We start from the raw sequence: 133712 nt of genomic DNA, 5'->3' as shown, positions 1-133712 counted from the left end.
GGCGAAGTGCTGGAAATCACATGGGCGATCAGAAGTCCTGGAGGGAGAATCGCACTACTCGTCAGTAGGGCAGTCTATACTCATTTCTGACTCTGTCCCTTTGCCTACCACTTGCCACTCTTCACAGATGACTATGTCAGAGACTCCTGCGAAAACACAGTGAAATGCGTATGGCTTGAAAACAAGGAGGGACACCTGGGTGGCTCAGTCGGTTAAGCCGCTGCCTTCAGCTCATGTCATGATCACAGGGTCCTGGGATCGAGTCCTTGCTCGGCAAGGAGCCTGTTTCTCTCTCTGCCTCTGCCTGCCACTCTGCCTGCTTGTGCATGCTCTCTCTCACTCTCTGACAAATAAATAAACTCTTGAAAAAAATAAAAAAGAAAACAAGGGAATGGTGACAATAAGATCAGATACGGACACTTCCTGAGTCATTCCTACAGGTTGGACACTGCTCTAAGCACCTTTCATGTCTTAAGTCACTTATTCTCACAACAGCCAGATGAGGTACTGTGATCAGTCATGAGGAAACTGAGGCAGAGCCCAAGGTCAGATGGCCAGTGAGAGCAGGGCCAGAGTTGGACCCTGGTATGGGAGCTTGAGCTGTTCTTTGCAGTGTTTTACTGTATGACTGTGAGGATGGGTGGGATGAAAATGAGGCAAAATGATTAGGGTGAAAATGACACTAAGAATCTAAAAATAAATCCTATCACTTTTGTTTATAGCCTTTTATCACTGTATTTAAAAAATGAGACTAGCATTGTGGTGCCTGGGTGGCTCAGCCAATAACCAGCTGCCTTTGGCTCAGGTCATGATCCCAGGGTCCTGGGATCGAGTCCCGTATGGGGCTCCATGCTCAGCAGGAAGCCTGCTTCTCCCTCTCCCTCTCCCATGCTTGTGTTGCCTCTCTTGCTGGGTCTCTCTCCGTCAAATAAATAAATAAAATCTTTTAAAAAAAATGAGGCTAGTGTTAATGTTATCTCCTCCGGGAATTTGTGGGCTGGACTAATAGTGTCCATGCTGCATCCCTCCCCCCCCAACTTCCCTCTGTCTTGGCACTGTCTATGACTATTTGTCGATGCACTCGAGGGTCAGCAGGTGTAAATTGTGAGCTGCCTGAAGGCAGGGACCCAGGAAAGGTGGACTGTGGGGTTTAGATGTTGGACCTCTGGGTACTCATACAAATTTCTTCCAATTTTTCTTTCCCTTCCTATTTCTTCGAGACAGCTGGATGTCCCTTCCATGTTCCCAGGAGAGGTCCTGTTGAGAGGTTTCAGGGGTCCATCTGGGTATCAGGGATGGTGGTCTGTAGTCCTCTAAGCAGCTGCTGATTTGAGGGCAAGTCATTTTCATGGCATCTGGGATTTTCTCCTTTATTTTGGTGCAGCAGGAAGTTGCAGGTGGTCAGTGCTAGGGGTCTGTGACAGTGCTGTAGAAGGGAACCACGCCCACCAATGATCCTTGGGGGTGGGGGAGAAGCTTGGGCAGTTGGTAAAGGCCCCCTCCCCCAGGGATGGAAACCTCAAGGGCAGCTAACCTCAGGGACACAGTTCTGTATTCCAGGTGTGGGGCTGGGAAAGGAAGAGGCCTCTAACTAGCCCCAGTCTCCTCCCTGCTTAGTTAGTTCTTTGGATTTTGTTAAAAAGGAAGAAGTTGAAAAAGTAAGAATGAGTGGAAGGGCCCTCAATCAGATGGGAGTGTCTGGAACTTTACACCTTTCAGAAGAAGAAGAGAGGCAGCCTCGCATGGTGGATGGAGGCCCGGAGAGAGGAGTCCGATTCACCCCCATTCACATGTCACATGCACCTTGCTGTGGCTGGCCTCGGTTCTTCCTGTGCGAGCTGGGAATCATTGTGAGGGCTCAAGGCGATATGGACGGAAGAGGGTCAGGCACAGTGACCTCAACAAATAGGAGCTGAAAATGAAGACAACTACTAGAAGGACCTATTGGCTTTCTCTTCCTTTTTTCAGTTTAATCACTGAATTACCACCTCATTTTCACCCTTTTCCACTTATTATTTCCAACACATGCTTTTGCATTTCCAGTGCCCTTCAGTTTTCCTTGAGAGGCAATTTGGTTGTCACACATTCTTAGTTGATCCCATAACTGTGTGCTCAGTGCAGGCTACGTGTCAATGACAATGCCTTGTGGTTTGCAGGATATCTTCAAAGTTGGAGAGAGAGAGTTAACGAAGCCAGGAGGCAACTCGTGGGAAAAGAAGAAATCCAATCATCTCCATTCTTCTAAATGCCCTTTGCTGTCTAGAGAGGTGTGCCCTTTGCTGTCTAGAGAGGTGTTTTGTACAAAAATTGGATTCCCAAATAGATGTGCAAGAATTTATCACAATGGAAAAAAATACCTTTTGGTAACTTAAATAGCTGACAAAAGCATCTCAGCATAAATCATTAATACTCCCACCTGCTGCCAACTGTAGCTGCTTTCTTTTCTCATGATAATACAGACTGATTCTCTTGTAGAGTTTTGGGAGCAGCAACATAATCAACATCTGGAAAAATCTGCCTGTGATTCTAAGATTTCAGTCGTCTTGTCAATGTAGAGATTTGTGCTTTCCCTACCCTTGAAGAATTTTTTAAAATTCATGATCATAGTTTACAATTTCAACCATCCAGGTGCGTAATCTATGTCTTTGGGCATCAGCTTGCCTTGTTTGGTGAACATGCCTGATATTTTATAAAGTACCAATGTAGAAGATGTTGCATTACTGACGATGTGGTAGCAGGATTTTTCCATTAGGTCCTAGTATGATGGAAGAATGAAATACCTTCTAAAAAGAGGAACCAGGAGTTTTGGGGCAATGAACATGAATTCTTTTTTACCAATTCTTGTGGTAAAGATGGACCATCTTATCCTGGTCCATGGAGCATATGGAGAGCATATCTTTGACTTAGAAGGCTGACATGTTCATTCCCATATTTCTGCTTGAAGCTACTGTTAGAACCAAAATACTCATGTATTCATTTAACCAGTATTAACTGCCTGCTAGGTGCTAGATGTTGTTCTAGGTGTTTGGAATATATCAGCCAATGAAATAGACATTGACCTCATAAAGCTTAGGGATGGGTCATTGATCTGGGTCAGGATAATTTAGTTTAATGTAAATTTTGTTTTATTATTATTATTATTATTTTTTTAAAGATTTTATTTATTTGTCAGAGAGAGCGAGCGAGAGTGAGCACAGGCAGACAGAGTGGAAGGCAGAGTCAGACGGAGAAGCAGGCTCCCTGTGGAGCAAGGAGCCCGATATGGGACTCGATCCCAGGATGCTGGGATCATGACCTCAGCTGCTTAACCAACTGAGCCACCCAGGCGTCCCATGTTTTATTATTATTTTTAAAGATTCACTTATTTATTTGAGAGAGAGAGAGAAAGAAGGGCAAGAGGGAGAGAAAGACTCCACAAGTGGACTCCCTGCTGAGTGCAGAGCCCAACACGCAGCCTGATCCCAGGACCCTGAGATCATGACCTGAGCCAAAACCAAGAGCTGAATGCTTAATCAAGTGACCCACCCAGGCACCTCTAATATACATTTCAAATTATAAAATGTTTTAAACATGAGAATACAGGAATTAATTTAGATATCCACGTCTGTACTGGCAACTGATTTTAAAATGTATATTTTTCTTTTGTTGTTGTTGTAATTATGGGCATAGTGTAACATTTAGAGGACACATCAAAGAAGAAACTATATTTCACTGATGTTCCTGGGTGGGAGACCACCAAGGGTGCAGCCAGCCTGTGTACATATGAACTAGGTCAAGCCTGAGCTCACCAGCTCTGGGAAACCAAGTTACCTATGACCCCAGCACCAGAACATAATCATCAGTACCATTTTGGTGTGTTTTCGTCCTGTCTTTCCAAAGTATGTTTTTAACCTAATTGCAACTATATTGCATCCTACTTTGCAGTTTTTTTCTTTTTTCTTAATGTAGTTAATCTTTACTCTAACTGTGTTGGTCTGTCACATTTTCTCCAAAACACCAGCATCCTTATCATTAACAGCGGCAGGGTCCACATCCAGACACAAAAGTGGAGTGTGTGTGTACGTGTGTGTGTGTGTGTGTGTGTGTCTAGCTGTGTATATCTGTGTGGGTACATGTTTGCTAGTGACAAAGAACATGTTTGCTATCCCGTTGGAGGTGAATTACTAAGCTGGAAGAAAGTACGAGATGAATTTAGCTGCCAGTAAAAAACAGATGGAGGAGAATCTATTATAAGTCATTTTGTATTTGTAGTACAAAATAGTTGGATCCAAACTGGTGAACCCATTTTGGTGTCGGAAATCCTCTTTTGGGCTGCCTGTCTGTTTTCTTTGGTTCCAGCATTCCTGGCGCTCTTGATAATTCTGTTGCCAAGGTTGCCACTGAGAGGAGTTATTTTCTCCAGGGATTTCAGAACTGCAGTGAGACACTCTTAACTCCGTAACACATTCTTGTTATTGGAGGTCTTGAAATGAGTTCTATGCAGAGAGTCCTTAGAACAGAGCCTGGCGCATGGTGGCCTGAGTCATGTTAGACCCCTAAGAAACTGTGCTCCCTTATCCACATCCAAGTGCATATGGGAGCAGATTCTACCTATAACAGGTTGTCCATTTGGGACCTATTGCTGTGCAAGTTGTTACCTTGGATGCTCTGTATTTATTCGAATCCCCTATTCCCCTGAGCCTCATCAAGCATGTTTGATGCGGCAAATTTTGCTGGCCTACTAAGGATCATTCAGCAACTCTCTGTTATTCCTCTTGCCTCTTAACATACTGGCATTTTTCTGTTTTTATATATTTAGGTTTTCTAGTTACAGAAAGAAAAAGTCATATGTCACAAGAATCATGTCATTTTTAACTACTAAATGAATTATAATTTTGGCTTGCTTTCTAAAGTCGGAGATGAAACATACTATTAGAACTGTTTGTACTTTTAAACCTTCTCTAAATGATAATACCAGCAACAGAACACATGAAAAATAGGTGTTTTTTCTGGGGCAAAACTTTAATTTATATGGTGGTGGTGGGCTTAGGTGCTTTGGTCAAGTGAGCCTCGTCTTTATTTATTTTTCTTGAAAGATTTTATTTATTTATTTGATAGACAGAGATCAAAAGTAGGCAGAGAGAGAGGGAAGCAGGCTCCCCGCTGAGCAGAGAGTCTGATGCAGGGCTCGATCCCAGGACCCTGGGATCATGACCTGAGCCGAAAGCAGAGGCTTTAACCCACTGAGCCACCCAGATGCCCCAAGTGATCCTGGTCTTAAGATTGAAATGTTATAACTCTCATTTGGGGGCAGATTTTTTTCCCTCAGCCCTAGCAGAGGGGTATAAACTATGTTAGCACCTGGAGACTTGGATGTCAAATTTGGTCAAACCAGTGATAAGGATAGGGTTTCAAAGGATTCATGTTTACCAAACCCTCTTTTCTTTCTTAATTTCATTTCTCAGATACCCTCTTACAGGTTGGTGGGCCCATATGACTGATATTTGGCTAATGGAACGTGGGAGGAAGGGATATGTGTTTCTTTTAGGCCTAGTCCCTAAAATTCTTCTTCATGGTTTTCCATCTTTTTCTCTCCCTTCATCTGTCAGCTAGATGTGGGGCATCCATTGGAGGACCCTGGGGACTTGGGGGTCAGTGGAGTGACCCAGTGGAAGGAGTCTGGGCCCCTGAATCAGTCCATAGTTACACACCTTCCCTACTCACTGTTGGGCTTTGTAATGAGAAAGAAATGAATCTTTATTATGGTGCCAGGCCACTGAGACTTTGGGTATTTGTTATAGAGGTTAGCTATGCAAACTAATTCAGGATGTGGCACATAGTAGGCACTATAGGCACTATATATATATATATATATATATATATATATATACACATATATATATATATATATACACACATATATATATACATATATAAATATTTATAATAGTCATATTATTACTATTATTATTATTTTCCCTATGGGCCTCCAAGAAGCAACAGAATGTCAGAAACCTCTCAAGGAAGTCTGAAATGAGAAGAGTTGATAGGGTGTATCTAAGTGAAGCCCTTGAGAGAAAGTGAAGAATCAAGAAGGAAACCCAAATACAGGTGGGGTTTGCAATGGAAGACATGGCCTTGAGTCAGGAGCCAGATGGAACCATCATGATGGAAACAGGTTGGAGTCGGACGCCAGATGGAAACATCATGATGGAAATAGGTTGGAAATAGACCAGGAATGTTTTGGATAAATATTGTAAACCAGTAGTGGTTTTTATCCCTGGCTTCTCACTAGAATCATCCTGTGAGCTTTTAAAAAATACCAGTGCTTAGACTTCCCATTCAAGACCAGTGAATCAGAATCTGTTTTGGTGAATCTTGGTGTTTGTATGATTTCTAGTTCCAAGATGATTTCAGCATGCTATTGGCATGAAGAACCACTGTTTTAAGTGGCATTGAAGTGTCTGTGTTTTGCCTTTGTTGGGCAGTGGCAGTGGGTACGGAGTAATCTTATAGCACACTAGATAAAGGGCAGAGGTAGTTGCAGCCAGAAGTAACTATGGCTCAAACACACCATTGCCCAAGATATCTATAACTCTTTTTCCGGCAGAGATATAGAAGGTTAGCCCATGGGTTTTCCAGGGTATCTTTGAGTTCTACTGGGTCTGGGTGCTCTGGTCAGGGGACCAGATTTTGGCCCCATTCCATAGCTGTCATGAGCCATGTTCATCTGTCCTGGGGACTGATGGAACTTCATGTCTATGAGCCGGGCTTTGTGTAGACACAAAACAGCATGGAGTCAGTGGCCACTGTGGACCGTGGGGCATAGTGGCTGCTGGTAAAATATTATGCTTTTAAGGGTGTGGGCAATCACTTTCCTGAGCCACAAGGCATCTCTTTCCAGCAGCTGGAAAAAGATACTGGAGAGCCATTAATGGAGCTCTCCAGAGTGAAGAGGATTGTTCAGCCAGAGAAGGAACAGTGTGAGGAGGTAAGAGCTTCCAGGTTGAGGGGCTTCCTGGTCACATGACAGTAAACGAATTAGCCAGAAAGCTGGGAAACAAATCAGGAGCAAGCTGTGTCCTGGATGCCCAGGAACAAGAAGACATCTTCAGGAGGCAGCTGTGGTCCACTGAGTTAATGCTGCCAGGAGACCTAGGAGAAGGGGGCCACAGCACGTCTACTAAATGCCCAGGTGTGCTAATGTGCAGATGATGGAAGTGTTGTGGAAAGGGAGGCCACTGGACGCTCGCGTGTGTGCATGGGTGGAGAGGAACTGAGCATCTCCTCAGGTGCTGTCTGAACCATGCCTTGTCTAAGCTCCGGACTCTAGCTCTGAGGAGCCCTGCGAGTGTCTGCAGCTCAGCCGAGTGATAGAGGCCTGGAACCTATGGCTGCATTGCTCCTGGGGTGACTGATTCTCTGGAGCTTGGACCCAGGGGTGAGAGGACCCTAAGCCTTGTTTCTCTTGCCTCCAAGTATGGATTATCTCAAACACTATATGTAAAAAACAAGCACAGAAGGGATTTAGTGTCTTAATGATGATGATCATGTTAAAAAAATTTTACTGAAAGTTTACCATGACTCAGGTTCAGGGTAAGTATTTTTTTTAAAAGATTTATTTATTTATTTTGGAGAGAGAGAGAAAGAGTGCAGGAGGGGCAGAGGGAGAGGGAGAGAGGGAGACTCTTAAGCAGACTCCCTTGCATAGTGTAAAGCTCTAGGCTGTGACTCAGTCTCAGGGCTCCGAGTTCATGACCTGAGCCAAAATCAAGAGTTGCATGTTTAATGGACTGAGCCACCCAGGTGATCCTCAGAGTAAGTTTTTAACATAAATTATCATATTATAAATCACCTATTCCCTATGAGATAAGTGTTATGTCTCCATTTTACAGACTCAGTGTGGCTAAGCAATTTGTTCAAGGTCACACAGTCAGCAAGTAGAGGAGATTTTTGCTTTAGATTATTAATTTTAAGTGTTGCTAATCTGTTCATTATGGAGCTGTGTTTTGAACTGGCTCCGAATCTCATCATAGAGGAAGATAGAGGAATGGCAGAGGGAGGGAATGCCTGAGAATGAGTCTCTTACCTCCTTCATGTCACCTCTTGGCATGCAGCATTGCGTATTACATCTGTGTTCAATCTTTAATTCATTAAATCTAGTGAGGACCTACTCTGGACCAGGCACTGTGCTGGGCCTGGGAAGGAAGATCCAACCCTGGTACCAGCAGCTTGTATCCTCACGGGATGACCAGCATACAGAAAAGCAGTATGAGTGCAGTGTGATGGTTCTAGGACAGACATGCAGAATGGGGTCCTGGGAGGCTCCTGGGACCGGCCACTCCTGGAGTGACCACCTCCCTCCAGGAAGGACAGGCAGGAAATGCTTGTTGGAGGACCTAGGACATCAGTGAGACTTGAAGGTTGAGGAGGAGGTCTCTAGGCAAACCAAGTGGTCTGAGGGGAAAGAATATTCCAGGCTCATATTCTGGATTATGTAAAATAAATTCAAGGCAGTCTTTTTTGTCACTACCATTCTCACAATCTCCAGACTACAAAGGCTATTGGAAAGGTCTTCCGAAATTCTCAGTGCAAAAAAGAAATTGAATTTACTCTAATTTGCTACTTAATACTTTTTGCCACTGAAGAAATTTTTGAGACACTGAAGGCAGTTATTGAAAAATAGTCACTTTCACAACTGCACTAATAACATATGAACGTAGTAAAAAGAGTAGACCGGAGGTTGTCCCTATCACAAAGCAAAATTGCCTTGTTGTGCAAATAGAATTCTGTAATCTCCATCAGGGCCTTCTTTCCAGCACCTTTCTTGGACCCTCAAAGGTGTAGGCACTTTCCTTTTTTTCTCCCTGTTTAAGCCTGGGCCCTAGGGAAGCAATAGGGTAGAAGCAAAACGAAACCGGGAGGGGTGTTAGTGACAGCTGAAGAGGACTTGCCTCCCTACACGCAGACTTTGTGAGACTGCTTCCGCATTCGGATGCTCTGTTCCAGAGACCGTCTGGGGCTTATTTTTCACGTAAAGTCCTCAAAGCCAGGGACCACTTCTTGGTTAGCATAATGCCTAACATAGTTGGCATTCAATAATGATTGATTGATTCTTCCTTTTCTCTGTTTATTTCTTCTTCCTCTGTGTTCTGCTTTGAAGGAAGTATGTTTGGTGGACTAGTGAGAACTCCTACTTGCAAGCAAGGAAAACTCCCTTATGCTGGGTCATTCACAAAAAGGGAATATAGTATAAGGTATTAGGGTATTTTATGGAACTTAGGGGGGGCTGATTTTCAGATACTGGCTGGAATGGGTCTCGAGTTTCAGGTCTTCTGAAACTAACCACCCACCTACCTTCCTTCCTTCCTTTCTCCCTCCCTTCTTTCCTTCTTTAAAGATTTTATTTATTTATTTATTTATTTGAGAGAGAGAGAGAGAGAGAGAGAGAGTTCTTGTGGGCACATCTGTGTGGGGCGGGGCAGAGGGGAAAGAGAGGGATAAGGGCCCTGTGTCATTCCCACAATCCTGAGATCATGACCTGACCCAGAATGAAGAGTCAGATACTTAACTGGCTGAGCCACACGGGCACTCTTGGAATGTGCTGGAACTTTCTTTTTCACCTCTCATAATTCCTGTTTCCAGCAAATATACTCATTAGCTCCATCAAGGTCTTACCAATTACAGCCCGAGGAGCAGGGTTGCAGTTCAGAAACTTCATTGCCTGCAGCCGTTTCTGTGATCATGTGAAGGCGAGGGGGCCTTTCCCAGAATTTGGAATAGCTTTCAGACAGCTCAGTGGGAGTTCATGAGGGGTATGAACAATGCTCTTAATCGGGCAACTTGGGTTTTACAATTCTTCGACCATGGGCTGTTGGGAGAATTCCAAATGGTGAGACAGCTTCCTACCTGAGAATGGTTGAAATGTATTAACAAAATGTCGAAGAGCTGTCTTTTCTTTGGTACGACAGATACAAAGTTATTTTCTTGGAAAGCTGACTTTTTGATAACAAATGCTACATATAGTGTCTCATCTTTTTCTAGACATTTTGACCAACGAACAATAAATACATGATATCGGCTCTCTTTCTCATAGAAACCCCTACAAAGTGAGTTTCCAAGGACATGAGAGTAGCACCTGCGTCAAAGGGGTATCCTGCCGGATTTTTACTATTTTGTATGTCGTTGTTACATTTGGAAGGACATGATTTCATCCATGAGCCACGAGCTGATTTAGGTACTGAGTTATTAAGATGAAGTAGGGTCATGCATTACCCCTTGGGAGAGATTCATCTTAATATAATTAATATTGGCCAAATACTGGATCAAGCTATGAATGTGTATATTGTTTTTTCCTTCCTTCCCTCATGACACATTTGTTGCTGTACCTTCCTTGTTAGAATCCACTCTAGTAGTTAAAAAAAAAAAAAAGATACTTCCTTTCCAAACTTATTTTATTTTAGATTTAAATTTTATTTTATTTAAGAAAGAGTGTGCATGTGCACAAGCAAGGGGAGAGATAGAGGGAGAGAGACAAGCGGACTTGCTGCTGAGCAGGGAGCCCCATGTGGGGCTCCGTCCCAGGATCCTGAGATCACGACCTGAGCCCAAGGTAGACACTTACCCGATTGAGCCACCCAGGTGTCTCCCCTCAACTTATTTTAAAATAAATGTAAGAAAACTAGAAGTTATCCAAGTCCAGACAGGTGTAGGATATTTACTGTAATCTAAGAGCAAACATTTTCTGTAAAGGGTCAGATAGTAAATATTTTTGGTTTTGCAGGCCATACAGTCTTGGGCACAACTACTCAACTCTGCCTTTTGTTTTAAAAGCAAGCCACAGACAATATGTAAGTAAAGGAGTGTGTCAATGTTCTAACACTGAAATTTGAACTTCATATAGTTTTAACATGTCGGAAGACTTGGTCTTCTTTTGAATTTTTTTCGCTCACTTAAAAATGTGAGAGCCATTCCTCACATGAAGACCACACAACAGGTGACAGGTTGGATTTGTCGTGGTGGCCTTAGTCGGTCAACCCCTGCTCTGACAAAGGTTGCAGCATCCATACATCTGTTTAGCTGTTTGGTTTAGTTTTCTTACCTCATAAGCATTCTTGACTGAGCATTTCTGAGCAAGCAGGTGAAAGCAATGCTTCCTTTGATCTTAGTCTCAAGCTCCTTCTTTCTTGGCTTATGTAATGTGAGCACTCGACTTCACTTGGTTTGGTGTGAGAGCTCCACACAGAGAAGGCTGCTTTGAGACTTTTGCACTTGAAGCAATGCGTTTAGTGGTTCTGTAGGTGTGCAATCTCTAAAATCAGGGAGAGAGGTAATGATTCTGGGGAGAAGCAGTTTAAAGACAGTCCTAATTGTTCAGGCAAGTTATTTTTACCAGTCTTTAGGGGACAGATAAATGATCACGTTGTTATTATTTTTATAGATTGTATTTCAAAAAGCTTTTCTGCTAAGAGTGATTAAATATCAAGTTTTAATTTCACTCACTCAAGAAAAATTTCCATTGCATTAGGGTTTTCTTTTTTCTTGATAATTTACTGTAGGAGACTATCACACAGGGCTTTCAGGCTCCTCACTCCAGGATTTACAGTGACAGGTTTGGGAAACTGGGAGAAATACAGGGGAATGGGAACTATTGGAAACTCCTTTTCATTACTTAATTTAAAAATATACCTAATATTTTAGGTAATATACATAAAAATGTTATATGTAAAATTTTCCTTATTTGCAAAATTAATGGTAATAGCAATAACTAAAATATATTGTTGTCATGGAGAAGAATTTTCCAGTGTCTACATAATGAAAGTCGGGAGCCACCTGGCAATTGTAGTAACCGAATGTCCACTGTATGTCTGGGTTTCATCCTCTCACTTAATCCTCATGATAAGATGAGGAAAGCAAGACTCATGAAGGTCTAGCATCTTTCTCATGGTCGCATAGCTGGTAAATGGTGGAATCAGATTTCAGACCCAAGTCTGTCTGTCTGTCTGTAGAGCCGTTTTGATGCTTTCATGTTGTAACCACTTGCGGTCTCAAGGAGTATCTTAGAGTCAAAGCAACCCCTGGCTTCCAAGCAGAAATGTGTCATTATGTGTGACATGAGGTCCTTGTCACCTGTTGCCTTGTGGAACAATTAATCTTGCTATTGATCTAAGGATACTATCAATATGAGTGTGGGTCTAGGTGTCTAGGTCTTTCCTGAGATAATTTATAACTGAAGTTCCAAGACATCTGACATAAAGAAAGAAACACCTATGTCTCTGAAAGTATATGGTTAATTGAAAGAGATTCAGTTCCCTGAGACATTCATTAACCTGGGGGCTCGAGGGTTTTATGAGTCTCCTGAAATTGTGTGTAGAACACTGCACATGTGTGTATATGTGCCTTTTTTTGGAGAGGGTTTCTAATTTTAATTAGGTTCTAAAGACATGTGGACCCACTGCTGCCTCAACTCAACTGGAACCAATCAACTGGAACCAATTAGGAATAAACCTGATTGACTCTCAAAATATACTTGATTGCCTCTCTGACTGATAAGTGTTTATTAATTGTGTCAAATCCCATCACAGCAAATGAAGTTAAATTAATTGTAGTCTCCCAATAGTTTGAGCATAGCACTGTCATTCTACATGTGACACTGGGTGGACTCCACCGAGGGACTGGGCTCTGGTCTATTCATGTGAGCTGCCTAGTCCCTGACATAGAACAGTGCAACTCTAAATCCTCAGTAACTGTTAGCTGGTCATTTCGGGTACTGGAAGGGCCAGGGATCGGTGTCAGAAAGTGATACTATGTCTAACCGCTGCCACTTTCTATCTGTAGGACCTTAATCAAGCCTCTCTGAGGCTCAGTTTCCTCATCTGTAACAAGAGGATTAGCTGTAGGACCGGTAAAATCTCTTACCTCCCTAAATACCAGGAGTCAATTATTTGGCAAAGCCATACTGGAGAGAGCTGGGACGTGCCCTGAGGAATGGGCTAGAACACGGTTGTAAATCGAATACATTCGAGCCTCTGTGTGAAAGCACGTGGCTACAAATATGGGTTGCTTTGATAATCAGCTCTAGTGAGGGACTGCTGCGCAGTAATCTTCTGGGGCCCCTGGCTAGTCGAGGGGACATCTGCTGGGAGGAAGTGGGCGTGGCGATTTTCCTGACTTCCTTGTTTGGAGTAAACTTTGGCAGCATCTGACCGGCTTAGATGTTTGCTTTCCCATCTGTTGATGTGCTGTTTGGGAGCTCTGCTGCCTGCCAGAGAAAACGTCTAGAAGAAGCACGACGCCAAATCGGAGCCATTCCCTTGAGTCCCCAAACCCCACCAGCCCCCAGAGAGGGGAAGGCGAAGTGGAGAGAGAAAACAGGCGAGCGCGCTGGCTTCGGCGCTCACAGAGAGTAGGGTAGAAAAGACAGAGATTTCGGCACCCGCTCAGCCCCCGTCCCCACGCTGGGGCGCGCGTCGCCTCCCTTTCCTAGCGCTCCACGCGCCCTATCTGGAACTTGGCACCGGGGATGGGGCAGTGGCGCCGCGCGCTGATCGCTCGGTGTGTCTAAAGCCTCGGCGGACTTGCAGCCACAGCGCCCGCAGCCGACGCTTCGGGTTTGCAGGCGGCAGGCGGCGGGGCTGCGGGGACCGTGCGCAGCGCGGCCGGGGGAGCCGAGCGCGGGGCGAGGGCGCGGGGTTGCGCGCTGCGCCGCGGGGAACCCCGGGACGCCGCCGGCCGAGCCATGACGGACGCCAGCAACAGGAAAGAGGGCTTCAAAAAATGCCGGAGCGCTACTTTCAGCATCGATGGCTACAGCTTCACCATCGGTGAGAACTTCGTACCCTCTGTCCGACTCCTGGTTCCTTTCCCCTGGCTGCGAGGGTCCTTCCTAAGTGGGGGCGGGAGGTGGTCAGGGGTCCCGCGGGGCCCCGGGGCTCTCGCGAGGGGAGCCCCGGGGAGCGGTGACAGGGTCAGGGAGCCGCGTGAGTGGGGGGTCGCCGCGCCCGGGGCTGTCCCCGCGGTGCCGCTCCCACCGCTCTGACCCGGCAGCCTGCTGGAGCTGGTTTTCAGGGTTACCCCTTTCTGAACAGCTCCATTTCCTTGCTGCGACTTTAGCAACGTAAATCAGAGAGGAGAGATAGAGACAGGGATGGAGGCAGAGAAAGGGAGAGATGGATCTAGAAATACTAAAAGAGGGAAGTCAGAGAGCGACAGAAAGACGTGGACACCGTAGAAACTGAGACAGATACACAGAGACATTGTGGAAACACCTAGATATCAGGTCAGAAACAGAGACAGAGACTAATAGAATGACAGAGAGGTGGGGATAGTGACAGAAACAAGAGACGCAGAAGCTGAAAGAGACAGATACACAGAGACAGAGTCAGAGACACCCTGAAGGACGGTTTTTTACAAAAGTTTAGAGGAGAAAGGGGCACAGAGAAAGGCCGGGGAGGAAAGTTGGGATGTATGTAAGAAGGGAGGGAGAGGGAGAGGGGAAGAGAGAACCAGTCAGACAGGCACGGAATCCAGGCAGGGAGGGATGGATCATGTTACTGAAATGTTTGAGCAAAAGGGGTCCCCTGTCCTCTGGACTCGCCGTGGCTCTCTGTTTTCTTCGCTTCTGAAACCTGTTACCAAGAGGAGTACCAGAAGGGCTATTAGAGGTAGCGGGACTAGCGGGGCTGACCCTGTGGAGGCTGAATTTCAAGAGTACAGTTCTGGATGCTTTCACTACTGGTCCCATGCTCTGCACTGTTTTGAAAGAACTGGCCAGAGATTGGCCCCTCATCTTCCCAGGAGGTGGACAAAACCAGGGAGGCTTCCTTTCTGGAGGTCAGAGTTTGGAGAAACAGGGCAAAGCCAGGTGCCAAGGAGCTACTCCAGCATTTCTACTTCTGGGTATGCTCTGCTCACTATGGCTTTAAATCTGAACTCAACCCCAAAACCTTTGAAAATCAGGTGGTATGTTAATTTGCTTTTTGGTGGGCTGCCTCTGCTTGCCATTGCAGCAGGAAATTGCCAGGGGCAAGAAGGTACCCATGGAGAGGAGCTCATTTTTTGAATACTTTGTTCTTTTTAATGAAGTGGCCCAAGATTTCTGGGCCATGGACTGAACACGTTCCTTTCAGAATTAACTCTGAACTCCTTAGCCTGCTTCCCAAGGCTCCCCATTCTGGCTTGAGCTAGGGTTTCCTGCCTCAACTGTCACTTCAAATGCCTATCTTCCCCACACTCATCATTACTTGCCTTTAACCAGATCCCAGCCCTCAGAGCCTTTGCTCTGTTCAGCCAGGAATGCCATTTCCCTAACTCTGCTTTGAGAAATCTCATCTCTCCTGTCTCTCACTGGCCACCTCCGGTCCTGTCCTTCCCCATCAGAAAGAAGTTGCCCCTCGGCACCCCCTTGGCCTCATTGTTCTTTGTGAGAGCTCACCCTCTGACCTGAGTTACTTATTTAGGTGCCTATGAAACTATGTCTAATTTATCTTTCATCCTCTAATGGTGATGGTGACTGCTTGGGAGTTTTTGTGAAAATGAATTTAACCTTGCCAGGGACAAAGGGATTCATTAACAGGTCATTGTCATGTTAATGTTAGTTTTCTTGAATCTGGTAAGAAACCTTCTAAAAGTGATTTTTAAAGCTTTACTTGGTAGTTCCCTCTGAGATCTTCTAAAACGTGTGGCTTCTAAAACCCAGGTTTCTAGTGTGGTCCTTCTCCTCCTAACCCCTTCCGTCCTTTTACTCCGGTCTTCACTAGGAGAAATGATTTGGCACATTGGTATGGCCTGCAAGTTATAAGGGACCTCAAAAGTGAGCTGGTCACTTCCTGGTGAGAGAGCTGCCAACTTATTTCAGATCTTTGAACATTTATTCAGTTATTCCTTTCCATCTGTCCCCCTTCCCTCCTTCTTTCGAAAAGTGCTTACTGAATTTTACTATATATATATATATATACATATATATATATATACACATTTTAAAGATTTTTATTTATTTGACAGAGATCACAAGTAGGCAGAGAGGCAGGCAGAGAGAGAGGAGGAAGCAGGCTCCCTGCTGAGCAGAGAGCCTGATGTGGGGCTCCATCCCACATGATGGGATCATGACCGGAACTGAAGGCAGAGGCTTTAACCCACTGAGCCATCCGGGCACCCCTGAATTTTACTATATTAAAAGATAAAATTTAGCACAACACCTGGCACATGGTGCTCCTTCAGTAAGTGGCAATTGTCTTTATTCAAGGCCCTAAGTTAATATCATGGGGGTAGTTGATGAAGATAAATCAGACTTAGAACCTGGTATTCAAGGAATTCGTACTCTTGAAGTGATGTGATCGGTCCATATATGACTTTTTACTAAGTAGAAACTTGTATGTGACTTTAGAGATATTTTAGAACTTTTAGGCCAATATAGACATTTGAGAAAACACAGATAATCAAAAAGGAAGAAGAAAATCACTTGTGATTTTATCAGCCAATGCTGAAAATTATTAATGTATCTTTATATACTCCTAGTACTTTTTGGTATATATACTTTTTAAAACAAAATGCAATGGTAATATTTGGTAATCTATTTAACATCTTATTAGCTTTGCTTCATGTTATATGTAAAGCATTTGTTTAATCAATCTCCTATTGTTGGTTATATTTGGTGTCTTGATTTTTTTCATTTTTCATAATAATAAAAAAGGACTAAATCTTAGAGAACATCCATAAATACTTTTGAGAATACATTTCTAGAAGTATAATTGCTTGGTCCAAGACTATGTATATTTTTAGGGATTTAAAAAAATACATTTATTGCTCAACTAACCTCTGGAAATACCTACTTACACTCCTACCAGCAGTTTATCAAGCTGCTCATAGACTCTCATGAGTACCAGATACTTATAATTTCAAAAGAAGTTGCTGGTTTGAGAGTTGGACAGAAGTATCTCAATTCCATGTTATTTCATTTCTTTTGTAAAATTGTATTTTTATTTCCTTTGTCTATATGTTTTTCTTCTGAGTTATTTATCATTCATTTTAATTTGCGGGTACTTTTAATTTATAGTGTATAATACATGTTAATTATACATATAATTAATATATTAATGATAGATAATATGTAAGTATAATGCTGTATATTAATGATATAACATACAATTACTGTATATCAATCAATCACATAATTATATAATTAATATATATCAGTAATATACATTATACATGCACATGTCATTTTTTCTTTTAAGTTGGCTGGGCATGGAGCCCAAGATGGGGATTGAACTCATGACCCTGAGATCAAGACCTGAGCTGAGATCAAGAGTCAGACACATTACTGACTAGCCATCCAGGTGCCCCAATGCATACGTATGTGTCTCTGTGTGTGTATATATACACCTATATACATATCCAGGTGACCCTTGAACAACATAGTTTTGAACTGCACTAGTCTACTTATACATGGATTTTTTTTCCCAGTAAATAGAGTTCAGTACTGTAAAATATATTTTCTCTTCCTTATGATTTTTCTGATAACATTTTCTTTTCTCTAGCTTACTTTATTGTAAGACTATATTATGTTGTACATATAACATACAAAATGTAAGTTAATCAACTGTTTATCCTATCAGTAAAGCTTTCAGTCAACAGTAGGATATTACTAGTTAAGTTTTTAGGGAATCTAAGTTATATGTGGATTTTTAGTTGTGTGGTACATTGGTAACCTCTAACCTCCACATATTCAAGGGCCTTTCTCCCTACTTCCTCTGTGTGTGTGTGTGTGTGTGTGTGTGTGTATGTATATATATACACACATAACTTGTGAGTGATCATGTATATTACAAATATTTTTTTCAGATAGGATGACTCATATTCCTGCAACATCAGCATGTGGCAGTTAAGACTTGCTTTGAAACATACAGATATCTTGTAGTCCACGCTCATGGTTGCCAGTGTTAGGGAGAAAAAATTTTTCTCTACCATTTAAGATTCTTCTAGCTGAACTAAGAATCAAACTGACATGAGACAGATGAACAGAAGAAAATAAAATTTAATTATGTACATACTGGGAATCCATACAGACATGAGATTCCAATGACAGTCAGACAAAATGAGATATATATGTCATCCTGAACTGAGGAGAAGGAGGTAGGGTCTGCAACTTCAAAGGGAAGGAAAGCAATTCACAAGAAGATGGGAAAGAGTAAACATTTTTACAAACAGATGTTTGCTGGGCCATTCAGAAACAATGGGGCATAGAGAGGAATTTTAACAAACAGACTTTGCTAAGTTCCTCCCTGTCTATCATCCCTAGTTGATATAATACTGTAGTTATCTCTGGCTCTCTTCCTGGAGCAGGTCCTCTAAATTCTTTTATTTGGGGGAAGGCCAAAGTTTCTTTCTAAGTCTTTTGGGCCTTGATTGTTTTCAGCTCAAAATAATCTGCATGCAAAAGTAGCTCATTTTGGGGGTGCTCTGCCTTGGCCCCTACACCAACTAGTCACATGGTTTCTGCAGGGTGGAGTAGGTAGACAGCCCCCCTCTCACCATGTGAGAGAAGATTCTTGATGAGATCCTGGTGGCTCCCAGATTGTTTCTTTTCAAAAGTGTCTGACATTGTCTTTGGAACCACCTCCTATTCTAGTCTAAATTAATAAATGCGGAATTTCTAGGTCAAGGGACTTTACTAAAAGAATTCATGTTATGTAGTGGCAACTCAAAAGATTCTTACTAGGGGAAGCTGATGAGGACAGTGGAGGTCTTAGGAGTTCTGTAGGAGGGGAAATGTGACCCACCCTGTGATAAGGTCAAGAATAAAATTTGGGGCACCTGGGTGGCTCAGTGGGTTGGGCCTCTGCCTTCCGCTTGGGTCATGGTCTTGGTGTCCTGGGGTCGAGTCCTGCATCGGGCTATTGGCTTGGTAGAGAGCCTGCTTCCCCCTCTCTCTCTGCCTGCCTCTCTGCCTACTTGTGATTTCTCTCTCTGTGTGTCAAGTAAATGAATAAAAAGAAAAAAAAGAATAAAATTTGGAGGGCTTAAAAAAAAAAGAATAAAATTTGGAGGGCTACTGACAAAACTCTCTGTTGAATGGACATTTTTGCTCTAAGGGGAGGCATCGACTTCTGGTTCAGACTGGCAGGGAGAAGGCTTCAGCTGTGGTTCTCCATGGGGGTGGTATACCCTAGGGGGTGTTTGGATGTATATGGTGTGCTTTTGGTAGTTGCATGGAGTGTGGCTATGAACAAGCTCTAGAGACAGTGAGCAGAGTGCAGAGGAGTTCAATGTTTTACAGAGTGAGGTACAGCTCTTCACAATGGGGAATTTCCCTAAACACCAGCAACACCCCCATGGAGAAAAACTATGAGAATTCCCTCTGACATGGAAGCCTGGGGCTCTTAAACAAGCCTTTTCCCTGGCTTTGGGACCTCTGGGACATTAATGGTCAAGGCTGCAGTGAGAACAGGTGCTGCCATATATCGAACGTAGCTGTGCGGTTTGGACCAGGCTCTGATCTAGGTGCTTTACTCAGCTCATTTGATCACTTTTTGTAATTCTGGAAGCTATCTGTTATGACCCTATTTTAGGAGAAAAACCCCTGAGAGACTCTGAGAGGGACTAATTTGCTGGAAGTCACAAGCTAGGAAGTAGCGGAGTTGGCTTCAAACCACATCTGCTGTGGCCCCTCAGCCCAGGGTTTGCCTTACACCATGCTGCCTCCCACAGTGGACTTTATTTCTGCCTACACCTTGGAACCAGCCTGTCATCCTTATGAAGAGAGACCAGGGAGTTTGCCATGTCTGCTGGACCAGCCCAGGCTGGGGCAAAACCAGCCAGTGTTGGAGCATTGTCACAGGTGGGGCAGGGCTGCTCCTGGGGGGAATATCAGGTTGAAGAAACAGGGGTTGCTGATCTGCTTCCCACCAGGGTTTCTCTTCAGCCTCATCATTCCACATGTCATGATGCAAATGTTCTTATGTCCTCTTTATAGAACTTTCTCAGGTCATGAAATCAGATGTGTGATCAAGAGGTCTTGGAAATAGGACTATAAAGTTGAACATGTGCTATACCAGAAAGCCCCAATTGTCGTCCAGCATTTGTGCTTTGAGAGTTCCATCCCTAGGAAACCATTGAATTTTCAACTGTAGCAAGTGATTATAATGATTAGTATTAATTCAAGCTGTATGTTGAAGTTCAAGCGTAATTTGACCCTGGTGAGGTACTTGTGAACTAGCATTTGAGTATGGAACAAATGGGTGTGGGGGGAGTGCAGTATTCGTGTTTTCCAGAGGAACTTTCCTGGACTTTTGGGGCTTGGATATCTATTTGGGTTTTATTAAGGACATGCACAGATTTTTACGTTTCCCGTGAGGCTGCCTAAAATATAAGCACAGAGCCTTCTCCACAAACTGAGATATGTCTGCAAAAAACAAAAGCACTTTTTTTTTTTTTTTTTTAAAGCTACCTGAGTGGGTCTCACTTAGTCTCTTTTGGTACTCCTTACCACTTACTCTACAGATGAGAAAATGGAGCTCCAGGAGGGCCCTCACTTCCTTTCTCCCCTCAGTGATGACCTCTAGGGTGTTGAAGAAAATGGGTGAAGCCATGGACTGGGAGGATGTGAAGTTGCTGGGGTGTATGGCAAAGAAGCTGCTTCCTTCAAGAATGAATCTGGTGGTGTGGAAAATTCTAGGCCTGTACTGAAGCAGTGTTGCTAACAGAGGGATGTGTTTCCTGTGGCAACTGCCACTGGCTCCCTTGCCCCTATGTTCCTCTCTGTAGGGTTGTCCCAGAGGAGGAAACATAAGGGGCCCCTAGACAGTAGAGGCCCAGGGGGCTGGGAGTGAGGGTTCCTGTTCTGGCCTTGGATTGTCGGAGCTGGGAGCCCATGCTAAGTGGAGAAGGTCTGCTGGTGGATGCTTCTATCACAGGGCTTCTGGGGTGGGCAGGGGGCCCCTGTCCTCCCTTGGTGCATATGGCTCAGGATTTTCTCAGTCCAGTGTGGTCTCTGGGGTCTCTTGGCTGAGTGTCCTGTCTCTATATCTGCCTGCTGTCTGTCTGGGTGGAGGCAAGACCTTTGGATATTGCCTGCTTGGTTGGGGGTGACAGTAGGGAGCAAAGAATTGAATAAGGATCCAAGGCAAAATACTCCACAGCCACCTCCCAGTACCCATGGCCCTAATTCCCTCCTCTTCCCACCTCTGAGAAGGCTGGAGCAGAGTGAGGGGAAGGGGTATGTGGAACGAGAGGTCGTGCTGCCTGGGCCTTGCCATCTCTGCTCTGGCACCCATCGCCCCGACCCACTGTGCCTCTAGGGCAAATCATTCTCTGAGCCTCCGCTTCTTGTATGTGAAATGCAGTGTGAGTCTTAGATATGGAGCTGTAGTGAGGATCAGGTGAAGTTATGTGAGAAAAAATTGCTTTAACTCTAAAATGCCATTCAAATGCTTCTTATTATTAAGGAAGACTTCATACTGGTTAAAATTTGTGCACCCCTCTTCCCAGCATTTATACTGCAACAAAGTGCAGCTGTATCTGTGGCTTGAGGAATGAGGCTCTCACGATGGGGTTCTGATTGTCCGCTAGCAGCAGGAGTACACAGTTTAAGGGATGGGTGTCAGTGGGGAGGTTGCATTTGTAGTGAGAAACCCTGGGCTTTGGGAGTCACGCAAAGACTTACTGTCCTGGCCAGGCAAGTCAGTTAGCTTCTCTGAGCCTCAGTTTCCTTCTTAGAACAGATGAGATAGTACCACCTTCCTTGTGGGTAAACCACAGCATGGAGAGTGAGGTGCCACACACAGTGCCTGCCGGTCACACTGTGTGTCTTTGCTCAGTGTCCCTTCCCTTTATCTGAAATCAGGCCGTTGCCTACAGCTGGCTGTGGCCGGGAGTGGATGCAGGTCGGTGGTGTATGATCCTGAGGGTTGGTGGGTACCCTGTGGCAGGCTCAGTGGGGGGTCTGTCTGTGCTGGTGTGGGAGTGAACACTAGGAAGAACAACCGTGCTGATCCCCAGCACGGGAACAAGAGCAAAGTGTGCACTGGGCACCCCTCTGCCGTATCATGGACTGATGCCCTTCCCTGGGCCATACAGTGTACCTGGAATGTCTACCTAGCTTCCATGGATCTGGCAGAATCCACCTGGGGCCATGGGGAAATTGGAGTAGTTCCAGAATTGTAGGAATGACCTTCTGAGCCAGGCCTGTGGATCTGTCCTGGGACATAGAAGGAAAAGGGGAGCAGGATGGTTAAATTGGACTTATTTGAGTGCAGAATATGACAAGCTCTGGAGTTAGACACCGGATTTCATATTCTGAACCACATCTTCCTTTTGTTGTGATCTTAGAGAGGTGACAACACATGGCTAAAGTTCCGTGTCGTAAGCTATAAGTAGACACGATAAATAGTATCTACCTTGCTGGGTCGGGATGTTAAATGAGATAAAATGCAAGTAGAGTTCCTAGGTGTTGTCTTAGTCCATTTGGGTTGCTGTAACAGAAAACTGCAGACCTGGTGGCTTAACAACATGACTTCGCATAGTTCTGGAGGCTGGGAAGGCACCAGTGGATTTGGTGTCTGTTGAGGGCCTACTTCCTGGTTCATAGATGGCCATTTTCTTGCTGTGTCCTCACATGACAGAAGGGTCAAGGGACCTCTCTGGGTCTCTTTAAAAGGGTGCTAATCCTATTTCTGAGGGCTCCACCCTCATGACCTAATTACCTTCCAAAGGCCCCACTTTCTAACACCATCACATTGGAGATTAGTGTTCAACATATGAATTTTGGGGGGACACACTCAGTCTATAGCACTATTACTATTGGAAGTTAATAAATATTTGCCAAATATTGCATGAACCAGACACTGTGGAAGAGTGGGGGAACCATGAGGGGAAAATGCCCAATTCTGGACTCAGAATTGAGAGTTGGGGTGAGTTTCTTACCACCTTGCTCTTTCATCCTGTGTGAGTCGCTTAACATGGGCATCAGTTTCTCCATCTGTAAATGAACTGGTTGAGTAAGGCAATCTCTGTGGTTCCTGCCACTCAAGAAGGAGGTGAACCTTGAGTCCTAAGGTCCACCATAACTTACCCAGAGTGGGAAGGTGCAGGGGAATGGCTAAATGAGGTTCACTGGATTTCTGGTGAAAGATGCTTTGCAGAGTTCAGAACAAAGCAGGGTAAATTGGATGTAAGACTAGTAGAGAGTTGGGTGCCTGGGTGGCTCAGTGGGTTAAGTCTCTGCCTTCAGCTCGGGTCATGATGCCAGGGGCCTGTTATCAAGGCCCACATTGGGCTCTCTGCTCAGTAGGGAGCCTGCTTCCCCCTTCTCTCTTTGCCTGCCTCTCTGCCTACTTGCTATCTCTCTCTCTCTCTCTCTCTCTGTCAAATAAATAAACAGGAAAAATCTTAAAAAAAAAAAAGACTATTAGAGAGTTAAAATTATTCTTGGAGTTAAGTAGCCTAGATTGTGTGTGTATAATTTTGTGTGGTAATTCTGATTCACAGTGAGTTTGATGACTGAGCTAGGATCAAGGAGGGAATCAAAGGCAAGAGACTGTCTATGCCTGGGCCTTCCACCCATTCCACTTTGATGATATCAAATCCTCGTGGGAAATGGGGCAAATGAGTGGAGATTTCCAAGGATATGTTTGTCAGTAGGTTTGGGTTTATTCTGATGGTATAGGAAGCCTTCATGGCTTCAATTCATGTTCCTAGATTTGTTTATTATGAACCATAAATGTGATAATAGATTTATAGTTATGGGAGCATCTATCATGGGTTCTGCTTAATAAATGCTTGCTGGATTTGAGAAGCTCTTAACGGAGGTTAAGAGCATGGATTCTGGAATTTGACTACCTTGGTTTGAATTTTTGCTTCATAGTTTATTAGCTGTGTGATCTTGAACAAGTTACTTAACCTTTCTCAATGTGCTCCTCTGTTAAATGGAGATAATTACATTACCTGTCTCCTGGGGTGTTAGAGGATTAAATGAGTTAATGTACATCAAGAACTTCAAACAGTACCTGGTACATAGTAAATTCTGTATAAATGTTTGTTATAATATTATTTTTGTGTTATTATTATATTCATGATACATATCCATAATGATGATATATTTCTACAATAATATTATCATGAAGATAATACTAATAACCAACTCTAAGTCTGGTTTCATCAAACACTTGTGTATAGTGTTCTTTGAAAAGCTGTAATTGTGACCTCAATCTTCTGCTTTCTTTCAAATTTGGCATTTCCTGCCAAAAGGCGTTCATTCACTTTTGTGTCCTTGGGCATTGGTGTGCTGATGCTGTACAGTTATTTTCAATGAATCCATGGTGGACCTACAAATTCTCCCATCTTTTCAACCAGTATCATATTTTAGGATTTAGTGTGTCACTTGTGATGGCTTTGCACGTGAGTCCCTAATTTCTAGGCCCTTTTTAGATGGTTAACTCTCCCAGGCCAGGATGGTAGGTGGAAAGGAACGTGATGCAGGAGACTTGGGCTCTAGGCCCAATGCTGGCCTGTTCTGTTCCTGTGACTGTGGGAAAGATCATGAATCTCTTTGAACCTCAGGTTCTGCATTTGTAAATGGGTTGGCAATTCCTTCTTTGTCGCATTGGGAGAATTCAATAGGATGAAGAATGTAAGAACCTAGCTCACTCTAGATGCCCATTGATTGGTAGCTATTGGTTATGATGATGGAGAGGCCCTGTAATCAGGGAGCGGGCAAGGCTCCCAGGCCCACAGCTGCTTCCGTGGATGGTGCTCACCAGCCTGCTCCCTGGCTGCCTCCCATAGACCCCCACCAGCCACTTATGTTGAGTGCTGGCAGGGCTGCAAGTCTGTCTTTGTTTTAGTATAGGATTTCTGACCAGGCTGGTATCTGAAACTCCTGACTTACCCCAGCTGAGTGCTGGGTAATTGATGCCAGCTGCTCTGGGGAGAGCTGGTTGGCACTTCCTGTGCTGTTTGGCAGGCAGGCTCTGGACTGTGGTGGGAGCTTGGCCTGAGAATTAGGCCTCCCCCAAGGAGCTCTGGGGAAGTGGGTCTTGGAAGCAAAGTTGTTGGAAGTTGGTTTTTACTTATGGACTTAAGAGTCTCTTCTCTTAACTCTTTCCTATTTTTTTTTTTTTAAAGTAGTCTCCATGCCAAATGTGGGGCTTGAACTCAGGACCCTGAGATCAAGAGTCACATGCTCTACTGACTGAGCCAGCCAGGCACTCCTCTAAACTCTTTCTTATGCATACTTTCCCTTCCATCTCCCCTGCCTTAGTTCAGACCCTTCACTTCACTTACTGAGTCTATTGGGATATTTCCAACTGGCCTCCCCTTCACACTCTTCTCAAAACAGCAGCTAAATCTTCTTTTGGAACATACAAGTGAGCTCTTTGTCCTCCAGTTTAAAACTGTCCAGTAGCAAATTTCTGGGGAAGATGGCTGAGTGGATACCTATCCCATGGATACAACTAGAAAACACCCACATCAGTGTAAATAAACCAGAAAAAGACCCAAAGATGGGCAGAACAGATTCCACAGCTAAATGAAGAGAAGCCACCTCATCAAAGTGAGCAAGAAAGGCAGAGATGTATTTGGGAGCTAAGTGGACCCACAGGGACTATCTACAGGAGGGAGAGATACTGCAGACTGAAAGAGAGGAGGGAAACCAAGCCTCACATCAGGCACCCCAGATATGGGGAACTTGCATGGGGGAGAGGAATCGCCATGATATTTGGCTTTGAAAACCAGAGGAGCCAAATTTCATGAATTCTTACAATCAGCAGGGCTTAACACTTGGAACTTTAAAAAATCAGTGGACTTAATTTTGGGAGAACTAGATGGTGGTTAGGAAAGGGAGTCCTTGCCCTTAAAGAGATACACAACAGTCCTGGAAATACAGCATAGAAGGAGAAGTTTGGAAAACATCTGGTGTATACAGGAGGGAGACTTGTTTACTTACTTAGAGCATGTGTTGGAGGGGCAGGAATCATTCAGGGACTCCTCCAGGAACTGAAGAGCTTGTCGGCACCATTTTACTCCCCTGCCTCCAGCCTAGACACACACAGACACCTGCAGGAACCAGTGTGATGCCAGTATTCACTACCTAACTTGCTAACACTGCTTGCTCTGCCCCGTGTGCTTTTTTTGGACAATCCCTCTGGACCTTTCTAGCACCATGCACCTTGCCGCCATGCTCTCCTGAGAACTCGCTCCCTCCAGCCTTGTGGCAGAAGTTTTTTAAAAGTAGCCCCAGTTCTCTTCTCACAACAGACCAGTGAAAACCTTGCTAACACTGCACATTCTGCCCCCATGTTCTCCTGTAGTCCCTCCAAATTCCCCCTCTAATACAGTCTTGGCTAGAGCCTATCCAAAGTGGTACCCTAAGCCTGGCAGTGTGCAAGCAGCTCTGATGGGGGCCAGCACTGCTCTAAAGTGACTCCTGCCGTGGGGAGATAACTACACACACAAGTCCAACTGCAGCCCCATCCGTGGGCTGGGGGCAGACATTTGGTCTGACTACAAGCACTGCCCCCAAAATGAAGGCTTCTCAAGAGACAACACAGGGAAAATGCCTTATAGTTCAGTGCTATCGCATCTCTGGCCTGGTATGGCTCAGGTCAAGCCCAAGTGGCCCCACGCTGGCCCAGTAACAGCATAGAGACCAAACCCTGCCTACATCAGGCAAAGAGAGACATTGCACTCAACTGGACTGAAGGCAAATGCAACACAGCCAGAACAGTAGGGTGCACACAACACACATAGGAGACATCCCTGAAGCACCAGGTTTGGGTGAACAGGGGACATTGCTTTGCAGGGCACTATAGGACCACTTCTTCATAAGGCTACCACAGTAAAAGCAGAAGAGGTAGCTGACTTTTCTAACACAGGAACAGACACAGAGATTTAGAGAAAATGAAAGACAGAGGAATAGGTCCCAATGAAAGAACAGGACAAAATCACAGCAAGAGAGTAAATGGAGCAGAGATCAGTAACATACCTGACAGAGAATTTAAAGCAATGGTGATAAATATATTCATTGGATTTGAGAAGCATGGAGGACCTCAATGAGACCTTCAATAAAGAGACTGAAAACATAAAAAGGAACCAATTAGAGATGAAGAACTCAATAACTGAAATTAAAAATACACTAGATGGAATAAATAGAGTAGAGGAAGCAAAAGAATGGATTAGTAACCTGGAGGATGGGATAATGGGGAAAAAAAGGAGTGAGAAAAAAATAATAATAAAAAATGAAAATAGACTTAGGGAACTCAGTGACATTATCAAACGTAATAAGATTTGGATTATAGGGATCGTAGAAGGAAAGAAAGAGAAAGATGCAGAAAATGTATTTGAATAAACAATAGTTGAAAATCATCTGAATCTGGGGAAAGAAACAGAAATCTAGATTCAGGAGGCACAGAGAACCTCCAAAAACATCAACCTGAAGAGGCCCATATCAATACACATAGTAATTAAAATGGCAAAAAGTAGTGATAAAGAGAGAATTTTAAAAGCAGCAAGAGAAAAGAAAACAGTTACATACAAGGGAAACCTGATAAGGTGATCAGTGGATTTTTCAGCCATAACCCTGCACCCCAGAAGGGAGTGGCATGATATATCCAAAATGCTGAAAGAAAAATCTTGCAGCCAAGAATATTCTATCCAGCAAGATTATCATTCAGAATAGTAGGAGAGATAAAGAGTTTCCCAGACAAAGAAAAGTTAAAGGAATTCATGACCACCAAACCAATCCTAAAAGAAATGTCAAAGGGAACTTCTTTTTTTGCTTGAATCTTTTTTTTTTTACATTTGAATTTTTTTTAAATTTTTTATTTTTTATAAACATATATTTTTATCCCCCGGGGTACAGGTATGTGAATCACCAGGTTTACACACCTCACAGCACTCACCAAAGCACACACCCTCCCCAATGTCCATAACCCCACCCCCCTTCTCCCAACCTCCCTCCCCACAGCAACCCTCAGTTTGTTTTGTGAGATTAAGAGTCACTTATGGTTTGTCTCCCTCCCAATCCCATCATGTTTCATTTATTCTTCTCCTACCCACTTAAGCCCCCATGTTGCATCACCACTTCAAAGGGAACTTTTTGAGTGGAAGGAAAGACCATGAAAAGGAATAAGAAAATAGGAAGCATGAAAACAGTAAAATTAAGGGATTCACAAAATAAAAGATATAAAGTAGGGGCACCTGGGTGGCTCAGTCATTAAGCATCTATCTTCAGCTCAGGTGATGATCCCAGAGTCCTGGGATCAAGCCCCACATCAGGCTCCCTGCTGAGTGGGAAGCCTGCTTCTCCCTCTCCCACTCCCCTGCGTTTGTTTCCTCGCTGTGTCTCTCTATCAAATAAATAAGTAAAATCTTTTAAGAAATGATGTAAAATATAATACCATATATCTAAAACTGGGGAGAGGAAGAAAAAGAGTAAAGAATGGGTTCAAACTTAGGTGACCATCAACTTAATATAGATTATTATATGCATAAGATGTTATTATATGCATAAGATGTTATATATAAATTGAATGGTAACCACGAATCAAAACCCAGTAATATATAGGCAAAAAATAAAAGGAAGGGAATCTGAGTGTATCACAAAAGAAAGTCAGCGAACCACAGCAGGAAAGAACAAGAGAAGAAAGGAACAGAGAACTACAAAACAACCATAAAACCAGGAATTAAATGGCCGTAAATACATACCTATCAGTAATTACTTTGAATGTAAATGGATTAAATGCTTCAACCAAAAGACATAAAGTGAGAGAATGGATAAAATAGCAAGACCCAATTATATGCTGCCTACAAGAGACTCATTTCAGTCCTAAATATGTAGTTTGAAAGCTAAGGGATAGAAAAGCATTTATCATGCAAATGGAAGTGACAAAAAACTGGAATATCAATACTTAGACAAAATAGACTTTATTTATTTATTTTTTAAAAAGATTATTTATTTATTTGTCAGCAAGAGAGAGCACAAGCAGGGGGAAAGGCAGGCAGAGGGAGAAGCAGGCTCCCTGCTGAGCAAGGAGCTCAATGTGAGACTCAATCCTAGGACCCTGGGATCATGACCTGAGCCAAAGGCAGATGTTTAACCAACTGAGCCACCCAGGCATCCCGACAAAATTGACTTTAAAATAGACCATAATGAGACAAAGAAGGTTAACTATATAAGCATAAGGGAAACAATCCAATGAGGAGATAAAACAATTGTAAATATTTATGCACTCAACATGGGAGCACATTTAAAAAGATCAAAGTCATTCCTTGTATCTTTTCTGACTACAACACTATGAAATTAGTAATCAACCATAAGAAAAAATCTGGAAAGAACACAAATACATGAAGGTTAGATAACACACTCCTAAACAATGAATGGGTTAACCAAGAAATCAATGAGGAAATAAAAAAAATTAAGAAATACATGGAGACAAATGAAAATGAAAATATAGTAGTCCAAAACCTTTGAGATGCAACAAAAGCTGTTCTAAGGGGGAACTTCATAGTGATACAGATCTCCCTCAAGAAGCATGAAAAATCTCAAATAAATAATCTGACTGTACACCTAAATGAGCTAGAGAAAGAAGAACAAACAAAACCCCAAACCATCAAAAGGAAGGAAATGATAAAGATCAGAGCAGAAATGAATGAAATAGAAACTAAAAAACCCAGCAGAACAGGTCAATGAAACCAAGAGCTGTTTCTTTGAAAAGATCAATAAAATTGATAAGCCTTTAACTCAACTCATAAAAAAGAGAGAGAGAGAGAACTCAAATAAACAAAGTCAGAATTAAAAGAGAAATAACAACCAGCACCACAGAAATACAAAAGATAAGACAATATTATGAAAAATTATATGCCAACAAACTGGACAACTTAGAAGAAATGGATAAATTCTTAGAAATATATAATTTCTCAAAACTGGATCAGGAAGAAATAGAAATTTGAGCAGACTGATTACCAGTGATGAAATGGAGTCAGTAACCAAAAAGTTCCCAACAAACAAAAGTCCAGGATGAGATGACTTCAGAGGTGAATTCTACCAACGTTTAAAGAAGAGTTAATACCTATTCTTTTCAAACTATTCTAAAAAATAGAAGAGGAGGAAAGCTTCCGAATGCATACTATGAAGCCAGCATTAATTATCCTGATATCAAAACGAGAAAAAGGGGCACCTGGGTGGCTCAGTGGGTTAAAGCCTCTGCCTTCGGCTTGGGTCATGATCCCAGGGTCCTGGGATCGAGCCCCACATCGGGCTCTCTGCTAGGCAGGGAGCCTGCTTCCCTCTCTCTCTCTCTGCCTGCCTCTCCGCCTACTTGTGATCTCTATCAAATAAATAAATAAAATCTTAAAAAAAAAAAACATGAGAAAAAGGTACTACATAAAAGGGGAATTATAGGCTGACATCTCTGATGAACATAGATGTAGAAACTTTCAATAAAATACTGGCAAACTGTATCCAACAATATATTAAAAAAATCGTTCACCATGATCAAGTGAGATTTATTCCCAAGATGCAAGAGCGGTTCAATATTTGCAAATCAATCAACATGATACATCCACATCAACAAGAGAAAGATAAAAACATATGATCATTTCAATAGATGCAGAAAAAACGTTTGATTAGGTACAACATCCATTCATGATAAAAAAAAAAAACTCTCAACAAAGTAGGTCTGGAGGGAATATACCTCAAAATTATAAAGGCCATATGTGAAAAACCCGCAGCTAACAGCATACTCAAAGTGGAAAAACTGAGAGCTTTTCCACTAAGATCAGGACAAGACAAGGGTGCCCATTCTCACCACTTTCATTCAACTTAGTACTGTAAGTCCTAACCACAGCAATCAGACAAGAGAAAGAAATAAAAGGCATCCAGACTGGTAAGGAAGAAGTAAAACTGTCATTATTTGCAGATGACATGACATTGTATATAGAAAATCCTAAAGACTCCATCAAAATACTGATAGAACTGACAAATAGATTCAGTAAGGTAGCAGGATACACAATCAATATGTAGAAATCCATTGCATTTTTATGCACTAATAATGAAGAAGCCAAAAGAGAAATTAAGAAAACAATCCCATCTACAATTGCACCAAAAATAATAAAATGCCTAGGAATAAATGTAACCAAGGAGGTAAAAGACCTATACTCTGAAAACTATAAAACAATGATGAAAGAAACTGAAGACAGCACCAACAAATGGAAAGTTATTCCATGCTCATGGACTGGAAGAACAAGTATTGTTAAATATGCCCATACTAAAACAGTCTAGAGATTTAATGCAATTCCTATCAAAGTACTAACAGCAGTTTTTCACAAATCCTGTACAAATAATTCTAAAATTTATATGAAATCACCAAAGACCCTGGATAGCCAAAGCAGTCTTGAGAAAGAACTGGAGGCATCACAATCTCAGATTTCAAAATATACTACAAAGCTGTAGTAATCAAAATAGTATGGTACTGGCACAAAATAGACACATAGATAAATAGAATAGAATAGAGAGCCCAGAAATAAACCCATGCATGTATGGTTAATTAGTCTTTGACAAAGGAGGCAAGAATATACTATGGGAAAAAGACAGTCTCTTTAACAAATGGTGTTGGGAAAACTGGACAGCTACATGCAGAAGAATAGTGGACTACTTTCTTAACCATACACAAAAATTGACTCAAAATGGGCTAAGGACCTAAATGTGAGACCTGAAACCATAAAAATCCTAGAAGAGAGCACAGACACTACTTTCTCCGACATCAGCTGTAGCAGCATTTTTCTAGACAGGTCTTCTGAGGCAGGGGAAACAATAGCAAAAAGAAACTACTGTGACTACATCAAAATTAAAAAGCTTCTCCACTACAAGAGGAAATGTTAACAAAACAAAAAAGATGATCTACTGATGGGAGAAGATATTTGCAAATGATATATCAAAAAACGGGTTAATAACCAAAATATATAAAGAATGTATACAACTCAACACCAAAAAACCCAAACCCAAATAACCCAATTAAAAATGGGCAGAAGACATGAATAGACATTTCTCCAAATAAGACATATAGATGGCCAACAGACACATGAAAAGATGTTCAGTATCACTAACCATCAGGGAAATGCAAATCAAAACCATAATGATCTATCACCTTACACCTATCAGAATGGCTAAAATCAAAACCCACAAGAAACAACAAGTGTTGGTGAGGATGTAGAGAGAAAGAAACCCTTGTACTTTGTTGGTGGGGATGAAAACTGGTGTAGCCACTGTGGAAAACTGTGGAGGTTCCTCAGAATATTAAAAATAGAATTGCCATATGATCCAGTAATTCCACTGCTCGCTATTTACCCAAAGGATACTAAGACACTAATGCAAAAAGATACATACACCCCGGTGTTTTTTTTTTTTTTTCAGCATTATTTGCAATAGCCAAATTATGGAAGCAGCCTAAGTGTCCACTGGTAGATGAATGGATAAAGAAGATGGGAGATATCTAAAATGGAATATTACTCAGCCATAAAAAGGAATGGAATCTTGCAATTTCAACAGCATGGATGGATCTAGAGAGTATAATGCTAAGTGAAATAGTCCAGTCAGAGAAAGACAAATACTGTATGATTTCACTTATATGTGAAATTTAAGATACAAAACAAATGAGCAAGGAAAAAAGGAGGCAAACAAACAAACAAAAAAAACAGACACTTAACTATAGAGGACAAACTGATGGTTACCAGGCAGGAAGTGGGTGAGGGATGGGTGAAATAGGTGAATGGGATTAAGTGTACAATTATCATGATGAGCCGTGAGTAAGGTACAGATTTGTTGGAGTTTTATATTTAAATAGGATCATACATGTTTTCTATTACTTGCTTTTTAAAACATAGTTGTTGGGCACCTGGGTGGCTTAGTTGGTTGAGCCTCTGCCTTTGGCTCAGGTCATGATCCTAGGGTCCTGGGATCAAGTCCCACATTGGGGGGGGGGTGGTCCCTGCTCAGCGAGGAGTCTGCTTTTCCTTCTGCTCCTCCCCTCAACCCTCACACTTGTGCTCTCTCTCTCTCAAAAATAAATAAAATCTAAAAAAAAACAAAAACAAAAACAAAAAACACCACAAAAAAACCCACCCCAAAACCTAATTGTGTATATGGACATTTAAAACCACTCTGCTTACTCTCTAACTTAGTACCTAGGTCCTCTTTCATGCTTATCTCAGTTTTCCTAATGCCCCCCACTTTGTGATACCCCCCAAGCCAGGTGAAACTTACCTGAGCATTTCACAGCATGGCCTGTTTGGACAGTGATGTCTCACCAGTTCGTTCTCTCTCTCTCTCTCTCTCTCACACACACACACACACACACACACACACATACTCCACATACACTGATTCTCTCTCTCTCTCTCTAATTGAGCATTTGTGGTTTGCTAGGCACTATTCTAAGGGCTTTGCAAGTACCTGCTCATTTAATTCCCTATTTTCTGACGAGGCAGGGAAACAAAGGCTCTTTCCTGGGAAGTGGAGAAACCACGATGAGTCTGGGGTTTCTGAAGCTGCCGTGGTTATGAGTGAACCTGACTAGACATGGGAGATGTCAGAGGAAGGGCTCTTCCTGTTCCTGTGGCGCATCCCTTAGGTAAAAATTCAAAGCAGTTGGGGACATCTACCATTTCCTCTTATCCCAATGAGAGGGTTTATGACCTTATAGGCTGGTAAACTGATATTAAAAAATAACATCCCTGAGCCAAGTGTTATCTGAGGGATTTATAAAGAATGAGGCTAACACGAGTAGGAAGGTCTCACTGCCTGCAGGAGTCAGCAAAGGCTTGGACTCTGTTTTTTTCAGTCTTGTCTTATCCCCCCCCCCCTTTCCCTTCATTCAGTTTTATTGAGGTGCAATTTACATACCATAAAATTCACCCATGTTGAAAGTACAATTCATGATTTTTAGTAAATTTATGGAGTTGTGCAATAATCACTATGTATAACCACTCCACTGTTTTATTTTGAATAGTGTTCATTATATTGATATATACATTTGTGTATCCATTTGTCGGTTGATGGACACAGGTTATTTCTGTTTTTTTGTCTATTATGAATAATGTTGCTCTAAACATTCATATACAGGTGTTTGTGTGGATATAGGTTTTCATTCTCTTGTGTGTGTTCCTAGGAATGGAATTGCTAGATTGTATGGTAAATTAATGTTTAACTTTCAAGAAACTGCCAGACTGCTTTCCAAAGTGGCTGTACCATTCTATGAGCCTACCAGCTATATATGAGTCCTTGAGCAGAGTTTTAAAGAAGTAGGAATTAGCTAGATCTGTATTTTGCAAATACTGCAGGGTCAGGCCTGACTGCAGAAGAACCAAAAGGGGACTTTGTTAAAGATTTCTGTTACGAGGAATTGGAGATCCTGATTTCTAGTTACGCAATGGAGCCCAGGCTCCATGTGCATCTAAAATGCACATTTTGGAAAGCTTTCTAAGTAACTCTGATGTGCAGCTTTGTTTGGGAATCACTGGATTGGATGAGGTTAAGGATGGGATGGGCATGGGAGAATTTTGGGACATTCTAGGCAGAGAAAATGGCATGCAAAAATCCAGCATAATATGTCATTTAATGATTAGCAGTAGGAGTCTTGGGATTTCATATTCATTGCAGGAGAATTTATTTTGCATTCTGATATTGCAATTGATTCTCTTTGGCTTGCTGGGCAATCACTGCTATTTACTCTTCTTTTCTGTAGGTTGGAGGTGTATTAGGTTTTCTCTAATGGAAATGACAATATTTAAACATTCTAGGAGACACAATATAGATCTCGTAGTTAAACACCTTGAGGCTTCAGTTTATGTCTGCTTCTGTGCAAGTTGCCTGGCTCCTTCTACCCCCTGGTCCCTGTTAGTGGAAATTGCATTTACTGTCTGTGCCGACACTTGACCCCGGGGTCTCTGGTGGCTGTCAGTCTGAGCTCTACAGAAGTGGGAGATTAAGGCCCTTTGTGAATAAAGAGTTGGAGTCAGTGGTAGGGCTGTTTGCAGAGTTGGATGCATGATGAGGGGAAACTTGTAGTAATTACCGAACAGATGCCCTTAATGAGGTCTCTGCTGGGTTTCCAGCTGGCAGTGAGAGCCCTGCATTGGGATGGGAACATCGCAGTCACTGGATCATTATGTGACATCACATCCTCCCCTTGTTGTCATAGCAGCTGTAATCATCCCCCTGAAAGTGTCCCTCAGGGTGAGGGTAAGACACATCTTTTTCCATTAATGGGAATCCACGGTGCTTTCTTCCATGTTAAGGAGAAAAAAACTAGCATGTTCCTGCTCTTTGAAAGGAGAAAAAGCTTAACAATTTTCAGCATGATTTTACTACTATTATTGCTACTATTTTAACAATTACTATGCATGTCATACATGTTGATTGTAGAGACATTTACAAAATAAAGAATGGCAAGGAGAACACAAAATCCTACTTGTAATATCAATATGTACAGACAAACACTGTGAACATTTTGGTAAATTTTTTTTTTCTGCTTGAGTTTTAACACGTATGTACACTTCCTATTGTTTAAATATGAGACCACTGCTGTATGGTTGTTTACCTTTCCCTCCTACCTGACAATGTATAATTTCATAGCAAAATCTTCTTCTTCAACAGAGTTTCTAAGGTATTGTGGTTATTTAGCTGATCTCTGCTGTTGGATGTCTATGTTTTTTGTTTTCTTGCCATTATGAATACCATTCAGTGACTCTCATAATTTCTACATCTTTTAAATCATTTTGCCTTAAGATTAATTCTTTGATGAAGTTGTTGAGTAGAAATATTTTTGAAGGGTTTGAAATGTATAATCTAACCTCCCACAATGTTGATCTAGTTTACAGTTCCACACATCAAGTGTAAGTTTGCCTGTTGACCTTTACTTACATTGGATCTTAACCTTTAAACTTGTACTCTGATATGTCAAACAATGGCACGTAACTCTTCCGTTAATTTATTTGATTATTTCTGGGTTTGAACCCTTTTTTTTCCCTCATGTTCTTTTATAAGCAGCATCTGTATTTCTTTAATAAATAGCATATTCATTTTTCTATTTGGGTTTCTCTAATATAAAGCTTTTATATATTAAGGCTATTAAACTTTGGTGATATTTGCTGTAAGTAATTTTCAGCACTCGTAAATATCCCTTTTTAACTTTGATGTTCAGACATTATATTTTATTTATTTATTTATTTATTTTTAAAAATGTATTTATTTATTTGACAGACAGAGATCACAGTGGCCAGAGAGGCAGACAGAGAGAAAGGGGGAAGCAGGCGAGCAGAGAGCCCGACGTGGGGCTCAATCCCAGGACCCTGGGATCACGACCTGAGCCGAAGGCAGAGGCTTTAACCCACTGAGCCATTCAGGTGCTCGCAGACATTATATTTTAAAACAAACCAAACAGGGGTGTCTCGGTGTCTCAGTGGGTTACGGCTCAAGTCATGATCTTATGGTCCTGGGACAGAGCCCTGCATCGGGCTCTCTGCTTGCCTGCTTCCCCCTCTCTCTCTGCCTGCCTCTCTGCCTACTTGTGATCTCTCTCTCTGTGTCAAATAAATAAATGAAATCTTTTTTTTTTAAATTAAAAAAAATTTTTTTAATAAATGAAATCTTTAAAAAGGTAAAATCAAACAATTTTTTCACTTATGGTTCATGTTTAGAAAAGCCTTTTACACTGAAGGGATTAGGAAAATCTTCATCTCTTTTCTTTTAGGACTGTATTTATCGCTTTATTTTAATAAAATCTTTAATTGAAATCTCTGAATCCATCTAAATTTTTTTTGTAATAAGGTAGAGATTTAATTTTTTCCCCTCCAGATTATACATTTTTCTCTGCACTAATGTAAAACATTAATTTCATAATATGATAATATTGACACACATCTACATATACACATTTGAGTCTCCTTTTGGAATCTCTATTTCCTTCTTCTTCCAGTCTTTTCCTATACTAGTGTGACACTTTTTAGCTATTGTAACTTTGTCATACATTTTAAGATCCAATATGGCAAGGCTACACTCATTCATCTTTTTCAAAATGTTCTTGGCTATACTTGCTCATTTATTTTCTTGATGGACTTTAAATTTCTAGTTTAAAATTCCATTCAAGAGTCTTTAGGGGAGTGCCTTCGTGGCTCAGTCGATTAAGCATTTGACTCTTGATCTCAGCTCAGGTCTTGATCTCAGTTTGAGCCCTGTATTGTGCTTCAGGATGGGTGTGGAGCCTACTTAAAAAAACAAACAAAAAGTCCTTAGGATTTTTAATAGGGTTGTAGTTAAGAGCGTGACTTAGCAACTCCCTAAGTGGTCTGATTCTAAATAAAATGTTACATGGCCACTGAGAAACAGAGCCTATTTTCTGTTTTCATGCATAGGATGAAATATATTTATTAAATTAATTTAATTATATTATAATTATATAATCTTGATTAATTACTCAGAATAGTAAACATATTACTGCAATTATTCAGATCCTTATCTATTTTTTGACTGCCTGAGCTGATGAAGACTACTTATTTATCAAAACCTTCTCATTATTGTATCTTGTTCTTGTAAGTTTCTTTTTGCTTTTAGCTTTATACGTATTTTGGTACACTGTAATTTGTTTTGTAGAATTAATGAGAATTATATATTCACTTCAGTTTTACTCTTTTTCAATATAGATAGTTCTCTCTATATATATCTCTAGACTATGACTAAGTGGTTTAACCATTGTCTTTCTTCAATTTTACACTATCCTTTGTTTGATTGTGTTTGTATATGTGTGACTATATAGTATTCTCATTATCAAAAATTCAAGTGAATCAATCCTCTCCCATTTGCTTTCCAAAAACATGAAACTCCCTAAATTTATATCTGACATCTTGGTGAATACCCTTTGCTTTATTGGGTGTGTGTGTACATGAACATACACATTCACAGTGTGCTCTGGGGTCATTCTGTACATGTTGGTGTGTAATCTACATTTAAAAAAAAATTTATTTATTTGAAAGACAGAGAGAGATCACAAGTAGGTATAGAGGGAGGCAGAGAGAGAGGTGGAAGCAGGAGCCTGATGTGGGGCTTGATCCCAGGACCCTGAGATCATGACCTGAGCCGAAGGCAGAGGCTTAACCCACTGAGCTACCCAGGCGCCCCTGTAATCTACATTTTTTTCCACTTAAAACTATGCCATCTTTTGGATGCCATAAATAGCCCCCCCTTTTTAAAAAAACATTTTATTTATTTATTTGACAGACAGAGATTAAAAGTAGGCAGAGAGGCAGGCAGAGAGAGCAGGGGAGAGCAGGCTCCCTGCTGAGCAGAGAGCCCAATGTGGGGCTCCATCCCAGGGCTCTGGGACTATGACCTGAGCCGAAGGCAGAGGCTTTAACCCACTGAGCCACCCAGGCACCCCCAGGTGCCCCCCAATAAACCTGTTTTTAAATGAAGGTCTTGGTTTCAAATGTTTCTATTTTTCATCAGATCAAGAAATTAAGCTTCTTTCTCATTTTTTCCCTTATCCTTTTTGTTTTACTCTGTATAGTATTTTGTTTTTCTTGCTCCACTTTGATAGTTTTAACACTTTAAATTGGGGAAATTTAGTATAATTATCATTATAATTGTTATATTTGCCCTTTCTGACATGAACAATCTTTCTACTAAAAGAAAATGACGTGTTTCTTTTTTTCTTTTTTATATATGGACTATATTTTCTTTTTCTTTTCTTTCTTTCTTTTTTTTTTTTAAGATTTTGTTTATTTGTTTGACAGACAAAGATCACAGTAGACAGGCAAGCAGAGAGAGAGGGGGAAACAGACTCCCAGCTGAGCAGAGAGCCTGATGTGGGGCTCAATCCCAGGACCCTGAGATCATGACCTGAGCCGAAGGCAGAGGCTTTAGCCCACTGAGCCAACCAGGTGCACTGGACTATATTTTCTTTACCTTTTCTCTAGTGTTTGGAAGACATGTTGTAGTATTAGTTACCTTTCATTTTGCAGAAGCTCCTTTAATCAGCTTTTTCAGATAGGGTCACATGTGACATCATGGCACCTTTGGTGATAAGGTCCCCACTTCTTAGGCTATGTTGGTACACCCTGTGGCTTAAAAATCCAAATAGTTTTTTGTATGATTCTTTTTAGCATTGTAGATTTTTCTCTTTAGGTAAGTTTTATATTTGATTAAAAAAAATAAGGTGATGGTTAATTTTATATGTCAACTAGAATAGGCTAAGTGATGGTCAGATAGCTCTGGGGGTGTTGTCTGTGAGGGTGTTTACAGAAGAGATAAGCATTTGAATTCATAGGCTGGGTATAGATCACCCTCCTCAGTGCTGGTGGGCATCATTTAATTTGTTCCAGATAAGAAACATCTTATTTTCATTATTATGTGAGCCAATTCCTATAATAAATCTCTTACATATATCTGTATGTATCTAGTTGGTTCTGTATGTCTGGAGACCTCTAATACGAACCCCTTTCTTGAGATATAATATACCATACAATAACCTGCTTAATTATACACTAAATTATTTTTTAGTAAAATTACAGAATTGTGCCACTGTCTTCGCTATCCAATTTTTGAACATTTCCATCATCCCAAAAAGAACCTGTATACCCACTGACAGTCCCTGAACCCAGTTTCATGGCCAGTTTTCTGCCAATTGTTTATCTCTTTTAACTAGTTTTATTTCTCACTGCTGGTTACTTTTGTGCTTTTCTGGAACTCTTGTCTTAATCTTCAAATTGTTGGATTGCAAATTCAAGAAACTTTCTAGAAACTCCTTTGTCTCTTAAGAGCACATACATGTCAATATACTTTCTTTCCTTTTTTTTTTTTTTTTGTAAAGATTTTATTTATTTATTTGCCAGAGAGAGAGCGAGAGAGCACAATCAGAGGGAGTGGCAGGCAGAGGGAGAGGAAGAAGCAGAGTCCCTGCTAAGCAGAGATCCTGATGTGGGGGCTCTGTCCCAGGACTCTGGGATCATGACCTGAGTCCAAGACAGACACTTAACTGACTGAGCCACCCAGCTGCCCCTCAAAATACCTTTCTGACAGAGCAGGGTGGCATATAATTGCTTGGTGGTAACTTTTTTCTTCTTCAGAATTCTATAGGCATTGATTCAGCATCTTTGGATTTAGCCTAGCATTGGAGAAATCTGAAGCCTGACTGATTTTTCATACATTATAGGCAATCTGGCTTATCTTCTTGAGTGCTTATAGTTTTTCTTTTTTTTTTAATTAAAAAAAAGTTATCCATGTAGTTAAGTAGTTTTTAAGTGTAGGGGTAGATGTGGATCTCTCTCTCTCCCTTTTTAAAAAAATTATGTTATAATAGTCACCATACAGTACATCATTATGGGTCTCTTTTAATGGACTTTTAGAGAAAGTCAAAGTCCTGTTTGATCTGCCTATGCAGTTCTTCTTCAGGTTAGGAACGATTTCTTCTATTGTATTTTTGCTTATTGCTTGTCTTCCATCTGTTCTGAAGTTTCCTCCAGGAACACCCATTATCCCTGGATTGGCTTCCATTCTCTGTTTTCCATAACAAGAATCACTTTGATTTCCATGTTCTTTCCCTGACTTCCTTTGATTTGAGCACCAACTGGATTTTGTACATACAGCATCTGTTTTGTTTTTTAACTGTTTCCGGTGTGTATTGCTTCTGCTACTGAATTTTTATTTTCTCAGGGTCCTTCTTTTCCCTTCTGCACTTGTTTTCTTTGCAACTTTAATTGCATTTTAATTTCCATCTGCTCATGTTTGTGCTTTCTTTTTCTTTTTTTTTTTTTGTCACATAGTCAATCCCCTTTTTTTTTTTTTTGTCACATAGTCAATCTCAATATGCATGGGGCATATTGGTGTCATTACTCCCAGCCCAGTTTCCTAATTCCATTAGGCCGTTGTCTGATGAGTCCTACCTCACTGCAGTGGCATTTTTCATCTCCTCTATTGCTTGATTCCTTGGCACTCTGAATGTGAACAGCCACAGCTATCAGTGTGCATTGTCATCAAGGCTCATCCTGATGGTATATGGCCTTTATCTACAAGGAATTTACTGTGCTGTCACCAGGTTTCTTCTCACCCTTTCAGTGTTGTACTTTCTAGAATTTGTGTTTTCTGATTAAATTTGGAAGCGGTAGGAGGTGGAGTTGGGGATGACAATGAGGGAACAGAACCTGAGGCTGAGAGATGGAAGGGGAAGTTTGAAACATCTTTATTTCTGTCCATCTCTCTCTCTCTCTCTGGTCTTGTGGTCTGTTTCATTTATCAGAGGCAGGCTGTGTCAAGATGCTCAGCAGCTGTGGTTTCAATCCCGTGCCATTTACTTTATAATCCTCATCACTTGCTCCCAGGTTCTGATATTGGGCTGTGGTCAGTTTTAGTCTTGTTGTGACTTTTTATCTTCTTCTTATTTGCTATTAGTGAGAATTCAGAGGCCTCTGCATTGTGGCTCTATGCCATTTTGGGCCAGAAACATCATAGCCGGTTTCCTAAAACTTGTGCAAAAAATTTTAAATGCCTATTGGCAATTGTCGAAGACTGCAAAAGTGAGGTCTAGAGAGGATTAAAAAATATCTCTTCATATCTGAGTGGTGCCATATGTTGCTTATTGCAAGAGAAGGTGGTGTGTATGCAGTTTTTAAGTGATGTGTGGTGTAGGGATTTTTAATTTTTTTTTTAAAGAATGAGTCCAGGAGCAGAATAGTAAACAACCATTTTTTTTAATTTTTAATTTTTTATAAACATATAATGTATTTTTATCCCCCGGGGTACAGGTATGTGAATCACCAGGTTTACACACTTCACAGCACTCACCATAGCACATACCCTCCCCAATGTCCATAACCCCACTCACCTTCCCCCAACCCCTCTCCCCACAGCAACCCTCAGTTTGTTTTGTGAGATTAAGAGTCACTTATGGTTTGACTCCCTCCCAATCCCATGATAAAAGCCAGGATTTTGTTCTCTCTGTGCTAATCAAGGCTTCATTTCCTAGTGCTTTTTTTCGTCAGTGGTGGTCATAGGGGTCATAATAAGAAGTAACTGATGTTTGTTACTTGATTCCTGTGGACCAGGTACTGTGTGAAGGCTTCACAGGTCGTAGATCACTTAATCTTCACAACACTCTGAGAAGGCATTCTTCCCACAGAAAGGTTAAATGATTCGCCTAAGATCCCAGAGCTTATGAGGGGCAGAACCAGAGTTGGAATCCAGCCTGTGTTGCTCAGGATTCCCAACTCCTAACTGTCACACAGCACCACTTCTCAAAAGTGGTGTCCTGTAGTTAGCCAACCCCCTTCTAGATCCTGAGGTTCCATTTAACCCCTAACTGTAGGGCTTAATGTCTGCTTGCTCTTGCATTAAAATGCCTCTCATCTGTGTTAGCAGAAGACCTGAAGATGATATTTGGGAGGGTTAAACTTTTTCTCTCACTTGTTTTTTGAGTCGTGTTTAGATACCCATTAATACCTAGATAAGAAGAGACAAATGCTCATTTAAGTCTTGTTTGTGCTTGTTTTTACTAGTTCTGATACCTCCTTTCTTGTCTTTGCCTTTGTTTACTTCCTGTAAAGTGGGGCTGAGAATAGAAGTTACAGTGAAAATGAAAGCGCTCATGAGTCTAGAGTACTTACAACAGTGCTTGGTACATGGTAAATGATCAACAAACTTAGCTACTGTTGATAGTATTATTGCAGTAAAATTTTCTGCTCTCTTTATGGCCATTTATATTCCAAGTAAATGCAAATATGTGTGCATTTTCACAAATTGGATATCTTGCCATTTGTAGATAAGGTTTGCTAACTCGTGAGTGGTCATCGGCAATTAGAGGGTCTCCCTAAATGAGCGTGGTTAGGTATCATGTAATCTACGCAAACGACTTCTTGTCTTGGACTTTTAGTTACACTAATGTACAAGTGATTTATCAGCTCTCTGTGGTGATGAGGTTTGAGAGCAAGTGTATAAGTGAACCACTAGGGAAGCTCTACACTTTATTTCATTGCCCATTCCAGGAGCTGTTTGCAGGCGCAATCCAGAAAGACTTGTGGCTTTTGTTTTATTTTTCCTGATGTTCCCGCCAACTTGCAGTAGGGAAGTCTTAGGCTAGAGGCCAAGATACAGAATGGGGTTTTGGAGGATTCTCATATGAAAGATGGCTACAGTCAAATTGAACTGTTTGCCTGCTGTGGTATTTCTTTGTTTGATGCCAAACTCTTACTGTGAAGTATGTTTCCAGGTTGACTTGCTTTCTCACTTTTGGTACAGTAGGATTCATGGAGGAAGAGGCCACTTGTATGAGTGGCTGTGCAGATCACGTGCCCACAAGAGGAGCTTGTGTGAGCTCCACTGACATCAGTGGGAGCAGGGCATGGGCATGTTGCAGAGCAGTTTTTATTTAGAAGTTTTTTTTTTCTTCTCATTTTAAATTCTGAAATACACATCAGGGAATAAAAGCTGATGAAATATATGAGCTTACTTTCCTTGCTAGAAATAAAAAGTGTGCTTATGCGGAAGAGGAACAACTTTTTTGTAGTTTTTTTTTTTTTTAAGATTTTATGTATGTATTTAGAGAGAGAAAGTGTGAGTAGGGGGAGGAGCAAAAGGAGAGGGAGAAGATCTCAAGCAGACTCCCTGCTGAGTGAGGAGCTCCTCACAGGGGTTGATCTTAGGACCCTGAGAACATAACCTGAGCCACAACCAAGATTCAGTCGCTTAACCAACTGATGCACCCAAGCACCCCAAGGAACAACTTTTTGAACAGTAATCTCTCCAACCTGAGCTTGAATTCATCATCTATGAAACTGAGGAATTTAGGTTGATTAGTGGTTTTTCAATAATTGGTAGAATCCTGGGGCCTAGGAGAGGTGCTGTAGGAATCAAGCAAATGTTTGATTAAAACAATAATTGTAAAATACATTTTTAACTTTTGAAAAAACTGTTAAATACATTCACTTGTTCTGCCAAAGATACTAATTTTCTTGAACACATCAACAATTGTAAACATGTTAATTTATGTTGTAAGATTAGCTACTTTTCTAGTAGAATTTCAAATAAAGTGTCTTCTGTTATTTCAATTTATTTGAAAATTATCCTGAGATTACAGGGTGAAGAGAAAAGCTTATCTAGTTTGTCCTTGTTTATAAGTAGAAATTTGATTTTTTTAAATCCTGTGTAACCAATGTAGTACATGACAGAGAAATGCACTGGATAATGAAGCTCATATAATCCACAGGAATCATCCTTAAATCCCAATCTGAAATTTTGACACCTGAAGAAACAGCATCTAATTGACCTCACTGACCTACTTTATAATAAATATATGAGTTTTACCTTTTAAATAAAATTATGATAATTAAATACCATTATATCCTTATTGGGGTTCTGGATACAATTCCATTTGAATAAAAGGTTCACTGCTAAAAATGTTTGAAACATTGTACTAGATGTTTCACAGTGTCCTTCTATTTCAAAACCCTTTTCAGATTTAACTTCACTCTAAGCCTTGCTGTTGTCCTTTGGCATATGTTCATTAAGTACATAACCCTCCATAACTCTCTTCTGTAATCACAGGAGACAAGCCTCAGATCATGTCTTAAGATCTCTAGAAAAGAGAGAGAAGCACTAGTTGATATTCTAAGTTTATTATTCTTCTTAAGAACCCAAGAAAGTGGTGATACTAGGAATCAGTGTCTTTAGATTTGGGACAATGGCATATATGACTTCTATGATCTAGGATTCTACCACAATTACAGTATTGATGCAACTGATTTTGTTAAGAGTTGGTTGGCTTCATGCTGACTAGAGACACAGCAATAGCCATGATGCCCTCAAAGATTGGTTATATTTGTCTTCAAAGGCAAAATTTGGATTCCCTGGTTTTCAAGGATGTCCTCCTCTATCACCATGCCCATCTGTTCTGGCGACTGAGCCCTGAAGTGAATTCCACCTCCACCTAACTAACAAACAAATGCAAGGGGCAAAAGAAGAACTCCAGTGTGTTCTGAAGTCGAGTACCAGTTCCCACTCTGATGACTCTGTGTCCGCTGTGGCTAAGGAAATAGTTGTGGGATGACATGTGTCCTCTGGTGTTACCCCAACGTACTTTCAGAAGTACTGTAATTACAAGAAGTTCTTGGTTTATGTTTATGCACTGGTTCAAAGCACAGGACCAAGACTTTACCATTTAATTTTATGGACAGCTTTGTTTTCCTCTAATATGTTTTGCAGAATGCTGGCTGCCTACCCCCCGGTTTGTGGGATAGGTCGTGTACCATCAGCCTTTGAGTAGGCACCCTTCTCCGTGTCTGTCATTGCTGCTGCTGCAACTGCTTTTGTTTTTTTTTGCAGCTAATGTTATTTGAGAGCTGTGCTGGAAGAGTCACTTCCTGGATGTGATCCAAGCTGAAGTAGATTTCTTCATTGCCAGGTGTTGAGACATGTTCTGCTTAATAACCTAAAGGCCACCAACCATACCTCCATCTTGAAGCAGATGCTACAGAAGTTACTGATGAATTATTCCATACGTAATAACATGGGGTTATCTAAGCATATGGCAGATGCTTAATAAATACTTATTGAAATTATAGGATGGACCTGCGCTCTTTTGCCCAATGTATTCTTTTACATTGTCATGTTGGAACTGTATGCCCAACAAAAATAGCTTTTATAAGCACCTGGGTGGCTTAGTCAGTTAAGTGTCTGACTCTTTTTTTTTCTTTAAGTTTTATTGAGGGAGAGAGACAGAGAACGAGCATGAGCTGGGGGAGGGGCAGATGGAGAGGGCTAGCAAGAATCTCAAGCAGACTTGAGGCTGAGCATGGAACCCCATCCCACAACCCTGAGATCATGACCTAAGCTGAAATCGAGAGTCCAGGATGCCTGAATGGCTCAGTATATTAAGCTTCCCACTTTTGATTTCAGCTCAGGTCATGATCTCAGTGTCCTGAGATGGAATCCTGCATGGGGCTCCCTACGAGGTACAGTCTGCTTGAGATTATCTGCCTCCTTCTCCCTTTGTCCCTCCCCACCATGCTCACTCTCTTTATCTCATAAAAAATAGCTTTGAATTTCTGTTTTTGTTCTCCAGCTCATCACTTAATGTGGCCATATGGCTGCATCAGCAGTTACTTCCTTAAATCTCATTGGCTAGAAGTAGGTCACATGCATAGACCAATCACTGGCTTCTTTGAAAGGCATTGTTACTGACTTAGACCATTCATGAATCAGTTCTTGGACTGGGTCCAGTGCACCCAAACATAATCAGGATTCTATCTGGTAGGCTTTGCAGGGAGAATGGCTGTTGGTTAGTCAAAAGTGTCTGACACAGGCAACCTAACTGACTGTTTTGCTGGTTGAAAGTCAAGATTTTTCCTATGTAATAAATCTTACTGCAGGCCATGAACTCTGGCCATGAATCTTACTGCAGGCTTTGAGACTCTATTAATTTGTGCAAATAAGTTTGTTGAGTTTTCAGAATATACTTGAATGGGAGAATTCTATCTTCATTTGTTCAATGAAAAGTAACTTATCTTTTTCAATCTCCTCGTGAAACAGGTAGTTGTATATATATATGGTCTGGTCCTGTGGGATGTTCAGAATGTTTGTCTTGGATGTATGAGAATGTAATTGTTTCCTGGTCCAGCTGTATCTCCCAGCACAGGTCAGTCAAGCTGGGTTATGAGGTCTCCTACTGAGTCTGGGCCTCATCTTATTCCTTGCTGGTCCCGCTGTTCTTTCTAACATGTAAGGTGAGTTTCCATTTTCTCTGGGCATATAGAGAGCTCTCCAAGTTTCATTATGCATTACTACGCTCCCCAGTTTATTAACTCAAGCTAACAAGCGTCTTCGTATCTCAGGCAAGATCCCTCGCAGGCTGAGATGCTGCAGGGATGAATGGGTTAAGACACAGTAGAGGTAACTTAGTGACACTTGTTGCAGGTAGACCTGTGGGAAAAATGACAGGTCTGCAGCACCCAGGCATTTTCCAGAAGAGGGCCTTGTGTATCTTGTCAGATTCTTCCATTACGCCTCCATTTTTTCATTTGCAACAGAAAGGCACCTGAGAAGCCTCCCCAATCATTCTTGAAGGTGGAGCTAATAGACCACAAGAGGCTGTTCACCTGACTGGTGTTCGTTTCACTTGCAAGCATTTTTCCATTTACCGTAATCCTATGGTGGAGGTCTTGTTGCCCAGTCAGGGAGGCACGGTGCACAGCCTTTGACAGGTGTGCCAGCCCCTTCCTGTCCGGCCTATTTGTCAATAAGGTGTGAGGCTGTTAATTTTCTTTTTTCTTTTCTTTTTTTGGAGACTGTTAATTTTCTAAGTCATCACAGGTAATTTCTTTAAGTTCAGTTAATCTGATGCCATAACTTCCTCCAATACAATGGATTTCCTTCTGATGAAACTTACCCATTTCACAGCATCATTCCTGTTTCAGAAATGCTTCTGTTCCTGGATAAAATGTTTTTAAGCTTTTTCTTTAAAAATTGGTACCTCTTGTGGTTTATCTACTCTAGACTATCATAACGTTCTATCCTCATATTAACTCCTCCAAAGGAAGGAACATGTGCCTAGTTTAGCACAACAGTATATACTGAGGTTAAAAAAAAAAATTCCTTCTATAGGCACCATCCCTGCCTGACAGGTGGATTAGATTGTCCAGCAGGCTCACCACTTGGCAGGCTGGCATTGTGGAAGGGACTTCTTAAGGGTCCATCTCTTTTTACAAATTCATCCAGGCCCTGTTTGCCCCTCTATTTTGAATTGCAGGAAACTGATATAGAGAGGTTATAGGCCTTCTGCTAAATGGCAGAGCTGGGATTTGAATCTGGATCCCACCCACTCCAAAGCCTGTGCCCTCTGTACTGTGCATCCCCAAGTACCATAAGATTGTTGAGCAGGATTTCTAGGATCATGGCATCCAGCCTGGGAGCACCTCAGGTCTTGAAGCCAGGTGACATCTTGGTCACTATTCCTGATCAGCTCCTTCTATGTGGACTTTCAACTTGCCATTGCATAAGATGTTTTCCTTAGGTCAAGCCACTGGAAACCAGTCTCCTTTTCTAAAGGTCTTTGGGGCACGGTGATGGGTGGCGCGGTCACGTTTGAAATTAACTTGACTTCCTGAGAGGTGTTTCAACTTTTTCCTTCTTGACTGTGCCATGCATATATTCTTACCTAATAATCCCGGGATAAAGCATTTTCCTGGGCCTCATAACCTCTTGCAGATTTTTCTTTTTTCTTTTTTTTCCCCATTACTCAAATGCTTTTTTATTATTGTAAAAAGAAAAAAATTAGAAAATACAGTTGTGCAAAAAGAAAAATTAATTAAAATCACTCTAAATTTTACCACCTGGAAATAAGTACTGTTAGATTTTATAGTGTCTTATTTTAGATTTTTTTACATGCAAAATTTGCATATAAAATAGAATTGTTTTATATATATATATATATATATATATATATATACTGTTTTGTGCTCTGCTTTCCTGCTTTTATTGCTTAACAATATGTCCTAAACTCCCTTCCATATGAATCTATATAGATCCACATCATAATTTTTAACAAGTACACATTATTCTAATATACATTTATTAGAGTTTAAGCAAGGCCTTGCTACTCAAAGTGTGGTTTGTGGGCCATATCGTAAACTTCCTAGTAATGCAGAATTTTGCGCCTAGCCAGAGACCTACTGGCTCAAAATCTGCAGTTTAACACAACCCCCAAGGGCTTCGAGTTACATTGAAACGGGTGAAGCATGGGTTTAATAAAGTCACCATTGTTGAACATTTAGGTTGCTTCCAGCATTTTAACTATAAACAACAACACGATAAACATTTAGCAGGCATTTTTGTATATACCTATATACCGCTACTGTCCCAGCTGCCATGACAACCTGACTTTGGCAAGGTCGGGTTACTAGTGTTTTATAACTCTTGGCCTCTTCCAGATCTCATGGGGAAGAATTCACAAGATATGAGAGGGTCTCTTCAAGTGAGAATAACAAATGGTTATCAGGGGTGCTGTCTGGTACTGCTCCCTCTCTTGGCCCCTCCTTGACCATCACTCAGGAATCTTTTCACCTGGCATATGTTTGAGGATGGAGAGGAGGAGGAACGTTTAGTTCAATGCTATTCATTATAAATAAATTATAAAAAAATGTTACTTGAAATATTATCCATTATCCTAAGTGCATTTAAATACTAGACTCATTTCCCCATCCCAGTGAAAGGCTGGAATTCAAATCATTGATATTAAAAATAAGCTAATAAATTGCATTATAGGCAATTTTTTCCTTATTTTTTTTTTCTCCAGGCTTTCTTTGGGACATAAAGCTCATTAGTCTTTATTTTACATGAATCTAGTCAACAAATATTTACTGTGTCCCAGATGCCTTAACTCTCTTTTGGAACAAGGCAAGGTAGAAATAAATAAATGTAAAGCCCCCACATTTAAAAAAAAATTACTCAGTAGTATTTTTCTGTTTCCTTTATATTCTGTGCTTTATATATATTATTCAATCCTTTTATCATTCCAGAAAGACAGGTGTCATTAGTCTCATTTTCTTTCTTTCTTTTTTTTTTTTTTAAGATTTTATTTATTTATTTGACAGAGATCACAAGTAGGCAGAGAGAGAGAAGGAAGCAGGATCCCCACTGAGCAGAGACCATGACTCAGGACTTGATCCCAGGACCCTGGGATCCTGACTTGAGCTGAAGGCAGAGGCTTAACCCACTGAGCCACCCAAGCACCCCCTCATCCCCCTTTTTAAAAGATTTTATTTAGTCTCATTTTCTAGTAGAGGAACTGAGACTGGAGAAGTTGGTGATTTGCCTGTTGCCATGGGTGGGGCATTTGGTGGGGCCAGGGTTTAGACCCAGGTCTGTCTCCAACTCCACTCCTCATCCTGTCACCAGGTCATACTGAGCCAGGCACCTTCCTAAGCCTTTTGGAAAAATGTAGGGAGGAAACATTTGGGTACATCAAGACTGAACTGAACTTAAAATTTCCTACATCTGGTCTTACCCTAACTTCCTCAGTGCTGGGTCTAGGAAGGGATCTGCACAGCGTGGGCTCCTGACTTGGTGAGGCCTACGGGGCCAGGATGACAGCCCCAGGAGCCTGCTCCTTTTCTGATCTCATTGGACCTCCCACATCCAGTGTGCTTGTCCTGATAGCATGCTAGCCTGACTTCTTTTACTGACAGGCACACTCATTACCTTTAGGACAGTTGTCCTCCCTAAGTCTTTCTGAGCCTCTGTTTCCACTTCCGTAAAACAGGGAGAATAATCCCTAATTTCATGGATGCATATAAAGGGCCTGAGAGCGCCATAAACTGGAGGCATCATATCTGGTGTTTGTGGTCAGCCCCTGCTGGGCAGAGAAATGAAGCCTTGATCAGGAGAAAAAGAAGCAATTTCAGAGGGATTTTCTCCCACTGTGACATTATATCCCTTTCTAGTCACTGACAGGGGTATGAGAAGAGATCCCAGTTCAGGTGGATGGGGGTCATTTGGTGGAATGAGAAAGCATGAGAGAGAGATAGAGTTGGGGGGGTATTTTTTCTGTAGTTTGAGGGGAAAAGCACCTTTTGTTTTCTCTTTCTCTTCCAAGCCATCCCAGTCTCCAGTGCTTGATGGGTTCCGCCCCTCCCCACTTTTCCCCACCTATTATGTGCATGGAAATGCCCTCCGGTTTGGGTATCAGCCAACCCTCCTTTTCATTGTACTTGCTCTGAGTGTCTCAGTCATTCCAAGGTATTTGCTGCTACCCATGTGCCAAACATTCCCAGAGTTTTCTCCTGAGCCCTGAGATCACTCTAAAACTCGGAAGCCATGCTCTGCCCTGTTCACTTGATGTCCCAACCCTACTGTCTCTAGAGGCATCCGTGCCCCAAACTGACTACACCCTCCCTCTGCCCTTAGTTGAAAGAACCACAGTGTATGATCTGGCCTGGGCACCCCTTTCCAACCACATCTTCTACCTGGGAAAGCCCTTCAGGTCTCTAACTTCGGAGTGTAATTGACCAGGACCTCTCTGCCCAGCTTGGCTTGGCTGGGGAGCTCAGGCTCCGCCCATAAGGCCTCCTGCAGCCAATGACTGGGTCGCAGGGAGGGAACGGTGGGGCTCTTACTGCCTTTGGGGCTGGGTACTGGCCTGCCACACTTCTTTCAGATTATGGTGTAGCTCAGGGTGCTTTCATCCCTCCTTCTCTTCCTGCCTGCTCCCCAAGAGTTGTGGTCACCTTCTCCAGCTCCCTCCCCCATTTACTCACAGGGATCTCAACTCTTGACATTCTTGCCCATATAATCCCATTTTTGCACGGAGGACCGAGGCTAGCACACTATTATTCGAGCTCATTCTCCTCGCAGGGTCTTTGCCCTTGTAGTATCTTCTGGCTTTGATGTGCATCCTCAAGTCCAGCCCCATCTCACCATTCAGGTCTCTGCTCAAATGCCATATCCCCAGACAGGCCTGCCTTGACCATTCTACCTAAAGAAGTACCCGCCTCACTTTGGCCCCAGATTTTGTCACTTAACAGATTTTGATTCCTTCATAACCTTCTGAATTCTTTGTATTTTGTTGCTGACTGCTTTCCCTCAGCCGTCAATTAGAAAGTAAGCTCCAGGGTTGGCTGGGTGGCTCAGGTGGTTAAGCCTCCAATTCTTGATCTCGTACTGAGTTCGGACCTCGCACTGGGCTCCATGCTGGGCATGAAGCCTACTTAAAAAAAAACAAACAAACAAACAAAAAAAAACGAAAAAAAGTAAAAAGAAAAAAGAAGTAAGCTCTTAAAAGGACAGGGATATTGTCTGTCCTGTTTACAACTGGGTTCCAGTATTGGGAACAGTGCCTGGCATATGCTAGGTTCTCAAAAATGATTTCTTGATTTGTTGTTCTCTGTATCTCTTCTGCTTCTGCTGATGGTGCCACTTGCTTACCTTAGTTTTCACCTTATCAGGAAGTTGGTATTCCTCCTTAATTCCTCCCCTGTAGATTTTCTCTCTCATATATTTTTCAAACCATTCTTCTCCATTTCTACAGCCCCTTTCCTGTTTTTGTTTCTCACCGGGATCATGGCTGTAACCACCTAACCTGTCTGCTTTGACAGATCTGTGTCTTGTGCATTTTTGAGATTGATCCTTTAAAAATGTAAATACCACTGGTCAAGACCTTTGGTGCCTGGCTTAGATCCTGATTTGAACAAAACCAATATAAGAAGACACTTCGGGGTTCTTTCTAAATTTTGTTGAAAAATATAGTATATTCTCCTAAGGTTACTCTCTTAATAAATTATTTAATGTCAAATTCATGAAACTCAATTATCAACTATAGCAATGTTTTAATTGCCACAATGGGCAACATATTGTCTTAATATTTGAGGCAACATGTATAAAAATACATAAAATTTTTACCTATACACAAAACTTGAAAATAAAAATAGTAATCTATTCAATGGTTGAGCTCTTTTCATTTACAACCCTTAATTTTGTATTTACTTAGGTATTTGTTGTTTGGGTGCAGTTGATACACAGTGCTGTATTGGTTTTAGTTATATAACCACGAATTGACAATTCTGCACATTGCACAATGCTTGCTGTAATAGGTCTATTTGCCCCCTGTTATTGTAAAAACGTATTACAGTGTTGACAGCTATATTCTCGAGATTGTGCTTTTCTTCCCTGTGATTTATTTATTTTACAGCTGAAGTTTGTATTTCTTAATATGTTTATTTAGTTTTATATACAATAAGTAATGATTCTTTGCAGTTAAAAAAAAGACACTTTGGATATAACTGATAATTGAATATAGACTGGGTATTAGATATTATTAAGGAATTATTAATTTTCTTGTGTATAACAATGCTGCTATAGTTACATTTAATAAAGTTTTTATCTAGTATAGATAGGTATTGGAGATTTCATTCATGAAATGATGTCTGTAGTTGGCTTCAAAATAATGTAAGCTTTTGTTTCTTTTGTTCTTCTGGCTTGGTAATATCTCCTTTCTCTCTTGCCAGTTCCCTCCTCCCCTTGGAGAGGAGGTTCTCCAGATATTCCTACATATCTTTTAGGAGCTTGCTCAAATACCACCTCTTTCATGCAGCCTTCCCTGATTGTTCCATTAGACATGATATCTTATTTCTGGGAGCACACATAACATTGTATGTTCTTAATTTCTGACAGTATAATTCTGATCCATTTTTTTTTCAGTTATTTGGAATGTATCTATCTCTGCTAGTCAGGATTCCTTTCGTGGTAAGTGACTCAGTTTAACTGACGTCAGTGAAAAACTTTACATAGGGACTCACAAAACAGAAAACACCAAAGAGTAACCTAGATTTAGGCACAGCTGGAGTCCATGGCTCAAATTATGTTCTCGTGCCTGGTCTCTGTCTCTGTCTCTTTCCATCTCTTGGCTCTACTTTCCTGTGCATTGGCTTTACTCTTAGGCTAACTCTGTCTTGGTGGTGGCTTTCAGTTACATTATCGTTAAAACAAAAGAGAAAGAACATTCTTCTCTTTCCCTTTTATTTCAGGCCTGTATCCCTATGATGTCGTATCTCTATGATAGAATTTTCTTGGCTTGAATTGGATCGTGTGCCCATCTCTCAATGTCCTCTGTCTGGGGAACATTTGGATACACTGGTTGGCCAAGCTTAAATCAGGTTACCACTCCTACAGCTGAAGGATGGGGCCAGATTCATTCAGGCCTGAGCAACTGAGAGGAGTTCAGTGACTTGCTCATTAACTATTAGCAGCAATGTAATTATCTGGGCAAAAGGGCAGTGAGACAGAACAAGGTACTGATGAAATGGGTTCCCTTCTTTCTTATTTCTTCCTTGCTAATCTTGGTCTCCCTGGAGTGGTCCATCTTTTCTGTTTTGGTAACTGCTTAACTCCATTATGATTCTTAGAATTTTTTTTTAAAAATTAATTTTGTATTGAGATATAATCGACATAACATTTTATTAGTTTTGGGTGTATAACATCCGTTACTACTCTTAATTTTGTATATCTGAATGAGTTCTTCATAAACTGGACTATTGCCCTTGCTTCTTGGCAAAGCCATCCCAGATTCCAAAGGGAAATGTAATTTGGATTAAAAAACAATAGGGGATATTGTAGTGTGAGCTGGCAGAACAAAAAAGCATCTGTTTGGGCATTTTAGAAAAGCCTACTTGAAAAGGAAGTGCAAAAGGCTTATAGGCAGAAGGTTAGTTAGAACTGTATGGTTGGTTTTTTTCTAGCTCCATGTTTGTTTGGCCCACTCTGCTTCATCAACTTTAGGACAGCTAGAAGGAGGATAGGATTAATGTAGGCACTGAATGAGATCTCCCTCCCCAGCAGGCACAGTGTGATGGGAGACCTGACAGCTTGGATCCATTTTTGAGGAAATCAGAAACAAGTTTTGAAAGTAGCTGTGTAGAAAAATGGATGGGTTTTTGAGTCGAATGAACCTACATGTTCAATGCAGTCATTTAGTAACTATTTGACTTTGGGTGTGTCAGCTAATCTCTTTGAGGCGCAGTGTGTTAATCTGTGAAAGAAGGTGGTCACGAAGGGTCATTGAGATATGTAGATAAAGGGCTTGAAGATAGTAGGGGCTTGATGAATATTGGCTTCTTTTCCTTATTTGATAAACATGAACATCTTAAATAATCCCTGTCGTTTGTACACTAAATCTTCAACACCTGTCAGTGTTTTGGGGGTTCTCAATTGTTTGGAGTGTAAAGGTGTCCTAGCGATCTGGGGGCCATTTACAATCATCACTTTGCAAACATCATAGTAAAGTTTAGACCAGTCAAAAATGATTGGTGGATACTAAATCTAGAGAGTGGGTAGGATTTTGAGGAAGAGCAGGATATTTGCCTGGTCCTCCAACTTCTTGCAAGGAAGGAAATAAAACAGTAGGGATATTGAGAAAAATAGGACATTACTTTTGACCAAGTGACCAAAATTAAAATGACCTGTGAGAGACAGATGGACATTGTGTGCCTCCAAATGTGAGACCATAAGAAAAAAACACCAACTTTTCCACTGCTGTTTGCTTTGTTCAGTTACTCTCCTTCCCTTCACTGCTTCTCTCCCTGACCCTGACTCTGATTGTCACAGGCTTCCGGCTTTGAACCAGACTCAAAGCCAAAGTCCTAACCACTGAAGTCTTCTCTGGTGAGACGACCATTGTCAGTGGGCCTGGAATCAGGAAGACGGGTTAGGCCTAGTCCTCAGGGTCTGATGACACTTTTTTGGGGGACTAGCTAAGTATTTAGATGGAACAAAGGATTTCTGGCTGGGTGGAAACGGGCCATACTGTGGTTTGTGTTGTGTGTTTATGCAGTGACATTGACAGACGTGTGTAACGGAGGTTGTTGAGAAGAAAGCATGTGGGATAAATGGACTCACCCTCTTCATGCAGGCTGGAGGAGCTTGTTACGGTGACAAGTAGCCTCTGTTGACAGTGTTCTCTTTCTCTAGATTAATTGGATCTACCCAGGCTACTGTATATAGCAAGATCACAGGGTGGAAATGGGTGATGTTTGCTTCAGGAATTTCCCTTGGGGTGGATGAGAGAACAAATAAAATTCTTTAAGAGCAGTGTTTTTGTTTGTTTGCTTTGCTTTTAAAAGTTTCAGCCCAAGAGTAGTGAGAAAACCATTTTAAGTCAGATCCAGATTCAAGTCCAGGAAAGCGTCAGCACCCCTATGAGGACACGTACAGTTTGGGGAACTTGTCCAAGGTTCCCCAACTGTTGAGAGGTAGAGTTCAAATTGAATCCACTTGTTCTTACTCCAAGGCAGTGTCCTGTCTAGAGCAGAAACTTGGCCAGGCCCTGAGCACATGAGGCATTTGTCCTGTACCTTTGGAGCATTGTCCAGCTGTACTCACCTGTTCTAGGATGCAGGTAGAATTTATTTATTTATTTATTTTTAAAAGATTTTATTTATTTATTTGACAGAGAGACATCACAAGTAGGCAGAGAGGCAGGCAGAGAGAGAGGGGGAAGCAGGCTCCCTGCTGAGCTAGATGTGGGGCTTGATGTGGGGCTCGATCCCAGGACCCTGGGATCACGACCTGAGCCGAAAGCAGAGGCTTTAACCCACTGAGCCACCCAGGCACCCCATAGAATTTAATGAAACTTTGATGAAGGCAGTGACTTGGGGTCTCAGTGCTGCCCCTCACCAGCCTTGGCCCTCTCTTCCTCCCCTCTTAGAATGTGGGAAAGCAGTTTATCAAAACTTCTGTTTGGAGGAGAAAATTGCTGATAGCATCTCTGGGTCCAGGGAGTTAGGAAGCACATACCATATGAAATGTTACAAATTCAGGACTTCGTATGGAGAGGGTGGTTGGGTGATGGACACTGGGGAGGGTATGTGCTCTGGTGAGTGCTGTGAAGTGTGTAAGCCTGACGATTCTCAGACCTGTACCCGTGGGGCAAACAATACATTATATGTTAATAAAAAAAAATTTAGGACTTCAAAAATATCTTTTTCCTCTTGATAAATTTTACTGACTGCCTACCATGTGCAATGATCCATCAAGGTCCAAACTGTGGAGTGAGATGGATGAAACCTGCAGAACCCGCCATGTGCTGGGGGCATGGAGGATGTCACCTTCTTCAGTCCTCAGAGTGGCTCCAAGCAGTAGATCCTGTTGTTTCTCCCATCCAAGTACTAACCAGGCCCGACCCTGCTTAGCTTCCGAGATCAGACGAGATCGGGCGCGTTCAGGGTGGTATGGCCGTAGACAGATCCTGTTGTTTCTAATTCACCAATGTGTAGACTGAGGCCCCAAGGCGGTAACTGAGTTGGGCCTACTAGGCTTTTCAAAAAGCAAGAGCAAAAGCTGTTTCTGGAAGGAGCTGAGACTTTCGAAGGATTCTTGAGTATGAGGACAGATGTTCTTTGGCTTGAATGAAAAAAACCACAGAAGGCTGCAAGCTTGTCCAAAATAAAGTTTCAAAAAGTTGGCTGCCTTGTCCACTGGGCTTCCTGGAGCTTCTATGTGAGCCAGTCCCCAAATTGAAGCACTGACCTGGCTACTTTTCTTCTTCTTCTTTTTTTTTTCCCCAAACATCATTGTTCCTCAGGGACCCCAGAGTCTTAAATTCCCTTGCTGGCACAGGGCATGCTGGGCACACAGCTTGTTAATTGAGAATTCGCTAGGGGCATGCCCTTTCCCTCATCCCTCTGCACACCAGCCACCCCCAGGTCACGCCACATGCGGGGGCCCAGCTCTCATGGGTGAGAAGGGAAACACATGGAAAATGTGTTGTTGAGAAACTGATTGTCAGGCTTTGTATCTTGAAAAGGCAGGTTACCAGACAAGACAAGGGCTGATATTGATCCCAGATTCAATGTAGACTCCGTTGCATCCGGTTTGGAATGACTGTGATGGGTCGGCGCTTGTGCTAACATATGAGTTAATTCTGAGAATTAGGTTTTATTATCCATTATGTAGAAGAGGAACACAGATTTTAAGTGGTTTGGGAACTTTACTGAGGTCCACCAGCTGGTAGGAGACAGATAGCAAATTTGAATTCAGAGGCATTTGTCCTGTATTTTTGAGGCATTCATTAGTTCATCTGCTGCCTCTGGAAACTCTGCTCAGGGGCCTGGTGTCTTTGAATTTGCCCATCTGCCTCCTTGGAGATCATCCAACTTGCCCGAGCAGGTAGATGGAATGGGCAGCATGTATCCAACCCCATGGCTGTGAAACAGCCCCGGTGAGAGCTGGTCCCTGCCTGTCCCTCACAGAGGTGGTGTCAGGATACAGTGAGGCTATTTGGTTCCACTCTCAGACACAGGAGGTGGCCAAGCAAAGTCAGAGGGCTCCAGACAGAGCTTTGCTGGTGAGTTGATGGCCAGGAGCATCCGCCGTACTAGGGCTCTAACCTCATCAAGAGCCTATGCTGGGCTTGGGCAATGGAGTGACATGTGAACTTCAGTGAGATTGTCTGTCCTGCTGCCCAGCAGAGAGCCATGACCTCTTCTATGTCATGATAAGATTATGAATGGTAATAATAGGAATAATAGTAGTAATGGTGGTAACAATAATAAAAACCACTCATAGAATGATGACAAGGTGACAAGCACTGTTCTAAGCATCTTGGAAATATTAACTCATATTAATCCTCACAACAACACTTTAAAGTAGGTACAATTTTGATCTCTTTTGTAGATGAGAGTACTTAGGCACAGAGATGTCACATCATTTGTCCACGATCACACAGTAGATGAGGGAGCTGGGATTTGAGTTTAGGGAGTTGGTTTCTGGCACATCATTGAGGTGGCTGTAAGTCTTCATTGAGCCACTGTCTTTCAGGCACCTGTCCAGGCCCAGAATAGAGGCAAAGCAGACACAGACAGCCACAGCAGGTGGTGGTAGTGCTGTTCCTTTTTCTAATTTGTTTGTTTTCCTCCATGACCTGCCTTTTCTCTAACTTCCCTAAATTCTTATCTTTACTGTTTCTGGGTCCTTGTTCTTGCCTCAGTTCTGCATCGGCACAGGGTAGCCTGCTGTCAAACTTGGGTTGGGGTGGCTTGTGTGTGAGTTCTTGGACGTCAAGAACAGTATGCCTGATAATCCGAGCAGCAGCATGAAGCCCAATGCATAAAATATGCTTGTGGAGCAGAGAGGTAGATGGGTGGACAAATGGACTGATGAATTTCAGGCCTGCTATTCAGTGAGCAACTTCAAAATGACCTTTCCTGGGTGAGGGAGGGGATGGGGACTGGCTAAAGGAAGGTAGAGACAAAGCAAGACACTGAAGTTAGAGACTGGACTGAAATTGGCAAGAATGGCAGCACTTACTGATTTGCAACTCATAAATTTGCAGTTTAGGGGCACCTGGGTGGCTCAGTCGTTGAACATCTGCCTTCGGCTCAGGTCATGATCCCACAGTAACACATAGTAGAGGTAGAGCAGATGCTGTTAGTTCTATTGTACAGATGAGGAAACTGAGACCATGAGGAACAGTGACTTGTCCAAGGTCACATTACTATGTATTCAGTGGTTCTTTCACTGCTCCATGGGACTGACCCAGAGTAGGGCAGGGGAGCCAGCTAAGCCGCTGAGCAGTGCCTGGAGCCAGCTGAGCCTGAATGGGGAACAGGAATTCCTTGGCAAGGCTGGTAGAGATGTTGGCAGAGAGAGCTGGCTGCTTGTGGGAGAAATATAGCCCCTGGTGAGCTGGCTGCCTTTAGCCCCAGGGCTCATGCTCTGGAGAAAGGGAAGCTGGGATGTGGATGTCCAGGGCTTTTCCTCCAGACGGTGTGCTCTGCTGCCCTTCTCCTGGACCTTCCACTCCAACATCTGGCAGGACAGTCAGACTGCCTGGCCACGGTGGGAGCTCCTTCTCTATTACTCCAAAGAGGATGTCTATACTGAGCTTTGGGAAAACTGCATTAAACAAGCACTTACACCTTATTTCCACTTGAGTGAAAGCCGGGAGGTGTCTGGTTATTCAAGTTCAGATGCTCAGGCCTCTGAGCTGGATTCTTGCTGGGAACCCTACCTCATGTCAAGTGGCAAAACACGTTGGAACTAGGCTGGGCAATTCTCGTGAAATGCCTTTTGATGTCTTTCTCTCATCTTCTTCCTTGTGAATCACTCTGGGTCAGACTTTTACCAGCTTTTGCCTCGTGAATGGTTCCCTCTCTTCTAAGCCTAGTCTTCCCATCCTTCCACAGCTGCCACAGTGCTCTGTCCAAAGCACAGAGATGACTGGGTCCCGTCTCTGTTTCAGCGTTATATGTTGCCTTAGGTCCTTCATGGAAGATTGCTCACCATAGCCTACCAGGCCCTTTTGGCCTCGCCTCTCCTGTCCATGTGTACCTAACTCTGGGCCCACAGCAGTAGGAGCCATGTCTCTCCCAAACTTGCCATCCATTGTCCTGTGTCCTTGTTCTCGTTACTGCGGGGATGTCCCCTGTCCTCTTTCTCTCTTTCCTTCAGGGCTCACTGCAAATGTACCGTCCTCTGAAGATTTTCATACCTTTTACCTCCTGGCAGGCAGGACAAACATCCTTCCCTCCTCCATTTCCATAGCATTCATAATATTTCCAGTGTTATATATAAAATAATGCATTTTAGTCATTTGCTTGTGTCTGGCTCCCTGGATTTTCTCAGGGGCAGGAGAGAGGGTCTGTTCAGCTCAGTCTCCGGCCAGCACAAACCACAGCTCCGTCTGATGATGTTTCACAACTGATGACCGTGAAGCAGTAGGGCAGTCCCCTACAGCTGCATTCTCTTTCCTTCTTCTCAAGGGCAGTGAAACGTCAAGGAACCCAGAGAACTGAGAATATTTCAGTAGAGGAAGGTGTGCATGCCTGTGTGTGTGTGTGTGCGTGCGCGCGTGTGCCTGCATGTGTGCATGTGATACTTTCTGAGATTTGGGTTTCAGGACCCTGGGATTCTACTTGTTTTACTGTCTTGGGAGCTCATGGCTCTCTTAGTGCAAACCTCCAGATTCCGTTTTTATTCCTTATGTGCCAGTCACTGAAAAACAGGTTCTCTCCAGCACTGCCCATGGTGACTTTAGGGAACAGGTATTATTTTCATTGGAAAGATGAGGAAACTGAGGCCCAGGGAGGTTATATAACTTGGAAGAGGTCACAGAGCTAGTATGTGGTAGCCCAGGGTTCATAGTCTGGATGCATTGACCTCACCTGGAAGCTTGGGCAAGATGCAGATTTGTAGGTATGCACCAGACTCACCGAATCAGAACCTGCACAGGAGGCCTAGGAATCACCTTGCAATAAGTTCTCCAGGTAGTTCTGATGCACACTCAAGTTTAAGAACTTTGAGTATGGTCTAGCTGTATTCAAACTAAGCTCTTCTCCAGGCTTCTCCAAGGCCTGTCCTCATTCTCCTGCTTCCTTAGTGAGAAGGGGGAAGGGTTGGGGCCAGAGACCCAGACTCAGAAATAAATCTGGGCAGTTTATTCTGGTGTCTTCCATCTGAGTGGCCTTGAATCCCATGAACTCATTCATGCTCTTAACAGCTTTGTGAGGTGATGTCAGCCACGATGGGGTCATGCTCTGGGCCCTTGCCAACCTCTGGTACCTCTTGTTATCAAGGCAGATGATTTCCAAAGCAGAGAGCCTTGAGTTTCATAGCTCTTCTGGGAATAGTTTGGCAATGGGAAAAGATTCAGTGTTTCGGCCACTTTAGACTGGCTGCTTTCAGTAGAGTCCTGAGGAGAAAGGGGAGTTGTTTCTTTGATTTTTTTCCTGGTCAGATTTTAGGATGTGCCTTTGACTTTGTGGGGCAACCATGATCTCCTGAGAGAATTTCCTTGGCAGGAAAGTCCTTCTTGGAAGCATAGTGTTGATTGTAGGGCCCTAGAGCCCTCTCTAGAACAAGACAGGGTAACTAGAACAAGTAGGTAACTAGAACAAGTACTAGAACAAGTAGGTAACTCCTTCTAGCGGGGGTTTCTGAGGTCTTTTCTGCCTTCCTCTTGCTCACGTGTGCATTTGCATATACATATGTGCTTAGGTACCTGTTTACATGTGCACACACACACACATGTGCACAACATACTCACACAACACATTCACCCAGTCTGGATGGATTTGCCTAAGTTGGTGCTGTCTCCGATGAATAGTAGAGCAAAAGTCAGGATCTTTCTCTTCGTCATCTGCCTGAAAATAGCATTTATTTATTGCTTTTGGCCTATGGTGATACCAGTGAAGGAAGCCATTGGACATCCTGGTTTCATTTTAAAGTGTCTTCTCGTGAATATATGCAGAGGCCCTGTTTCCCGGACTTGTCAGTACGAGTGAGATGCAGTCGTAAGTGTCATCGACTTTTGTCCCCACCTACTTAACATAGGACTTCCAGCCTCCTGAGAGTCTCACTGTTGATTCTGGAGATATCCATGAAAGAGTGTCAGGTGTATGCAACAATTTTTTTGTTCTCTTGTAGTCATGACAACTGTGACTCACATTCACATGTGTTCTTGGGGTTGAGTCCAGCTCAGATGCTCAGATATGGTCTCATTTCCTTGTTTCACTGGTGCACAAGGCCCTCTAGGGTTCCCCGATTCCTGTCCTGCCTTATACCCTTGCCCTTCTTTTTCTTTTTTCTAAGTAGTGAGCTACCTGTGGTTTCCAAAGGCATCATGATAATCCCTGTCTGTGGGATGGTATTCTTAGACTTGTATGCTTGGGAATTTTTTCATCTGTTTTCAAAGACCCGCTACCACCTCATCCAGGAATCCTTCTCTGACTCACTGACCCCCTGCTCCCAGAGCAGACACAGCCTCTTCCGGGTGCTCCTGTGTATGTGTGTGTGTGTGTGTGTGTGTGTGTGTGTGTGTCTGTGCAGCATTGTGTTTACCATGCAGCATTGCCTTTAGTCACTTATACTTCATCTCCCATGTCTGTGACCTCAGTGTGCAGCTCAACACCTGGCCCATTGCTTGTGCCAGAAATGTTTGTCTGAATGACATCGAAACCAACTTTCCCTCAATCCTGCAAGTGAGCCAGAGGAGAAATGATTGGCTCCATTTTGTAGATGTGAAATTGAGGTTTGGAGAGATGGCTTGATAAGCCCTGGGTCTTCTAGCTGATACGTGATGCAGGTGGATCACAGGTTCTTCCTGCCTGATGGCAAAGGCCTCCATTCTCACTCCTGCGCTGAGCTGCCTCCTGGCCTTCCTTGAGCCCTTTCCTTCCTCAGCTGCATAAACTCTTTTAGAAGTCATCACAACCCCTTGGAAATCCGTCATTTTAAGAGAGATGAGAAAATACTAAAACAACAGCCCATTATAAGCAGATTCTCATTCCAAGTCTGGGGTTTCATTCATTACAGACCATTTGCATGAAGAATGGCAGCTGTGTTCTCTGGCAGTCTGGGTAAAACCGATCAGTCATCATGGGGTTTCAATAAAGGCCACTTTGGCTGTGGATGGCATAGAAAGGCTATTTACAGAAATGGTAAAAAAGGGTCTTGTTATAAGGTCACCAATAAGATGGCCCCAAGGATTGTATTTAAATAAGATTTTGGAGAATCTGGACTTAACTAGGTTTTTGGAAGTGTGAATCCTATTCCAAAGATGACCTTAGATCTCACTGAACAACCTGTTTATAGGTTGTTGCAAATATTAAGTATCATTTTCTCTAAGGTATATCGTCTCATACCGAGATGCCTGCAGTTGCCCCTCCCACCGAAACCTATTCCCCTTTCAGCCACCAGGATGATCTTTGAAGAACTCAATTCTGAATGTACCTTACCCATTCTTAAAGTCCTCTGATGGCTTCCCATCCAACATTGCTACTCAAAAAGTGTGGTCCCTGGACGAGTGCCTGTTTGTTATCAGTAAGCCATGACAAGTGACACAAATTGAGAGCAGGCATTTAAAATCTTTTATAGTAACTGGCAGAATTATTCAGAACTGAATAATTATTTTGTGTCTGTTTGGTCGTGAGAAAAATGGGGCTTGCATTTTGTATGTCTTTCAATTGTTAATTTTCTGGTAGTAAACTTTTATTGGTTTTAACAAAAGTATCAGCACATGACAAACTGGAAATAATTTGAACAGCACTGGCCTGCTAGGCCTGAAGCCTTAGGTCCTGCCTGCCTCTCTAGATTTGGTTTTTGGTCCTCTCACATCCTCCCCACATGCATTTTCCCTCCATGTGGAGCTTTGCGAACACTGTTCCCCCTGCCTAGAATGCCTCTTCCCTGCCTGTTCTCACAATGGATTTAATTTCTGCTTGTCCTCCACTCACAATTTTCCAAAGAAGTCTTTTTTCTTTTTCCGCCCAGACTAACTAGTCATATGGTCTCATTGTCCCTGGTTCTTCTTAGTACTTTATAAAACCGTCATCAGATAATTGTACAATTTGTTGCTTAAAGCCTGTTTTTCCAGGAGAATATGTTCCATGAGGGAAGGAGCTGTGCTTGTTTCATGGTTTGTGCCCTGTAATTGTGAGATATTGCACAGTGCCCCAGACAGATGAGGAAATCAATGGGAAAATGTGCTTGCTACACAATTTATATGATTGTATTAGCATAATTTTAAAACAAGAGAGGAGTTGCCTAAGTAGGCAAGTTAGACAGGAGGAGACACAGATGATGATCTGTTTAACATAGAATTAGATGGTCACCCCCGAATAATTGGCAGTTACCTAAAAGATTCATAATCCCTAAGTGTCCGCTATATGGGAAAATACAAAATGGAATGCTCTCTGGAGACATTAGCCATCAGCTGCGTTGTCTTTCCAACCCTGAGGCTGATTACATCAATGAGATGCAGTCTCAATTAAAAGGGTTTCACCTTGGGGCCCCTGGGTGGCTCAGTGGGTTAAAGCCTCTGCCTTTGGCTCAGGCCATGATCTTAGGGTCCTGGGATCCAGTCCTGTATTGGGCTCTCTGCTCAGTGGGGAGCCTGCTTCCTCCTCTCTCTCTCTGCCTGCCTCTGTGCCTACTTGTGATCTCTTTCTGTCAAATAAATAAATAAAATCTTAAAAACAAAACAAAACAAAAAACTTCACCTTGGCTGGAGTGCGGAGAGGGAGGGATGAGGGAAACAGCAGGCGACACACCTGGAGAGATGACTAGGACCAACCTTTGAGAGCAATCACAAGGACTCTGGACTCTATTGTAATAGCAAGGGGAGCTGCAAAATTTTAAGGGGAGCGGGGTAGAGAACAGAGAATGGAGAAAGGGCAAGAGGTGATAAATATTTTAATTATGCCTTTCTTATTCACGGGTGGATGGTTTAGTGTGTGTATCATCCTCCTCTGAGCCAGGCAGCTCCTCTGTGCAGGTGCTGGGGAGAGAGCAGTTCACTGACAAGGAAGAATCTTGAGGCTGGAAAGCAGTTAGGAGCCTGCTACGGTGGTCCCAAGAAGGAGCATGGCATTGGAATAGGAAACCAGGAGCATGCTGGCAGTGGTGGACTGGAACGAGGCAGGCAGATGACAGGTAGCACTGACAGCATTTGGCGATGGATTTGTTGTAGAAGGTGAGGGAAAAGGAAGGAAGGGGGATGGTGACCAGGTGCCCGGCCTGGAAAACCAGGTAGATGAGTCAGCTTTCCCCTGAGCTGAAGCTTCAGGCTGCTTTTGCTATGTTTAGATTGGGCCAACCCAGCTTCAGAGGTGCAGGCAGAGGTGGGTGGGTTGGGAGAGGGCCCACGGGGCGCAGTCCCGGGCTGCCTGATTTAGGCCTGGGTCTGCCAGGACTGTGGACGTGCCAGCTGCAGGTGGGTGAATGCCAGCTCTCTCCAGCTGTGAGAGGCTAGGAACGGCAGAAGCCACGGAGCAGAAACAGGCTGCTGGGGAATCTGCTACTTCAATTTAAAGAATTTAGCATTAGCTGTGTGTGTGTTTGTGTGTGTGCATGTGTGTGTGTGTGTGCGCTGATAATCCGTCATTTTCTTTATCTGCATCATGCTTCACTAAAGCACTTGACTTAATCCGACTTGACTTATACAAATGTCACCATCTGGCACTAGATCATGCGCCTTTTCAATCAAAAGGAGCGGAATGATTCCATTCAGAAATGCAGGTCCATGACCAGACGCCTTCGTGGTGCGTTACAGCCAAGAACTTGTAATCGGCCTTTAAGGTATTTTTTAAGTAAAAAGCTTATTTGGGTTAACTTTGAAACAGATTTCATGCAGGAAAAGGTCTCAGCAGTTTTAGGGGCTGTCCTCTGCCCCGAATTGTCACGACAAACCCCAGGCAGCTGGGTGTGCTTAGGGAGGGACGTGGGTCATGCCGCTTTGGAGATGAGTCGTAAGAGGATGTGGCTACAGCATTATCAGGCGTAGTCATCATCCTCCAGCATTTTGTTAATAGCCCTCGCCGCACTGGGCAGGGAGCATGGACATGGTTTAGCAGGAAGTGCATCAAGCAGAGGTGCTAAGCCTCTGGCAGGGTTTCTCAAAATGTGGTCTGTGGACCGTCCATACCAGCATCAACTGGGAAGGGGGAGGTGGGGTTCTGAGTTGGCTGGTCTAAGATGGACCACGGAAACTCTACTTTTAACAGGAGTTTCTGACACACAGAGAACTGGAGAATCACTCCGAAAAGCCCATGTGTTTGAGTCAGACAGACCCCGGCTCCAGCCCTGCTCCTTCTTGACTGTGTGTGTGACCTAAGGTTACCACTCACTCTCAGCCTTCATCCGTAGAATGGGGACAGTAGCAGTGAGGATGTAAAAATCAGTAGTTGAGAGGATTCAGTGAAGTACCGAACACAGACGTTAGCAGGTGAGTGCCAGTAAATGGGAGCTATTGGGCCATTATTCAGCTTCTGCTAGGCCAGCTGACCTAGGGAGGCTCGTGTGTCTTACAATGTTGCAGAGTTGAAGATGCTGGGCTCATGGTGGAGTGGTAGCAAAGGCTCGTTTGACTTATGTATACCTTAATTTTCCCCTCTCTCTTATGTAATTTAAAATTCTCCAAGCTTATATTTTGCCTATGCATTCTTTATTAAACACTGCCTTACTGCGTGCATTTACCTTGCACATTGTTTAGGATGGTATAGAGAAGACCAAAGAGACTGTACTTTACAACTGACTTAAGGGATTTTCAAAGGCAAACCTTGAGCACATGTGATCTTTGCTTTCTGAGCTAACTTTAGAGTCTCACCCCCACAGAAGGTGTGACTCCGCTACTTAAGACACAATGATTGACTTATTTTTGTGCATTTGACTTTTTTTTTTATCTGCAAAATGGAAATAATCTCATGGATCATTGGGTGGATACATGAGAGAGTGGTTGTGAAAGGTACTTAGTTCTTAAAAAGAAAAAGTTTTAAATCACTCCAAAATAGAATTGACAAAAATAATCACCAGAGTAGTGGGATGGCTCTTTAAGAGCAACTCCAAGAAACTGGGATTTTTCTGTACCATAGTCAGTTCTGTTCCATAACCTCCCTGGTACGAGTCTCTTCAGACCCAGGTTAGATACTTCCAGTGATGAAGGAGAACTTAACTGTCCCCTGTGGCAGCCACTTCCTTCCAGATATCTTTGATGATTGGACATCTTTTTCTTTTTTTTTAAATAATGTTTTATAAAACATTTGACTCCCAACGGGCTCTCATGCATTAGCACTGAGAACATAGACGCAACCCCTCTTCTGTATGACAGCCGCATATATTGGAAGACTACAGATGCTTCTCTTCTTTACCATAAACCACTCTGCGGAGACTCCCACCTAACATGTCTCATGTCTGTTCTTCACATATGCAGTAGCAGTTAGGTACAAAAGGAAGCTTTTCATAACGTCTTTTCTCTCCAGGTATTGTGTTTTCCAAGTGCTGGTGACATTCGGCCCATTGGTGTGGTTCAAAGTTAATGATGGTGCAGCGCCTGGGTCAGAGTACTGGCTGCAGCAGAGGGTCCTGGCGTGTCTGTTTGATGAGAGGTAGTACAGTTTGTTTGCAAGGTTTGCATTTTTCCTTTTGTACGTCTTACCTGTCCTTCAGGTCTTGGTAGAGCTTACCTTCTCCAGAGGTCTTCTGTCAGTCTGTTGTGTCCTCTGGCTTTTTATATTCGTAATTCACTAGGTAAGCTTTTCTCCAGGTTCTAAAAAATCCCTTCTGGGGCTGAACCAAGCTGTTGTTTTGGTTTTACATGTTTTCATCCTCCATACATTTATTTCTCAACTCCCCCACTAATACTGTAAGCTCAGTTAAGGCCAGGACTCGGGCTTGTGTGTGTTAAGTATTTCTAGTCCAGTGATTTTTCATGTTTTTGGTGTTCATTGATAGGATATGGATTTGAGGACGATTTGGTCTTTCCTTTAATACTAAATTCTCTCCCTCGGGGACCTCAGCCATTTGTTTCTGAGAAGTGGTTTCTATGTGGAGTTCTTTATTATGTATAGCAAACTCCAGACTCCTATGTCCCATTGCCAATTGAATCTCAGATACAACATGTACAGTCCTAACTAATACCATTTACTCCCTCACGTGGGCCACCCAAGCCTGCTCCGAATGGCAGCATTCTTACTTCAATAACCAGTGCTTACCTGTGCCCACATAATATATTCAGTCTTTTTTTTTTTAATAAAGATTTTATTAATTTACTTGACAGATCACACGTAGGCAGAGAGGCAGGCAGAGAGAGAGGAGGAAGCAGGCTCCGCAGAGCGGAGAGCCCGATGTGGGCCTTGATCCCAGGACCCTGAGCCAAAGGTAGAGGCTTAACCCACTGAGCCACCCAGGCACCCCTATATTCAGTTTTGAACTGACTCAATTCAACTTTGGAAATGTCTGTGAAATCCATTCCCTCTTCTCTATTCCCGCTGTCATGCCTCCCTGGAGGCCTGCACTACTACCACGTAATTCACACATTGCTTTTCTTGGGTTTTCTTTTTGGCTACTTGCCATGAGCTCAATGCTGTCAATCTCCACTCTTGGTTTCTTCAAGTCATGTCTTTCCCAAAAGCCATCTGTGAATTCTTAATAATTTTGGAAATCCTGGGTTCAGTGTTTTTAGACATAAGCATGGATCAGAATCTTGTTGGGGCGGAGGGGTGGCTCGGTTGGTTGAGCAGCTGCCTTCAGATCAGGTCATGATCCTGGGGTCCTGGAACGAGTCCTGCTTCCAGCTTCCTCATCAGCTGGGAATCTGCTTCTCCTTCTGCCCCACCCTGCTTGTGCTTTCTCTATCTCTGTCTCTCTCTCAAATAAATAAATAAAATCTTAAAAAAAAATACAGATTCTTGGGACCCCCATTCCCTGAAAATACCAATCCAGAATGTCTGGGTTGATTTGGGAATATGCAAGCTTCTTGGGTGATTTCAATGCAGGAGGTGGGTTAATGGTACACTGAGAAATATTTGCCTGCTCCCATTTACAATATTTTTATCCACAGAGTCTTCTAATTCATATGACATTTCTTAATCTGCAGATTTATGGAAACAAATGTTTGCTTTGGAGAACTAGGTATAAAATACCTATACTCATAGCGAGGTCTAAGATAGTCTCAGATGGCCGTTAATGGTTTTAGATATTCATGTGACAGTCAGAGAGGAACTTAAAATCTACATGATCTTCATGATGCCTCTTTCTAAAAGGTTTAGTGGACTGCTTGGGTGGTGCAGTTGGTTAAGCTTCTGGCTCTTGGTTTCGGCTCAGGTCATGATTTCAGGGTGGTGATCGAGCTCTTCCTCGGGCTCTGACTTCAGTGTGGAGTCTGTTTCAGATTCTCTCCCCACTGTCCCTCCCCACCATGCAAGCTCTCTCTCCCTCTCTCTAAAGTAAATAAAAACATCTTTAAAAAGAACAGTTTTTGGTTTAGCACTATTATCAAGCTTCCTCTCTTCTGAAGTCCTATATCATCTTGTTTGTACCTTTTTCATGACGCCAACATCTTTAAAAAAAAATCATTACATTCTCCATGTGTATTTGTAGGATGAAAGAATGCAACATCTCTTCCCTTTTGAGGAGTCCAAGTCTTTAGCTTAGGTCTGTTTAGTGGGTGCCTGGGCAATGAAACTGTGAGAGTCCCATCTTTGAGGATCCCCAGGAAAACACCACTTCTAGGGGGTGTGTTTCATGTATGGATGTGAAAAGAGTTTTCTAGTCATGTACATTTTAGAAACACCATATTTATTAGGTTTCTGTACAGCAGAACATTATGAGGGTTTCGTATGCCGATGTACCCTGCATGTCTCTGGGATGGGAAGGCTGTTTGCAGGGTTAGCCAGCATTATCTGGCAAAGCACTTTCCTATATGGACTACCTTGCTGCTACTCCATAGAATGTCTATTAGAAAACAATGCTTCAAAAAAGACATCCAGATGGCCAACAGACACATGAAAATGTGCTCCACATCACTTGGCATCAGGGAAACACGAATCAAAACCACAATGAGATACCACCTCACACCAGTCAGAATGGCTAAAATTAACCAGTCAGGAAACGACAGATGCTGGCAAGGATGCAGAGAAAGGGGTACTCTCCTACACTGTTGGTGGGAATGCAAGCTGGTGCAGCCACTCTGGAAAACAGCATGGAGGTTCCTCAAAAAGTCGAAAATGGAGCTACCCTACGACCCAGTAATTGCACTACTGGATATTTACTTCTAAAGATACAAATGTAGTGATCTGAAGGGGCATGTGCACCCCAATGTTTATGGCAGCAATGTCCACAATAGCCAGACTATGGAAAGAACCTAGATGTCCATCAGCAGATGAATGGATAAAGAAGATGTGGTGTATATATACAATGGAATACTATGCAGCCATCAAAAGAAATGAAACCTTGTCATTTGCGATGATGTGGCTGGAACTAGAGGGTATTATGCTGAGCAAAATAAGTCAGTCAGAGAAAGATAACTATCATATGATTTCCCTGATATGAGGAAGTTGAGAGGCAGTGTGGGGGGGGGGGTTGGGAGGTAGGAAAGGAATAAAGGAAACAAGATGGGATCAGAAGGGAGAGAAACCATAAAGACACTTAATCTCACAAAACAAGCTGAGGGTTGCTGGGGGGAGGGGGATAGGGAAAGGGTGGTTGGGTTATGGACATTGGGGAAGGTATGTGCTATGGTAAGTGCTGCGTGTAAACCTGCTGATTCACAGATTTGTACCCTGGGGGATAATAATACATTACGTTAATAAAAAAAGAAAACAGTGCTTCAGACTGAGGGAGCTGGTGGTAGGTGAAAATACTAAATACCCACAAAAGAAAAAGGAACTAAAGTGGATTCCTTTTTCCACGTTCAGTATCAGGGCTCACAGGCACCTGCTCTCAGAATGCTGCTTCAGTTCAGGACCAGCGAGACCAGACCAGGACATATGGTTCTGGAATAATGAGAGAGCTCTTGAGGACAGGTTTCATGTGTGAGCTGGGCTTCGTGGCCTTCAGGTGTACCAAAAGCGTTAAGACCAGCCTGGGCTCTTGCCCTGTTTCTTGTAATCTAGCACTACTGCTTGTCCCAGGCCCAGGGACTGGATCCCCAACGGCCTCTGTGCTCTCTCCTTGGGCCTTACATGGCCACTTTTCCATGTCACTGTCTTTTCTCTTCCCCCATCTCTGCATAAAGGAGAAACACAGCACTCATTCATTCCACAGATTGTGGGGGTTCTGCCTTTGTACCCCCCGTTAGGCCTCTTCCTCCTACATTTCCATCATTTGTCAGAAGGCAGAAGAAGCTTGCTGAGCACGGGAGTGTGATGTTATCTTGTTTTTGTAAAGGAAGTGTGTTTCATAGTAACTTTTGTAAAATCTGTCTCCTTGGAAACCCACTGACACATAAATCCTCATCTTGAAAGGCTTTTGAGACATGCTTCATTCTTTCACTATTTCCAAAACTCTTATGTCTGTCTTTCCTGATCAGGAATACTGAGACTTTTTTGTCCTCTTTGTCAGGTTGTAGTCCCCAGATTTCAAGGTTTCTTTTTGGGAAAGAAGATGATCAAGAAGACTATCTATCACAGATTTAGTCCTAAAAGCTCAATGGACTTTGCTCTTCACAATTACTCTCAAAAGCTGGTATCACTGTCCCCCATGTGTCCATGAAGAGGAACTAAAATTAAATAGATGACATCCCCCAGGTTAGAGGCAGGATTTGAACCTACTGACTCTTATCTCCAGCTGTTTGATCCTTAGAAGGACTCTTCCAGGCCGCACTATCACCACTTCCCACCTTAACTGCGATGTTGTTGAAGACCCCAGTTTCCTTCAGATCTGTGTGTTGGATGGGGACTCTTTTGGTATTTCTAGTGTGCACTTTAAACCATTTTAAGTCCACATTTCCCATGACATGTGGGTCAAGGAAGGTGTGGATCATGAACACCCATTGATAATTTCCATATCCCATTTTAAACTAGTGTCACCAGCTTCCTCCTGCTCAAAAATGTCACCCCAAACAGGTGAACTATGAGGGCTCAAAGGACTAATCTGAGTGTTCCCCATGCTCCCTGCCTTGTGGGCCCTGTGTGTATATCAGCAGAGAAAGACCAGCACTGCCAGCGTGTGGGGCCACCCCTTCCCATGTTCACTGTAGGAAGCTCTTTATCTCAGAGCATCTCTCTAAGAAATACATCATGCATATGTCTTTTGTGCAAGTGTGTAATGCCTGTGTGATCCAGGTAGGCCTCATTCTTCCTCCTCCTAACATTCTTCCTTTCCACTTCAGTTGCCCTAGAGATGGTCTCTCTATACTTGTCCGCCAAGAGTAACTCATTTGTGTCAGGCACTTTAGAAAGCCAAGATCCCAAGTCACCCATCACCTTCTTCCAGACACTCATCTCCATATGGCTCTTGTATCCTTTAACTGAACCAGTGTCTCTCTTCTCCCTGTTCCCTTCAACCTTCCACAGGGCCCAGTGGAACCCTCATTCTCCTACTTGTAAAAATCCTCTGTGTCCTCACTTTTCTCTGAATGGCTGGCTGCTTTGCCTCTTTGCTCCATCTAGAACTGAGCTGTCTTCAGAGGACATGGCTTCCACGGGGTGTTTTATTCTCCGATGCCCCACCAGGCCCAGAGGCGTGAACATGAACAACTTCCTCCACATCGCTGCTTCAGGCCACTGTTCTTGCCTCCTCCTGAAAAGCCCCCAGGTCTTGGGGAGCTCCTGCCTCAGTCTGTACTACCCACGACTCCTTGTTATAATCTTGGGTAAACCATCTCCAATCATTCCTTGAAGACTTTTTTTTTTTTAGGGAACAGTTGGATCTTCATTTCATTTTGCATTTCACAGCTTATAAAACCTTCATGTTGTGTCTCAGTTCTTATCAGAGCCCCCTAGGTGGGGACTCCTAGTTTACTATTTAAAAGCAAAGATATTGAGAGAAAATGGTTCACAGCAGATTACAGAAATAGTCAAATAGTGGAACTTCAAATTCAAGTCTTCTGTTTGAAAAGCCAGTGTGCCTTGTGAGACCCACGGGCTCTTCCAGTAAGGTGAATGCCTCATCTTTTATTCATCCATGTTCCCTCACTACTAAACATAAGTGAAACACAGAATCCTTGAAATAAATACTTGTCTTCCTTCTGCATTTTTTCTGTTCATTGTGGATAAAAGCTGCAATAGAGGGTGGGTGGGAGAGGTGTATGAACTGAGAAAATCTTAAGGAAGAGACTTTTGAAAATCACAGGTTTAGATCTGTCTTAGTTGCCATGCCATTACTTTAGTTACTATTTATTAAATAGCATCATGTTATTTCTGATAATCTGACAAACTATTTGTAACCCCAAGTCCAGGATGATCCCCTAATTCTTCATTTTTTTTTTGCAAATATAATAGAGGAATATTTTTCTGTGAATATTGGATCTACAAATTCTGTTATTCTCTTTTTTTAAAAAATTTATTATTTTTTATTCCCTTGAGGACTTTTATACACTCACTCTCATAGGCATACCCTAGGCTTTGTCATTACTGATTACTGTGTATCACCCCTCCCTCCATACCCCATTAACAACATCCTACTTGCTTACTAATTCTTTTCTAATTCTTTTTTCCTTCCAGACCACTTCTAGTAGCAAGCCCATCTTCAACAATTATTCAAGACATTGGGAACTCCAAACTATTGACCCTACCTTTTCACTGACCAGCACCGTGTCAGGTCCTCTGTCCCATCCTTACTCATCTTGTTTCCGTGGGACACCATTGTAATCACTCCTTTGTACTCAGCCTCTATTTCACTTGTTTGGCAACACCACGTAGTCATGTAATCCACTAAATCCACCTACTCCCTGGCTGTGGAATGTGGCTGAGAAAACATAACCATGCTGACTGTCTTATTTAAAAATTCATGACTGGGGCGCCTGGGTGGCTCAGTCAGTTAAGCGTCTGCCTTCGGCTCAGGTCATGATCCCAGAGTCCTGGGATTGAGTCCCACATTGGGCTCCCTGCTCAGTGGGGAGTCTGCTTCTCCCTTTCCCTCTGACCCTCCCCCCCGCTCATGCTCTCTTTCTCTCAAATAAATAAAATCTTTTAAAAAACTATAAAAAAAAATAAAAATTCATGACCATGTGAATCTCACATTGGACCCTTATCCTACCTGCAAATCTTAAGCAAATCTTAATGCTTATCTTCCCTTTGAGAGACAACTCTTGTATATCCTCTCATGTCTTCTCAAAATTTTTGCAAATCTTACCACCTCCTCATTCTCTGTTGATGACCTTGCTGCTTATTTCTCTGAGAAAATAGAAGCAATCAGAAGAGAACTTCCACATGGTCCCATTGCCACATCTTCAACCTTTCTTGCATGGGTACTTCCATACCCTGCATTCATACTTTACACTTGCTATTTCTCCCTGAATGCACTGTTTTGATACAGTGGATGGATTGTGTCTAAGGCCACTATCTCTACAGTGCAATGGACCCTATATCCTCTCTACCTTCTCAAGAACTTTGCTTGCAATTATCCCCCCTCCACAGCAACCAATTTTTCTTTTTCTTCTGGATCACTTTCACTCACAAGCCAACATACTTTAGTAGCTTCTATCTTAAAAAAAAAAAAAAAATCCTGTATGGACATAACATTCTCCTCCAGTAATCACCCCATTTCTTGGATCTCCTTGATAGGAAGATTTCTCAATATAATTTTTACACATGAGGACTTACTTTTTGCTCTTTAGTCTGTGCCAAACCCACACTCCACCACAACTACAGTGACACTGCTTTTGTCAAGGTCATCGCTTCCACATTGACCTCCACATTGGCCAAACCCAGCCACCATCATATTTCATCCTCAGCAGCATTTGACATAGTTGCCCACTCCCTCCTTCTTAAAACTCTCCACCACCTGGCTTTGTGTGCGTAAATGTGTGTGTGTGTGTGTGTGTGTGTTAAAGATTTTATTTGAGAGAGAGAGCACAGGAGCAGGGGCAGAGAGAGAGGGAAAAGCAGACTTTTGATCCTTTTGAGACATGTGTCAGAGCACATCCTTCTCTTGCTCAAGGTTACCTGATGGCCTTCCATGGTCTGGAGGGTCTTGTTCCCAGATCTCTCACCCAGACAAAGGGTTTTCCTTGCCCTTTTTCTTCCCTCAGTTTCCCTTCTCTTCCGCCTCTGCCCCAGCCCACTGCAAGTCTCCATGTTATGGATCTCTGCTCAGATACTCCTTTATCAGAGACTCTCCTGACCATGCTATTTCAAATAGTACTGTTTCTGTTTCTATCCCTTTAACTCTGTTTTGTTTTTCATTATAGCGAATAATGCCATCTGATTTATTAAATATGTATTAGTTTGTTTTCTGCTTTCCCTTTCTGAAGCTCCACAAGAGTTTTGACTTTTTTGTTTGTTTGTCGTCGAATCCTGAGCCCCTGGAGCAGTGTCTGGTACATAGTCAGCCCTCAGTTGATATTTGTTGAATGAGGGCAGGCATCTTCTATCCTTAATCTAGATAAGGATTCATTACCATCACATATTCTTTAAAAATTATGAAATATTTTAGGTCTACAATGTATAGTGAATAATATAATGAGCATCTGTATGCCTACCGTCAAATTAAAGGAATAAAATGCTACTCTGTTAGGATGGGCGAGTTTAGGTTGCTGTACCAAACAGTTCTCAGATCTAAGTGGCTTAAGACAAAGAAACAAACAACAGGTTTTATCTCTCACTCATGCTTCACGTCCATACATGGGGGACAGAGGCCCAGTCCAGGATCCAGGCTGTGGGTATTGTTGTCAGCCATGCAAAGGGAGAGAAAGAGGACCAAGCACAATTTTACTCAAAGGCTGCCACCTCCAAGTGGCACTTCTGTATACATTTGCTTGGCAGAAGCAAATCATACATACCTGCCTAGCTTAACGGAGCAGGGACATGCACTTAAGGGAGGGGAACTGAAATATTGGTGAGTAGGCCTCGTGACTGTCAGTTATGGGTTTTGTTAAAGCTCTCTGTGAACCACTTCCTGGCCCCATTTTTTCCCTATCTCTAGAAAACATCACAATACTCAGTTTGGTGGTATTTCATTGTGGTGTTAATTTTCATTTCCCTGATTGTTAGTGAGATTGAGCATCTTTTTGTATTTATTAACCATTTTGGTTTCCTCTTTTGTGAGTTGCCTGTTTATATGACTTTACTAATTTAAAGAATGATTGCGTTATTTATTGCTTTTGTATTGTTTTACTAGAGTTCTTTGTGTAGTTTGGAGACTAGCACTTTGCTTGATGGCTTATATTTTACTTTATTTATAGAATCCTTGAAACACTGTCGTTTCAAAATGCTTTATTATTTTTAAATCTCTTTACTTTTATGGTTTATGCTTTTTGCATCTCACTTAAGAAATCCTTTCCTATTCTGAAGAAAAAACATTTTCCTTTGAAAGTTTTGCTTTTCATGTATAGGGCTTTATTTACCTGGAGATGAGAGTTGTAGATGGTACTTTTCTTCAGTATAGATAATAAACAGTTTCAGCACCTACTAATTTGTGATGCCTTTTCTGTCTGTCATATGTCAATTTTCCATATAGCAAATATTTCAGGACTCTTTATTCTATTCTATTCTTTGTGTCTCCTCTTGGGCTGATAAAACATTCTTAATGGTTTCATAATTAAGTTCTAATATCTGGTAAAATGAGAATTATCTTTCTTCCCACCTCTGTTCTTCAAGATTGCCTTGGCTCCTTTTGGGCCGTTGTTCTGTTTTAAAAATTTTCAAACGTGCTTGTCAGTTCTATGAAAAACCTTGTTGGAATTTTGATTTATTTTTTCAACACTTACGTATCACTTACTCTATGTCAGGCATTGTTCTAAATGCTTTGCAAATACTTAATCAGTTAAAATGTATACTTTTATATGGAGAGAACAGATATCTTTATGCTGCTGAGTTTTTCCATGCATGAACATGGCAAAGATCTGGCTTTCTTAAATATCTTTTTAATAAAATTTTGTGATTTTCTCCATAATGGTCTTGATGTTTCAACTAGATTTAGTCCTTGGCACCTTGTAAACTTTTAACGCTGTGGTAGAATATACCATTTGAAAAGTTACACTTCCTAATTGTCCATGGCTGGTGTAAAGGAATTCAATATAGATTCTTTTTTTTTTTTTTAAGATTTTATTTATTTATTTGACAGAGAGAAATCACAAGTAGGCAGAGAGGCAGGCAGAGAGAGAGAGAGAGAGAGGGAAGCAGGCTCCCTGCTGAGCAGAGAGCCTGATGCGGGACTCGATTCCAGGAGCCTTGGATCATGACCTGAGCCGAAGGCGGTGGCTTTAACCCACTGAGCCACCCAGGCGCCCCTCAATATAGATTCTTATTGTTAATCTTAAATCCAGCAAGTTTATTCAACTCTCTTACTAGTTCTTATTTGTCTGTGAATTTTCTAGGATTTCCTATGTGAAAATTATAACCTGTGCTGGTAGGACTCCTAATTGAGCAGATGTGGCGATAGTGGGTATGCTTATCTCATTCCTGACTTTCTTTCTTCTTCTTCTTTTTTTTTTAATAGATTTTATTTATTTATTTGACAGAGATAAAGTAGGCAGAGAGGCAGGCAGAAGAGAGAGAAGGGGAAGCAGGCTTCCTGCTGAGCAGAGAGCCTGATCCCCGATGCCAGGCTTGATCCCAGGACCCCAAGATCATGACTTGAGCTGAAGGCAGAGGTTTAACCCTCTGAGCCACCCAGGTGCCCCCTCATTCCTGACTTTCAAGGGACTCCTTACTCTTCACCACTGAGAAGAATGTTTGTTGTCGGCATCTGGTAGATTTGCTTTACCAGTTATGTAAGTTTCCTTCAATTTTAGTTTGTGGAGAGATTTTTGTTTTTTGTTTTGAATTTTATTTTTGAAATTAGCACAGAATATTTTGTGGTGTATAGTTTTGGTATTTTCACATGCTTAGATTTGTGTAAATACTGCTACAGTAAGGGTATCGAACAGTTCTATTACCCCCCAAACCCTTCAGCTATCCTTTTATAGTTAAACCTTCTCTCTAACCCTCACCTCTGGCAACCACTGATCTCTTCTCTGTCATATAATTTAATTTTTTTTGAGGATGCTACACAAATAGAATCATGTAGTATGTATCCTGTTGAGCCTGGCTTTTTTCACTCAGCAGAATGCATGTGAGTTGTATCAAAGTTGCATGTATCAGTCGCTTGCTGTTTTGTGTGGTTGAGCAGTATTTCTGTTGTATGGTCCTAACAGTCTGCCTATTTACTCACTGAGGGGCATTTGGGTTGTTTCTGGTGTTTGATGATTGTGAACCGAGCTGCCATAAACATTTGTATACAGGTTTTGTGTGATGTAAATTTTTGTTCCTTAAGGCTAAATACTTACTATAGTAAGTGTATGTACAGCTTTGTAAGAAACTGCCAGAATGTTCTCCAGAACCATTTTGCGTTCTCACCAGCAATGTTTGAGAATTTCAGTGTTCTGCATCCTCACTAGCATCTAGTAAAGTCAATTTTTAAAAAAATTTTAGCCATTTTACTCATCCCAAGAGGTGTGTAGTGGTATCTCATAATGGTTTTAATTGCATTTCCCTGATGGCTAGTGAGGTTGACCATCTTTTCTGTGTGCTTTGTAAGCTTGCTGTATATTGTTTGCAGTGAAATGTCTAACACTTTTGCCCAAATTTTTGTGTTGTCTCTTTTTTCTTTCTTTCTTTCTTTTTTTTTTTTAAAATATTTTCTTTATTTATTTGACAGACAGAGATCACAAGTAGGCTGAGAGGCAGGCAGAGAGAGAGGACAGAAAGCAGGCTCCCTGCTGGGCAGAGAGCCCGATGTGGGGCTGGATCCCAGGACCCTGGGATCATGACCTGAGCCGAAGGCAGAGGCTTTAACTCACTGAGCCACCCAGGTGCCCTGTGTTGTTTCTTTTCTTACTCTTGAATTTCTAAAATTGTGGTAAAACTTACCATTTTATCATTTCCAGAACTTTCACATCATCCCAAACAGAAATTTTATTCATTAAATAATAACTCTCTGGAATGCTTAGTCAGTTAAGTGTCTGCCTTTGGCTCAGGCCATAATCCCAGGGTCCTGGGTTCAAGTTCCCATCGGGCTCTTTGCTCCATAGGGAGCCCCTTTCTCCCTCTGCCTGCCACTCCCCCTGTTTGTGCTCACTCTCTCTCTCTGACATAAAAATAAAATCTTTAGATAATAACTCCCATTCCCTGCACCGCCCCCAGCTCTGAGTAACCTTTATTCTCCTTCCTATCTTATGAATTTACCTATTCTAGGTTCCTCATATGAGTGGAATTATACAACATTCGTCCTTTTGAGTTTGGGTTTATTACTTAGCATAACTTTCAAGGTATATCATTTTTTAAGGTATATACATATTGAACCCTGGATCAGAATTTCATTGCTTTTTATGAATGAATAATTTTCCATTGTATGCATAGTCCGCATTCTGTTGATCCATCAACAGATGAATAATTGTGTTGTTTCCATCTTTTGGCTATTGAGAATAATGCTGCTAGAGACATTGGTATACAAGTATCTTGAGTTCCTGCTTTAAGTTCTTTTAGGTATACCTTGGAGTGGAATTATTGGGTCATGTGGTAATTCCATGTTCAGCTTTATGAGGAACCTCCAGACTTTTCCTTAGTGGCTGTACCATTTTGCATTCCCACCAACCACTTACTACTCAGTTTTGAGAGTTCTTTTTTTTAATATATCCTGAGTACAAGTCTTTGTTTGGGATGTGTAATTTACAAATATTTCCTTTTTTAAAAAAAAATAAAGTTAAAAAAATTTTAAAGGTTTATTTATTAATTTATTAATTTATTTTATTTTTTTGTATACATGGTTTATTTATTTTTTGGAGAGAGAGAGAGGAAGAGAATTTGTGAGTGGGGAAAGGATAGAGGGAGAGGGAGAGAATCTCGAGCGGACTCCTTGTTGAGTGAGGAGCCCAATGCAAGGCTGGATCCCAGGACCCTGAGATCATGACCTGAGCCCAAATCAAGACACTTCACTGACTGAGCCACCCAGGTGCCCCTGTACTTTTGGTGTCATATCAAGAAATCATTGCCAAGACCAATTTCAAGAAGATTTTCCCCTATAATTTCTTCTAGGTGTTTCATGGTTTCAGGTCTTACCTATAAATCTTTAATTCTTTATGTGTTGATTTTTGTGTATGGTATAAGATAGGATCCAATTTCATTCTTTGCCTACAGATTTATAGTTTTCCCAACATTTATTGAAAAGGCTATCCTTTTTCTTTTGCATATGCTTGGCACTTTTGTCAAAGATCAGTTGATTGTATATTCATGGATTTATTTCTGGGTTTACCGTTCTATTCCATTTGTCTCTATGTTTGTCTTTATGCTAAATTTCTTCTTTATCTCTGGTCATTTTCTTTTTATGAAGCCTGTTTTGTCTGATTAATATAACCACTCCTTTTTTAATTTAATAAGTTTTTTTCAGGGTATATCTTTTCTCACTCTTTTGATTTTAGCCTTTCTATAGCATTACATTTAAAATAAGTTTCTTGTAGACCTCATGTAGTTGAACTCTTAAAAATCCATTCTGGGGCACCTGGGTGGTTCAGTTGGTTAAGTGACCAACTCTTGGTTTTGGCTCTGGTCATGATCTTGGGGTCCTGAGATCAAGCCCCATGTTGGGCTCTGTGCTTGCAATTGCAGTCTGCTTGGGATTCTCCCTCTCCCTCTGCCCCTCCCTTCACTGGTGCTCTCACTCTCTCTCTCTAAAATAAGTAAATATAATATTTTTAAAAATCTGTTCTAATGATCTCTTTTAATTCGTGTATTTAGATATTTTGCACTTAATATATTATTGATATGTTTGAGTTTAAATCTATTTTATTATTTCTTTGGTTTGTTTCCTCTGTTTTTCTTTTTGCTTTCTGTTTTCTGCTTACTTTTGGGTTATTTGAACACTTTTAGTCTCTCATTTTGTTTTCTCTGCATTGTTTTACTGAGACTATCTTTCCATTATTTCAAGAGTATTTGCCCTTCCTTGTTAGGGAATTTTCATAATAGCTGCTTTAAAATTTTTGCCAGATAATTCCAACAACTTATCATTGCAACATTGATATCTGTTCATTGTTTTTACTCATGTTTATCATCATATCCATAAAAGTTTTTGAATTTTATCCTAAACATTAGAATATTGTGTGATGAGACTTTGGGTCTTATTTAAATCATAGGAATACTTTAGATATTTTTGTTTTGGCAGATGGAACCAAGTTGTGTTCAGACTTAAAGTTCTGACTTGTCTTCTGTGGTTTGTGACTAGAATATCAGCTTTGTTTCCAAGCCTTGACAGTGTTACTCGGATCTGTCCCATGTGTACCACTCAGCAGTCAGTCTGGGTAGGTACTGGTCTATTGGTTCAGCTTTTAAGGTCTATACTGGTCTGTTAAGAGTCAGATTCATGGGCACCTGGGTGGCTAGTGGGTTAGGCCTCTGTCTTCAACTTGTAGGGTACATGGTCAAAGGAACAAGACTGATACAAAGCAAAGGTCAAGCAAAGCTTTATTTCGCACCAAGCATCGAGAATCAAACTGACTAGCCAGGGCCGTCTCTTGCAAAGAGGTGACCTCTGTCTGCCTTACAGACTAGTTTTAAGGATAAAGGCCATGTGGTTGGGCCTGGCCGCACACAGGTGGCCAATGAGATTGTAACACAGAGAAAACTGCATAGTCCTGCTAGGTCACACATAAGTGACCAATTGAATTACAGTTTACCCTATAGTAGATATTTGAACTAGCCTATCACCTTGGTGCCAGAATTGGCACCCAAAAGGCACCCAAAGTGCAGGGCCCATACTCCTTCGTAGCTAGGAGACAGTATGTGCCCCCACTGATTGAATGCCTCCACCTGGCCTGACCTACCCTTGTATTTGGGCTTTCTTAACTGGGACTAGTTTCCAGGACTCGTTTTTTAAGTAAGTCCCCTGGGGGAAGGGGGGGCAGGGACAATTTAAGTTTTACTGTGTAAACAGCAAGGTCATTATTTAACCGGATGGAATAGCTTTGGCTAAATAGGCCCTTACAGGCTCAGGTCATGATCTCAAGGTCCTGGGATGGAGTCCTGCATTGGGTTCTCTGCTTGGCAGGGAGCCTACTTCCAACTCTCTTTCTCTCTCTCTCTGCCTGCCTCTCTGCCTATTTGTGATCTCTCTCTGTCAAATAAATAAATAAAATCTTTAAAAAAAAAGAGTCAGATTCATACATGTACTGCTCAGAAATGAGTCTGGAAGCTCATACAGCTTTCACTGGTTTATTTTCCAGAACTTCTCACAACTCCCCTTGTACTTTATGGCTTCTTTAAGCTCCCCTTTTAGGTCTCTGGCGAGAAAGCTGGAACTCTATTTCAATTTCTCTAGTACTCACGTCCCATGATTGTACCTGAATCCCAGGCCAAGGGGTGGGCAGCGAAGGTGGAGGGAGAAAAATAATGCACTGGGGGTTTTATCACTCTCTTGGGACCACAAATCCTTTGATCAGAGAGGTAGATACTCCCCTGTAAGGGCCTATGGGTGTCTAGGGTCTGACATACAATAGAATACACAAAATAAGAAAAAATATACTTGGATTTTCCCTACTCAGACTATTAGAAGACTCATTTTCCAATTCTCTTCCAGTCCTGGAAGTATTCACCTGGCGTTCTCTTTTTTCATGGTGCTGTCTACTCTGTATTCATTTTGATATCCCCTTTACTGCCTTGAGGCGTGGCCAGAGGACAATGGAAGAAGAATAGAAGAAAATCGAGAAAACTTACCACTGGTTTGGTGGCGCTTTGAATTGTTGTTTCTTTTAATTTGCCTGCCATGGTTTACTTTCAGCATCCTTAGATGGGGGCTCCGTGCGTGTTCCCCAGGTTTCGTAGCTGCCTCCGTTGGGAAATGTGGGCTGGAGGGTGGGCGTCTTCCATCTTACTTACTTACTCATCCTTTTTGTTTTATTTTTACTTGTATTCTTTTAATCATAAGGAAGCCTTGAGTTTTTTTTTTTTCAAAGTCTTTCCTTTCATCTGCTGAGATGATATTTTTGTTTTCTTTCTTTCTTTTTTGTTTTTTTTGGATATTTTTGTTTTCTTATATAATCTCCTAATATTCTAAAAGAGGGAGATTATGAGATGATTAGATTCTCTGGTATTATTCTTACAGTTCTTTGATAAGCATAATTCATTTAAGCTTTATAATAAAAAGGCCATTTTTGCTTTCAGTTTGCTAACTGGTTTGGGTCTGGTGTTTATTTACTATTATTTCATCCATGTCCATGTTCGTGTTAGTAACATTATGGAAATATTCTATTTTCCCATATTTTCTTCCTCTTTTAAATAAATATTCCCCCTACCAGCTTTAAGATTTACTTAGCTCTTGTGAAATGGTAGGTTGGTTTTTACTTTACAAAAATTGGACTCTAAGTGTGAAGGAAGAGGTCAAACTAGAAGATAGCTGTGCAGAGACATCTGTTAGCGGCCATTAGAGCCCTTGTACAGATGTTGTGTGACAGCTCCCAGTATCAGTTTGCAGGTAATTCAGTAGTCTGTTCTTTCCTGGGCTGCACAGGTTGTGGAACCTGGGAGCCTGGAGTCTTGGGTCCTCCTCCTGTGTGGTTCTGAACGAGCTGTGTATGGGAGAAGTCTCAGGGACTCGTGTAGCAAAGTGTGTGGACCAGGTTCACATAAGGTGAGAAGGAGCATTTTCAGGGATATTTAAAATGTCTTCTCATGAATGTGGTTGAGCCAGGACAGACCAGCTAAGTGATTTTAGGCAGTCATCCTGTCTCCCTGAACTCTGGTATCAAAGTGGGGATCTCTGTGACTCTAGAGGTCTTTAAGGCTATCATGCCTTTGAGCTTAAATTGGGCTTCATTGTCTGGAAAGGGAAATGGGAGGCCTTGTCGGGGTGGGAGGTGGTAAGAAAGGACCCTTCATGAGGCAGCCCAACAGGAGCAGGGCCGAACAGCAGCCCCAAAGGGTGAAACACTTTAATTGGCATCTTCCACAGAACAGCAAATTGAGTGCTCGGATTTCCTCCTTGTGTTCTTTCTCCCTTGACTCCTCCTGTCACCCTGGCTGGAGCCTGGGCAGAACTGGGTTGCTGCCTAGGGGCCTTCGCCGTGGTGTTCATGGGCTCCCTGTGAGGCCTGTGCAGAATCTGAGCTCTCCCTTCAAGGTGGTTGCCAACTGCCTGGAGGGCCACTAGGGAGCACCTAGAAGCTTCCACTTAGCAACACTTTCCCTCGCAGGACCTGAAGGCCTGCAGAGGAATGCACTTCATGCTTATTCTGGAGAAACTTCTGAGCTCTGGCCCTTTCAGTTCCTACATCCTTCCAGCCCTCTTTTAAGCTTGGGCTTCAGAAAATTGTCTGGTGAGGGACACTTCCTTGAGATCCTTCACTCTCTGCCTCCACCTAGAACCAAAAATGTGATACTGATTGAAAAAAGAGTTGAGATGACTAGCTTAGATAATATAGCTCTGATTCTCTATGGTTGTTCTTAGAACAGCTTTCCAGTGGGGCCAGACCTACCTTCAGCTGCATGGTTGCAAGCCCCAGCTATGCTACACCCAGCTGTATAATCTTGGGGCGTTCACTTCTCCTCTCTGGGCCTTGTATTCTTCCAATACAGAGGGAAGTTCTTGAGGTAGGTTATTGATTACCAACTTCTTTTCCAGCAGGGATGGTCTGTGGCACCATCTTTGCCTGTTGAACTGTGAAGAACTTGATATGGAAATGCTTGAAGCTATCCCAAGGAAGGTAGAGGTCTGGTGGAAAGAGCAAGGGTTTTGGAGTCAGGTAGATGCAAGATCTAACCACTACTGACCAGGAGGTTGGTAGTTATCTAGTAGAACCATATATGCCTTTGTATGAGTTGGAAAACTATACCCCTTCTGAAGTCACTTTTTTCCGCTCCCTAGAATTATGCAGTGCACATCCTGTCCAGGTATACACAGCTGTTGTCTGTGTCCTAGGGCAATTTATTTAACCTCTTTGGACCTCTGTTTACTCATCTGAAAAAAGAGGATAGTGATGCCTATCTTACAGGATGATGGTGAGGATAGACATATGTGCAAAATGCCCATAGCTCATACAGAGTGGTTGCCCTGGAAGTATAAATTTCCTTTTTATTTTTCCAGGAACAGTCTTCCTGAGATGTGAGCTTCAGGGCCCAAGGTACCTCCCCCTTCCGAAAGAGCAGCCTAGTGTTTCCAAGGTGGTTTGGAGCTTGGAATCACATCCTGTCAATTTGCCTCAGATTCTGTGCTGTCTTGGGTGTTCATTCCAGGATGCCTTGGGATGCCACCTCTGTTTGCCCTGCAGGAGGGAAGGGGGGCCCCCAGTGGCAGGGTGATCACCTAGGCACAGAGTAGCGTCACTGTTGCGAGGCAGCGGGGAGGCTCAAGAGAGCCGAGGCCAGAAAGGAAGAATGGTACAGATCATGAGGAATTTCCCCCGGCCGAGGGTAGCCCTGGAGATGAAGAGACAGAGGCTGTTCATGCCTCCTCCTGTTCCACCTGGCAGGCAGGGCAGAAGCACTGGTTCACCCACTGAGTCGGGACCTGGGATGAAGGCTGCTGTGGCGCTTGGTTGAGGGGTCATGGATTTCTCCTAACAGAGGTGTTGGGAAGAGTGCCAGCTCTGGTGTTAATTCCTCCTGCTTTGAATTTGGGGACTGCCACTTTTGTCCTCCCAAAATTCATATGCTGAAGCCCGAAGTAATGGTATTTGGAAGTTTGTCTTTGGGAGGTAATTAGGTCATGAGAGTGTAGACCCCATGATTGGATTAGTGTCCTAAGAAGAGGAAGAGAGCAGCTTAGCTTGGTGGGTTTTGGCCCATAGTCTCTTATGAGGCCACATTCAAGACCTCAGCTGGGATTATAGGCCCCTGAAGCCTTCACTGGAGCTGGAGGACCTGCTTCCCTGTGGCTCGCTCACATGACTGGCCAGCCGATGTTGGCTTTTGGTGGGAGGCCTCAGTTCTCCACGGTGAGGGCACTCTCCACAGGGCTGCCTGAGGATCCTCATGGTTTGGCTGGCTAGCTCTCCCAGAGCAAGGGATCCATGACAAAGCAAGGTGTGAGTAGCGATGTTTTATGGCCAATACTTGGAAGTCACAGAGCACCCATTTACAGTAATCTGTTCATCGTGTGGTCTGTCCTAACGCACTGTGGGACGAGAACACACAAGGGTGTGAGCATGAGGAGGCAAGGCTCAGGGGAACCATCTTGGAGGCTGATAGTGTGTTTCCACAACAGAATGAAGTGTTTTGGTGTTCAGCTGCATTCATTTATTTATGGTGTCCTTCTGTGCTCCAGACACATGCCAGCCCTGTGTTAGGTGGCTGTGAACAGGACAGACAAGGTCCCTGCCTCATGGGACCCACAGTGTAACTAGGAAGATAGATATTCATTTCCCAAATCATGATTCCATCACAGTTTTCATAAACACTGTAAAAGAAAAGAAGGAAAGGAACGGAGTTCAATGAGAACATATGACGCAGGGCTCATGTAGCCCGGGGCAGGGATGGAAGGTGGTTGTCTCTGAGAATGTCCTCCCCTCTGTGTTTCTGGGGCACTTTGCATTGGGGTCCACTTCAGTTTTTTTTCTCCATCCCTAGCTCCCCAGCAAATAGTGAGCTCCTCAGGAGCAAAGATGTCACCTTGATGCAGCTCCGTGTCCCCAGTGCCTGGCCCCGAGCTGAACACACACTAGGGGTTCAGCGCGTTTGAGCTGAGTGACTGCATGATCTGACGCCTGCAGAGACCTCTTCTCCTCAGAGGCTGTGTTTGGGGCCGGGGAGAGGGCAAGTGTGGAAGAGGTAGGATCCAACTGAAGACGAAATAGAGCGAATCTGCCGCCCTCCTGTGCAGGTACTACTCTTTAATGGCCTCTGCCCCCTTGTGGCTGTTTTCAGGAGCAGCATGGAAAGAGCCCCCAGAGTTGAATTCTGACTTGGAGGCTAGGATCCGATGGGGCCTAACTAGCGTCTGCTGTGGTGCATTGGGTTTCCTTGGCTTCTTCAGCTCATTTATCAATGGAAACTGGCTGTTTTGGCAGCAGTGAGAAGCATAGTCATTATCACAGAGCTCCTGCTTGTTGTGTGCTTATTATGTGCTGGGCGCGGCAATGTGCATTCTCGCCATCACATTGCACCGCAGGGCCTTTGCATCTGCTGCCTGCTGTGCTTCCCTCTGGACATCCCCACCTCCTGTGGGTGCCTGCTCAGATTTCCTCCTCACCAGAGGCCCTACCTGACCATCATGTCTCAAGGTGCACCCTTCATCTTCTCAGTCCCCTTCATCATCAGGCCCCCTGCATCTTCTCACCTGGCTGCATTTCTAACCTTTATTGTACTGATCATGTCTACTTATTTTAAATATGGACTCTGGGGGGCACCTGGGTGGCTCAGTGGGTTAAGAATCTGACTCTTGGCTTCTGCTCAGGTCATGATCTCAAGGTCCTGGGATCAAGCCCCACATTAGGGCTCTATGCTTAGCAGGGAATCTGCTTGAAATTCTCTCTCTCCCTCTCTATTCCTTCCCCCACTCATGCTCTCTGTTTTTAAAAACAAATAAATAAATCTTAAAAAAATACAAACTCTTTTAGTCTGCTTAGGTTTCTATAACAAAAAAGCCATAGACTGGCGGGGTTTAAACAATAAGCATTTATTTCTCACAGTTCTGGAGAATTGCACTTGGCTGGGAGTCCACGATCAAGGCACCAGTGGGTCCAGTTCTTGGGAAGGGCCCAGTTCCTGATTAGTAGACAACTGCCTTCTTGTTGTATCCTCCATAGCCAAGAAAGAGGGTGTGATCTCTTTTCCTCTTCTTATAAGGTCACTAATCCCATCATGGGGGCTCTACCCTCATGACCCATTCACCTCCCAAAGACCCCACCTCTATGTTAGGGCTTCAGTGTATGAATTTTTGGGAGACACAAACATTCAGTTAATGGCACATGGAGAGATAAATAAAGGGGTCACAATGTTTGTCCAGGGGAGTAAAACATTAGAATTCTCTGTATTAGTTGAAATATAAAATTTCATAGTGGGAACAGAAATTTTGTTGAAAGCCTCATCCCTTTATAGTTTACAGAGTGTTTTCTTTTTCTTTTTCTTTTTTAAAAAATTTTTAATTTTTTATTAGCATATAATGTATTATTAGCCCCAGGGGTACAGGTCTGTGAATCTCCAGGTTTATACACTTCATAGCATATACCTTCCCCAATGTCCATAACGCCAACACCCTCCCCCGCCTGCAACCCCAGTTTGTTTTGTGAGATTAAGAGTCTCTTATGGTTTCTCTCCTTCCCGATCCCATCTTGTTTCATTTATTCTTTTCCTACCCCCCAAACAATCCATGTTGCATCTCTACTTCCTCATATTAGGGAGATCATTTGATAATTGTCTTTCTCTGATCCATTTATTTAGCTAAGCGTAATACCCTCTAGTTCCATCCACATCATCGCAAATGACAAGATTTCATTTCTTTTGATGGCTGCATAGTATTTCATTATATATATATACACACACACACACACCACATCTTCTTTATACATTCGTCTATTGATGGATATCTAGGTTCCTTCCATAGTTTGGCTATTGTGGACATTGCTGCTGTAAACATTCGGGTGCACGTGACCCTTCGGATCACTACATTTGTATCTTTAGGGTAAATACCCAGTAGTGCAATTGCTGGGTCGTAGGGTAGCTCTATTTTCAACTTTTTGAGGAACCTCCATGCTGTTTTCCAGAGTGGTTGCACCTACAGAGTGTTTTCTTATGAGGTAGCTCATTTAGTCCTTTCTTAAAACAACGTGAGGAACGCGGGACATGTATCCTGCCTTTAAAGCTGTTTTCTAGAAGCATCTCTGGCCCTTAGAGACTGAACGAGGGAGTCAGGACCAGGCAGAGAGAGGCTGGCATTCACATCGAGTCCTGGAATCCTGAATCCAGATCTTTGTCTCTGTACCGTGATAAACCACAGTGGCCACCAGGTCTGCAGTCCTATGAAAATGACTCTCATGACACAGCTTTGCTAACACCCTTCCCAAAACGAGTAGACACAACTGTTGCCATTGGCTGCTCCCATTCCCTTTGTCCTTTCTTTCTAGGTCCCCTTTTGCAGGGCTGTGCAGAGGCTAGCTGAGGAGTGGGGAGAGGCTAAGGCAGTGTATTTTTTTCAAATCTCACCACAAGCTTATATTTAATTTTGTTAGAGAGCTCTACTCTGCTCCCCTAATCTAAAATATACACCCCTACAACCTTTCTCTCTCTTGAGAGTGCCCTGGACTTTTCTGTCACAGTGTTCATTCCCATCCTTAACTAGACTCCAAGCTCATTAGCAGAAAAACCCTATGCGGAAAAAGGTGAAAACTGCCACAGTCCAGCAGGCAGTCGGGGGATGTGAGCTCAGTGTGTGTGCTGGGAAGAGTAAGAGGGAATTGTATAGGGAACAAACTGAGGGCTGCTGGAAGAGTGGTGGGTGGGGGATGGGGTGACGGGCATTAAGGAGGGCACTTGATGTCATGAACACTGGGTGTTATATGTAACGGATGAATCACTCAATTTTACCCCTGAAACTAATAATCCAGTATATGTTAAGCAAATGGAATTTAAATAAAAAAAAAAAAAAAAAAAGGAATTCTGTAGAAACTACAAAGGGAGACACAGAGGAAAACACATCAGGCTTGTCCCTTGAAGGTTTGTAATGTGTGTTCTAGAGGCACAGCGGCCACCTTTCCTCCCCTTACCGCAGTATGTCCTCTTAGTGGGGATGCTGTGGAAGTTTCATCCAGCCAGGCGGCCGTGACATGCTGAGCAGCCACCTTCTCTGAAAATAAGTAATGATTGGTTTGCCCTTAATGCCTCATCTCTTGCTCATTCACCAGTAGACTGTAGTATGGTTTAATAGTTTTTTTTCTTGATTAATAGAGCTGAGCACAACGGCCAGCTCCCTGGGAGTGCTCTTCATCTCCAGCTTGTCCTCTGCTACCTCCTCCCAGAGACCACAACTGGGTCTTCCTCGCTTCCTTTTCTAAGTCAGTTCTAACATAAGATCCTGTATGCACAGTTTTTGTCCATCTCTCGGTTTTTTCCTTATTAGTACTAAAACGAAAGGACCAGAGCAAGGTTTTGACCTCCTGTGATCCCAGAGTTATCTGGAACCAGAATCCCAAGATACCATTCCTGCATTTCTGCAGAAGATGGTTATTGAGATTCCTGTGTCGTGTGTGCACTTAGCTGTGAAGATAGGAAGAGGATTAAGAGTGCATCCCTACTTTCATAGAACACACATATTGTTGGAAAGCTAGGCCTTAAAGAAATAACACTGACCCCATCATTTGCCTTTCGTTGGGCATCTCACCCTGACTGTGGGTTCAGGTGGTGCTGAGTGTTTCCCACATTTCAGCTTTCACCTGGACAACCTTGAGAGGTAAGTGCTGTGACTTAAAAGTGCATGTGAGGAAAATGACTTGGAGAGGTTTGGGAACACAGCAGAGGGGCCAGCGTTCCAGAGCAGGTCCGTCTGACTGGAAAGCCTGCAGTCTCTCCACCTGTCATGACAGGAAGCTGGTGTCAGGAGGACAGGAGCTGGATCACAGAACCACTTGTTCTTTCGGGGCAGTTGCATTTGGCTCGTGATGCGTGAATGGGCATCCGTTAGTTGGAGAAAGGGGAGCTGGACGTGAAAGTCGAGGGAGGGCATGAATAAAGGCCTGGGGTAGAAAAGCATCCAGAGGGGGACCCCAGGTAGAGAACTCAGGATGTGGGAAATGGTGGGGTCTGAGGCCAGAGCAGGGGGCTGGGGCCACAGTGTGTGGGACCTTGGCACCCGGGGTTGGACTCTGTCCTGTGGAGCAGGCCGTGGGGAGACTACAGATAATACACAAGATACGACAAGATGGGGGATTGAAAACTCAGAGGCCTTCAGAGGCCAGCCAGTAACAAGCCAGGCAGTGGGCTCGTTCATTATTGCTGAGGAGGCTTTGGGCCAGGCACAATTCTGAGTTCGGGGGATACAGAACATAAAGGTGCTAGAAGCTTCCTTCCGGGAGCTTATACCCTCTTGTGTCTGTGATGGAGAAGTGTTTTTAATTCTAGATGCCGACAGGTGCTTGAGAGAGGGTGAGGGTCTGAGAAGGTTCTGGGGCCCCGCCATTGAGGTGGAGACCTGAAAGGTGAGGGCTGCTGTGCAAAGGACATGATCTGTAAGAGGCAGGGTATGAGGTAGCCCAGAGCAAGGCCCGGGAACTAGACTGCACAGTAACGAATCTGGTTCTGCCACTTACAAGCTATGTGGCCTTAGGGAGGTCACCTAACTTCCCTGTGCCTCTGTTAAGTGGAGATAACAACAGCACTACCTCTTAGGGTCGTGAAGAGAACCACATGAGTTAACACCTGTAAAATGTTTAGACTGGCCTCTGGGCATGGAAGGTCCTGGAAGGGGAGCCAATGCTATTGGAATCCTTGTTACTGGTATAGCACAGCATTCCAAGCAGGAGGAGCCAGTGAGAAGACACTGACGTGGGAGTAGCTTTGGTGGCTTTGGGAGCGAGAAAGGAGGCTACGCAACGTGGTCAAGTAGCAGATGAGAGGACATGAGGTTAGATCAGGGAAGGATGTGTAGGCAGTGATTTGAACACAGTGAGGAGTGCTGGAGGGAAGTAAGCAGGGAAGCCGTGCAGTCTGAGGGACTGGTGGCAGACGGAGAAGGGGCGAGAGTAGAACAGGAGAGCCTGGGGTGATGCCGGGGTCATCTAAACAAAGGACCCTGGGTGCTTGGGCCCCAGTTTTAGGAGAGGGGCTGGAAGGAGTGGTAGGAGTTAGGAGATATTTTAGAGGTAAGCGCTATAGGCCTTATTGGCAGAAGGGCTATGCGTATGATGGAAGGAACGGAAATTATATAACTTCACACATTTTTGTCCTGATCACCTATGGTGGAAAAAGGAGGGTCGAGGGGTGGTGGTGGCATTTACCGAGCTGAGAAAGCCTAGGAAAAGCAAGATTTCTGGAAGAAACACAGTCCTCTTTGGCCATGTGCCGTCTGAGAGTCCTAATGCGCGGGTCTCAGGTAGGCAGTTGGGACGCAGCCCGGCTGGTGTGAGCGGCTGGGATTCATGCCACGGTGGCCAGCTGTTCCCAAGGGAATTTAGACCTTTTACTTTTGAACACTTGCTTGCCAAACTCAGTACACCTGCCTCCAATTTGTGACTCTCCCTACCCCAAAGGGTTCCCAAACTTCCATCCAGTCAAGAAGATAAATTGCCAAGCCAGGAGCCTTTTACGGGTTGGAAGTGGGGCTTTTTGGTGTCTGCAGAGGAGGAGAGGTCCTGGCAGCCTGCCAGTCTCTGTCCCAGGTCCTCTGTGGCTTCATGGCCGGACCTGGCTTCCTGCGCTCTTTCTCCAGCCCTTCACTCAGCCGCTCTGTGTGCAGCAGGCCCTGCGCGAGGCTGGAAGGAAATTGCCTGGCAGATACGGGCTCCACTCTGGGGAGCTCAGCTCAGTGGGCATCTGAGTTCCTGTCCAAGGGTATAGTGACGTGTGCCTAGTTTTATTTGTTCAATGCCTTTGATCGGCTCAGCCTGCAGCTGGTCAGTAACAGCATGATGATCTATGCTGCTGGACAGAACAGTGCCGGCAGTGCGTGCCTGAGCCAAGCTCGGGAGCTGAGTGTGCACGCCAGCCCTTCGGGGCTCAGGGTCCTGCAAGGACCATGCACGATAACAGAGCAGCTCCAGCGAGTGCCGCCTGGACGTGGACTTCCTACCTGGGAACTGGGGACCTCTTGGCTCATTTTGGGCTTTGCACCCTGCTGGCGGCCTGCTCGGGGTGGGGAGCGGTTTTCTGGTTCAGCTCTGTTCTTTGTCAGGCCCATGGAGGGGTCTGAGCTTCCGTCTCCCTCTCTGCTTGGACCCCCTTCTCACATGCATACACTCAGCGTCTGGTCCTTCAGTAGGTTTCAAAGTCACGCTGTGAACAGTTTTTTCTCACAAAACTGCTGAAAGAAACCAAGGGAATTGGACGTTAGATTCTGTAGTGTATGTTTTCAAAACCGTACCGGCGCTTTCTCTTAGAAGGTGTGCTTGGCTGTTCCTTTTCCAAGTGGGTTGCGCTTTAACACCTTCCTTTTCAGAGTGCGGTCCCGGGACCCACACCATCGGCATCACCTGGGAGCTTTTTGAAATGCAGAGTCTCAGGCCCCACTTCTTTTTAATCTGCATTTTGGTAAGATCCTCAAGTGATTTTTATGCATAGTAAAGTCTGAGGTGAGGTGCTTCAGACAGCGGCCTTCTGGAAAATACTCAGTCTTGGACAGCTCCTGATTATATAGTCCAGGAGATGGTTCCCAGGTGCCCTTTGTCTCCTGAGAAGATGGGCATCTGGCTTAGCCTGAAGGTCACTGTGAAGGTGAATGTTGTTCCAGCAATGGGTGGCTGAGGCTTACTTACTTACTTACTTACTTACTTACTTGGCTCAGTTGGTTAAGTCTCTGCCTTCGACACAGGTCATGATCCCAGGGTCCTGGAATTGAGCCCTGCATTGGGCTCCCTGTTCAGTGGAGAGAATGCTTGTCCCTCTCCCTCTGCCCTTCTGCCCTGCTCGTGCTCCCCCTTTCTCAAATAAATAAAATCTTAAAAAAAAAAAAAAAAAAGACACACACATATATTCTCTTCTTTTGGCAATGATTTAAGTGACTTGACTTTTGTGGGTGAAGGCCTCCAGTTATTTTTGTCAAATGAGGGGGGACTGGGTGTGTCAGTCTGGGGATGAGAGGACTTAAGTGGCTGAGGTCAAGACAGTTGTCACCGAATATTTCATCATAACGAAGAGCTCTCTAAGATTGTACAGCGGGTTAGAGGTGAAGGAGCTGATCTCCAGAGGGGCTGTACTCCCATCCCTAGGGGTGATTCAAGCATCAGCTTGCCATCCTCTTGTCTGGGATATTGTAGGGGATCCAAGCAGGACATGCGGCGTTGAATAGGACGCCTTTTAACATGCATTCCAGCTTTGGTAACTACAGAGGAAAGAGCAGAGTGGCTCACAGAACTCAGCTTCAAGCCCAGCTTTCCCATTTACTAGCCCTGATATGGACAAGTTACTTACCTTTCCTAAGCTCCAGTCCCCTCATCTAAACATAGGGATAATAATACTCACCTCATGGGCTCGTATGAACATTAATGAAAATTATGGACGTAAAGTTCCTACCAGCGCCTGGCATGGTGTGGCGGTGTAAGACATTTTCGTGTCCCTGCTCTTCTTCTCTATACCTTTCTTTGCCTTGTCTGGAGTGAGCTCTAGTTAGTGAACACTTTGGACAGCCAGCCTGATATTGGGTTTTAATCTCATTCAGTTCTGATTCTTGTTCTTCTGTGAACAAGGACCTTTCATTTAGCATTTGGCAGAATTTGGATCAGGTCCTGTATTAATATTATGTTTCCCCAACTTGGCCTCAGGCTCTGTGAGGTTAGGGTCCAGTGCCTTGACCAGGTGGTTTCCACAGAAATACCAGCACCGTGATACATTTATTTTGTAACAATTCCAGTAATCCGTGTCAGGAAACTCCATGCCCAACCTTTGGGTCTCAGCTGGACTCCTGGCCACCCATGGGCCAGTAATGTCCATCCTTGCCTCCAGCATAGCAACAGGGAACGGGCGATTCAGGGGGGACTCAACAGAGGTTAATCAGTTGTTTGATCTAAGTCACAGGAAGCTGTGAAAAGTCAGTTTGAAACCCAACATCTTGGAAAGAGGGATCAGGAAAAGGAAGCAAGGAAGTGACTGAAATAAATAAAATTCACTTTTTCTTAATAGCCTGTTTTGTTCCATGAACAGTGCCTGGTGCCTACAGCAAAATAGAAATAAAATATAATTTGTGGAACAAGGTAGGATATAGGTAAATAAACAAATGTATAAAATCAGGGCCAGGGAAAAAAGAAATTCATTTCATGAGTCTTCCCATATGACCCAAATTCCTCCAAATTAAAAAAAAAAAAAAAGAAAGTAAAGGAAAAATGTTTCCCAAGTAGTCTTCTCAGATTGGCAAAGGCTTGTATAATTTTCCTTCTGTCTGTGTTTCACTGCACGCCAGGCTGAGTGAACCAGTGAGCCGTTCTGCCCTCTGGCAAGCAAGCCTTGCCCTCTGTAAGGATTTGCCCGTTACCCTAGGAGAGAAAGGCCTGGAAGGTGCACCATCCCTGCCACTCTCAAATTATCAGCCCTGATGAGTCATCACTACAAATTGGTTTTATTTTCTTTTCTGCAAGAGCTTGATTCAAAGTCGATTTGACAGCCAAATTGGCCCGGAAGGTATAATGAGGCGATGCTGAGCATCTCTGAATATAGAAGTGGGGGGGGGGGAACAGGCTGAGGGGTGGTGATGTCTTTTATGTCATTTGGGCACCAATTCCAGCTGGATTGCAGAGCTCTGTTCTGTGTAAGAAACAGGAGAGCAGGGGCCATTCCTCTGTGAGCTCCTAACTTGAGCCTAAGTGGGCAGGAGACAAGGACCTCTCCTACCAGGACGGGGTGGTAGTCGGGCTCAGCAAACAGTGGTAACACTCAGATGCTGAGATGTGACAGGCAGCACAGGGGTCAGGAGCACTGGCTCTGGAGTAACGAAGCACTGGATTCAGTTTCCAGATCTGCCACTCACTAGTTTCATCCCAGGCAATTTACTCAAGTTCTCAAAGACTCAGTTTCCACATCTGGAAAATGGGAAAATAGTAGCAATAACCTCAGAGAGTTGCTGTGAAGATAAAATTAGGTAATGAATGAGCAGAACTTCATCTGGTCCTTAGTTATTACACAGCTAGCATTTCTCATTTTAAGCAACCCCAATAATGTATTTTAAATAAATGTTTAGCTCAGTTGTCTTTGTGAATTAGGCATGTTGTGGCCCTATTCTTTGATGTGCCATGTAAGCTGACGGACTTTCCCATGTACCTGTCTGCCCTTCCCCTCCCCCGGCCCACCTACTGCGGGCTTTGATCATGCGTCAGACTGGGCTTCAGAAGCCTCCTTAACACAGCACTTTTACATTTTTGTGCTTAAAATGGATCCTGGGGTTGTCAGGCATTGATCTTTACCAAACCCATCAGGGAGGAGAAGGAAGCCAGACCCTTTACTTCCCCCTCAAACACACCCCCATTTGGGAGTTAAAGAGACTGACTACATCCCTTTTCCTGAGAATGCTGGGCTCGGAGCAGGAGACACGGGTTTGTTTCCGACTCCGCTCCTTGGCTCTGGCCTGATCTTGGACAAGTCACTTGACCCCTTGGAATGTCAGTTGCTTCCCCCGTTAAAGAGAACAGGCCTCCTGGGGCTGTATTTGTGAGCTGTAGTGCTTCTCATGCCAACATGAATTTGATTCTTGTTCCTATTCCCTTGTCCCTATTTTCTCCCCGGGGAGGATATAAGAGGGTTGGGGAGTCAGCTGGTAGCTGGGGCTCTTACAAGAATAAGGCAGTGAAGGTCCTTCCTTTGTGTCTGGCATCTCCCTCTTCTGGATGCCATTGCTGTGAGTCCTGGCGCCCGCACCCGCCTCGCAGAAGGACCTCTCTCTACTGACGGTCTCTGGGCTTGTGCCAGGTAGGAGGTCCCGGGCAGGTGACCTCCTCCAGTCTCTGGAGGCCAGTAGGTGGCTCTCGGGGTGGGCTAGGGGCTTGAGGGAGAGGGGCAGGCCTCAGTAAGACGTTTCTCCAGGTGCAGCCCTCTCCGGAGCATGGCTCCAGTGTGCCTGCCCCTCTTGGAAAGCAGAGAAGCTAAACGGAAAGAACATGGACTTTGGAGCCAGGTACACCTGGCTTTGAATTGGAGTTCGGCCACACAACTGCGGGTTCTTAGAAAAGTTACCTGACCTTTCTGAATTCCAGTGGCCTGAGTGCGTTTCACGTGGGAACGGCAGTCTCGGTGTGAAGGCAGGGGCCGGGACTGGTTGTTCACAGCCTTCCCTGGTACCTGCAGTTCGGTCAGGGCTTGATAAATATTGCGCAATATTTCTGAGCCCATGGAGCCCGTGGAAGTGCTCCCTGTGTGCTCGCGTCCTTTCACCTTCCTCCTCCACGTCTTCCAATTCTTGGCACCCATTGTGCTCCGGGAGGTAGGTTGGTAGAAGGTTGGTCGTCAGCTCGTATGATAAATATTGTGTGCCAGGCATTTAGGCATTGGGGGGGGGGGTGTGTGGAGAATCCATGCTCTGAGTTTGGCTCACATCACCGTGACCATGGGATCACGATCATGGCCTTCTTCCCTGGCGCTGGTCCGGAGAATCCATTGTAGAGGCAGGAGGAAGGCAAAACGCCCGATGAAGGAAGGTACAGAGCACATGAGAAGGCAACAGTGCTGCGGGGAGGAGTAGACTAGGGAAGGGGAATGGGTGCAGGGCAAGAGGGGGAGTTGGGAGTTGTGGTCTTAGTCATGTGGTCATGGAAGGCCTTACTTAGAAGGGGACAACTAAGCAAATGTGATGATCTTAGACCAAGTCTCTTGCTCCCCAAAATTGAGCCAGTTTTCCTTGCCGTTGCTTGGGTTTTTGCAAGCTGAAGGCAATGTGAGCAGTTCTGAGCTTCATCTTTTGTAGTAACTTAGGAAGATGTCTAGAGCCTCCTTCTAAGGCTCTCTTCTCTGGGAGTCCCTTGTGCCTGGCTTTCTGACCCACCAGGCTTCCCAAAGCACCTCCCCTCGAGAGGTTCCTGCGCTGGCCTCAGAGACTGTGGCAAAGCAGCAGACAGGCCACGCACTGGGCAGATTTCCTTTCAGGAAGCCAGACTCTGTTCCCGGCTCGCTTGCTAACCGTGCTTTGGCTGTCGCACCCGGTACCCCAGCTGCGTTTATACTCACCCAGGTGCCAGAGCTTCCAAAACAAGGGTGGTGGTGTTTTTGAGGCTACTTTTGGTTACAAAGCAGTGTGCACCTGCCCAGGCCACCACCACAACTGTTTGGACCACCCTCCCTCCTGTTCTGATGGCCTGGATTGTTCGCAGCTGAGCTGGGACATCAGTGCGCCCTCATGGTCAGGGGCTGGGGTGCGCATTGTTCTGAGTTAACTTCCTGTCTCTCCTGCCTCTCTCTCAACGGTTGCCATGGCAAGCCCTTCCTTCAGATTTGCTTCTGGCCATTTTGTTTTTTTGGGGGGGTGCGGGGAGTGTGCACTAGAACAGACATACCAAGGGTGTTGTGTACTTCATTTACAGTGCTGCTTTTCTCATAGGAGTGTAGCTTCTGAGGAAATTGATTAAAACCCAGACTCCTGTCCCCACTTGGAGGAATTCTGATTCAGGGTTTCTGGGTTGGGACCAAGGAATCTGTATCATCATCATCATCATTATCATTTTTAAGTCAGTTCTCAAGCTCATGGTAGATAGACCCAGACTGAGAGGGATCCCTTTCCCCTCTAACTTATTTGTATGTCAAGCTGGAGTGAAATCTACTATGGTAGTCCCCCCAGAGCTTTGCCTAGTGCTGGGCTTATAGTTGGTGCTCAGGACACCGGTGGAAGTTGGAGGCAATCTTTTTTTATTTTTTTAAGATTTTTAAAATTTATATGGCAGAGAGAGAGATCACAAGTAGGCAGAGCAGCAGGCAGAGAGAGAGAAACAGACTCCCTGCTGAGCAGGGAGCCAGATGTGGGGCTCAATCCCAGGACCCTGAGATCATGACTTGAGCCGAAAGCAGAGGCTTAACCCACTGAGCCACTCAGGCGCCCCTAAATCATTTTATAAGAAACCCTTCTCAATGTGAAGAGTTGCTCACTAATAGGTTCCCACAATTATGTTTGCAGTCTGAACAGTTGATTTTTTTCTTAATGCAGAGGCATATCTCTGTTCAGGCTTTTGATGACAAAACGAAAACATCCTGAAAAGAAGAACTGAGTAGGGGTGATTATTTTTGAAGGAATTTGAGCCACATCTTCCTTCCCGAATGTTGCTTTGGTAACGATGTGTGAAGTTACAGTATCAGTGCCTCTCAGCTGCTCAGGGGGATCAGGGGGTCTCTTAACAGGTATGAAGCTTGGGTCCCATCTCCAAGGCTCTGTTTCATTGGGCCAGGGTGTGGCCTAGGCATCAGGATTTTAAGATGTTCCCTAGGAAATTCTCATGTGTGGCCAGGGCTGCAAATCCCTGACCTAGAAAGTGTGAAACTTCTTGTAGAGGAGAGTGGGAGACTTGTCTCTTGAATCTTAGAGGGAGTCCTCTTGGACTAGAGATGGAAAGTCCCCTGGATTTTGTGATCCAAGACTGCTCTGGAAACTGAATCTAAAAAATAATTTGTATGAATAAATAGACATACACATACAGTATCTAAAATGTTAATGTATACCAAATAATAGTTAATTGTTTTCTGTCCCTTTAATAAAACATTTTTCTGATTATAAACGTGGTACACAACTATCATAAACTATTAGGTTTGTGCAGAAAAGTATAAAATAGGTTAAAAATCTCCCCAAGTGTCAGCATACAGAAGAAATAACTATTAATACATTTTGTACACATCTTTCCACTCGTTTCTCTTTGCCTGTAGAGACATGCAGCCTAGACCTACAATTCAATGTCAATGGAATCAATGATATATACAGGTCAGGGTGTTTTGCCCAACAGTATGATATGGATAACTTTCCTTAAATCCTCATAATCACTTTTATGAGATTTTGCCAAATGCAAGCTCTAATAGGGTCTGATGAATGGAACATCTACTTTGATATTAAGACTTGCTGTAGAGGGGCACCTGGGGCTCAATGGGTTAAGTCTCTGCTTTCGGCTCAGGTCATGATCTCAGGGTCCTAGGATCAAGGCTTGCATCAGGCTCTCTGCTCAGCAGGGAGCCTGCTTCCCCTTCTCTCCACCTACTTGTGATCTCTCTCTGTCAAAAAAAAAAAAAAAGACTTGCTGTATATATAAATATACACAAATATATATATATAAAATCAAGGGCAAGAGGTCTAGGGCTCCTGTGTTGGTCGAGAAGCCTGGATGTATCTGAGCAGTCAGTGGGCTGGGCACAGAGGGCTCAGCAAGCTTGGCCACACCACTTTTTGTAGTGTTGGTCTCTATTGAGTTTTAGTTTCATTATTTAGTCTTTTTTCCTTTTTTAAGGTTTTATTTATTTGACACAGAGATAGAGAGTACAAGTTGGCAGAGCAGCAGGCAGAGGAAGAGGGAGAAGAAGGCTCTCCACTGAGCAGGGAGCCCGATGTGGGGCTCGATCCCAGGATCCTGAGAACATGACCTGAGCTGAAAGCAGCTGCTTAAGCAACTGAGCCACCCAGGCGCCCCTCATTATTTAGGCTTTTAAACCGTTTTTGTTTTTATTTGCTTTGTGGACCATGCCAGAATAGAGAACATTGTCCAGTGCCAGTCAACAGAGTTGCCTCCTGAACATGCAGGAGGCAGAACCACCTGGAGGGGACGTCTCGGCGGTGATCCATTGCTGGGCTTTGGACTGGATAGCTATTTAGTTTTTGAGAAAAGACAACAAGCTCAGTTTTTATTTGAAATCTGATGGCTTGCCTTTTTTGGGGGGAGGGGGGTGTAGGGGCAGAGGGAGAGAGAAACTTAAGTAGGGTCCATGCCCAGCACAGAGCCTGAAGTGGGGCTCAATCTCATGCCCCGAGATCATGACCTGAGCTAAAATATAGAGTTGGATGCTTAACTGACTGAGCCACCCTGGTGCCCCTGAAATCTCTTGCTTTTTAAATGTAGACTACTAATTGTTTAAAAACACTGTGGGGCCAAACAACACACCTGGGACTTTTTAGAGTCCTCTAGGAGCCAGTCTTAGGTTCTTGGTCTACTAAGCCATCTGGGGCAGTGGTATGGATTTAGTCTACTTGATTTAGTTCTAAAAATATTGACCTATGTGTTATTCTACGTGGCACTTGTTCAGTGTTCAAAAGACTGGAAATACAAAGATGAACAGTTATGCTCCTTGTCTTGGGTGGGGTACCTTGTAGTTGAGAGGAGCTATTCTCAAAATATGGTCCCCAGGCCAGCTCCTCAGTATCAACTGGAAACTTGTCAGAAATGCACATTCTCAGGCCCCACCCCAGATACACAGAATCAGAATTTACATTTGAGCAAATGCTGCAGTCTTTTTTTTTTTTTTTTTTTTTTAAATCATACCTTCCTGATGGTTCTGACTCCTTGCTGAAGTTTGAGAACCAGTGGTCTGGGAAGGGAGTTAAGTGTATGGACAGAGTTCAATGGGATGGAGAAGTTGTGGTGAGAGTCAGGGAAGCTTTTCAGAAATAAATGACTCCACTTGAATCTTAAAGGATGAGTAGAAGTTGGCAGGTGAGGCCCTGGGGAGAGGAGGGAGCAAAACGAACAAGAGTGAGGAGGAGAGAGTGTGTGTAGGGTTTGGGAATTGCGTTTAGAGCATGTGGATTTTCTGGCAAGTAGAATGAGCTGAGAAGACTGGATGGGGCCAGGTGTTGCATACCAGGTCACATTAAGTGGATTAGGTCTTGTAAGTGTTGGGACATCAGTGGAGACCTTGGAGTAAGGGAATGTGGCACTGGGTCTGCGTTTAGGAAAATAATACCACTGGCATGTTTCTTTCTGAGTAGAGACAACCCTCTTGATACTTCACTGGCCTAGATCTGGATTCCTGCCTCTCCTGGTGAGATTTGGATCTGGGTCAGCGATTCCCATCCTTGTATGGGGTGGTGAGTAGAGGAGAAAAAGCTCTTGCATGAGGAAACAGTCCTTGCTGCCTGTGAAATTGTGACTGCAATTGTCATATGTCACGGTGTCCCCTTCCTTCCCACAGGGTAAATGCTCATTCTCCAAGCTGAACATTTTAGTGGATCCTAGTGTTTTCAGCAATGGCAGTGGTCTTTGTTTTCCTACTTTAAAAGCAGCTCATCAATTTCTGCAGCAAATATTTTTGGGGAAAAAACCCTTGCTCTGTTTTCTTTCCTTAGCGTTCTTTGGTGTTTAAAGAGGAAACCATTTGAACTCAAGGCCAGGGAAACTCATCTCTATACCTTACTAGGACTTTCTTCTCCCGCCCTCTCTAGCCCTCTTTTTGAAATGCGGGGAGGTAGTGGGAGCAGGCTGCCATGTCATCTCCCCCTGTTGGTCGTTTTGTGTAATGTCTTGTTGGTAATCTACAAAGCCAGCGCAGACAATGGGCTGCAAATGCAAATGACAGAAAAGTAGACCCAGGTTGGATCCATTCACTTTTAAAATTTGTCCACAGGTAGTGCATTGTGAAATCTTTACCTTTGTGAGAGGGTGAAAGGATTCTTTTTTTTTTTTTTTTTTTTACTCCTTCCATTCTTTGCACATTGATGTAGTGTTTACAAAGCGGTTATTTCTTTTGTGTGGCTACTGCAGCTTTGCATGCATTCATGATTACAGCAATCCCTTCTATTCTGCCACTTAGTGAGTGGGTTTTTGTTTTTTTTTTTTTTGTTTCTTTGTTTTTTTTAAGCTAAAATGAACAGGTTTTTCCAGTTAATTGCTTTGGGTGCTCTGTTCAACTTGACCACAAGTATCTGTGCCTGTTTACTATGAGTACATAAAACAACCAAGCTGTAATTCTAATGAGCATTAGAGTGATATTTAATGTGAGTGAAACTTGTGTTTCTACTTGATGATCGATCTCTGTTTTTAATCACAAAGGTGCTGTTCATAAATAGGGGATTTTCATGATGACTCTATCCACATGATAAATTATATAGAGACATTTCAGAGGAGGGTGAAATGCCTTGCTGAGAAGCTCTAAGGGTAAGGTTTTTCTAGAGCAGTTCTCTGAACAATTCCACTCCCCTCGCCCCTTTTAAACTTCTCTGTTTGGGAGCATCTAAATATAAACAGCCTTCCTAATAAAAACTAATCTTGTTGTTACCTTCTGAAATCCTGTCTTGGCTTTGCCCTCCTATGCGGAGCAGATTGGATTTATGGGGTGGTTACATTTATGTGTTTCAAGACAGTCTGATAAGTTAAGGAGGCTCAAACCGGCTTGGAACTCAGGCATTCTTGCCTCTTACCATATAGGTGCAAGTCAGTTACCACCTCGAGGCACAGTAAACTGTGATACAAGAGTTATTGTTTAGGTCCTCTCCAGCTTTATTCAAATGCACTCATCAAAATGATTAAGACATTTATCCTCATGTAGACATTGAGAGCAATCCCAGAAATAAGAGAAAGAGAGAAGTGAAGTTGCTTTTATTGTCTTACAAAGATCCTCAAACATAGTTTAATGTCAAATCATCCAGAGGGTTAGCTGTAAGTTGGGCGTATTCTGTGGACCGTGTGCCTTGTTCTAATTGCATTGTCTGCTTTTTTGTTGTTTCTCCAGTTGCAAATGAAGCTGGAGACAAGACCACCAGACCCCTCGCCCGCTTCTCCCGTGAGTAGATCTTGTTTCACTCCTTTCCTGGGCTCCTTCAGAGGCCTTTTTTAACCTGCACGCTCTACCGCTGTAATCCTTCCAGGTGTCAGTAGAACACTGTCAATAAAAGAGTCATATAAAAAATATCTTCAGCGAGTTAATATTTCATTTGAGCTCCACCGCGGGTGAGCTATTCATTGCTCTTGCCTTTTCAATCCTTAGAACTGTGTGTGGTTTATCAAACTGTGCTCTAGTGTTTTGCTATTTCAAGTGGGGTCCTGGGAGCCACAGAACTAGCACGCCTGGGGAGTTTTAGAAATGCAGAGCCCCAGGCCCAAGGAATCAGAATTTGAATGGAACAAACCCCTAGGTGATTTCTGTGCACGTTTTAGTTGGAGAACTGCCCATTGGGAATCCCTGTAGCGGAGGTGGGCTTTTTATGAGGATAGAGAGAGGAAGAGTATGTGAAATGCTCCTAGTCATCAAGGTCCACACATGTGTGAAACTGTCATCACCACCCAAAGTGATTTAGGGGCTGCCTCCGCAGGGTTTCCCTCCTTTAAGTGACATTTTGGAAGCTCAGATAGATTGAATGGTTTTCCTTGGGATCCCATAAGGGTCTTGGAGCTCCCCATCAATTTCTATCGACCCTTCTGTCTCCAGGTCTTGATCATAATGGGAGAGTCAAACGCTTCGCAGTGTTTTCTGTGCTAGTGTGATCAGCAAATCACACAGCCCATTAATGCTGTCCCTGGAATGAAAACCCAGATCCCAACAAGGGAACCGAAATACCAGAGGTTGAGTGGGGCTGGGTGGGGGTGGCCCCCAAGGCCTGGAGCAGAGAACTGGTGGGGCTCTCCATCGAAATGGATGGATTTTTCTTCCCAGCACCATCAGTACTTGCTGGCTTTTGCTTCAAGTAATTTCACGGCTCGGGTGAAAATTTCCGGGTCTCGGTTTTCCCATCTGGAAACCAGAAAATTCATACCCATCTTCTCTCCTTTATAAAAAGGTTACCTACTTTTGAAGTCATGGCACACAAATTCCCCATCACTGCGTAGTTTGCATAAAGTAGATCAAGTCGTGAGTGTGGATACCACCAGAGTAAGCCTCAATGCCTAGAACTAAAAGTATCATTTCTCTATCGACAGGGCCTTCTTCTAAATTCTGCCTTTCAGCTCTGCTGGGGAGGCTTCAAAACTTTTGAGACTGATTCCTAGAAATGGTTTTTATAGAGCTGTAATAATACATGGTAATGCGAGAGCATTAAGTGCTCACATTTTAGAAGCTGTGAAATAAAACATTCATTTCTCACTGCCCTCCTACCTGGAACCTTACTTCCCAAAATAAGTATCTCATCCCACAACTCAACAAGAATGATGAATATGCTTTTAGTCCCTTTCCTTATCTCCTGAGCAGTAGTCAGGCAAATTAATAAGCTGAAATTGTAATCCAATCACTCTGCCTGCCTTGTGGTACTCCCACCTCTGTGAGGGTGCCTGGAGCTTTTTTTTTAAATGATTCCTTTTTTTTTTTTTTAAAGATTTTATTTATTTATTTGAGAGAGAGAGCAGAGAGCACAAGCAGGGAGTCGGGAAGGGCAGAGGGAGCAGCAGACTCCTAGCAGAGCAGGGAACTTGATCCCAGGACTCAGAGATCATGACCTGAGCAGAAGGCAGAGACGTAACCGATGAGCTGCCCAGGTGCTCCTGCCTGGTGTTTTGATGCTCACTATGACCCGTAGGAAGGGGATGGACCAGGGTCCTACCACTGTGAAGCCAGAATGACAGCTGGAGCAGCTGGTCCCTTTCCAGACAGAAGAGGTTGACTTTGCTTGTAAATAGCTTCCACCACTTCTGAATTTTTTGTCTGGGTTGGAGGGATGATATGTCACTTGAAAGCTTATTCATAGAAGATAAGTGAGGACATGAGAGAAGCAAAATATATAGGCAAAAAGTAATTAGTGGCAAACCAGTCAAATTGGGCTATTTCTGGAACCAAAAAAAAAAAAAAAAAAAAAAAAAGAAAGAAAAGAAAAACACTTTTGGACTGTGCCATGTTCTGGGGGTGGGGGGGATCAGATGGTATCATTAGTTCCTAAATCTTTTATAGCAGATAATAGAGGAAGAAAATTAGGTGGCCTTTAGGTGGAGGAACTGGGGATTGAACCTAGGACCTCGTGCGGGAAAAAATAATTCTTAATGTAGTATTGCCTGACTGACACTTCGCTTAACTGCATTGAAAGTAACCTTGATGCTGTGGTGTGATGGGAATGAAATGTTCAGTTTGGGGAGATTGGAAGGATTTGGATGACAGACTTCTCTTTGGAGGTTTGAAGATGAATACTGTGACCTTCTCCAGTGTTGGCAGCCGCTAACACACGCGTCAAACCCCGTGGTACGCACTGCCCAGCATGGATGTCAGCCCAATGGGAGTGGGAAACAAGAACACAGGCTGGAAATGCTGTGAAAGCTGGACCTCCTGAGGTGGGGGAGGGGTGGTCTGCAGAAGAGAGCTCCGGGCTGGAAGGAAGAGCTGGCCCTGGGGCCTCCCAAGTCATCCCAAGGTTTTCATTTCCCTGGGGAGTGGGGCTCTCACATCCTGATTCCGATGGCCCTGGAATATGCGGCTCATTTCTGTATAGATTTTGCCCGTGCTTGAATCAATATACTCTTCTTGGCTTCCCTACATTGCAAGAGATGAGCTGTGTTGATTCTATTAAGAAATCCTAAAGGAGAACCAAGGGAAGTAGAGGGTAGGAGTCATGAAAACATCTAGCTTTTCTGAGCCCTGGTTTCTGATCCTGCTCTGGCCAGCTGGTCTACCAGCCTTGTAGGCCTCATTTGGTCTCTTCTGCAACACAGCCCACGCTGGGGTTTCTTCTTGGAATCCGTGTCTCTAAGTGGCTGACACGGCTACCTGGAGGCCCTTCGTGGACCAGTCAGTTACTGGCTGACACTGGGGCTGCTGAGGCAGATGTTGCCCTGATAGCCCGGGATAAATAATACGAAGCACAATGTCTGCACACTCAGTGCTCGGTAAGTACGGGAGATTGTCACTGTATATTCCCACCCTTCCTGTCCCCCCTCCCTCCTCCTGTTGACTTCCACCCTCTATCCCTCCCTCCTTCTTTTTTTTTAAAGATTTTATTTATTTATTTGACAGAGAGAGATCACAAGTAGATGGAGAGGCAGGCAGAGAGAGAGAGAGGGAAGCAGGCTCCCTGCTGAGCAGAGAGCCCGATGCGGGACTCAATCCCAGGACTCTGAGATCATGACCTGAGCCGAAGGCAGCGGCTTAACCCACTGAGCCACCCAGGCGCCCCGTCCCTCCCTCCTTCATTTCACATATATTTATTGAGGACTTGTCTATGTCAAGCCCTAGAGACACACACAGGAGTGAGTTTGTCTTCAGAGAGCCCATAGTCTGATCAGACGATGCAGAATTAAATGGTTCCAATATAGCATGTGGAGGGAAACCCTAGAGATTGGTACCAGGAGCTATGTGAGCCATATGGGGAGACCTCATCCTATCTGGAGTGGGAGTGGATTCAAGGGAGTCCTCTTGGAGGAGACAAGTATTCGCTGAGATTTAGGGAGGGAGCGGAAGTTAATAGGGAGAGAAGATAACTTATTAAAAAAAAATAATAAAGGCAATACAACTTTTCAGGGACTAAAGGCTGCATGCAGTGCTTAGATGTGGCCACAGTGTGGCAGCAGAAGCCCAGAATTTGGTGTGCAAGGAGCCTTGAAGGAGGCAGGCATCCAGTGTCCCGGACTTTGAGGGAGGCAGCCAGGGCTTTGAAAGAGCCTGTGCAGCGGGAGGTCTGGCCTCAAAGCTTGTGTAGCTGGGCAGCTGCACTGTGGAGATTTTCCTTCTTTGCTTTCTCCCCTGAGGTGAGCTGTGATTGAAGAGAAAATAGTGGAATCAAAAGTAGTAAGGCAGTGGAGCCCCATTTGACTTCTGCTTTTGGAGGTAAAAAGCCAGGTAGTGTTGAAAACAGATCATCCTATTGAAGAGCTGGAGTAGTCTGGGGAGATGGATGTTAAAGCAAAAGGAAGGTCACTTGCTGTTTTTGTACTGGGTGTGTAATCAGGGTGAATGATCCCTTTCCCTGGGTAGAGAATGGGCCGGGGCAGATGGAGGTGTACATTGAGGATGAGCTCTGGGGTTGGGATAGAGAGGAACCAGCACCTAGTACAGGATGATACCCATTGTGGAACCCCAGGGCAAACTCAGAATCGTATCCGACAGAGTGCTAGATGGAGTCTGGCCGGAGAACTTTCTGAAATTGCTTGTCACAACGAGGAGGGTCGTTGTAAGCATTAGGAGCTTGAGTCGGAGTTGGATGGGTTATAGAACCATGGTGATGAGAACAAGGAGAAGAGAAAGTGGGTGGGAGGAAGGGCTGAGAGATGCCGGAGGCAGTGGGCTGTGGCTGGTGGCTGGGTGCTCAGTGGTTTGGGGAGCAGGGGCTGTGGATGAGTCAGAGCCATTTAAAGGACCCAGGATAGGGCAGGAACTAGATCTGGAGATTTTCTCATTTGTCTTCAACAGCCCTAACTATTTCTAGGTCTCATCCCAGCAGCATTTAATGACTGTACATCTTCATTTCCCACTTGTTCCAGCAGAAACTGGAACTTTATCTTCAACAGTGGAAGCTCTAGAATTTCTATGCACGAGGGACATAGGGGTAGCAATCTAGGTCAGTTGTCCTCAAAGTGGGGTCCTTGCAACTTGTGAGAAAGACAAGTACTTGGACTCCTTACCGGATCTGCTGAAGCAGAAACTCGGGGTGGGCCCCAGCAAACGCTATTGGTGATTCTAATGTACGCCAGTTTCTAAACCACCACTTCAGCTGTGATGGTGATGAGGGGGTAGAGGCAGAAGCCAGGGCACAGAGCAGCACCGTGTTTTTGTTTATAGATCATGGAGTAATATAATTAGCATTTTTCTATAACCGCTTGTAGTTATATATACACATGACAGAGCAAATGTTAATTACTCTCATCAAAGAGTAGTGTTTTATTTTTATTTTTTCAATTAAAAAAAAAGATTTTATTTATTTATTTGACAGACAGAGATCACAAGTAGGCAGAGAGGCAGGCAGAGAGAAAGAGGGGGAAGGCAGGCTCCCTGCTGAGCAGAGAGCCCGATGCAGGGCTCAATCCCAGGACCCTGAGACCATGACCTGAGCTGAAGGCAGAGGCTTTAACCCACTGAGCCACCCAGGCACCCCAAGAATAGTGTTTTATTATTTTATTTTTATGGGGAGGGATTGTGGGGGAGGCCTGAGGGGGATTACGGGAAGAGTCTAAAGATACCCCTACTCGACCCTTAGACCTGGCACTCTCCGCATCCTCTCTTGAATCTAATTCTCTTTTCTCTTCCTGAGGCCATCTCCTGCCTACTCTTGGCCTTTCCCCCTCTCACAGCAACATCACTGTAAGAGCAGGTTGGCTGCCCCCCCCTTGCCTCTTGCTTCCACCTCGAATCACCTGAGCCGTCATCCTCAAACTCCCGTTTTTGTCATGACCTATTGGTGTTTCAGAACCGCAGACAGTTAACTCCCCAAGTTTTGTTCAGCCAAGATACATCTGCCTGACTGCAGTGGGTTCCACATTCTGTTGTACTCCTTGTCTCTTTCCCTTTCATCAAATCCAGTTGTTATCAGCCAAACAAATCTGTTTGTATTTATGACAACAGACATACCAACCCATTATCTGACATTTGAACACTTTCAAGTTAGACTAGAGCTTACAGCTGATCCAGTCCAAAGCTCACCACCCATGTAAAATTTAAATCCTCTTCATGGCATCCCTGTCAGGGGGTCATGAGCTCTCCACAAGAACTCATCTAGTGGGGAAAACTCAGCTTGGCCTGGAAGGGATTGAAGGTCACGGTCATAATGAAGGCCTGGAATATGTATGTGTATTTAGGGAACTGAGACTCACTTTGATTTTCTCTTTTTGAATGTATGGGATTGGGTCTTTGAATGTATCCATTATGGTACTTGGTCCTCAATATGTTAGCCGTTGGTTCATCTGGTGGACTATATGGTTACCCACAAGTAACTTCTAGGAGCTTGTGGGTGATATGTAACCCAGGGGTCAGCTGGAAGCTCCTGGTCCATTGAGATCCAGGGAAATAGGCTCAGACTGCTACTGTGTGCCCTTTGGGAGTTCAGAGCACTCCTCGGTGTTTTCTGTGAATACTGGGGATGGCCTAATATTCTCCTTGCCCTGATTCCCTACCTCTTTTGTTTCCTTCTACTCGCCTCTGGCTGTCTTCTTACCTGCTCTGAGATAGGCTCAGATGAGAAACAAAGCCCCTTTTCTTCTTTTGGAGTAACCAAAGGCTGTTGGTCAAAGCAGAACGTGAGCGAAGATGAGAAATCCATAGGAGAGATGACAATATCCAGTTGTGTGAAGACAACTTGAATTCACAGTTCTGTTCTCACAGCCCTTTCATCCATTCATCCACCTCACCACCTGTCGCTTCCTTAAAGACCACTTTGCCCATGTAGCTGCTGGTCTGCCGCCCCTCAGTCCTTCTGTGCCTACCCTCCTCCACTTTTTGCCCTGTATTTCCATTTCCCTCCTGGGAACTGAGAGACACTCCTCCAGCTCTCATACACAGCAGCTTGATCATCACATTAGTTGTATTGGTATCTGCTGACACCTCTGCCCTCAGCACCACACCTCTACTCCTTTTGACTTATTCTTATTATTTTTTAAGATTTTATTTATTTATCTGACAGGGAGATAGAGAGCACGAGTAGGCAGAGTGTCAGGCAGAGGGAGAGGGAAAAGCAGGCTCTCCACTGAGCAGAGAGCCTGATGTGGGGCTCCATCCTAGGACCCTGAGATCAGGACCTGAGCTGAAGGCAGATGTTTAACCATCTGAGCCACTAGAGGTCTTGACTTTTTTTTTTTTTTTCCCCTACATGGAGACTAATTTCTTTTTCCTTCATGGGAATTATAGTCCAGCTTGTTGAGATAGTAACAAATATTTACTCCTTCCTACATGTGTACAAGCTTACACAATTTGAAAATTTGAATAGAAATTTTTTGTGTATTTTGTACCCTCAGGGAGGGCAAGGGAGACATAGGTTGAGTACTGCATGCCAAGCACCTCCTCTTTTCCTCTCTCAATGTATGCTCCTTTGAAAAAAGTTAGGATGAAGTTTCTGGTTCCAGCGAAAGGTAGACTAGGATAGCCTGAAATCCTCTATTTTTCATGAGCATGTAGAAACGCTGAGTAAAATATTTTAAAAAATGTTTTTAAATGCATAGTTAAACTTACAACAAATAAAGGGAACTCTGCAGGTGGAAATGAATGAGGAACTTAATATTAGTACAACAAGCTATAAACATGCCTGTTGATTCTGTAGGTATTGGGTGTGGGAGTGTTGCTACCAAAGCCACGGGATCTGGAACATGGGGTAAGGATTTCAGGCCTTGGGCTGTGCAGGGTGAGGAGGTGGATCTGAGACTTCTGCTTGAACTTGGACTCTTAAAACTTAGATGGGATGGACTACTTTCTTGAAAAACAAATTACTATAACTCATCAATTATGAAGTAGCTAATAGCTTTATAACTATTAAGAAAATTGACTTAATAATTAAAAATGCCCCAATAGAAATCCCAGACCCAGTAAGTTTAGCTAGAAAGTTCTACCAAATTTTTAGAGAAGTTAACACCAATTTTATATAATCTCTTCCAGAAAACAAGGAAGAGGAAACATTTCCCAATTCATCTTATGAAGTTAGTAGTACCCGCATAGCAAAACCAGAGAAAGATGGCAGACCAATATTCTCATGAATGTAGATGTAAAGTTTTTAACATAATATTAGCAAAACAATTCCACAATATGCAAAAAGAATTATATACCATACCAAGTGGGTATGAAAATTTCTGTATTGAAAATTAATATAATTCACCATAGCGAGCTAAAGAAGAAAAATAATATGATCATATCAGTTGATGCAGAAAAAACATTTGACAACATTTGGCATTCATGATAAAATCTCTCAGGGAAATAGGAATACAGGGGAATGTCCTCAATTTTTTAAAGAGCATCTATAAGAAACCCACAGCTAATGGTAGACTGATGCTTTCCCCCTACAATTGGGAACAAGATGAGGATATCGGCTAACATTCTTTTATTTAACATTGTGTTGAAAGTTCTAGCCAGTGCAATAAGGGAAGAGAATGAAATAAAATGCATACAGATCAGAAACGAAGAAATCAAATTGTCTCTGTTGCAGAAGACATGATTATCTATGTAGAAAACTGTCAGGAGGGGCACCTGGGTGGCTCATTGGGTTAAAGCCTCTGCCTTCAGCTCAGGTCATGATCTCAGGGTCCTGGGATTGAGCCCCGAATCGGGCTCTCTGCTCAGCAGAGAGCCTGCTTCCTCCTCTCTCTCTGCCTGCTTCTCTGCCTACTTGTGATTTCTGTCTGTCAAATAAATAAATAAAATCTTTAAAAAAAAACTGTCAGGAATTTATAAAAAACCTTCTAGAACTGGGGTGCCTGGGTGGCTCAGTCAATTAAGTATCTGCCTTCAGCTGAGGTCATGATCCCAGGATCCTGAGATCGAGCCCTGCTCAGCGAGGATCCTGCTTCTCCCTCTGCTGCTCCCCCTGCTTGTGCTCTCACTCTCTCTCTGTCAAATAAATAGAAAAAATCTTAAAAAATACCCAAACCAAACCAAAATCTAGAACTAATAAGTGAGTTCAGCAAGGTTATAGGATATAAGATAAACATAAAGAAAATCAAAATTAAAAATACAGTAGTGTTTTCAATTGCTCAAAAAAAGTGAAATGTGTAGGGGTGCCTGGGTGGCTCAGTTGGTTAAGCATCTGACTCTTGATGTCAGGTCAGGTCATGCTCTCAGGGTTATGAGATTGAGCCCCTCCTCAGGCGTCACACTGGGCACAGAGCTTGCTTAAGATTCTCTCCCTCTGGCTTTGCTTCTTCCCCTTCTCTCTATCTCTCTCTCTAAAATGGAAAAAAAAAATGTGAAATGTGTAGATGTAAATCTAACAAAACATGTGTAAGACTTACATGAGGAATGGAATGCCTGGGTGGCTCAGTTGGTTAAGCAGCTGCCTTCGGCTCAGGTCATGATCCCAGCGTCCTGGGATCGAGTCCCACATCGGGCTCCTTGCTCTGCAGGGAGCCTGCTTCTCCCTCTGCCTGCCATTCTGTCTGCCTGTGCTCACTCTCTCTCTCTCTCTCTGATAAATAAATAAAATCTTAAAGAAAAAAAAACTTACATGAGGAAAACTACACAATGGTAATGAAGGAAGTCAAAGAAAATCTAAATAAATGGAAAGAAATACGTTCATGGGTTGGAAAACTCAATGTAGTGAAGATGTCAATTACCCCTAAATGGATAAACAGATTTAACAAATTCTTATGAAAATCCCAGTGAGGGTTCCATAGACATAGACGAGATTATTTTAAAATTTATATGGAAATTCAAAGGAACTAGAATAGCTAAAACAATTTTAGATAAGAAGAATGAGGTACAAGGATCAATCTATTTGATTTCAGAGCTTAATGTACAACTACAGAAATAAAGACTAGGTAGTACTGGTCAAAAGATAGATTCATAGGTCAATGCGACACAGTAGAGAAGTCAGAAATAGATTCATACAAATATGCCCAACTGATTTTTGACAAAGGCACAAAAGCAGTTTAATAGAGCTAATATAGCCTTTTCAACAAATGGCGCTTATGTATTTGGACATCCACAGGCAAAAATACAAACCTTAACCTAAGTCTCAAACTATATATAAAAATTCACTTGAAATAGATTATGGGCTTAAACATAAAACATAATGCTATGAAACATTTAGAAAAAGAAACAGAAAAAAAATCATTGGAAAATTACTTGCAAACAATGTTGCTATCCAACAAAGTTCTATTATATATATATATATATATATACATTCATTTAGTATTTGGAGAGAGAGAGGGAGGGAGCACAAATGGTGGGGCAGGGGGCCGGGGGGGGGGGTTGGAGCTGAGGGAGATGCAGACTCCTCCCTGAGCAGGGAGCCTGATGCAGGACTCAATCCCATGACTCTGGGATCATGACCTGAGCTAAGGCAGACACTTAACTGACTGAGCCACCCAGGTGCCCTAGCATTATAATATATAAAGAATTCTCAAAACTCAAAAGTAAAAAAGAAGACAACCCATTCAGAGTATGCCAAAAGGCAGGAAGAGACATTTTACCAAGGAAGGTGCAACAGATGACAAGTACTTGAAAAGTTGTTCAACTTTATTGGTCAATAGGGAAATGCAAATTAAAACCACAATGAGATACACTACCCATCTAAAATGGCTAAAATTAAAATGGCTAAAATTAAAAAATAGTGACAACACCAAATCTTGCGAACTGCATTATTTATGCATTGCTGCCTAGGCCACTTTAAAAAAGTTTGGCCGTTTTTTAAAAATAAGTAAACACCCAAGTACCATATGGTCCTGGAACAGCACTTCTGGGCATTTATTCCAGAGAAATGAAGACTTACATTCACACAAAAACCTGCACATGTGATCTCACACCTATTAGGAAAGAAACCCAAAAGTGTTGGCAAGAATGTGGAGAAATTGGAACCCTTGTGCTCTACTGTGAGGATCACAAAGTGGTGCAGCCGCTATGGAAAACAGTATAGCGGTTCCTCAAAAAATTAAAAATAGAATTACCATATGATCCAACAATTCTGCTTCTGGGTATATACCCCAAAGAGTTGAAAATAGGAGTTTGGACAGATATTTGTACAGTCCTGCTCCTAGCAGCATTATTCACAGTGTAGGTGGAAGCGATCCAAGTGTCCATCAGTAGATGAACGGATAAACAAAATGCCTCCAGACTAAAGTGTCAGTACAATAGAATGTTATTCCGCCTTAAAAAGGAAGGAAATTCTGACGCAAGCTACAACGTGGGTGCGTCTTGAGGACATTGTGCTAAGTGAAATACGCCAGCCACAGGATACTGTATGATTCTACTTTAATGAGGTACTTAGAGTAGCGAGATTCATGGAGACGGAAAGTAGAATCACAACCATGGCAGGCACTGAGAGGAGGAGGCCATAACTTTCATGGGTACATAGTTCAGTTTGGCAAGATGGAAAGAGTTCTGGAAGTGGATACAACGTGAATGTATTTAATGCCACGGAACTTGGTTACACAGAAAAATGGTGAAGATGGTAAATTTCTTTTTTTCTTTCTTTTTTTTTTTTTTTTTAAAGATTATTTATTTATTTATATGACAGACAGAGATCACAAGTAGGCAGAGAAGCAGGCAGAGAGCGAGGAGGAAGCAAGCTCCCTGCTGACCAGAGAGCCCAATGTGAGGCTTGATTCCGGAACCCTGGGATCATGACCTGAGCTAAAGGCAGAGGCTTTAACCCACTGAACCACCCAGCCGCCCCCTCATGTATCTTTTACTACAGTTTAGAAAGCCCCACACGTGAATCATTAGAGAAGTTTTATTCATAATAGCCACATACTGGAAACAACCCAGATTTATTTATCCAGTGTATGGTTCTATTCATACCATGGTATGCTGCTCAGCAATGAAGAGAACAAGCTACCAGTACATGCAACAGCCTGGATGAATCTCCAGAGAATTATGCTGAGTGGAAAAGCCAATCCCAAAAGGTCATACGTATACTGTGTGATTCCACGTACACTGTTATTGAGATGACAGAATTACAGAAATGGAGAGCAGGCTCGCGGTTGTGAGGAGTTAAGGAAGAAGGGGGCTGAGAGGAAAGTGGGCGTGGCTATAGGCAGATAACAGGAAGGCTCTCCTGGGCTGTGTTCTGACTCATCTTCACCACCCTTGCTGTGATACTGTACTATAATATTACAAAATGTCACCACTGGGGGGAACTGGGTAAAGGGTACATGGGATTTTTGTATTATCTCTTATAAGTGCATTTGAATTTATAATTTCTGAGAGTCAAAAGTTTAATTAAAATAAAAAAGCACTTCTAAGATGACTTTTCATAGCCTATAGAATTCAATCAAAATCTTTGACATGTCACATCAGGCCCTTCGAGAGATGACCCGAGATGACTTCTCCTGCTAAGCCCTAACTCATCAGTTCAGCTTCAGAAAAATGAAATTAGTTGTCCTCTCATGCAATTTCACTCCTCCATGCCTTTGTACATGTGGTTCCCTCTGCCTGAAATGTTCTCTCTCTCTGTTGATATCCAAGCCAACCCATTCATCTCTTAAAACTCTGTAATAGACCACCTTTTCTGTAAAGCCTAGCCTGACCCCTGGAACAAAATTACCATTCCCTGCTTTGTTTAGCTGTATTATAAATAAGCTCTTTAAAAAAACAATTTTTTAAAGATTTTCTTTATTTATTTGACAGATAGAGATCACAAGTAAGCAGAGAGGCAGGCAGAGAGAGAGGGGGAAGCAGGCTCCCCGCTGAGCAGAGAGCCCGATGCGGGGCTCGATCCCAGGATCCTGAGATTATGACCTGAGCCGAAGGCAGAGGCTTAACCCACTGAGCCACCCTGGTGCCCCATAAATAAGCTCTTTAATGACTGTCTCCCCACTAGATTTTTGAGTACCTTGAAAACAGAAACTGTGTCTTGCCAGTTAGTACACAGTAAGTGTTCAATAAATGTTTGTTCAATTGGGTTGAAAGCAGAGTGACTAGAACTGTTCCAGATCTGTAGCAATTTCAAACAAGGGGATAAAACCACTTATCACTGGGACAGTTCTTAGAGATTCATACTCAATTACCTGACTAGAAGAAAAGTCAGATGCATTTTAACTTATGGGACTTCCATGATCTTCCAGTCTCAACTTCCCGTGATGCGCTCTTTTCAACAACTAAGGAGGCCTACTGTGGCCAACCACTATGTCCTGTCCCTCTCCCCCAGCTCCCCATAGGCAGGTAGACTAAGGATATGAGTGGTTCCTGGCCTTGGCTAAGCCTTGGATTGAAGCCCAGGGTGGACACATTTCGTTTTGTAGGCTGTAAAATGTGCGACTATAGAGGTCATCATCCTGCCGTTATGAAGTCCTGGGGAAATTCTCCTGTTTAGAGCTGCAGTTCTTGGAACTTATGAAAGAATTGCCTAGTTTCCAGGCCAGTAAATTTTGTGAAGCCAGGTTCCCAGTCCCATTGGGCAACATTGGAAGAGAGGTCAAGGTGTGAATCCACTTGTGTGAGAAACTGAAGAAAACCCATGCATGATACAATTGATGCTCAAGGAAGGAAGAAAACACTGAGAAGTTTACTGAAGTTTCTTAATGTGGTTTCTACAGCCTCAGAAGCAGTTATCTTAGAAGCATATGAAAAAATTAATTTTGAATGAACATTTTGGGTACACGAGTATAAAAATGAGTAAGTCACAGTTCTTTCCCTAAAGGAGCTTATCACCAACAAATGATCTATTGTCTTTATTTTGTTACCAGGAATGGCTAGTTTGGGCCAGAATGTGAAAGAACTCTTCTCTGTGACTAATACATTACCCCAAAGTCTCTGTTTTTCTGGAACTCTTGATTAAAACACCAAATCTCCAAGCAATTACTTTCAAACACTTTATTTTTGATCACAGTACACATACCATTTCAACATGTCTAGGATGAATGTGGCACATTCTTCCAAGTGCTCAGAGCACTTTCATACATACTATATCACTGAATTCATTCCTACCAAGTTTTTATAATGAGGTTAAAAATCCGTGCTGGAACCTCCCAGAGGAATACTAGGCAGATTTACAAATGAATCATCCAGCAGATGGTAAAACTTGGATTTTTGCATGCTTTGCAGACATTAGCATATTTCAAGGTAGTTATGCATTGAAAAATTTTCACTTAATTATGGGGGTGGTGGTGTCTGAATTAGTGAACGTCTAAATTATGGCAAACTTAAAAAAGTGCGGTCTTTTAACTCTCAAGTACCTAACTTACACTGACCATTAACAAAGTCTTTGTCAAGTAGATTTCACTCTCAATAGATAAACTTCTCTTTTAATTAGTGTACTAAATGAATGCTGTCAGGGTTCTTGAAAACAGCCTCCCGTTAATCTTGTCTACATCATTACTCTGCGGAACAGACTCATTCTTCTGACGTATGACAAAGAGTAATTGAGACTCTTCCTCTTGGAATTGATGGTCTCACTATATAGTGATCTACTTCACCATATGAATTTCTAAGTAGACTTTGAAAATTATGTGGGAGCTTTGCCCATCAATTGGGTAAAGACAGATGCAAGGCTTTACTCTGAAGCAAGTTGGGCACAATTTTTTGTGCTCACTCTTTTGGCTTGGGTTATGCATTGCTTATTATGATACTGTTTGGATAGAAATGTCAGTCTTACTCTCAGTTCTTTCTGCTGAATTTATTTGGAAACCCAAGGAGACAGTGACTAAAACCCAGAGTGACCTACATTCGTTGCCTTTTGGAAAACAATAATCTCTGTATGAGCCTTTTTGTATTCCTGATTGACCAAAGTAGGGTTAAGTCCAAAATAAAAGTCTAGCCAAATATGAAGAACTAGGGAAGTGAAACACCGTCATAAAGACGTTGGGAAGAAGTAACCTTCTGAAAAATGATTTAATGTAGAAGCCAAAAGGAAACATGTAAATGCTACTTCGCATTCTCCATAAGAAGTAGGAAGACATAGCCCTTCAAAGATAGGAGCAGAAAGCCATAAGAAAAGAAGCAGGTTGATTTTGAGTAAAGATGAAAAGAAAGTAAATATGCAAGCTAGGAACTAAAATTCACATTGAAATATAGAAATGACACTGAAAAAATTTAATTAAGGATTGGAAGACAAACTTGAGAAACAGTGTTTACACTATAGATGAAAATGATGAGCAATTGAAAATGAGACAAGATAATAGGAGGTCAGAGAAGAACCAACACATGTAAATGAATCATCGATGTTCTGAGACTAAAGCTAAACAAAATAATTGGAACAGAAGTAGTAATCAAAGATAAAGTTGAAGGCAACTTCCCTGAGTGGAAGAAAGGGCTCAAGTTTCCATGTTGAAAAGGCTCATTGTATTCCAGAAAAATAAATTTTTTTTAAAAGATTTTATTTATTTATTTGACAGAGAGAGATCACAAGTAGGCAGAGAAAGAGAAGCAGGAAGAGAGAGAGAGAGGAGGAAGCACACTCCTTGCAGAGCAGAGAGCCCGATGCGGGACTTGATCCCAGAACCCTGAGATCATGACCTGAGCCGAAAGCAGCGGCTTAACCCACTGAGCCACCCAGGCGCCCAGCCAGAAAAATAAATTTAAAAATCAGTAAAAACAACTCACAATTCTAGATATGCTAGCAAAATATTTGGAATACGAAGGTGAAAAAAAAAAATGTTTGCAAGAAAGAAAAACTATCAGACTTGGCTCCTAATTCTCTTCTATAGTGCATAAACAGCAGAAGATAATTAAGAAATATGTTGAGTTTAATCTAAATTCAGTGAATCTGTACTTAAGTTGTTGCTCATGTGTATCTACATCATTAACCATTCATTCTGGGAAAGAATTATTTGAGGGTATACTTCAAGCAATTGAAACATGAACAAAATAGGACTGACTGTCCCATGCAACGTAATTCTGGAGCACTTGAAATGTGGCTAGTGTTATTGTTGTTGTTGTTGTTTTTTTCCTAGGATTTTATTTATTTATTTGACAGAGAGAGAGGTCACAAGTAAGCAGAGAGGCAGGCAGAGAGAAAAGGAAGCAGGCTCCCCGCTGAGCAGAGAGCCCGATGTGGGGTTCTATCCCAGGACCCTGGGAACATGACCCGAGCTGAAGGCAGAGGCCTCAACCCACTGAGCCACCCAGGCACCCTGAAATGTGGCTAGTGTTAACTGAGATAGGATGTAAGTGTAAAATATCCACTGGACTTTGGGGGAAAAAAAAAGAATAATACAAAACTTCATTAATATTTTTATGTTGATTACATGTTAAAATGAAAATATTTTGGATTTATTGACTTAAAGAAAATGTGGGGTGTGTATATCTTTTCAAATTATTGTCATCATTTTCTTCAGACAAATGCCTAGAAGTGAAATTGCTGGATTATATGATAGTTGTATTTTTTTATATTTTGAGGAACCTCCATACTGTGCAAACTGTGCATTGGGAATGCACCAATGTATATTCCCACCAACAGTGCAAAGGGTTCTCTTTTCTCCACATCCTTGCCAACACTTGTTATCTCTTACCTTTTTGACAGTGACATGTGGGAAGTGATATCTCATTGCGGTTTTCATTTCCATTTCATTGATAATTAGTGATGTTGAGCATCTTTGCATGTAGCTGTAGACCATTTGCAAGTCTTCTTTTTAACTAATTTAAATTTAAATTGCTACATAGACTAATGACTACCTTATTGGATAGCACAGCCCTTGGAAGTAATCAGAGAATAAAACAAATAAATACTCAAACTCTTAACTGTATAGATGAAGAGTAAAATAGAAAATGCATAGAAATCAATGCTAAGGAATTTGAATATCTCTAAAGAATGGCAGTTTTTAAAGGAAAATACTCCAAAAGAAATAGATATATGGAATTCAGCAATAGCATGTGATGACACTGAAAAAATTGTGAAATAATTACTTTGCTAAAAATACTTTGGATCTCAAGAGTTTTATAGGCAATTATATTCAAATATCAGGGAATAGGTTATTCCTGTGATGACAGCTACACAGAAGAAGAAAGTAAAGGCTAATCTTTATGAAGATAATTGCAAAAAGCTTAAAATAGAATTCTAGCAATGCAAACATATAAATATACAACATGACCAAATAGAATTTATTTGAGTACTGCAAGGTGACTTTACAATTATCAAGTGTTTTAATGTATAATCTAGATGTCGTACAGACATGGTCTTTCAGACATTTAAGCTCCTTCCCACAACAGTTTTAATTACTAAAATTCAGTCAATGAATTTTTCAGGGGTTCTCCAGGTTTCTTCTCCTTACTTGTCAGCATCATTTTCTGGGTCTGTTGAATTTTTTGGTACACTTTGTGTTTTGTAGATGTTGATTTACTTTTTTTTTTTTCCCCGGGACAATAAACTAAAGGTGAGACACAGCCTAGTCTTCATGATTTTCAAATCGTCTCCCCAATATCACTTTCATACAGCAACAAGTGGGTAAAACTGTTTTACTGTTTTGGAGAGATGGTTATGTTGCACTTCCACCCAGCATTAAACTTAAATGTGGATATCAGATTTAGATGTTTTTTGGGGGGTTCTGCCGTTAATGCGTCAGCTATGGTTCCAGCTTGGAGCTGTCCTGCTGGAAAGTTTCTGTTGTAGCCTTATTATAAATTTCCCTTCAGTAATTGACTTTGTGAACATCCATCCCCCCAAAATAAAAATAAATCAGTGATGATGGCTTTATCATCCATTGAGATGATTGTGTACTGTTCCCCGCCCTCCCCCCTTCTTTTCCTTCTTTTCTGTTCTTTTTTCTTCTTCTCTTTCCTTCTTATCTGTTCTCTTCTACTCACCTCTAAATTCTCTTTGTTTTATAGGCAAAATAGGGTAACTCTTTCTTTGTTATCTCTTTTCAATTCATACCTTTAGGGCTTTTCACCTACTCTGCCCCCAACCCCTTGTTTTATGAAATTATTTTTCCAACAAAGTTCCTCAGAGGAAATTTGATTCCATCTGGAAAATAAGTTTGTTTGTTTTTGTATTTTGCTATCAATACAACACATCAGTAGGTCAAACAGAAAGGGAGAGAGAGAGAGAGAGAGAAAGAGGAAGGAAGGGAGGGGAAATAATATATGATCACCTCAATAGATGAGAAAGCCATTATCACTGATTTATTTTATTTTATTTTTTGGCATAGACATTCAAAACTCAATTATAAAAGGGAAATTTATAATAAGACTGCAACAGAAAATTTTATAGACATTTCATAAATGGAAAATTAAGTGAAGCTAGCAGAATCATAAGATTGCTTGCTATTGCCAGGATGGTTCAAAATTCTTCTGAAAGTTTTAGCTGATGCAGTAAGACACAAAACGGAAATAAGAGGCATAACGATGAAAAAGAAGGGAACACGATTGTAGATGGTATATGTGCTTAGGAAAACAAAAGCAATGAAGCCAAGAAATCCTTAGAAAGAGTGAGAGTTTAGTAAGGAGAGACATTGTTAAGTAAATCCAATAAATAAATAGCTGTCTTATATCCCAGCAAAAACAATTCAGAAAGTGTAATCTAAAAATGTACTCTCTGGACAGGAGTGGGCAACCATATACACTGTCCACAAAAACAAAGAAAACCAAACCAAAACAAAACAACTACTATGAATTTCCAGAATCAAGGAAAACTAAACTTTTTAGTTTAGTTGGAAATAAAACGGAAATAAAAACCTTGAGTACATGCCAACCTTGTTGGCAGTTGACTGGAACCTGATACAAGCTCTCTTAAGCTCAGGTAGGGTGTGTTGGAAGGATACTGTAGTAGTTCACAAACCTATGAGGAGCTGTGAAGGCTGCTGATAGGAGGGATTACAACCAGGGACGTGCCCCTCTCTGGATTCTTTTTTCCGGATTTCCTTAGTGTAGTAGCTTCATTTTCTTAGGCTTATTTAGTTATTGGGATGTGGTGGCTTGCACTAGCAACCTACTAAGAAAGAAAAGGTACTTCCTTTTAGTTTCAGGGTGGAAAATACCAGGGAAGAGCTGTGATTATCCAGGCTTGGGTCGTATACCCACTCCCTGACTAATCACTGAAGCCAGTAGAGTAACATAGGCAAAAGCCCGTAAGAGTCATATGGAATGAGTAATGTGGGAGGGAATAGTCTCAAAATAAAATGAGAGGGGCTGTTACAGTAAGGGAGGAAAATGTACTTGGGTAAATAAATACAACAGGTATTCCATACAGAAAGGACTACTCATCTACCTGGATGAGAGCACGCTATATTTTTAAGATGATTATTCTTTTCCTTGAGTAATTAATTATACTATTCTTAAGTACTGCCTCAGTATACACTCAGAAGGGAGAGTTCTCTTTAGAAATTGACAATGTGATTTTAACTGAAGTTTTCTTAGAGACATAAGCAATTAAGAATAGCCAAAAAAGAGAAAGGAGGCGGTCTTGCACTATTAGATATTAATAGATACTGTGAAGTTATACCAAGTAAAGTAATGTGATCCACTCATTAAAAAAACAGGTTAATCTAATGGTATAACTCAGAAATAAACCCTAACATATTTGAGAATTTAGAATATGTCATTACAAGTGAAGTTGTATTCTTACATTTTGCTAGAAGAGAATTTCTCACCCTGGTGTGTATGATATTAGAAATAGAGTTAAATTTAAAAACCTTTAAAATTGTAGGAGAAAAAAAATCTCTGAAATGTTTTCAAAATCAAGAGTTAGTATGTTAAAAGTAACAGAACAGTGCCTATGTGACTGATTTAAAGATATTCAAGTCCATCGATACCTTATTTTTTGCACTGTCATTGTTTTTAGTGAGCATAAAACTTCTCATCTGGGTTTCATTAAGTTCATTCCTGACCTTTGTGCTCCAGCCCCAGTTTTCCTACCCAGTGGGAATTTCAGGACCCGTATCCTCTCAGAGGGAAAGGATACCTATGAAACCGTGTCACAGATATTTTGAGAATCATTGATGGTTTCTAAGAAATTTTTTTCACCTTTTTGGAGATTTAGCTCTCTTTCCTCTGTGCTTTTGCAGGACTCTAATTTCTCAGCCTTTTGCCAGCATAATCTTTGTGTATTTTTTTTTTTTTTTAATCAGGAACGGAGTTGATAAGTCACTTGTCAGATTTAAATAGGATTACCGACCACATCACCTTGGGCTCCTCCAGCAAGCACTTCATCAGACTGCCACCATTAGACACACTTCAGAATGAATCTGTAGCTATTTCTGATTTAGATCCTTCTCATCTCATTTTCTTGCTTTCTTAAGAAGTCTCTTCTCAACCCAATTAAACTCACCTTGCATTATTCATCTCCCCCTGCAGCCCAAACTTCCTTCTTTAAAGGAAGCTGCACATGGCTTCATGGAAGAGACTAAGCAACCTCAAGGCTCTCCCCAGCTGCAGATAGAGTGTATCTTATTTCTTTCCTAAAAGAATGTTTGTTTCATAATAGCAAAACTGGATTCTTCTGCTTGATCTACATTATGCATCTGTTTATTTGCTCATAAATAAAGTAAAAACAGTGTGGTAGATCACCTGGAGCCCTGGATTAGGAGAAGGAGAATTTTGGGTCAAAGGAGCAATCTGCTGTTTTCTAACTCCGTGGTCTAGGTTATATGGTCTCTTGGAGTCTTAATGTCCTAGTGTTCAATAATATTTCAGTAATATTTACTTCCAAGGGTTGATTTGATGACTGAATAAGGTAACACAGGTGAAGCCCTCTTTACAATGTCTAGCACATAGCAACTGCTGAACAGTGTTTGTTACATCTTGTTCTCTTGATAATCTCCATGGTACAGATGCTGCCACCAGAGTTTATGAGTCTGGAAGATTTATAATCAATCTATAGGTTTCCTGGGGTACACAAAAAGTTGTCTCTGTAAGGAGAAGGGAGAGGATTTATCGCAGAGACAGAGGGGAAATAACAGAAAAGGAGAATGTAATAAGCTTCAAATGAGAGTCAGGAACAAGTCAAGGGAGACAGGAAAGCTGGGATGGGGAGGGGAGGGGAGCAGGCAGGAGCAGGTGACGTGGAGCGGGCTGAATGGAGTTGCTCATCTCCTGCACCTGAGCCACATTATTTTTGGTACCCCGAAGGCTTAGTGTATCTATGATTTCCCTCATGGGGTTTTTGATATTATTGAGAGAGACCTGTGTGACTCTTATCTGTTTCCATATTTTTGCTTCTATTTAGTCAGGAACATTTCATGCCTTCAAAATCAGCTTAAAATAAATCAGAGCAGGGGAATTTTTATTTTTCATCTTGTCAGAGCAGACCATTCCAGTGCCCCTCGAGGGTGCTCTGCCCATATTTGTGGAGACTCAGAGGAAGAGTTCTTTCCTGCTCTCAGAGTTCAACTCCAAAAGGCCCACATCATATTGCCTTGGGAAGAACCATGGCAAGGGTCTGTTGTGATCCTTCTAAGGCAGGAAAAAGTAGCAGCTGGGATTCTGATTGTATTTTCTAGGATACAAAAACTGTGTGGGAACTCTATGCTTTGTGTACCTCTTGAACCCAGCTTCACATCCTCTTGGCCCACTTTTTAAGCTCTAGCTGTACTGTTTTCTCTTTATTTATGTCCTGGGGATTCTCTGATGATGTGGGAATTGTCCCACAGTCATGCATAGTCGACCCAGAAAGCCTAGGGAATTAATATCCTGTGGTGTTTTGCTTGTCCCTGGGAATAGAGCTTGCATATAAATGTTCCTTCTTCCTTTCCTCAGGAGGGTAATTCTGAGCATCACTCACAGGTCTTCTGAAGATTTGACAGCTAGGGTACAAGGGGTAGGAGGGAGGAGTTAGTATTATTTTATTATTAAAGGTACTAACACTATACATGAAGTGGTATGGTGGTATTTGGAAGTGGACTTGGATTAACTGTAAATGTATGTTGTGAATCTAGGGAGACCACCAAAAAATAAAAATAAAAATAAGAAAAGAACTATAACCATTATGCTAAGGAGAAAATGGAATCATGTAAGATGCTCAATTAAAATGACACAAGGCAGAAAAACCATGAAAGTAAAAAAATAGGAACAACAACAAAAAAGCAACAGATAAAAAGCAGTAATGAAGATGGCAGATATTAATCCAATTATGTCAATACTCATTTGAATGTCAAGGGTCTGAATGCATGAGTTAAAAGACAGAGATTGTCAGAGTAGATCAGAAAATAAGAACCAACTATAATTGCCTATAAAAAACCCACTTTAAATATAAAAATATCTCCAAAGTCAAAGGAGAGAAAAGCGAAAATGAGGCAGCCCACAGAATGGTAGAAGATATTCGCAAATGACACTACAAACAAAGCGCTGATATCCAAGATCTATAAAGAAGTCCTCAAACTCAACACCCAAAAAACAGAGAATCATGTCAAAAAATGGCCAGAAGACACGAACAGACACTACTCCAAAGAAGACATACAAATGGCTAACAGACACATGAAAAAATGTTCATCATCATTAGCCATCAGGGAAATTCAAATCGAAACCAGATTGAGATACCACCTTATACCAGTTAGAATGGCCAAAATGAACAGAACAGGAAACAATAAGTGTTGGCAAGGATGTAGAGAAAGGGGAACCCTCTTACAGTGTTGGTGGGAATGCAAGTTGGTACAGCTACTTTGGAAAACAGTGTGGAAAATCCTTAAGAAATTAAAAATAGAGCTGCGCTATGATCCTGGAATTGCATGACTGGGTATTTACCCCAAAGATGCAGATGTAGTGAAAAGAAGGGCCATATGTACCCTAATGTTCATAGCAGCAATGGCCGCAATCACCAAACTGTGGAAAGAGCCAAGATGCCCTTCAACAGATGAATGGATAAAGAAGCTATGGTTCGTATATACAGTGGAATATTACATAGCCATCAGAAAGGATGAATACCCAACTTTGCATCGGCATGGATGGGACTGGAGGAGATTATGCTGAGTGAAATAAGTAAAGCAAGAAAGTCAATTATCATATGGTTTCACTTGCTTGTTGAGCATAAGGAATAACATGGAGGACATTAAGAGAAAGAAAGGGAACATGAATTGGGGTAAATTGGAGGGGGAGATGAAGCATGAAAGACTGGACTCTGAGGAAAAAACTGAGGGTTTTGAAGGGTAGGAGGGTGAGCCTGGTAGTTGGTATTAAGGAGGGCATGTATTGCATGGAGCACTGAGTGTGGTGCCTAAACAATCTTGGAACACTGAAAAAATAAAATAAAATTTAAAAATATAAAAACTCATATAGATTAAAAGTAAATTGGTGGAGAAGAATATGCAGTAGTAATAACTATATTAATTTCAAACAGAGCAGACTTCAAACAAGGAAAACTATCAGGGATAAAAGGGAATTGCTAATGATAGAGGGGTTAATTCTCCAAGAAGACCTAACAGTCCTTAATGTGTATGTGCCTAACAACAGAGTGTCAAACTATGTGAGGCAAAAACTCATAGAATTGCATAAAGAAATAGGAGGTGAATTCACTATCATAGATGCAGACTTCAACACCCTTCTCTCAGAAATGGACAGATTCAACAGACAGAAAATCACCAAGAATGTAGTTGGACTCACCACACCATCAATTTGGTGGAACTGAAAATCTGTCTCTAAATCAGGGGCATTTATCTTCTTTTTGTATTGAGTTATGGATCCCTTTGAAAATCTAATAACAAATCTGAAACCTCCCTTCACAAACAAACACAAAGATTTATTTATCAAAAAGTTGCTATAAATACAAATCAGGTCTTTTTACACTCTGAAGTTTTCATCACAGATCAATTTTAATAGGAATAGTTATAAATGGATAGTTCTTCAGATGCTAATTAGGAAAAAAAGGTGGAAATATTTTTTCTGACGTTATCATCATAAATCTTTAGAAGAACTTCCCTATCTCTGGGATTAAATAGTGAGAGGGAATATACCATAAAGTTATATATAGCAAGGGGTATGGGATTCCTTATGTGCACAAAGAGTGACCTGTATACTGAATATATACTAACTCTTGTATATATATATAGCACTCTTTATGTAGAAAGATGCTGTTTTAATGAATGAAATAAAATTTATTTAAAAAGAGAAAGAAGCCTGCACCATCAATCAGCTGGATATAATCAATATCTGTAGTCTGTTTCCTCCAACAACAGTGGGATACACCACATCCTGGGTCATAAAACACATCTTAACAAAAATTAAAAAGAATAGAAATCATGCAGTGTCTACTCTTAGACCACAGTGGAATTGAACCAGAGACCAAGAACAGTCTCCATTTGAGACTCCTAATGGAGAAAGAGCTTAGGTCCCATGACCCTTCTGATTCACTCACTGAGAAAATGGTGAAAAAGCTATTATGAATTTGTTAGTGCTTATACGTGAATTTGTAATTTATTAATCACATCTATATATACTTAAAAATTAGTCATAAATATGTGTAAGACTTTACTTCATCTACAGATAAGACGGATTCATGGGCCCTTTCATATTACCATGCTATTCCTCAAAAATTCACTGCTTTGTAGCATGCCAGCCTCCTTTCTCAAACACAGATAGAGCCTTAGTTCTTTTTTGTCTAAAGAAGACTTTATAAATGACTAGCATTTTATTCAAGGTACTTTACAACTTGTCCAACCAGCCTTTGACCTTTTCTCTGGCCACTGTCCTCACTGTCCTCTCTCACTTTGCTCCAGCCTTTACAAGCTACTTTGTTATCCTCTGAGCCTTTGCACATACTATTTGCACTGGGAATGTTCTGTTCTCTGTTTTTTCACCTACTGAAGATCTGTTTCTGCTTTAGATTCATATCATATGTGACGTTCTGTGTGTAGCTTTCCCCTGAGCCCTGAAGCAGAGTGGGTGAGCCCTCCCCTGTCTCCTAGAGCACTTCATTTGCCCTTAGTTATGGCGCATTGTGATTGCTTATGGGTTCATCTTTCTATTTCTGTGGGCTGGAATGGGACCTGGCATATTGAGGGAATTAAATATGTCTATATTGAATGAATAAATAAAAGAATGAAGGGAAATGGGCAGGGAGTTTATTGTAAGGTCTTCATTTAGATCAAATTTAAGAAAACAGGCTGCCTCTGTTGTTCTTCCTACTAGAACCAGACCTTAGTTAACATAGAACAGACCTTTATTGACATAGAACCAGACCTTCATTAATAGGACCAGATCTTATTAGGATATCTGTTTAAGACTTTAGAAATGCTGCACTGCATTTCAGGACTTGGAGGCATCTGTTGCCTGGCACTAGTATGGTTTAATTTTCTCTTGATTAATACAAAGGCAGTTTGGATGTGGGATATCCCAAGGGGAGCAGTCATAGCCATGGTCCTTGACAGAGTTGTTTGCTGACCCATATGTGTCCTTAGTGAAGGTTCAGAGATCTTTGTGAGATACTCCCCTTTGGGTATAAAGTTCTTTTGACCTTAGTGACAAAGCTGTCTTTCAAGTGATTTCTTTTGTTGTAGGCTGCTGGTAGCTGGTTAGGGTCCTGTCTGCCCACATATTACATACATATGCATTAACTGGGAGTGGTTGTTACCTCTCTGTGCACACCCCCTCAAACCCTATAAAGAGCCTTTATGTGAGTTAGAAAAAGGTTCTTCTCCCTTTGCACCAGTGAGGTAGAAAAAGCCAACCCCTTCTGGATGGACACAACTCCATGGGTGCGTGTCTTGACAACCCATTGGTATCTTTATGCAAGGATAAAAGCTTTCTTTCCTTTGGGAAGAGGATAAGAAGCACGAGCCAATGGTAATTGGATAATAGCAATAGTCGTACTCTCAGGCTCCACTTAAAATTTTTTTTTTTTTTTTTGCTTATAGACTTCTTTACAATAGCTACTTTTATAGTATTTATTTGTATTTTTATAATAACTTTATTTTTATATTTATTTTTATATTTATATATTTTAAATATTTAATTTATATTAAATAAATAAAATTTATTTTTATTTTTTATAGATTTTATTTATTTATGAGAGAGAGAGAGAGAGAGAGAGCACAAACAAGCAGAGCAACAGGCAGAGGGAGAGGGAGAAGCAGACTTTCCGCTGAGCAGGGAGTCCAATGTGGGGCTCAATCCCACGCCCTTGGGATCATGACCTGAACTGACAGCAGACTCATTGAGTGAACCACCCAGGCGCCCCAAATAACTTTTTATTTTAGAAAAGCTTTAGGTTTGCAGAAAATTTGCAAAGGTAGGATTGAGAGTTCCCAGATACCTCATTCCCATTTCCCCTATTACTTATCTCATATTAATAGGTAATTTGTCATAATTAATGAACTAATAATGATGAATTATTATTAACTAAAGTATCTACTTCATTCATATTTCCTTAGTTTTTTTTTTTGTAAGATTTTATTTATTTATTTATTTGACAGAGATCACAAGTAGGCAGAGAGGCAGGCAGAGAGAGGAGGAAGCAGGCTCCCTGCTGAGCAGAGAGCCCGATGCGGGACTTACTCCCAGGACCCTGAGATCATGACCTGAGCTGAAGGCAGAGGCTTAACCTGCTGAGCCAGCCAGGCACCCCAGATTTCCTTAGTTTTTACCTAATGTCCTTTTACATTTCACGATCCCATCAGGACACCACATTTCATTTAGTCATCATGTCTTCTTGGACTCCTCTGGACTGTGATAGTTTCTCAAACTTTCATTGTTCTTTGATAACCTCAACAGTTTTGAGGAGTATTGGTCAGGTGTTCACAGAGAATGTCCTTCATTTGGGGTTTGTCTGATGTTTTCCCCTTGAGTAGACTGGGTATTTGGATAGATTTTTATTATTTAGGTATGGTAGGGCCAACAGATTCAGAGATGACTGCCATTGAAAAGATAGTTTTGTGATACTAGCAGATCCCCAAAGAGAGGGTACATGTCTCACCATGGAGGCCATGCAGAGGGGCCCTGAGAAAAGTTATAAGGCAGAGCTGGGGTGGAGGAAACTCTGGGCAAGTAACTTTATTGTGGCTTCTGTAGGGAGTAATGGGCAAGGCAGGGTAAGCATGCTTAGGACTGGCTAATTTGAATAATTTCAGTGGGCTGTAGAGCATAGGAGCTGTCCCTAGTTGCTCTGGGGTGAGTGGGGCAAGTAAATGGTGGCTCAATGTGCAAAAGCTCAGTAAGGGAGCTTTTGGGAGTAAGGGAGTATTGTGGGGGTAGACTCTGGTTTGGTTGGTTTGTATGTGAAAAGCAAGGTGACTCAGATGCATTATTGAGTTGTCCAGAGCAAGGCATGTCTGGGATATGCACATAGGACTGATGTTAAAACATCAGGTTGACAGAAGCTAGGAATATGCTTAATACACTGGGCCTATATGTTTTGGGAAGAAAGACCATAGAGGTGATGTTCCAGTCTCATCACATCCTATCAAGGGTATATGATTTCGGTGTAACTTGTCCCTGTCAATGTTGCCCTTGATTGCCTGGCTGATTAGGCCCTATTTTGTGACACTATTACCACTTCATGTTTGCCTTTAATGTTCATCTCATATATTTGAAGTGTTTGTTGGGTAGAACATCAGTAAACATGCAGTGTAATTTCCTTGGGTCTTGATCTTCTAGAAGACTTAAACTGCCTAGAGTGAGCTCTGGGTTTTAGACGTGGGCCCCTGTTTGAAGTGGGTGTCTCTACAGAATGGAGTCTTGAAGCTTGGTCCTTGCACATGCTGATTTTGTAAGGGACACTTGTGTCTGAACAGCCTTACTCTTCTCTAAAATGGTAATCTTTGTATACTTCCAATTGTTCAATAAATATATATGTAAATGTCTACAGCTCTACCACGAGTTGGAGTTGATCGCTCCTGAAATGAGACAAGATTGATATCCTTAATACTTAGCTATGGGTCAAAATATTCAGGATGTTAGCTTATTTTCTGCATTTAAATTCAAAACTTCCTAGTAGCTCCATAGGTTGCCTGACCAGTATCTTTTGGAGCCCTCAGATGATGGTGGAGATCATGAGAAATATGTTTCCCTGCTTTGCTTTTGAAAATCCCGAGTTTAGCAAGAAAGGACATGTTGTTGGTTGGTAATTGACGGCACACTTTTCTCCCCTCATAACTCAGGGTCTAAGTCGCAGAACTGTCTGTGGAACTCCCTCATCGATGGGCTCACAGGGAATGCCAAGGAAAAGCCACGGCCAACGATTGTCCATGACCCCCGACCACCAGAAGAGATCCTAGCTGATGAATTGCCTCAGCTCGATAGCCCAGAAGCCTTGGTGAAGACATCCTTCAGGTTTGGTGGCTTGCAGTCAATTTGTTCCTTCTTATTTGCCGCAGAGTTATTTCAATCCAGTTGGGTGCGTCGTTAGCGTGGCCAGCAAATTACCTCATTTCTCTGCACTGAGTAAATTAGAATTGATGAAGGAGTGTTGGAATTAATGCTAGCTGGACTTCTGGCTGGATTTCCTGAATGTAGTGAAGATGCTATCAGTAGTTAAGTTGCTGTCGGTATTTAATTGGTATTGGCATTTAAATGCTGAGGCAAAGGATTTACTGATGTTGGCAATTTGAATTGGATTAATGAGTCTTTTGCTTCAAAGGAGGATGATGGATGGAGATAAGTGCACAGAGAAGCATATGTGGGAATGAATTCAGCGCCATGCGTTTACATTCTATGGCTGGGGGAGGGTTTCTAGTCGTAAGACACGTCAGAGCTGCTGCTTCCTGAAATGATCTGCAGAGGCTGCTGACTCTGTTCTTGTTCATCTTTAACGTAGGGACCTCTTACATTTTCTTCCTATACTGGACTCTACTTCCTCATGACTCTGGCATTTACCTTTCCACCATGTCAAAGAAAAATCAATCTGAGTTTGGGATGTGGTGGATAAAAGTAATTTCTTCCCCTGAATGGGTCTTTGAAGTCCACTTTTGAAATACACAGCAGGGCTGGTATCGGAAATTAAGGTTGATTTTTTTTTTTTTTTTTTTTTTTTTTTTTTTTGGCAGCCTGCAATACACAGCAGGGCTGGTATCAGAAATTAAGGTTGATTTTTTTTTTTTTTGGCAGCCTGCCTTCCTCCCGTCTTTCCTCCTTGTTACCCTAGTTTTATGTCTTTCACTTTTATTTCCATTATAGAAGGCTTTCCTACTCTTCCCATGGCTAGCAGAACATAGAAACCTCACTTTTTCTCCTCCCATAAACAACTCAGACAACTCTTGGCATCCATGAAAAATGTACTCTCTCTGGCATCCAGGTGATGTGTGTAATCGCTCAGTAAAAGCCATTTCATTGTGCGTAGCTTCTTAGTGTAGACTGAATTATAGATGAGCTCTGAAAAGCAGGGATGAATAGGTATTCGGATTTCTTTATGTAATGTGACTGATGCAGTGGTGGGGCAAGAATTGCAAAGCAAATGCTTTTCTTTTTCTTACTAAAGGTTTGGTTACTGCATTGTGAGGTTTTACATAAAATAAAACCCACTCAGGTAGAGAGAAGTAACTTCCATGAACCTGTGACTCTTGGCACATGACTGTGTGGGAGAGGGAAGGGCGAAAGGCTTTCTTGGGCTGTGTATTCTCCTTTTGGAGTGTCTCTGGTGGAGTTCACCCCTTCACCTGGGGTCTTTTATAGCAGCTCCTTCCAGCCCAGAACAGGTTCATTGTCCTCTTCAATGAACAGCTAAGGAGGCATTCTCATGAAAAGAACATCTCATTTGCTTGCCAATTCTATTACCAGCATCTCTTCTCGTGGCCTTCAGTGCTCTTTAATAGAGAAAATGTATTGATGGCCATGAACTTCATTTGATCTGCTGGTTGTGTTATGTATCAATGTCTGGGTCCCAGAAAAAAGATTCAGTTATGTTAGTTAAGGTTGGGACTAAGACTTGGTGCAGTATGAAAAATGTGGCAGGTGTAAATATACCAAGCTTTCAGCAATTGAAGCTAGAAATCCGTTGGCATTTGTTATTCATTTATTTGTCTCCTTAATACAGCTGTGTGTTTTTCTGGCACCATCCTTTCTGCTGAAGAAGATAAGTGTTTTCCATGGCAATGTTAGAGGGTAAATATCCTCTATGTCATTTTCCTTAACTGTGGTGGTCACATCAGTTGTGGCATTTGTTGTACATAAATTATCATAAGCAAAGTACTGACATTGGGAACATTTTATTTATCAAGAAATATATTAGATCAGAATCAATGTTACCCATGTAATAGTGCTGCTTGTTTTCTATGTGCTTCATGGATTGCAAAGAAATGAGTCGTCACTCATTTTAAATAAGGCTGATAAGAATATATCACTTATGTGTTCTCTCTTGCCTCCCCACTCCCCCATTTCACATTTCACTCGAGTGAAAAAACACAAGAGACTTGCTGACTTCCTAATGCCAGTGACTCTGGGAAATCTAGGACGAATGGTTTGTTATACCTGCACATTTTTAAATTTCAAGAGTGCGTCAGTGATCAGTGCTCTTGGTCCCTGAGATAACTCCTTTTACTAAGCAGTACAGTCTTACCTCTACTGAGGTTGAAATGTTGGGCTCTTCTTTCTGACTCTGAAAAGTCAGAGCTGCTCAACCCCTGTAAGTGTGTGTGTGTGTGTGTGTGCGTGCGCAGGAGTGCATATAAACACATTTATGCACACCTGTATACACAGTTAAGGCATCTGGGCATGTGATTGTTAATATCCCGTCTTTCTCAATTATGGAGGGTCTTCTTTGCTGAAGAGGAGCCCATCGTTCTCATCAATTTGCATTGTCTGTCCTCATAGCTACTCTGTAAGATTGTTACCACTGAGCAACATAGTGGCAACTTTGCATACTCCCTTCTCTTTCTCCTTGTTTCCACTTGGGGAGCCATTAGGAATCCTGGGTCATGAAATAGGGTCATCACCTTTTATTATCAAATAAGATCTAAACTGCA

General features: G+C 42.5%; 1 protein-coding gene across 1 annotated transcript; it reads left to right on the top strand.

Annotated features, from left to right (window-relative positions):
• Nucleotides 1-13213: 13213 nt before the first annotated feature.
• Nucleotides 13214-131161, top strand: LOC123386945 (calcium/calmodulin-dependent 3',5'-cyclic nucleotide phosphodiesterase 1C-like). Its single transcript, XM_045089740.1, has 3 exons — nucleotides 13214-13802; nucleotides 103147-103197; nucleotides 130914-131161. The coding sequence occupies exons 1-3, from the start codon at nucleotides 13718-13720 to the stop codon at nucleotides 131159-131161; spliced, it is 384 nt and encodes a 127-aa protein (XP_044945675.1). The 5' UTR covers nucleotides 13214-13717.
• Nucleotides 131162-133712: the final 2551 nt, after the last annotated feature.

The sequence above is a fragment of the Mustela putorius genome, unplaced genomic scaffold, assembly GCF_011764305.1.
Source record: "Mustela putorius furo isolate JIRA1106 unplaced genomic scaffold, ASM1176430v1.1 tig00003845_pilon_pilon_pilon, whole genome shotgun sequence".
NCBI lineage: Eukaryota > Metazoa > Chordata > Mammalia > Carnivora > Mustelidae > Mustela > Mustela putorius.
The sequence above is the reverse complement of the archived record's forward strand: the minus strand, read 5'-3'. Positions and strand labels throughout refer to the sequence as shown.

Coding starts and splice junctions, on each gene's coding strand:
- LOC123386945 (XM_045089740.1), top strand. CDS start 13,718: ATGACGGACGCCAGCAACAGGAAAGAGGGCTTCAAAAAATGCCGGAGC. Junction 13,803..103,146: donor TGGCTACAGCTTCACCATCG/GTGAGAACTTCG, acceptor TTGTTTCTCCAG/TTGCAAATGAAGCTGGAGAC. Junction 103,198..130,913: donor ACCCCTCGCCCGCTTCTCCC/GTGAGTAGATCT, acceptor CTCATAACTCAG/GGTCTAAGTCGCAGAACTGT.